Source organism: Oryzias latipes, chromosome 15 (genome assembly GCF_002234675.1).
Source record: "Oryzias latipes chromosome 15, ASM223467v1".
NCBI classification, from domain to species: domain Eukaryota; kingdom Metazoa; phylum Chordata; class Actinopteri; order Beloniformes; family Adrianichthyidae; genus Oryzias; species Oryzias latipes.
Genome location: NC_019873.2, coordinates 22,070,179 through 22,212,582, shown reverse-complemented (window position 1 = coordinate 22,212,582; position 142,404 = coordinate 22,070,179). Strand labels below are relative to the sequence as shown.

Here is a 142,404-nt window from a genome sequence, read left to right as displayed (position 1 = left end):
GAGACTTGAGTCTTTTATTCAGGAGACCTGAGTCGTGACCCACGAGACTTGAGTCTTTTATTCAGGAAACCTGAGTCTGTTATTCAGGAGACCTGAGTCTGTTATTAGGGAGACCTGGTTTGTGACTCACGAGACTTGAGTCTGTTATTCAGGAGACCTGAGTCTGTTATTAGGGAGACCTGAGTCGTGGCTCCCGAGACCCGAGTCGTGGCTCCCGAGACCCGAGTCGTGGCTCCCGAGACCCGAGTCATGACTCACGAGACTTGAGTCGTGATTCAGGAGACCAGAGTCGTGGCTCACGAGACCCGAATCGTGTGTCACGTTGCCTGTTTCCTCCCTATCGGTTCATTTCTTCTGGTCTTGCTGAGACACCAGTTTTAATCTGTTTTTTCTTTTTCTTCGATGTCCACTTAGGGGTAATAAAGAAAAAAACGTTGAGATGTTTTCATTATTTTACATGTTGGTTGCCTAGTAGAGTGCAGAGGTGACTGTAGAAAGTCTCTTTTGGGTACCTTTAGCCCCTATTGACTCAAATCTAAGTGGTTCATTTATGTATTGGGTTCATTATTTCTGCCTATGATCCACTGTGTATGTTTACTGAACACGTTCATTAAGCAGTATTTTGGCATAAATGGAACCCTATAAAAAATATGGAATCCATCCAGATCCTGAGTTTGAACCGGTTTGTTTTCCTTCAACTTTTGCCTGTGGACGGTGGGTGGGAGCTCCACCTGTCCCAGCCGCATCTGCAGCTTGATGAGGCCCCCACCCCCGCCACCGTCACACGTCTCCCTGGGAGCCGACCAAAGCGCACAGAAAGCCGCAGCTCCTTCACTGCAGGACTCAGGCGCGCATTGGAGGAATGTCTGGCGGTTCGTTTGGAGTTTTCTATGAGAAATTTACCGAACTTTTTTTGATCTGTTGGTGTCGATAACGGTGGTTTGAGAATGGCTCAGCAGCAGAGACTCGTTCAGCTCAGCGCTGCCTCGCTCGCCGTCGTCCTAGGACCGGACGAGGAGAGTTTACGCGCCGGCGGAGGGAGCGTAAACGCAAACAGCACGAGCGGTCAGGAGATCTTTGCGGACTTTAAGGCGCAAAACCTGCGCAGTTTCTGGAATAAGAGACTGGTTAAGGCTATAGCTGAAGTGTGCTTTCAGGGATGGATGGAAAACCTGGTGCTTTTTGTACAAGGGAACGCAAACAACCTGGAGGTGCTGCGGGAAGCGTGGATGCGCAGAGCTCTGAGATCCCCGAAGGGGTTCATCATCAAGGCTGTCGGTACGTGAACTCACCATGGAATCAATGTTGTTCTGGGGGGTGCCACTGTAGGGGGGGTGTCAATTTGACCATGAATAAACATCTTTCTAAAACAACTTTTGACACAAAAGGTTATAATCAAACAGTTCAGACAACTGCTGTTTTAGACCAGTTGTCCCTTCTTTTTTATGTTTATATTAGTGAAATGTTATTATATATGTGTGTGTGGTTTCTCGAACTAAAACGGAAAAATGATTTCAGAAGATTTTAGAAAACACAAAAACTCACATTTATGTTTTTACTTTGAAATTTCCATTTGGCTAAAGTGACCTTCATCACACCAAAATAATTTACAGGGTGGTGTCTTTTCTCATGTCATCGTGCTGGGAGAGGTTTCCTCTGTTTCAGGAGGTGCTTTCAATTGCAAGGCAACCCAGATTTCTGTTTCTTCAGTCTTTCTTTCACTGCAAAAAGTCCTAGAGGCGATAGAAGACATCTTGATCAGTGTCCTTTTGTTGTTTGCAAAACTGCTTGCAATTACTTGTAATTGATCCTTTTCCTTATACGTTTATCTTTATAGCAGCTTAAGCTGTGCAGAAACAAAGGAGCTGGAGCGGAAACCTTCCAGCAGACTCTTATGGGTGATCTCATGGGTTGTAAATGTCTGTCAGACCTCAGAGTTCAGGGGAAAATGACAATCATGTGTTTGGGGGTTTTGATTCTAATGACTTAATTTTTAGGCATTATACATTTTAATTCACATGTTTATAATTTTAGGTTGTAATTAAGTGTTTTGAAACTTTCTTACCCTTCCACCTTAAATATACTCTACTGGATGTCATTTCTGCGTCTGTCTGTCAATCTATCGGCCCTTCAGACAAGTGAATGGAGGACTGTGAATGAGAGACCACACAGAGGGTGACCCCGGGGGGGTGTGGAGGGAAAGGAGAGGCTGAAATGCCATCCTGCTGTGAAACACTCTGAGGCTGCTTGCACTCAGCGCACAAACAAACGGCAAATGGGCCAAAACATGGTGCTGATCTTGTTATTCTGAGCTATAAAAGGTGCAAACAAGCACTCATGAGCTCAGATTTGGATGCAATGTTTGGCATCGGGATCTCACACTCCGCCTGTTTGAGCTTCACACCAGGAACTTGTTGGCAAACACCTCTGTGTGCATACAAGTCACCCTCCAGTCCTCCTTAAAGACCCACTCTGATCATCTTTTGATCTATTTTGTAACTGCCGTTGCAGTTACATTCGGATATCTTGGGAAGCAGGAACCGTCTTTACGCGTGCTTCAGAAAAAGGGTCGTTGTTCTTCCTTTTCATGGCATTTATTTTCTTGAACTGTACAAATATAAAGTACAAACCACAAAAATACTCAAAAGCATGAATACTTCCTTACTGTAAAAATAACATGTTCTAAACACAGTTTAAGCTATGTTTAAGATTAATGTGCTGCCGTGCTTCCCAAGTTCAAATCCAAAAGCCAATGCCCATAAAAGACACGGCGGCTCCCAAAATGCACCTAACCAATAGGAAGCCGGAACAGCTGCATGGCCAAAGAATTACAGGCACATGCATGCATTAAATCTAATAGATAACCGAAATTCAGCCAAATGGCTCCAACATATTTTAAAAGTGTTCCTGTCAAGATTGTGTAGTTTTTAGCCTAAATCAAAAGTCTGTGTCGTTTGACAAAGCTTCTACAGAGTTAATTAGAAATTCACCTCTGAGTTGTGGGTGGGACCGTTGGTGCAAAGCAAGGCCACCTCATCTGTTTACACTCTCTTCCACTACCTTACAGCCCCTCACACCCCCAACCTGACATTAGCGGTGCAACAAAAATGGTGAGTGATAATGGAGATATCCAGCCGTACAGTTTTGAGCCAGATGCCAGCTCAGACGAGGAAAACAGAGACATGGCTCACCCAGATTATTTTCTACATCACAAACAAGCTCTTTTTCAAACAGCATTTTTTCGTCTACTGCTGATTCACAAGGAATTGCTTAAAGAAATACTTAGAAATTCAATTTTAATCTTAATTGTCTTAATAAATGTCATCCATCTTGAGAAAAATTCCTCAAGAACGTGTTAAAAACATCAAAAACAAATTTCACTGGAGTGAGTCTACTACTGCAATTTGTATGGAAATCAGAGCTGGCAGGCTGTCAGAGCCTAGTTTACAGCCTTCCTCGCTGAGGACCGGTCAGCGGTGAATCACTGAGCCGACCGCTGCCACCGCTCTGCAAGCAGAATTGATGTCCCCAGCTTTCATGGCCATTGAGGGCCCATAGATGTCAGACTGTGATTGATATCAGGCATGGGCCGAAAGCCTTGACATTGTCCTGGAATAAATATGTCATCCGGAAAACAGAAATGTTTGACGTATGGGCTGCGGTGAGTTTCAAACAGCAATGTTTCCTTTCCCAGGACAGAGCAAGGCTGCAATGTGTTAGTACTACAGCAAAGCGTGTTTTTGGAGGGAGTATGTAAGTAACTAATGCTGAAGTGAACTAAACCAGATGACAGCAATAGAAGGGAGACAGAGAAGTCATGACAAAGCCTTCAGACATGCAAACCAGCCTCTTAAATTTGAGGGAACTCCTGTCTGGATATCAGAGCTGAGTCTGCACAGCCACCTCCAATGGGAGCTTTGCAGGAAAGGAGGTGTGCAGGAGGGTGGATGGGGGAAGGGGTCTATGGGGAGGTAAACAGACATGGAGAGGAGTTCATATATACAGGCTTGCGTTGTGGGAGTGGGCCCCACTGGTACTAGGAGTGACCTCCGTGCTTCAAATCCTGTATGTCTGCAGGGTTTTTTTCTCATTATTCTCTGTTTACTTATCTCTCCAGCCAGCTTCAAAATCATGTCAGTAATGAGCAGCATGAGCAGAGTCAACATCCTTTTGAACTGACAGCTCTGATTGTACTGTGAGAAATCACTTTACAGTGACCCTGTGGCACAATATCAACCAACATGTGGCGACAACTAGAAGCACAAAAAAACAAAACAGAATTATGTGCCTTTTTCTCATTATGGAGGTCATATACAGTGTGAATAAAATTCAGCTTTAAATTGCATTTCTGAGTAATTCTTTATCCAAATCGTTGGTAGTCTGGAGCAGACGAAAAAAGTGCTGTTTAAAAAAGCTAGTAGGTGTGACATCCAAGCTACAATTGGCAGGCCACACGCTTCCTGCTGCGCTCCATTCTGATGCATCCACTTGCAGACAAATAGATCCGTGTACGTCTTTGTTTTCCTCATGCAAGCTGGTATCTGGCTGAGAACTCTATAGCTGGATAGCTCCAATACTGCTCACCATTTTTGTTGCACCGTTAATGTTAGCGTGGGGTTGTGGGGGACTGTTAGCTAGTGGGCGAGTGTAAACAGATGGCTGATGGGAAGTGAGAACAGGATTACTCCGCGCCAACAGTCCCGACCACAACTAAGAAGTGAATTTCTGATGAACTCCTGCCGCTTTGCAGAAACTATGTCCTCGATAAGATCACAGGTTTTTTGATTGTGGCTAAAATTGCCATAATCATAATTAAAAGACCACTGAGAACGCTTTTAAAATAGATAAAAAAACGATTAGTCTTTAATGAATAATAATTTTTAAAATTTCCAGTGATTAAAAGTAAATTATGTTGTTCAGCTAATTACACAAACTTTTCATCATTAATTTTCTTAACCGCTTTTCCCTTTCGGGGTCACGGGGCTGCCGGAGCCTATCCCAGCCACTTGTGGGCGAAGGCAGGGGACACCCTGGACAGGTTACCAGTCTGTCACAGGGTAGAATTTCCACAAACACACACCCATTCACTCTCACGCTCACACCTATGGACAATTTAGAGTTGCCAATTAACCTATGAAGCATGTTTTTGGACAGTGGGAGGAAGCTGGAGACCCTGGAGAGAACCAACGCATGCACAGGGAGAACATGCAAACTCAACACAGAAAGGTCCCCCGTTGATGTAGTTTTTCACGTCCCCCAGCTGGGACTTGAACTAGAGGCCTTCTTGCTGTGAGGCAAGAGCGCTAACCACTGCGCCACCGTGCAGCCCATTACACAAACTTTTTACAGCAAAAAGCCCCAAAACACCAAAAGAAAACTAAGAAAATGTGTTTTTTTTGCCATATAAGGGATTATTTTACTAGTCCTTCTCTGTGTCATGGAGAAAACAGTAGAAGTATAAGAAGCAGCACCCTTATTTAAACATTTCTATCTGGGTAAATGTACTAGACGATGTATGTACATACATTTGGTAAATATTGTTTCTGAATTACTGCATTAATCTAAATTTTAGATTTTTCTTAAATGTATACAATTTCTAAGTTTTGGCCAGATAAAGTCTTCCAAAAGTTTCAAGTAAAAGCCAGCCCTTGCCAGGTTTCGGTGCTTCGATCAGGTTTCCTGCTTAATCTCTCGTTTTAGATGTTGGCATGGCCAGCTGCGCCAGTGTCCAAAGGTCGACCCAGGGATTATTTATACCAGCTGGCCTTGAAGCGGTTGGTAATCCGTCAGGAAATCGCAGAGAGAAGTCTCTGCTTTCCTTCGTCCTACCAGTGTGGTGACGGGGTTTAGCATCATTTAGAACCACAGCAATTTGTTAAATTACATTAGTGCATCTGTGGTCTGCTATTCAACCATGAAAAGAGACTTTTCTTCTCCACTGTGGCCTATTCATATGTTCAGAACATTGAAAATCCTTTCAGGCAATAAGTTTTTCACTTTTAGGCAGTTTTCAACTTGAATGTTTTGGATTTAATTGGATTAAAACCATTGTAAGGATTGTTGCTTTTTCTTGGATTAATATTTTTTATGGATTCTTTTGCATTTTCATGCCTTCCCTCTTAAAATACTTGGGTTCTTTCTTCAACTCAAGTATTGGGTTATTCATGTTGGGATATGGGTTACGTTTTGGAGCAATACACATTTTTTGGGTTATAGAGGCCTAATTTTAACCCACTTTATGAGTTATTGTAACCCAGCAAAAAGTTAGTCCCTTTTTAACCTTGAAAGTGGGTTAAAAACAGCCCAGCTTTTTGAGCACACAAATGTATTCGAGTTTTATGCTGAAAACAGTGTTTTGCATGGATTAATGGCATAAAATCACTCACAAAGATTTTTGTCAATGACAGGAACAAAGTAGATTTTCTCAATCGTTGCGTCCTTTTGGTCCTAGTATCAATTCTGCCATACCCAGTTTGTTGGATTTTCATACAGTATGCTTTGCTCCTTTTTGAGTAACAGCTGAACTAAGCTGCAACCTCCTATGATCCTGAACCCAGTGATGCAAATAACGCCACACTGACATGTTTTCAAAGGTAACTTCTCACTGGAGAGCAGCTCAGGCTCTGCCTTTGCAACCAGATGCTTTAAAATGTGCCCCGGTCCTTCATTATTTAAAGCGTTGCTTTTGTCTTTGCTATTGAGAGGAGGTGATTCCATTAGGTGGAACATTCATGGATTGTTGGTCAGTTGGTGTAATGAGGTGTCCTGCATCCTCAGTATCTTCTAATCTGGTCTTCTGAATAAGGGCGTTTCACTGAGCCCTCTTACGTCCACCAATGTGCGTCTCCGTTTATGAGATTTCTGGGCACCAGAACTTTGCTTGGCTCTTTTCCTGAGCAGTATGTCTAATTTAACCCGCCGTGGCACAACCTAGTAGGGCATTCCTGAAACACTTCATTTTCCCTTTAGATCATTTCCTGATCTTGTAGCCTTGCTAGCCTCATTTATGCTCTTTTCACTTGAAAGTGTGGTTTTTTCACACAGGAGGTGTTGCCTTTCATTGTAAATGCCTCAAAGCTCCACTAATGGTCATAACTCCTCCAAATGTAATCTTATTAACCATGACACCCTCCAGCCAGGACTTACAAGCTTTAAAGGTTTCACCCCGTTCCAAGCAGCAGAGGTCAAAGGCTGCAGCCGTGTTGCTAACAAGCTGCCCTAAAGTCTTTCAGCTTTGGAGGATTTTTTTTTTTAGGAGGCAGACGGAGCAACAAGCATTCAAACAGGATCCAGGAGGTTTCACTGAACAGCAAAAACAGACCCCCTAAAGACACAAATCAAAAATTCTTAAAGTTTGAAAAATACTCCTTAAATAAGCAAAAAAATCTGCCAATGGGGTAAGAAAAATGGTTTTCCTATTTTAAGAAAAATAAACTGCTATCGTCATCAAGGCGTGTTTTCTTAAAATAAGACTTTTTTGACATTTAAAAACTTTAGTGATATGATTACATTCTTGCAAGACAGAAAATAAGACACTTTTTCTTAAGACAGCCCTTAGCAAAGAGTACTTAAGTGTACTATAAGTGTACTTAGCCTACACCAAAAGTGAGGCTGTATACATAAAGTTCACTTATAATATACTATCTAATCTGAAAATGATTCAGTTAGTATAATTCCTACACCTCAAGTACTTGATCCATAGCATCATTGCAATACTTGAACTTTTAATCAAGTATTCGTTATTAATAAAATAAACTTCACTACTTTTTGCATTCCATGTTTTTTTTGTTTGACTGGATGCTGCTGTAACTTACATTTATAACTCAGTTAAGTCGGTCAATGCAAAGATCCCAGCAACCTAGTTGGAATTTAACCCTTGTGCTATTCTATGACCCCACCCTTACATTGACATGTTCTCCCTACCATGACAAAGGTGGATAAAGGTGGAAAGATTTCATGTAATCCATGGACACCAGTGAAGATCACAAATCATTGAAGAAAAAAGGTTCAGCGCACTGTCTTGTGGGGTCTAGATGACCCAACTCACAATGTTAAAGTGCCTAGAATAGCACAAGGGTTAATGTTGCTGAAATATAATATTAATTACTTACCAGGCTGTAATACTATCAAGGTCAAAAGCAGTAAAGAAAACACTTCTTTAAAAATGTTTTTTTTTCAAAGTTAGTCATTTGATTCTGAATTGTTTTTAGAATATTTACACTTAAGTAAAATAATATAAGAAAATGAAAAGTTAAATCCCAATTAAAAGAATGAGTCAACTTATTAAACGTTTTCAAGAAAAAAAACAAGGAACGATAATCAATTATTGGATTAAAATAATGAAACAAAAACTATGATTATAGGTGGAAATGACACTTGACTTTGTGAAGGATCCAAAATGGCTGCTAAAACTGGCAGCAATGGTCAACAAGCATCACAATCTTAAGAAAACATTTAGGAAACAATGAAAGTCCTCAGCTTCAAAGATGATTTACCATGTGGCTGCAAAGCAATCATGTCAAATACATGAAACCAATGTAATAAAAGCTGAATATGACAGTGAAGAGCCAACAGGGAAGCTGAAGTTACTAGACTGCATATCAGACAGATGTCTGGCCACAGAAACACCTGTAAGTGATTGCAGTTGGCAGTTACACAAACCCCACATTCAACCAGAGCGCATGCAATAAGATCTCTCAACAGATACAATAAGAGAAAAGCACAGCTGGTCATTTGGGATTATGGTCTAAATTTAGCTTTAAAACTGTGTTTTTATTGGTAGAAATTCATGCATGCTAGATGTATTTTCCAAAATGTTCAATAATTTCTAAGTAGTCTTGTTTGAAATGATCAAAAATGTGGACTTTAACTTGTCGTATGTGACCTCAGGCTTGCAGCTCATCAGTTGTCCTTCCCTGTTGAGTAGGAGGCTCACCCCTAATGAGTTTCAGACCTATCAGTCACTGCTGAAACATTGGGCTCAGTCTTGCAATGGAAGTTAACCAGCGCCAAAAATAACAGCTGAGGACTTTCCTCTTAGTCCGACTTTCCAGCAGCAGCTTGGATTTTCTTTCCAACCCTTTTAGGTCCCACTGGGTTGACAAAAATGTTATTAAGCTTGTGTTATGATTACTGATAAATGAGGGATTTTCGAATCATTTCTTTGTTTGATTAACTTGTTCCTATATGACATTTTTGGCTATTTTAGTTTATTAATAATGCTTCCAGAAATCATGCAGAGCAACAGATGGGAGAGGCGTCATGGATCCTACAGCTGATAGTGGAGAGGAGCTCCTTGCTGGATTTTGGGATAATAAACACAGGAATCTGCCCCACCATGAGTCCAGTTAGGAGGAAATGGACCTCATCTGCATTTGCTGCCTGCTTGCTTGCTTCTGATTAATGAGCGCTGGAAACCCTGTTAGATTGCACGCATCTATGCTCTGGTGGACACACAGAAAAGGCCCGCAATGTTTCTGACCGCCACTTTGATTTAAAACTTTATTTCAAGTTAAAAAGATAGAACATGCACATGCAGAGTTTATGTCAAATATGATCCCTTTCAATCAATTAGTGAACTAGTACAATTAGCAGAAAAAAGAGCAACAGAATGCAGCTTTTTTTGTTTTACAAGATACTTGCTGAGATGCAACTTATTGCTTTTGTCCACAGTTGTACAAATCAGAGGTAAACAGGAAACATCATCTCCTGATGGTGATTCACAAAGGCTTCCTTTAGGAACAGGATTTGCCTGCCTTTTCTAGTGGGAAACCAAGAAAAACTGCATTTTCCCTTCAATAATATTTTTTTTAGCATTTAAGATCCAAATTATGTATATATTTTTATGATTGTTAGGTCACACTTATAATTCTGAACTGTTTTTTTTAATACAAAAAAATGTTTAAACTAAGCTGAAATGAACTTTGTCTGCTCATTTAAGCTTTTAGATTTGAATATTTTGCAGAAATTTGGTTTAAAACTTTTTCTTCAATCTCTTCGTGACGTCTTCGCTCCATGTTTATATGCAGTAAATTACGACTGTCGTCTGTAAACCGCACTGATAAGAAACAGAGTTAGCTTGAAAATCACCCACAATTAAATTCAGTAACATGGGAGAAGAGTCAAACAGAGATTTACAGAGACAACCCAGTACCTTGTCAGTATGGCAAAATACTCAGTGTTTTACTGTTTTCATAACACATCAAAAATCTAACATTTAAAAGACTCAATTTGGTGAAAATTCAGTTTTTTTCTGATTTGTGGCATTTTTCTAATAATAGACGATGTATATAAAAAATTTTACTCAAAGTTGTATTTCTGAGTATTTCTTCATTCAAATTGTTGTGAATCAGAAGCAGAAAAAAAGGCCATTTCAAGAAAATTGTAGTTGTGACTTAGGCACTACAATTGGCAGGCCACGAGATCCCTGCTCTGCTCCATTCTGATGCATCCACATTTGGATGCACTAAATCCATCTACGTCTTTGTTTTCCTCTTTCGAGCCTCAAAACTGTACGGCTGGATAGCTCCAATACTGCTTGCCATTTTTGTTGCACCGGTGATGTTAGTTTGGGGTTGTGATGGGCTGTAAGCTAGCGTGTAAAAAGATGGACTTTGGGAAGTCAGTGCAGGCATACTCTGTGCCAACAGTCTCGCCCACAACTCAAAGGTGAATTTCTAAAATGCCCAAATTGAATCTGACATCTTTTACAAATATTGTTTTGATTTTATTACTGTAGTTGCATCAGTTATATCAACACATCATCCTATTATGAACTTTGAGGTGTATAGAGCTTTAGAAATGTTATATTTGAGTGAGTGAGTATGATAAATAAGGCAATCTTACAATCCACGAATGAAAGACAGAGCACTAAATCCTCCAGCATAAATGTCTGGCTTTGAGCAAAAGGTTCTGTGACACAGAAGTGGCACCTGCTTACTCTGGAGTCGTGTTTATGTCTATAAAAGCAGAGGATAACCAGATATGGGGTGTGGTCCGTCAAATAAAAAGATGGGAAACTGCTGTGCTTTTAATGTGTCTCTTGGCTTCACTGTGTTGGCATCACATTACCAAAGTTTTTATCAGAATAAAAAATGATTAATTTTAGGTACTTTGTGGATTATGAGACAAAATGACATATTTGTTTACTTTAAAACAACCTCAGAGCTTTAAATGTAAAGTATTTTGAAGTCTTTAGTAAATAGCACAAAGTAGAAAACATTTACAGTTAAAAGTATGCTTTTTTCACACTAAACCCATTAATTTAAAATGTAACTAAAATGTACCTGACAACTCAATGAAAAAAAAATCCTCCAATTATCAGGTTAATTGTCACAGTTTACATTTTTTACAAAACTATTGCAACTGTGATATTAATGCACATTGCAAAGGTTTTCGTTCATTATATTGTGTTCTTGTGGTTTAGAAGACTTTTTTTTATTATAAAGGTTTCTATGGCGATGGGAGTCAACACAATCCTGAGCGGTTTTAGCTCATGAAAACTCTTTTGTCACAATACTTTGGCTTTTCATTCTGACCTTCTCTTGTTGACTTTTACACACCTCACTGAAAAGTTCCTAGACTGACGAAAGGTGCTTAAGACTAAAGTCACCTAAGAAAAGAAATTTAAAAATAGTCCAGATTGAACTATTTCCTTCTCCTCATTGCCTCAATTAATATTTAAGCAGTGGCACTCTGAGTCACTGAATGATCAACAAGACTGATTTAATATTTAACCAATGGCTTAGTTTTGGCTGAAATGTTGGTAGATTTGTAGGGAAACAATCAATGATCTGTCTTAATGTTTTACTGCTTACTGGTGAGTATTAAATGCATTCAAAGGAATAAATTTATTGTTTTCTTTGATCGTAATGTGGTTTTAAAAGGACTTGAAAGACAAAAAAACAGCAGTTCAGGTCTGCTTGTTGAAATATTTGTCTTCTTGCTGCTTTCTGAACGGTTCTTTTCACCCAGTTTATTAGGCTATTTAGGTGCAACGCCCACATCTGTGTGTTCTAGAGAAGTAAACTCGTAAAGCACACATACACAAAATAGGGAGGTAATGGGGGCTCGCCCTTCCAAAATACCTCCAGCGCTGGAGAAACGATTAACAAGGGATTGGGGTCATACATTGTATATAAATGTTTAATACTGGCTTATTGGAGGCTGGAACTTTTCATGTTCAACCTGCAGATGCACTGAAGCGTACCTTTGGCAAGGACTTACTCAGTGGAGTAGGGGGACTTTGCCATTGCTTGTGTGGAAAGGGATGAAGTTCTTATGGAGAAAAATCTAGAAAATAACAGAAAAGTAGGATAACTGGATCTGTGCTTTTTTGGATTTTAGAGAAATAAACAATTACAGACAAAATAAAATTTATGTTTGATTTTTGTCAGCTGTGGGACAGAGGTCAAAGAGCACAGTAAGGCTCCCCGGACCCCATACCCCCAGAGCACCCTGCTCAGGATACCACGGGGAACGCGGTCGAACGAAAATCCACAAAACACATATGGACTTGACAAGTGAACTCCCACAATCCCTCCAACACCCTAGATAGGGTGTAGAGCTGGTCCACTGTTTCACGACTAGGACAGAAACCGCACTGTTGTTCCTGAATCCGAGGTTCGACTATCAGACAGACTCTACTATCCAGTACCCTGGCATAGACTCTCCCAGCGAGGCTGAGGAGTGTAATTCCCCTGTAGTTGGAACACACCCTCCGGCCCCCTTCTTAAAGCGGGGAACCACCACCCCTGTCTGCCAGTCCAGTGGTACAGTTCCTGACTGCCACGCGATGCTGCAGAGACGTGTCAGCCAAGACACTCCCACAGCACCCAGAGACTTGAGGTACTAAGGGCGGACTTCATCCACTCCCGGGAGGAGGAGCGCGTTGACTACCACAGTGACTTCAGCTTGGATAATAGACAGCCTCACCCCAAAGTCCTCGTTCTCTGCTTCTTCAAAAGAAGGCGTGTCAGTGGGATTGAGGAGATCCTCGAAGTATTCCTTCCACCGCCCGACAATGTCCCCAGTCGAACTCAACAGCCCCCCACCTGCACTCAAAACGGTGCCTGTGGAGAACTGCTTTCCCCTCCTGAGGTGCTGGATGGTTTGCCAGATTTTCTTCAAGGCCAACCGACAGTCCTTCTCTATGGCCTCACCGAACACCTCCCAGGACCGAGTTTTTGCCTCCTTAACAGTCCGGGCCGCAGCTGGCTTAGACTGCCGATACCTGTCAGCTGCGTTTGGAGTCCCGCAAGCCAGCCAGGCCTGGTAGGACTCTTTCTTCAGCTTGATGGCATCCCTTACTTCTGGTGTCCACCACCAGGTTCGGGGGTTACCGCCGCGACAGGCACCAGAGACCTTGCGACCACAGCTCCGAGCAGCAGCAGAGACAATGGAAGAGGAAAACATGGTCCACTCGGACTCAATGTCCCCAAACTCCCTCGGTACCTGTTTGAAGTTCTCCCGGATGTGGAAGTCAAAGACTTCCCTAACGGAGGGCTCAGCCAGACTATACCAGCAGACCCTCACAGTACGTTTGGGTCTTCCAAGTCTTTCTGGCCTCATTCCCCACCAGCAAATCCAACTCACCACCAGGTAGTGATCGGTGGACAGCTCTGCGCCTCTCTTCCCCAGAGTGTCCAAGACACAGGGCTGAAAGTTGTCTGAAACAATTACAAAGTGCATAATTGACCTCCTGCCTAGGGTGTCCGGATGTGCTCGAACATGGTGTTCGTTATGGACAAACTATGACGAGCACAGAATTTCAATAACAAAACACCATTCGTGTTCAGATCAGGGGGGGCATTCCTACCAATCACGCCCCTCCAGGTGGCACTGTCATTGCCCACGTGGGCATTGAAGTCCCCCAGAAGGACAAGGGAGTCCTCCGTTGGAGCACTTTCGAGTACACTTTTGAGAGACACCAAGAAGGATTGGTACTCCAAACTGCTGTTCGGCCCGTAAGCCGAAACCACAGTTAGAGACCTGTCCCCCACCCGGAGGCGGAGGGACATGACCCTATCATCCACCGGGGTGAACTCCAACACTTGGCGGCTGAGCTGGGGGCTCCCGAGTAAGCCCACACCAGCCTGCCGCCTCTCACCTTGAGCAACTCCAGAGTGGTAGAGAGTCCAACCCCTCTCTAAGGACTGAGTTTCAGAGCCCAGGCTATGTGTGGAGGTGAGCCCGACTATATCTAGACGGTATCTCTCAACCTCTCGCACCAGCTAAGGCTCCTTCCCTCCCAGAGAGGTGACATTACATGTCCCAAAAGCCAAGTTCCATGACCAGGGTTTGGGCCGCCGAGGCACCCACCCTCGACTGCCACCCAAACCACATTGGACCGGCCCCTTTTGAGGTCTCCTTCGGGTGGTGGGCCCAAGGTAGAGTGGTCCCACATTGCTCCTTTGGGCTGTGCCCGACTGGGGTCCGTGGGAAGAGCCCCATTCACCAGGCGCAAGCCCTAACCCCGGCCTGGCTCCAGAGTGGGGCCCCGGTGATGCCAATCTGGGTGAAGTAATCGGGTCCTTGTTGTTTCCTTTCATCAGGGGGTTCTGAACCGCTCTTTGTCTGGTTCGTCACCCAGGATCTGTCTGCCATGGGAGACCCTACCAGGGACTTAAGCCCCAGACAGCTTAGCTCCTGGGATCACTCGAGCTCTCAAACTCCCCCACCACGTTCAGGTGGCGGTTCACGGGGGAGTGAAATAAACCTATTAAAGTCAATATTAGAAAATACAATTTGGACTGTAATAACCTTTTGGTGGAGCCATAGTGCTGACCTGTGATTCCCCTCGGAAATAGTTTTAGTGTCTGTGAGGCCACCTTCACCTGAATGTCCCTTTGTAAAATCCCTTTTCTCTTGACTTTGATATGTAAATCGCTCCTCTGCTGAGTGGTGTACATTTTTTATGCCTTTGTTACACCTTCCTGTTTTTGTAAAAACAGATGTGAACCTGTGAACAGCCAGAATGATGAAACAGGCCGCTTTTAACAATGAGGCAGCTGTTACTTAGCTGTAGAAAAGTGCACACTGACAAACTACATCCAACTGAACTGCCCCCTTAAAGGGGGAGCTTTGTACTGAGGCAATATCCAAACACATTTTTAGTTTGACAAGCCAATACTTTTTGTCTCATCGTTACGGCCATGTCAGACAACCACTAAGCACATTTTGCACATTTTCCATGTATGAAATTTGGGTCTTCCGCGATACATGTGTGATATGCGTAGGTCATAAGTGTTTCTTGCATTCGTCATTTGTCGATGTGCATAGATGTCCCTCGACGGTTTAGGCAGACGGGTCTTCATGCGGAATCTGTTTTAAGTTGTTCAAAAATGTTTGATCTCAGTTTTTGTAAGGGTTAATGACCAACAAAGTCTGCATTATCAGAAATTAATCCACTCCGTGGAAGCGTGTTACCGTGAACTGCGTAAATTTCACAAGAATGGCCTTTGCACACTTCAAAGGCCATTCGCCCGCTTATACCATAGTCACAAAAGAAATAAATATTCAAGTCCTGTTTTTTTGTTTTTTTTTCACAAAAAGTAGACTATTTGTTATGTGGTGCGGCACGCTGTCACGGTAATGTGACCGATTTTGTCACGGTAATGTGACAACTTGCCCCTTAGCTGGCGTGGACCTCGAGTGCAGCGGCAAAGGAAAGCGATATATATGCTGATCGTACGGTGTCACGATGATGATGAAGCTAAAGTTTGTTTTAAAGAAGCCAGCGCAGGGATATAGAACATTTATGCTATGTGACTGGAACTACTTTTTTAGGCGTGCGGTTATCACTGTGCGTTACCCCTTTTTAACACACACCCAGCAGCCAATCAGAATCGAGAATTCACCCGGACTATGGTATAAGCCTATTTTACGTAGTTTATGCACAATTATGTAACTATTATGCAATTGTGCATGATTTTTGTGAGATGCCTACTCATATTTGTGACTTTCCACGACCTGCCACATATGACTAACAGACTTTTTAGGCATGTGATGCATAACTTTAGTATTGTGTAAATGATGCACACATGTAATGTTAAAATTACATAATTGACGCACAAATTACCAATGAACTGCACATAAACAGTGCAATAATCCCACTTTTATGTGTTCTTTGCATGGTTTATTCATACTTATTCTTGATACATCTGTAAAAATTTCACGTAAACTTTTCTCACTTTTACCACGTATATTCACGTATGACCAATTTCAACCGTGCAATGTGCGCAAAATGGATGTCGTGGCTGTGTGACATCACCTTTACATATAGGCCACCTTTTAGTGTTAAAAACACTAAAAACATGATTTTCATTGGAGTGTGTATTTAACAGAAATCCAGTTGTATTTCCTGGCAGAACAAATTAAAAACTGTTTTTTTCTTATTTTCTCTTGTGAAAGTGGCCATGGCTGTAAAATAGATTACTTCATGCTTGCTTTGCTTGTTAGTAAAATGTCAAGTAATGTATATGATGAATGTATATGAGCAGCCAAATGGCTGCACTGTGAAGTGATATGCACATGGTGGTTTCTTTGTGTCTGAACTGCAATCACATTAATTATTCTACATAGCACAACATGTGGAGCTGGAGTTTTCAAAAAAATTCTATCTACTTTTAAGGTTGAAATTTGCCAAAAATAAAAGGTCATGTGCCAATAAAAGGAACTCAAAAAACTAAATTGTAGGAACTTTTTTGCCTCTGAAAAATGATTTAGACATACTTAAACATGTGCATTATTGCAGCATCTGGAGGTTCTACATAGTGTGGAGTGTTTTCTTTCCAGGGGACTGAGAGTAATGCAATCACATTGGAAATGGGTCTCATGCAGCTCTGAGGCCACAGCCATGCCAAGACATGTGGCATTGATCAGTGTCTGCAGCCAAAAAGATCTCAGTGGGAATAAAGGAGAGAAGGTCTCTGTCAATCATCTCTGCAATGTGAACTGCCAACTTCAGGTATATTTCAATGAATCCCCGAAGCAGCAGTTTGTGCTTGTATGGAGAGTTAACGACCTGTGAAGAAATCTGGGTTTTATTCCGTCTATGAGGTCCACAGGGTGGGCTTTGTGACAGCTTTTTATTGATGTGTCGGAGTCGCAGTTTTAAACATGCATCATATTGTGCTGAAAGAGTTGTTTCTTGATCCCATAGGATATTTATGCTAGTTACTGCTGTGAGTGTAACACTCAGAAAAAAGGCACATTTGAAGTTTTAATTCTAGATTAATATATGGCAATTTTGATATGTTTAGAGATTTTTTCTACATTAGAAAAGCAACAAAATGTAAAAAAAATATGTATGGGTTTTAACATATCCATTGTGTCTTTTCAATGTAAAATTTGATCAGAATAAGTAGACTTTTTGAAGAAAGCCCTCATAAAAAGGTAATGCTGTTCCAAAATGTTTTGATCTAAAATCCCCAAAATTCAAATATACAGTAGATTTTATTGATAGAAAAGCTTGAAAGTAAGGAAAAAAGACTTAATGACAACATAATAAACTATATTAAGTTTACAATAAAAAATGCTTTTATATTAATAATTAAGGCATGTATATACTGTTTGTAGAAAAAAATAGAAAAGATGTTACAAATAATAGATAAAATCAACATTTTTTTCTTGCTAATTCTTTACAGAAAGTGTTCAAAAAACGTTCCTACTATCCGGTATGTATTTTACATGAAATGTATTGTACTTGCGTGCACACCTTTGAAGCTTAACATTAAGTTTTGTGGTTGTGGGCAAATTTTGCTGCATTAGGAACAACTCATACAACAGTTTTCATAAACTGAACAGCTAACCCTTCAATGCTGTCCTGTTTTCTGTCGAGCCGCTGTTTGCTTGATCGTGGCACAGGACATCGTTGCCATGACACCCACCTGGGTATTCATGCTGCAGATGACAAAGGGTGTAATGTTGCTGTCCGAGTCTTACATTTCAGAAACACTGAGGCCTTTTCTCTTTAGAGAGTAACAGTTACGCCTGCTAACTTTAGACTGGATAAACACTGAGCCTCTGTCCCTCCACCCTCACACACCAGCTTTTTCCCACAAACATACACATTCAGGTGTTTGTTGTGATTTTTCTGCTTTAGCCTGTGTTTGGCAGCGCTGCAAAAGGGTACCAAGCTTCTAACACAATAATAAAAACATTCAAATTTTATATGCATGAAATAGCTAAATGTTTATTAGGTAAAATTGTGCATTGTTGTTTTTCCTGTCAGTCATACATTTCCACATGAAAGATTAACCACACATCCTTGCTGGAAGTTATAAACAACACAAATTTTGGTCAGCAGCTGTAATTTATTTAGTAATTTTTTTATTCCTGCAAGCAAAGGTTGAAAAAAATCCCTACCTGAGCTGCAATTGAAGCTCTTAAAATGTGTTTTTGCTATTAAAGTTTCTCAATTTGAACGTTCTATTTATCCATTTATTATATCCGTTATTATTATACCATTTCTAAATAATTATTTGTCAATTAAGTGTATTTTGGTGGATTAAAAAACTTCTGCAGTGTTTGTTTTGTCGTATTTTGGGGGATGTTTTAAAAAGCTCAAAAAATGTAGTGAATAATTTCAAAAAATTTTCAAATTTTTGCCCTGACATTTTATTCTAAAGACCTTAAATATTCTTAAGAAAATCAACTTAAAAGGGGCCACAAAAGTGCAAATTTGTTATAAATATCAAATTTTCACACACTTTTGTTTAAAAAGGTGTCATAATTATTTGTCAACTGATTAGGTTCCTTAGATAAATGTAGTCACTTGTAGAAAAATAAGCCACACTTTTGTTTAAAAGTAAAGCTGCTTGTCTAACAAAATGTTTGAAATCCAGATGGAATTTTTCAAACTCTCGCTGGTACCTGTCAGTATGTGTGTACAGTGTGGTAAGTCACACTTACCTTAGCTCACATTTGATTAGTTGGATATTTTGCCTGCCATGCACACAAGTGGCTCAAGTGGGAGGGTTAAAAATGTTTAGCTTACGTCAAGTGTGAGTCCAGAAATGTTTGTGTTGGGTGTTTTGAGGGGGGATCCCTCACAGTCGCAGGCAGGCCCCAGGCTCCGATCATTTTTGATCTATTGGAAAAGCCCTCCCAGGGATCTTTTAATTATATTTTTTAGGCAAAATTTTTTTTAAAAACTGTTCATTTTCTAGGACAGAGTTTTTTGCAGAGCTGTAGTAATTAACCAGAAATTCCCCTCAGAGATGTGTGTGGGACTGTTGGTGTGTAGTAAACCTGCCCCTTGTTTCCCATATCCCTTTTTTTACACCCTCTCCCGCTAGCTTACAGCCTCTCACACCCCCAACCTAACATCACCGGTGCAACAAAAATATTAGAGCAATCCAGCAAAACGGTTTTCAGCCAGATTCCAGCTTGGATGATGAAAACAAAGACATGCATGGATCTTTTTGTCTGCAAGGGGAGGCATCCGAATGAAGCTTGTGGCCCGCCGACTATGTCACTACTACAGGCTTTTTCCAACAGCATTTTTTTTTGTCTGCTCATAATTCACAATATTTTGAATAAAGGAATCCTCAGAAATGAAATTTCGCCCTTCATTTCTTCCTATATGTCCTCCATCATTAGAAAAATGCTACAAGAACGTGTTAAAAACACAAAAAACACAAGTGAACCATTAACTTTTACAGAAAATATGTTGGAAATAAAAAATAACAGATCCTTGATTAAAGTTTGGTAATTAATCACACTGAAGTTTTTTCTTTATTTGTGTGGCAAAATCCCCTCTAAGTCTACAGTTTTTTATTAACATGTTTGCTTAGTAACTAAAGAGCGCTTTCCAGGCCTGTGAGTAAGGTTGTGAGTGTGCCCCTGCATCTGCTGTTCACTGGAGGAGTGTCTGTGCTGCTTAATCATTCATCAACTACTTAGATTAGTTTGTTTGGGTGTCTTTTAATATTACTACTGTTGTGTGTGTGCAATCTGCTTGAAGTGGATCTAGGTTCAAAAAAACAGATGTTACTTTTGGAATTTAGCAGCAATAACACAATAACTTTTCAGAAAAAGACTGCATGGGCTGAGCCAACATTTGTTTCCCTTTTATATTATCACTCGGAGGGTTTGTAACACATTCCCACACAGACAAAACCCACATTGTTTTTTGAATTCCAACCCCATCAAAGCCCAGTCTGACTCCAGTCATCACTAATTCCAAGCTAAGCACAAGCATTTGGACTATAATGAATGCCTTGAAGTAACCACACAAAGGTTTACGGCTCTAAAAAAACATTTACATTTGTTATATAGTGATTAAACGCATTCTTGTGGTTTGGCCGAATTTGAGCTCAATATCCCAGCAGGACACAAGGGTTTCAAATCTCTGCTTTGCTGATGTGAACCGGAGTCTTTGGCCATATTTGTTGGTGATTTCACTTATTTTCTGTAGACACAAATAAAGGTCAATTGTTGCAGTTTAACTGTCTGTACCTCTTTAAAAAAGGCACAAAAAAGGGACACCTTTCCAGTGATGCCACCATTCTGTCTGTCAATCTCAAAATTGATAATTTGAAAAATGATTTTTACAAAACAGTCAAAATGAACTCACTTTTGGTGTCTTCTTATTATCAAGCTATTCTTTACAAAGCATTTTCTAAAAGCAGCTTAACCACTCACTATCCCAGGGCCTTTAAAAAAAACTTTTTATAGCATTTTTACTACTTTACAATTTGTTGTAATCTTTAAACATGTTTTAGTACAACCCCAGCTTCCTTTTTTTTACAGAAAGTTTTCATTTTTCACAATAATTCTACAATAATTCCACAACCGTCCAAAAAACTCAATTGTGAGTTGTAAATGTTAAGATCACACAAATTGACATTAAACAGATTTTATGTTTTCTAACAAAGGTAGAGAAACAATAAAAAGGAATATTTCTAAAACATAGTAAAGACAAAGTTAAACTGAAAAAACAAAACAAAAACAAAAAAACAAGCAAAACTCCACTTAACTTTATATAACATTTTAAGGATTTGTTCCAAGGGAATCACAATTATTTGTCATAACTCCTATTATGTTCTTTTGAAACAAATAATTTTTAAGCTACAACCTTTTTTATAAACCTCACATTATTTTATGAATGAAAACAAAACGAATGTGTCACTCCTCTATCAATAAACAGCCTATGATATTCAGAGACTACAGTGGGTTAAGGCGCCTTTTTCAATTGAAATGTAAAGGCATGTATAGTTGCTTTTAAAGGTGATTTGATTGCAAAGCCTGGGTCTTTGAACTCTGCGTCATTTGTAAGTGATGTGTAGGGTCCTATGATGTGAGGAGCAGGATACCTGATCCGCATAACATGCAGAGCTGTGGTCGATGATGGACTGATGGAATTCTGTGGTCTGATCTTGGACTGCTGATTTTTCAAAAGCACACAGGCATACCTCATGTATTTGATATATGCAGACCTTCAAAGTCTAGATTTAGGAGGTGACGAGGACTGGAATGCCCACTTTTGTATTTGGAGTTATCTTTAAAATATCTTCAATGAATTATCTCCCTCATCCAGGACTCACCTGCTGCTATGTGTGTTACAGGTGACCTGTCGCCAGTGCAGATGTCCCCCGTTCCTCAGTCCCAGTTCATTCCTTTGGCCGAGGTTTTATGCTCGGTCATATCCGACATGAACACCGCCCAAATCACCGTCAGCCAGGAGGCGCTTGTGAACCACATGAGCAAAGTCCATCCAGGTAACGCCTACTGTCTTACATCAACATGCTTTTTATTAAAACAAGTTCATTCAGTGGTGTGAGGAAGTTTTTGCCCCTTTTCAAGATTTCTTATGTTTTCCATGTTTTCAACACTCAAATGTTTCCTATCATCAAACACGTTTAAATATGAGTCAAAGACAACACAAGTAACAATAAAATGCAATTTTCAAATGATTTTTTTTTTCAGAAAAGAAATTTAACCTTCATTTCCCTGTGTAAAAATGAATTGCCCCCTAAACCTAATATTTAGTTGGGCCACTTTGGGCCACTTTGACTAGGCCACTCCAAAGTCTTTTTTTTTTCTTCAGCAATTCCAAGGTGGATTTGCTGGTATGTTTTGGGTCATTGTCTTGCTGCACAGCCCAAGTTGGTTTCAGGCAGAGGCCGCACATTATCCTTAAGGATGTTTTGGTAGACGGCTGACTTCATGGTTCCATTTATCAAAGCAATTCTTCTAGGCCCTAAAGCAGAAAAAAAGTCCCAGACCATCACACTACCACCTCCATATTTTACTGTTGGTATGATGTTGTTTTCCTGAAATTCAGTGTCACTTTTACACTAGATGTAATGGGATACAGATATTCCAAAAAGTTCAACTTTTGTCTTATCAGACCACAGAAAACGATTTCAAAAGTCTTGGGCATAATCATCATGTCTTTTGGCAAAATGGAGACAAGCCTTATTGTTCTTTATGCTCAGCAGTGGTTTTCATCTTGGAATTCTTGGAATTCTACCGTGCAGGTCAGGGACAATCAGTTTTTCACACAGGACAATAAAGATTTTATTTTTTTCTCCCTTTATAATAAGAAATTTCATTTGAAAACTGCATTTTATTGTTACTTGTGTTGTCAGTGACTCATATTTAAATGTGTTTGATGATAGGAAACATATAAGTGTGGAAAACATAAAAAAAATAAGAAATCTTAAAGTGGGGCCAAAACGTCCTCACACCACTGTATGTTAGGGACAGCTTGTAACCTAAAACATAAAAGCTAAATCAGTAAAACCATACTTGTAAATTAAAGGTGCAGCTTTAAAGGTGGTTTTGTATTTATGTATTGTTCTTTTAAACCACTTTTTGTTCTATTTATTTGTTGGTATTGTCTGCCCACTTTAATAAGAACTGTCTTAAATTTCACTAAATGACAAAAAATGTATTTTCTATTCTATTATGTTCTATTCTCAAAAAGCAGTTTTTTTGGTCTTAATTCTGCAAAACTTAAAAAACCCAATTTAATGTTTAAGAGTGTTCATTCTTATAAACTGTGCACATTTTGATGCAATGAATGTTTTTTTAAGTTTTCAGGTTAAAGTCAAAAACCCAATTTAGTTAAACAGCTCATTCAAGTTTTTATATGCTGTTATTGATATTTTTAGATCTTATCACCAGTATGTTAATCATCTGTAATAAATCTCAGTTTCACTGAAAAATGTTGGTGATGTCGCATGGAAAATGAGATATTTGAAAAATAGTAAAAATATGTTTCATTTCTTACTCCAGTATGTAAAATATAAAATATTTTATGAATGACAAGCAAAAAAATAGTCAGTTTAAATTTGTTTAGACCAAATTGAAAGGCTTGTCTTAAGACTTTATTCTCATTCAAGAGAATTTGTGTATTATTTTAAAGTTGTTCCTAACACTACAGTGTTTGTGTGCCCCAGGAATAACCATCCCTACCCAGGACATCCTCTACAACGCACTCGGCACTCTGATCAAGGAGCGTAAGATTTACCACACTGGCGAGGGCTACTTCATCGTAACACCTCAGACTTATTTCATCACCAACAACATGACCAGAGAGAAAAACTGGTGGACTTCTTCTTCGACAGATGATCCGTCACCGCCCATCACTTACCTTCTAAGCAATGAGATATGTGTTGATGGCTCTCAAACGCTCCCTGTGGCCCATTGCAAGTCCTGCAGCTGCTTCAGCCCTCCCCAGACTTCCTCCAACACTGCAGCCTCAGCCGAACCAGCAGCTGTCCCTGACCAGCACTCCGTCTCTGTGTCCGTAAGCGAGTGCACCGGAAAAGGCTTGAAGTGGCCCCGATCTTCAGATCACAAACCTACTGTGCAGCATCAGTCCACCTCCACAGTGGCAGACTGTCAGGGGAGTGAAATCAGCAAAACGACTGTCACCACGAACGCAAGCGGTCGAAAAGAAAAAGACAAACCCGGGAGAAAGTTTGGTCTCAGTTTGTTCAGGAGGAATGGAAGCAAAAAGGAGAAGCCAAAGAAGGAGTATGCCTCTTTTTCTGGCCAGTTTCCTCCTGAGGAGTGGCCAGTACGAGACGAAGACGACTTAAATAATTTACCACGAGACCTTGAACATGCTATAATCAAACGGATCAACCCAGAGTTGACTGTGGATAACTTGACACGCCACACAGTTCTGATGAAGAAGTTAGAAGAGAGAAGAAAAGAAGGGATGGATAGGCTGATGGATAAGTGTCTAGAGAAAGATGATAAGGGAGTTGACAAGGGGATGTCGACCGACTTACTAACCAAACATAGACCGTATCACTCTTCTAAAGTAGGAGGCGGTAAAAGATCTTCTCAGAGGGCCTCTCGCAACAAGAGGAGAACTCACTCATCCAGAGAGAAACAGAAGGAAAGAGAGAAGGAAAGAGTGAAGCATAAGGCTCCTGAAGGTGTGGACAGCTATCCAAGGGGGGAAGATTTGACTCCAACCCGGCTCCAAGAGGAAATCCCAGTCGATGTACCCGATCAGGTGGAAGAGTGTGGAACTGCAGAGAGAAAATCTCTTTATAAGAAGCGCATTGATAACCCTTTCCAGACCCATCCAGTCAAAGACAATGAGGATATAATCCCCACCCCCAGAGAGCTCAGAAGGCAGGAGGTGAAAGACGGCAAGAGTTCGGGGCTAGGAAGGAAACAACGATCAAGTCATCGCTCTAAGTCTTGGGACCCGCACAGAGCCAAAGTGATGCTCGCAGATGGAGAAAGCAGGGGGAAGCTCCCTTTGTCTGAAGCGAGGTTTAAGTCTCCCTACCAGAAGGACTTAAGTGCTGATCATCTGCTCCAAACAGACCGGAATCTGAACAGTGAACTGCCCTTGGACTACGGCTCAGCCTACCCACAGAGCAGCACGCTCCAGATGGAGGAGAAGGTCCGACATCAGAGTGAAGGCAGCAAGGAAATCTGTGAGAGAGACGGACAGAGTGAAAACTTACAAGATGCACCACACCACACCCAGACCAGAGAGGATGGGTATATGAATACGGTTCCTCTTAAACACCCTTTTGGGCCCATCACAACCCACTCATTTAACCACAGCCTTACGAGGGGTAAGCCATCTTTGCAGCGGAAACATTCCCTGAGGCTTTACAACCAACAAAAAGATGAAGTTCAAAGGTCGGATGAGCTTTCTCCATCACTTCCTGACCAACAGGAGATGAGATTACTGAATGGAAGAGAGCAGAGGACCCTAGGGGAGGGGGAGCAGCTGCGACGGACACCTGACAGCACTCATCTAATGACGGACACTCTGGAATTTACAGAGGATGACCACAGACTGTATCAGAGAGCCGATGAGGCAGAAGATGATGACACTTGCAGTTCTTTGTGTCTGAATGTGGATGACATTTATACTGCCAATGTGCATCAAGGTGGTGCAAAGAACTATCCAGAAAATGAGGGGGTTTACCACAGACAGGAAGTAAAGATGCAGCTGCAAGGACCTCACAGTCACTATTTTAAAGCCAGCTTTCAACAACCTGCTGGAGCTTCCACAGAAGATGCAGTAGATAGCACATCCAAGGATAAAACTCCACCAGCAGCCCAGACGGGAACTTCTTTCAACCCCACCAGGACCAGTTGGAGACGGCATCAACAGAGGGCTAGATCCCAAGAAACACAAAGTCACTACAGTCCCACAAGAGGAGCAATCAACCTGGGAGAAAAACAGCATGACATAAATCTGGAAATGGACTGCTCAGAAGCATGTGAAGTATCAGACAGCAGCATCTTCGACTACTGCCAGGCTAGTGAAATAGAGTCAGACTCCGAGACGGTCCGGAAATCAGCTGACGAGAGTGAGGTTAAGTCGGCTCACTGGGCTGCTGGTGTGGAGGAAGTGCAGACACGGCCTTTTGAGGAGAAGAGCGTTTCCCAGAGCCGCAGAGCTGTCCCGAGCATGCTCAGTGCTGCCAGCAGGCCGGATGTTGGCGAGATGGTGGAGAACCACAGCATCACTGGAGACAGTGGGATAGATTCCCCTCGGTGAGTGCCTCTAACAAAATATTGCATGTCATCTGAATAAAAAGTCTTTAAAATGAGGCACATCCTCACACATGGGAGGGAAAAAAAACGGTGCCGACGTTCCTTAACCTTGGGTCCACATGCCTGTGGTTGGCTCATTCCCAAAATAATTTTTTCCCCTTGTAAAGTATATTGCAATAAGCTGAACAAACACCTTGTGGCCAATTATGGCATCAAATGTTTGGACAGAAGGGACTCATTTCTGATAATTACACAGAATTGCTCTGCAGCACTTAAGCACTCATTTTAAAATTAAATAGGAGGAAAAGAGGTATTTTCTGACACTGAACTCCCTGTGCAAACGGTAATTCAATAAAGTGGATGAACATGTCAAGCTTTTAAACACGTATGTTTTTTTTGTCTACGGCAGGAATAGACTCACTTTGGTCTCCCGAAACGCCGCCATTTTTGAAGGTCTAAAGAAAAGAGGCTTCCTGCAAAACTTGGAGAAACTGCACTCAAAGAGCAGCACCATCCGACCTCAGAGCTCCCTGCTCCAGCTAACACCTGTTATGAACGTATAGCAGACAAGAGTTCTGCTACTTTTGAAAAAGCCTAAGTTTGTGTGAGAATCTAACTTTGGCGGATCCCAAATGCAGGAGGGTTTGCAATATCACACCCGTATCAAAGTTGTGAACTTGTGAAAATGTAAATAAGAAATTCATGTAACTTTTATTATATTCTTTTCTCAACTGTTTATCAATACTATGTCCAAGCATTTTCGTTTTTCTGATTTATCTTGCTCTATTAATAAATTTACATATATACATAAAATGGTTCAAATGGTCATGAAATACTTACCCCAAATCTTTTGAATATTATTATTTTGGTTCAAAGAACTGTTACTTTTTTCTAACTACATGAACCAGCAGTTAGTGCTGGACATCAAATCGGTATAAGACTGATATTCAAAGTATCCCTCGTGCTATCTTAGATGACCCCACCCTTACATTGTCATGTTCTCCCTACCATGACAAAGGTGGATAAAGGTGGAGAGATTTCATGTAATCTATGGGCACCAGTGAACATCACAAATCATTGAAGAAAAAAGGTTCAGAGCACTGTCTAGTGGGTCTAGATGACCCAACTCCCAACGTTAAAGTGCCTACGATAGCACAAGGGTCACACGTAACCTTATCCAATGTAACCCTTGTGCTATCATAGGCACTTTACCATTGGAGGTTGGGTCTCCTAGACCCACTAGACAGTGCTCTGAACCTTTTTTCTTCATTGATTTGTGATCATCACTGGTGTCCATGGATTACTGTACATGAAATCTTTCCACCTTTATCATGGTAGGAATAACATGTCAAAGTAAGGGTGGGGTCATCTAAGATAGCACAAGGGATAACTAAACCAGAATAACTATGACTTTAATCAGCTCTCTATCCAAGAAGACTGTTTCTATTCAAACAAGTCACATCTAGTAAAACTGCAGGTTGTTTCGGAATTTTATATAAACTTACAACAGAACATCGAATATATATATATATATTTTACCTCAACTCCAGTTTAATTTAAAGATCTGTAATGTAGGAAGGAATGTAGGAATTGCTTTTATCTACAAATCTCTCACACAAGCTATGGCTGAATAACTATGATAGGGTGACACTTTGTGGACAAACCTTGGTGGTGCAGCCATGAGAGCAACAGCAGTTCTTTTCAGGACTCCATTGACTCAACAACCAGACAGTCAACAACCTTTATTTATCCATAAATGTGCCACTCAGATAGGGAAGAGGTGTTACAGGATTCGCCCTTAAGAGGACTCTAAATGGATCGTTTACATTTTTCTCTGTGAGGCCATAAACAAAAATGAAGGGACAAAAATAAGAGACAATTTGGTTGTAACATTGTAAACACATAACATACATTAAATCAAAAAAAAAAAGGTTAGCTGTGACATCAAATAAAAATGCAGGGTAAGTATGAAGAACTAAAGACTTTTGACAACCTTAAGTTTTTTTTCTCAAATAACAGCTTGGCATACATTTCTACACAGCATGCAATAAGGCACCTAACTAACACAAGGAAGAAACCTATGCTACAGTTTGAAGAACTGTAATCCAAAATTTAAAAAAAAAGGGAAAAATATTGCTCACCAAAGTGTTCACTCATTTCAAACTGCCTCTCTTTTTCATTCCCTTTCATAGAACCCAAACCATGTCTAAAAAAATACATCAGTTTGTAAAAGATATTTTACACGAACAGTAAATCGATCGCAATCCACTGGACTTCATAAAATTCTTGTAAAATGAGATTCTCATGTCTTTCAGTATACACAACCTTTTCAGATCAAATTGTAGTATTTTGAGGAGCAACAATAGTTACCTAGTCTATACACAAGTCATTTGTCTCCAAAGCAATATAGTATTATATAGCTGGTCATGTACATTCAGAACTTGTGTGCTGTTGAAAAAGCACATGGTAAATAACTGGGACACGGGGCGTGATACAATATGCTACCCAAAGGGCTTTTATTTTCTACAATGCATTTTTATCATGATTAAATTGCATGTAATAACAGACTCAGGATGTCAGTCAGTATTGCTCTGTACAGTCTATGCCGCAGTGCTAAACCATCATAGACATACAAAACAAAAAAAAAAAAAAAATAAAACAATTTCATAAATATACAAGACGGCTCTGAATCTGCTGGAGCCCAGTGTGCATGGGAACACCCACATCTTCATCACTTAAAAGAAAATAAAAAGGGAGCAAGTGGATCATACTATCAAAACTGTCATTTTTTTTCCAGAACAGCACACTAGTCACCTATACAGAAATATAAAAGAAAAATCAGTGGATTATTTACACTGGATTCTTTTCATATTTGCTTCATCCGAGTTATGTAGGTATAAGAAAGATATAGAAGCAAGATTTTTTCCCCCCGCTCGTTTATATAGCTTTGACTAAAATTGTAGATGAACTGCTAATGTGCCCCCAAACCAAACATCTATCAAAAGCCCAGGAAGGAAAGCACTGACCATCCCCCATAAAAACAACCTTTTCACATAGATCATATTTTTTTCGATCAGGATGTCTTGGAGGAATGGAAGCATTCTCGTTCAAGAACAGATTCCTTCACAATCTAGCATCGTGTTCTGGGCGCAAAGCCCCGCCGGGGTCCAGTTCCATGTCCGTTACACAAAACCACTTCCTATTTTAAAGTTTGTCCAGATGCTCCACTAAACCATCACACACCGATACAGACCTCTCTGTTGTGTATCGTGTCTGTAAAGTGGGACACCATTAAAAAAAAAAATTCATAGGACAGAAACGAGGGGGTTTGGGAATGTGGGCGCTTTAATATGGGACCACTCGTGACAAGGCTCAATGGTTTACATGGATTCTGTGATGTCTGGAGAGGGATGATGAATGGTTAAAGCCTTTTCCACACTGTGAGCACCTGTATCTCTTTTCACTGGTCGGGGTGTGCTGCTTGGAGAAGGCATTGTTGGGGAATGCCTTTCCTGTGTGGATGGTGACGTACTGCGGCGACTGAGGCTGAGGCGTTTGTGGCTGCTGCTCCTGCTGTTGCTGCTGCTTGTTTTCCAAGTGGACTCTCTGGTGCCTTGCAAGAGAGGAGGAGTGGGTGAATGTTTTACCACAATGCCCACAGGTGTAGCTCTTGCCCTCAGAGTGGACTCTTTGGTGGCGAGACAGAGAGGATGAATGATTGAAGCCCTTGGCACAGAAATGACACATGTAGGGTTTTTCTCCCTCCTGGAGCACCCTCTGTTTTGGGGGTGTGGCATAGGACATGGGTTTCCCAGGCAGAGGCGGGGAAAAGACAGGATTCTGCAGGTGAGTTTTGTGATGGCGAGACAAAGACGAGGAGTGGTTGAAGCCCTTGTTACAATGCCTGCAGGTGTAGGGCTTCCCTCCAGCGTGGACCTGCTGGTGCTTTTTTAGGTGGCGTTTGCGGACAAAGCTCTTCCTGCACATGTTGCACTTGTACGGCTTCTCTCCCGAGTGGACCCTCTGGTGCTCTCGAAGAGTGGCGGCGGCCGCAAAGCATTTTCCACACTGTGCGCAGCGGTGGGGTTTGTCTCCAAGAACGACCGCGGCGTGGGTTTTCTGGTGCTGCTTTAGGTTGGAAGTTGTTGCGAAGCCCTTGCCACACTGGCCGCAAGTATATGGCTTCTCACGAGCGTGGACCTCTTGGTGCTTTTTCAGATGTCTTCTACGAACGAAGCTTTTTCTGCACTGAGTGCATTTGTACGGCTTGTCCTCAGAATGCATCTTCATGTGTTCTCTCAGTGTGATTGCTGCTGCAAAGCTCTTGCCACACTCTGAGCATCTGTGGGGCTTGTCTGTCAAATGAATCATTTGATGTGATTTGAGGCTGAAGGCATCTATGACATCTTTGCCCATGATCTCAACTCCGGGAGGAACGTACGGCATTTCTTTCATATGGATTTTCATGTGTTGCTTGAGGCTGGCTTCAACGGCAAAGCTCTCACCGCAGTGCACGCAGATGTACGGGTTGAGATCTTTGTGGATCTCAAAGTGTTGGTGAAGATCCGCTATGCTACCGAAAATCTCCCCGCACTCATTGCACTGCAGCCCGTGGGCCTCGTGTATGATCACACCATTCTCGGACTCCACTGTCAGCTCCCCGCCGTGGTCGGATTCCACTTTAACCATGTGCTCACTGTCTGTCTTAAGCAGAACCTCTCCCAACAGAGTCTCCGTCCCTGTGGTCTTGATTTCAGCTGCTGTGAAGCAGTGCATATCAGCAGGTTCCACCTTAATGTAATCATGATCCGACTCAGCAACAATGGCCTCCACACAAGTTACAGCACCAAGCTCTGTCCCCAACCCTTGAATCTTTAGGTCACCTCCATGGATCTCCAGCTCCAGGCCACGCTTTTCCTCTGTCATGATCTCCGTTTCCGCTCCATAGTGAAGGTCGACATGACTGTGGGCTATGACACACTCCGACCCAAGCGTGTCAAGGCCAGGCGTGTCACATTCAGTCTCTGACTCGGCCATGAGAACACACTCCAGCCCGGCGACCTCCGTTTTTATGCCGGATGAGGACTAAATTAAGAAACTGGGGTATATGGATGTGGATTTAGCAGCCTTGACACAGAATATCCTGTGACAAAATACACCTGTAAAAGAGGGCCAAATAGAAAAAACATTTATTAAACAACATTTTACAATTGTATCGTAAAAATGTAGTAGTTTACCAAACATAAATACGGTACAATAAATACTATTTGTACGCTATATTGTTCCAGGGTTTCTTAAGTTTTCAAACTAATATTTGAATAAAATATACATTAAACGTATAAATAAAAATAAATTATTATCGATACAAATACCAGAGAAATTGTTCAGACAAAAAACTTAAATCAAAGTCTGACAAAAATATATAAATATATTTATTGTTAACAAAAATGATAACATGTGCAAACGGGTTAATTAGCAGGCTAGGATATAATTTGTTAGCTACATTAGCATACAAGACAAGCTTCAAATCCGAAGCTAATTCAGCTGATAAAAAATATTGTGTATTGATTCTTAAATTAGGCGTTTCTTCTAAACAGAAACAAGGGATACCCTGTCTGGATAGCTAATCTCCATCATACCAAAAGCAGTTCGGCTAAAACGGGGATTAAATGTTTAATTGCATGTAAACGTTATCAAGATAGTTTGTTATTAAACATTCACCAAGTGGTTGCTAGCCTTCCAAAAAAGCTACAAATAGCCTTTATAGCCGCTAGTTAGCTGGCTATGGTCGAAGGGCGATTGGTTAACCAAAAAACAAGTATTGTTAGCTGCTAATGATCGTGATATAGCCAGCTAACTAGCTTCACTGAAAACCGATAAAGCAACACATCCATTTAGATCTATAATGGCAGCAAAGTACTTACATCAAATCGGAAAATCTGTCTTAAGGAGTTTCGTGTTACTTAAGCCAACAAGAGACGCGGAAATACAGTGCGAGTGTTAACAGGCCATCTTGTTGTGCCCCACCAGCAATTTGAGGCGCTAGCCAACATCGCACCGCCTAAGATGGCTGCCTTTGGCTAACGACAGTTTTGTTAGCTTCCGCCATTCGCGACATACTGCAACAAAACGACCTCGGATTAAATCGATTTAGATATTAAGGAAATGTAGTTTTCTTTTGTATATATAAAAATAACTCATGCCTGACTATAGCATATTACAACGTGTAACAGTCTCTACAGAGTTGAACTGAAAACATTAGCAGGCCAGGAGTTTATTCCAAGAAGATACTAGCTAGCTGAAACAAAGATGGCTAACCATCCAAGATCGTCCATGTTCCTAAAAAACCCAGGAAAGACACCCCTCTTAGTCTTACTTACACTAAAACCACAGACGACACGTTGCGAGGTAAACTATTATCCTTAAAGTGTCGAAGTAAGGATACGATCGGGAAAAAAAGAAAACAATGTGCACGAAAGAGCTAGGAGCGCACGAGCTCCCACCCTCCTTCGCTGCAGCGGTTTAAACGGCAAACACGACGCCAATGGCGGCCTTGCCAATATTAGCAGCTACCGAAGTGCAACCGCATTAGCGCCATGGCTGCATAGCCACGATGTCAAGCTAACGATCCAGCTAATCCAGCATGCTAGTAAAGCTAAAGTATCCATACTAGCCTGGTTTATTATGCAGATTTCAAGAGACTGGAGCGGAAGCTTGCTTAACCGCCCATCCAGCCATGTTAAATGTCCACGCTGAGGTTAAAACTATACGTTAACGCGAAAAAAGAAATGCTGTCCAAGAGACAGACTGGGTCAACCTATAGACACTACTATTTTACAATTTAAACCACAACTGTGCATCTAGATCGTTTTTTAAACGGTACTGCATCTAATGCGGGTCAAGGCCCCTATTTTTCCCCATCCCAAAGTTATAAACTGCAAGAAAATAATAATCCACCAGCCATAGCACAAATAAAGCGGAAGCCTTGGTTGATTTTTTTTTTTAGAAAAAATACGTTCACTAGAACCGAACTGGACTATGTATATTAGACCGACTCACCGAGTAAGTTCTACAGAAATCATAAAATAATCAGCGAGATTAAAAAACAAAAATCCCAGTTAAGGACTTATGATGTATCAAACAGTCACCCACCTCTCCTATCGATTACTCTTAGGATGCAGTAGAAGATAATAGAAAAGAGTTAAGTTTCAAACTCTTGGTTGAGTATGGCTTTTCTGCAAGCTGTAGTGAGCCTCGTCACACTGCTGTGCGTGTCTTCCCTTCCTTTCTCGGCCTGTGTGTATAGCTGGCGCCACAGCTCATCTGGCGCCAACGTTGGACCACCGACGCACTTTAGCGAAAGCAACCATTGTCATTTCAGTGAAGTCGAAAACGATGGTCTCCCCCTACAGGCTTGGAGGTGTACTGCAGGATGAAACAGTGAAAATTAAAAGATAAAATATAACAGTAAAACAAAATAATTACAAAATTAGCAATGCAAGGCTTCGGCCCCTACCTTTCAAGGTTTTCAGATGGAATTTATCCGAAATAACCTTTATTTAATCAAACTATTAAGAGTTAACTCAAGAGTCACACACAAACATATATATATATATATATATATATATATATATATATATATATATATATATATATATATATATATATATATATATATATATATATATATATATATATATATATATATATATATATATATATATATATATATATATATATATACATACATACACACACACACACACACACACACACACACACACACACACTAAGTTAATTTAGTACTAAATTAACTTTGGGAGGAAGCTGAAAAGGTGAAATGTCCAGATAAAACCCACACAAGCAAGCGGATTGTGGGGCTGTTTTCTCAATGCTGTCACTTGTAAACATTTTTTGGGGCAAAATACAAAGTTAAATAAAAACATGTTTTAAGTATTTTCACTATTTACAACTAATCGTCTAAGAAATATTTAGAATTTTGTTATTTTCAGTTAAGTTCAAATTTTTGGGCTTTTCTGTTGTTTTCTTTTTGCTCCATTCCCACTTCATTAGGCACCAACTGGTAAAACCGGTTTCATCATGGGAGTGAACCACATAGCAAACATTCTCATAGACATCTTACCAGTCAACCAGTTTCACTGAAGCTGGAAGGTTTGTTTTTTGGTTGCCCATATTGCCTGTTTTTTATTTTTTCATCTTCAATTGCTCCGTTCAAACTTTGGCTAATTTTACATTTTTAGTTTGATTTTCTGGACCACAATTTTTATCGTCTGTCAAGATAATGTCCAACAGCAGCGGTCTGGATTTAGACAGGTACAGCAATTTGGATAAATCTCGTCGGTCGGCCAGTCGAGAGCAGATCAGACCCAGGGCTAAACATGGAGAAGTTCTGTGCGATTTCTGTACGTCGAGGAAGCAGAAGGCTGAGAAGTCCTGCTTGGTGTGCCTGGCATCCTATTGTGAGACTCACCTTCAGTCCCACTACGACTACCCAACTCTGATGAAACACAAATTGGTCAAAGCGACCGGTCAGATGAGGGAAAAGATCTGTGCTCAGCACGACAAGCTTCTAGAAGCTTTTTGTCGTACCGATCAGACCTCAGTCTGTGTTCTGTGCATGATGGATGAGCACAAACACCACGACATTGTACCGGCTGGAACTGAGAGGACTGAGAAACAAGTAAGTAGTGCACAGTCACAGAGTGTTACAAATATGCACTAATTATGACAGATTGTATGTGTACTGTGTAGAAACAACTGGGTCCCACACTGCACAAATCCCAACAAAGGATTGATCAAAGAATTAAGAAGTGGCAGGATTTGAGACAGGCTGTTGAATCAGTAAAAGTAAGTTCAAATCTGTTTCTCCTAAGTCCATTTCAAGCAGTTTCAAACTAAAACCTTTCTTTTCTATCAGCACTCTGCTCAAACAGTCATGGAGGAGAATGAGCGGATCTTCTCTGAGCTTCTGCTTTCCATAGAGAGGAAGTACAATGAAGTGAAGGAGATGATCCGAACTCACGAGAGGACCACCGTGACCAAGGGTGAGTTGCTGCTCGACCGCTTGGAAGAGGAGATCACTCTGCTGAGGAAAAGACACACTGATCTGGAGAAGCTCTCACGCACCGACGATCACATACACTTTCTGCAGGTCTGGCCGATGTGTTTTAGTAACCCCAAATAACACCAGTCAAGTTAAAGGTCAGAGGACACCTGCTGACAGTGCTTCATTCATCACATCTTTCTTTTTTAAAATCAGAGCTGGCAATCTTTGGCTGGGCCCTCTGGGTATGAAGATCTGAACAAAATCAAGGTTGCGCCCCATTATTCTTTTGAGGCTTCCAAGAGAGCTGTTGCTGCACTGAGAGTCCAAACAGAAGAGGTCATAAAAACCGAAATGTTTAAAATCTCTGAAGCAGGTTGGTCTATTTGTCCTTATTTTCTGCTACTACAGAGGTAGAATGAAGACGTTTTTTACTCACCATGCTATTTTCTTTCAGTGAAAGAAGTGCACATCACACAGGAAGATGAGATTTATGCTAGGAAAGATTCATATCTGAGTAAAGAACCAAGAATTGGAGAAGAACCAAAGACAAGAGAGGACTTTTTAAAATGTGAGTTATCGAATACATTTCAATATGAAAAGTGGATGTGAACACATGCGCATATAACCCTAAACATTCATATTTAGTAAATTGCCATCTTGGCTTCTGAGGATGGGGACGTTTCTTTAATAAAGTGACTGAAACCTAAAGGTGTTCAGCTTGCTGAACAGGTTTGACGACCTGCCACAAAGCATATTTTCTTTTAAGTATCAGTTGGACAAACATAGGCACTTCCAGTCGACCTCACCCACCTGTCAAATATTGGAACTTATTCTACACTTACATAAAACGATTGCACATTTCTCATGTTTTGTTTAACAAAAAAAAAAGGAATAAAAATGAAGCCAAATAAAAATAAGTATTTGAAATTGTTCTGGCATGATTAGACTCCCGCCAGTTGACTTTGGATGTCAACACGGTTCACCCCAGTCTTCACCTGTCTGAGGGAAACCAAAGAGCTACGATGAAAAGTGAACCAAAGAACTACCCTGACCATCCAGATAGATTTGACCACTGGCAGCAGGTGAGAATCAATCTGTCGTGATACAGAAACTGATAAAATAATGTTAAACAATTGCTGTACTTTTACAGATACATATATTTTTGTCTTTCCTTTCTTTTTACTACTAACTTGTTCTTCACTGGGATGTTTTACCTTGAAAAAAACCTGTCTTAAATGTAGCCTATAGTGATGGTTTGGTGCTAACATTCCAAAAATGATTCAAGTTTCTGGAGGTGCATCGTCATCTGAACAGGCGTGTTTTTCCATGTTCCCACTCAGGTCTTGTGCAGGGAGAGTGTGAGTGGGACTCGCTGTTACTGGGAGGTGGATTGGAGTGGAACAGAGATCGACATAGCCATAACCTACAGGGGAATCCGCCGCAAAGGACAAGGCAACGAGTGCAGCGTGGGCTGGAACGACAAGTCCTGGAGTTTGTATTGCGCTGACAAATTTTCCTTTGTGCACAACAATAAGAGCCAAGACATTCCAGCCCAACTGACTTCCCGAATCGGTGTCTATGTGGATCATGCAAAGGGAACATTGGCATTTTATGACATCAGTGGTGGCTTTCGCCTTCTGCATAAAATCCACACAACATTCACAGAGCCAGTCTACCCTGCTTTCAGTGTGTGGGGCTTTGGAAGCACCATACGGTTGTAACAAAGGGCATCAGACAATATGTTTTTTTCCTGAAACTTCAAACATTGACATGTCATGTCATTAATGAATTTACAATTTAGATTGAAATGTTTCTATTTTTGAATTGTTTAATTTATAATTTGTATGGGATTAGGAGGGTGGTGGGAAAATAAAACAAATTCAGATAATTTTTACAGTTTTCTAAAGTGATTTCAAAATAAAAGCTTGCCGTGTTTTTGTAATTGATACGTTAAAAAAAAACTGTTTTGAGAGCAGACTTCGCGTTCCTCTTTACTTATGTCCCACCTGGAGTTGCAGCCGAGAAAAGAAAGTGGTTTGTTCAAACATTCATTCATTTGCACTTGTTACTTTACATTTAAAGTATATTTAATTAAAAAAAAGCCTTTTTTTCTTTTGGGCAAAGAGGAATGAGTGCTGAGAATCCAGAGAAAAGTTTATTGAAGCAAAGACAGACAGAACTTCAAGCTACAGAAACCCAGATGGAAAAGTCTGGGAACAAGGGGGTAAAGTAAATGTGAAGGACGCTCGGAATTCAGATTGGTTTTGACTGATGGACTGACATGTTCTGGCTGGTATAACTGGTCTTGAATACTGGCAAGTTGATGGTTTTTTTTTCTGATTTAAACAAGTTAAAATGAATAAATGTTGAACACTGTTGCACCTTGTCAAATACAAATAATAATAAAAATAAATTCCTGTCGGAACATTGGTGGAGTAGTGTGGCATTGCAATCTTCTTATTTGCCTTTCTGCTGCTCTCTTATTTTCTGAGTTTTTTTACTCTGTTACATTTGCATTTGGAATCAGCCATTGAAAGACAGTAAATGTAAAAGTAAGTGATGTGATTGACCTGATTGGACTGGACTGATGGCAAATTTCAACAGACCTGATTGAAACATAACAGTTTTAGGTTAGATCCCTTTTTAAAAAATGTGTTTTAAATTAAAATTAAAAAATCTGTTTAAATAAATGTGAAGATAGGAATTTAAAAAGAATCGTTAATCTCACATAAATCTTGTAAATATCTAAAAAAAAAAAAGGGCACAATCATCATACAAAGAAATAATCAATACAAATGATGTAATTAGGCTCTACCTCATGTCTTGAAGTTGAATCATGTCGTTAGTCCGATGAAACCTCTTGGATGAGTGATGAAATGTTTGTAAAGAAAGAAATTTATTCTAGATGCCATGATTAAACTTCAAGACAGCGTCACCTGGATTAGCGAGAACCTTCATGGACATGCTCTACCCTAATAAATGTTATGGTAGTCTTATGGTAGTCGTAGTATTTTGGAGTCAGACATTTACAGGCAAATGGAGAAGTGTACAAAACTTGGAGTTTCTTTGTCTTTATTCACTCATGTTAAGAACAAATGTGGACAAATGCACATTTATTCAGACAGTGGTGCCTTCTGGGAAATTTTCCTGGAGGGACTTGATGCATCCCGTGATGACCTTTATGGTACCAGTAAATGATTCTTTTCATGCTAACTAAGGCCAATAACAGGTTTTGTTAAACCTTATATACAACAAATTTGTCTGAAAGCCCCCCAAAATGTAAGATTTTTACACAAGAAAATGTTTTAAATGTTTTTCCAACACACTTTAAATGAGATTGAACTGTTTGAACACTTTATACAACGAAAACGAATTGAAAATGAGTTACCAATCAAATTATAAAAATAAGCTATGAATCAGCGTATTAAATCCTAAAGTATGTTTGATTTAAAATAAACATTCCTAAATTAAAAGTTAAACATGTATTTTTGCAAAAATATCCACCAAATTCTCAAATTTATATTTCTATAATTCGCTTTTAATACTTAACCTAACACAATTGTTGATTTAAGCAATAGAAAGGCCATAAGAAAATGAGAGTCAAACACACGAGGTAATAATTAAAGTCTGTATAATTTTTATTTAACATTACTCATTAAAAGTTAAGAGTGGAGACTCATACTGGTGACACTGTCGAGCTAATCCACCAGGAGGCAGTAAAAAGTCCTTTTTCTATTTTCTCTCATAGAAAAAAGTTCTACAAACTTTTAGACCCAAAATTCCAGACAGTGTAACTCAAATTTTCTAATTTTGTTTGTTTCTGAAACTTCTTATAATGCCTGAAGCTCTAACTTCCGTTTAAGATAAAATCATCATACGGTTAAAAGTAAAACGATATGTTTAACTCTTGTTCTTTTTTTTGGTGAACTATGACTTTAATGCGCAACATGGGTCAAAAGTGATCTGGCTACGTTTTTATCTCTGATATCTTTGCAATAAATTAATATTATCATTCAGCAGTCTAGGTATTCCTCAATTAACTTGTTTTAGACCATCACACATTTTTATCTTATTTTTTCATTTCTTACTTTTTGAATAAAAACTGTTTTTGCATCACTACCCCTCTGATGCGCAACATGGGTACAAAATGACCCGCATTCATTTTCTATGTTTTTTCTCAAATGGATCAGTATTTACGCAACATAACTTTGAAATAAATTACATTTAATCATTTATTACCCCATATATGTTTAAAATATATTGCTTTTTGTGCCTCTTGAGCACCATGCTTGATAACAAAGCAGTGGATGACAATAGTCAGAAGAAGAAACCACAAGGGATCCAGTACTATAACAAATCAAAATGATGCGTGGACACAATGGATCAAATGGTTAGAAACTATTCATGCCAGTGGAGAACACAGAGGGGGCCCATGGTTCTCTGGTACAACATGATGGATGTTGCCACCCTCTATTCCTTCACTGCACAACACCCTGGCTTGTGGGTGGTGTGAGCAATGCATGGCAGCTTTTTATCAAGGAGCTGGGCAAAAAGCATGTCATGCCACATATGAAGAGGCGCATTGAGGGTACACCCCAACTCCAAAAAGATGTTTGGGCGGCAGTGGCTCAGGTGGTTGAGCAAGGCGGCCAATGATTGGAGGATTGGCGGTTAAGTTCCCGCTCCCCCCCAGTAAACTGTCGTTGTGTCCTTGGGCAAGACACTTGACCCTCCCTGCCTCCAGTGAATGTGCATGAATGTCCCGGTGATGGTCAGTGGGACCGTAGACGCCAACTGGCAGCCACGCCTCTGTCAGTCTGCCCTAGGGCATCTGTGGCTCCAACAACAGTAGATTACCGTCACCATGTATGAATGAAGAGTGAATCAATAATTGACACACTGTAAGAACTTTGAGCATCTGGAAAAGTGCAGATAAATAAATCCGATACATTATTATTATTGATATTCAAACAATGGGAAGATGAGGGTTTAAAAAAACAAACAGAGCCACCATCCAGCCTGAAGAGAGCATCAAACAGGAGGGCCAAAGGAAGAGGAGGAGGTGTGCGATCTGCCAAGTTTCTAAAGACAGAAAAGTCAAAAGCTGGTGTTCTCACTGCACCAGACCTGTGTGCAGAGCACAGATATCACATTGTAAGTTGTGAGGCATGTAAAAATGAAGGTTGCAATTTGGGTAAACAGATGCGCCACACAAGTTTAAAGTTGTTAAAATACTGATACAGTTCAGATTGTTTAGATTAGATTAGATTAGATTAGATTAGATTTATTAATCCCACGAATGGGAAATTTCCTTGTCACAGTAGCATGGAGTTTGGCACAAGTATGTACCGACAATAATGATGAGTTAAAATCAAATACACAATTTGAAAGAATTGACATGTTATGTTATCAGAGGGATGTGTTACAAAATGAAAATGCTATTATTATGGTATTAAGTATTTGATTAAAATCACACTTGAATGACTGGGTCGTTTTTGATCCGTGTATGTAAATTTGTAGTAAAAACAATTCTTATCCATAAGGTATGAAAGGAAAAATGAAAATATTAATCTGGGTTAATGAAAAACAAGATATGTGAAAAATACTTGGAATATTTATCAGTAAAAATATATATTTTAAAAGATACAACAAAATGAAAACTCAGCCATCATAAACCTACATAGAAAATGAATGCGGGTCATTTTAGACCCATGTTGCGCATTAGAGGGGGTGTGGATGTGTTGCTCATCAAAGATAAATAACCGGCTAGACTTATGGACATGGCCCGCCCCCTCGTGCGTAACCGCACGTGGGAGGAGTGAACAGCTGGATCCACTGAAGTGTCTCGTGGCAGCTGGGAGACTGAACACGAGCTTCAAACGGACGCTTTACGGGACGCCGGCTGCAGCACCGGGTAGGAAGGAAAACTTAAAAAGTTTCAGAAATACTGATGAAGTTTTTCATTTAAACCGCTGAGAGCACGTTTGGAATCGTTGACGTTGTCCCTACGTACTTTGTTAGCAAAGTATTGTTCTTTGTTTTCAGGCAAAAAAAAGTACCTTTGACTTCAAAGCAGTTGGTTGGGTCATTGTTTTCTTTTCATATTGCCATGACTTTAATTTATCCAACTAAGTTCAATATCTTTTAAATAAGTAATAAAATAAATTTTAGGAGCAGTTTTACAGCAAAAACATGGATATTTAAATGTTTTCTCGACAATTTGTGATGTAATAAGTTACTCAGTTACATTTGGTAACTTGTAATTTCTTTGGTTTTTGCATACTCATGTTTAAATAAATAGCTGTAAAAGTGTTACTATTTCCAAAAAGGATTTATTTGATTTTGCACTTTAATTTAGATTGTTTTTTGCTTTTCTGGTTTTTTGTTTGAGGGGATTTGGACTGAACCATCATTTGTGACATCAAATTATAACTATAACAATTAACCATTAATAGTTTTATTATTATTGTTTTAGTTGAGTCTTTGATTGAATTTATGGTTTATTTCTGTCAGTTATGAATCAATTCTTTATGAAAATAAAATAAATGTAAAAAGGTTTTCAGTTAAAAATGAAACATGTTTCCAACATTTTAGTAAAAATGTTTTTCAAGTAATGAGTTTGATGGCATCTTTTTCCTCCTAGTTGTGTAAAATGTCTACATGATACTTTTACTTGAGTACATCGTTTGGCTGCTGTGCAGAATACTGCATAGGTTCATTAGGATAGCGCTTCTGATGAGATCACAGATCTTGATTTAACACTTCCTTTTGATTCTTTCAGCATAAAGGACACTTTTGTCCTGCCACTGTTCCAACAGCCATTCTCTATCTTCAGGGAAATGATTCTGTCACCAGCAAATAAATGTTATTAATACTTGAGTGGATTTCGTCTGGCTGGCTAAAGAGGAAAAAGAGGAAAAGACAGTTAAAGGTGCTGGAAGATGTCTCTGTGGATGATCCTGCCTGTCAGCCTCCCGGTTCTGAGCATCACTGGGATATGGGTGGTGTAAGTATTATAATTCCACTTGCACCGAAAGGTAAAAAGAGCATAAATTGATCTCTAATCTTCGCATGATCACTGATCCTAGATAAATCTAGAGTTTTGTTGTTGGCCAAGCCTAAAAAGACCGATTCAGTATATTTTTGCCAGGCTTTTAAAAGCATTAAAAGGGATATTTTTCATACAAAGACATTCCCAAAATAGGATTAGATTTTTGCTGACAGTTCTTTTCTGTGGTCGCACTCCAAGTAGGAAGTTCACCCCCCCCCCCCCCCCAGTAAAACAAAAACAGATTGCTTAATCCTGAGTTTGTAATTGTTAAGATGTGTTGCTTCATTGATGAGTTTTGAAATATGAAGCCGTCTAATCCAGAACCAGAGCTGACACTTTGCGTGGCTTTTTGTTTTTGAAGGTGTGCAAGTTTGTCCATCTCAGAAGTAAGAGGCAGAAGTATGCATAGTGAAGAAACCCAAAGTAGAAAATAACGTTCTTTCTAGGTTTGTGCAATAGTTTATTGATTTGAACTGGTGTGAAACAAGGGAGTACTACTGTATTTAAAAACCTATCAAAAAGGCGGTAGGCTTTTTTTTTTTCCAGCTTTGTGGAATGTTGATGGATGCTAAGTTATTACGTAACTCCTCCTTTCAGCATTTGAGGTAACTTCTACAAAGGGGTAATGGAGAATTTGGGTGGATTTTTACTCAGCATCTGGTTGCCACGCTCAGGTATGGAAGTTTTTCCCAAACGGGGATTTTTGTGCTGATTACGTGTGCTGACCTTTCATCAGTTATGTTTAAACCTTTAACATTTTTAGCGATTCCCTCATCCTGTAGGAACTTCTAAACTCTTGTAGCACCGTGTATTTTACTTTTAGCAGAAAAACGATGAATTTAATTGTGATTCTGCAACCAGAAGAAGCAGTTTTGTCAACATAAAATCGTCCGAGCATTCATCACACCCTTTCCTGTAGTTGTTTTTGCACAGTTTGGGGATTTTATGGTCTCTGTTTAAAGAAAAAATTACACCTTTTTCTTGTTTGGTATGCATTTATAGCATGCAGCTGCTGCAGAGCTTTGATAAAGGCTCTTTTATATAAACAAACCCGTTATTAGCTACCTAAATGCACAAAATGAGAGCTACAGTTAGGCTATTTTAGTTTTGGATGTTGACCAAAAGCACAACAGTTTAGTAAGTTTAGCTGGCTTTAGCCCCTTTTCTGTATTTTCAGTGTAATAATGTTAAGTACTTGCTTTTTTGTGACTGTATAGTTTTCTTTACTTCATGACAATGGCTCAGAGGTTTACTCTGACAGTCTTCTACCTGACAGACACATTTCTCCAGTAAATTTACTGACTGGATTATGTAAGAGCGATGCCCCAAGTAGCTCACGGGGATTCACAGAAAAGCAGCTGAACAAGTGCAGACAGTCCAGGAAGGGAGTGTCAACACATACCGGTACATAAACAGGAGGAAAAATCTTGGATTACATTTCATTGTAACTGATTTTAATGAGATTTTATGAATATTAAATCGGGTATGTTTGCATTATGTGGCTTGTCTATAAATGCAGAAGGCCAGTAAAAATTGGAGTCTAAATTTGCAAGTTACTGCAGGAAATGACACCAGAGTGCCTCTCTGTGCAACAGCAAACACATTTTTCTGTGTTTTGAATTGAAATTGCCCACATGAAAAAAATCCTCATGGATTTAAGGAAGCTCAGTTGGAAGCGTGGATTTATGATTTACTATGATCGTCATTTTTCCAGGATTGGTTAGTGAGAAGGATGCCATCCACCACGAAAACATTTCAAATTGGTGCTTAACCTCACACTGAACTAAGTCTGGTTCACAAATTAGGACAAATGGTCGCTTCAGATCCTCCTCCCAGCTTCTGCTCACAGTTTGAAGAATTGTGCAGATCTGACATTTGTGTTTCCTTCCATAGTTTTATTTATGTTGAGATGTTTAATCTAGAAATAATACTAAAAGGATTTAAAAAAAGTGTTTGTTGTAGTTTGGTGGATCTAAACACTTCTTCAATTTCCAATTAGTGGTGTTTTATTGTATTCTTAATACTGTGTAGTCCAACTTCCGTATGCAAACCTCTTCCAATATATGTAGTCAACGCATATTTCATGGTGTTCTGTGGACAGAACTGACACAGTTAAGTACAAGATGCTGCTCTTGGAGAAATAAACCTCATTAAGTTTCATATCACTTTAAGCTTTTGTACTTTCGGACATTGAACTTTCAGTAAAAGAGCTGGATCAATGACCTCACAAAACAAACATTGTGATAGATTTCTGGTGCTAGTCAAGCCAGTTTAGGGTGACCGAGTCTCATCTAATGTCATTTTGACCCCAAAATCCTTTGCTGACAGTTGAGAAATCCAGGAAACAAGAAAAAAGTAAGGTCACCTGGTCCCAAACTATGATGTTAACTGGATTTACATGCTTTAGGGATGGTTATGAAATTACATTTAGCAGAGGATCAAAATATAAAATACTAACCCAAATTACATCGACCTTAACGTAAATTTTGATTTTTTTTAAATTTCCTAGCAGATTACCAAAAGCTTACATATTTCCTGTTCAGGCTGTACTCCCCCAGTCTTGTTATGTCTCTACTCTTCCCGGATCCATCTGTTTTGTTATTTTGTGTTGTTTTTTGTGACAAATTCAAGGTAACTGCAAAAAAACAAGATTATGGACTTTTATGGTCATGAGAGTAGGAGAAAGGACGGCCTCAGTATCCAGAGACCTTAATAAAATGTATGTGATTTGTTTTTTAAATACATATGTTATATGGGAATCAAGGTGGGCAAACACAATTTAAGTAAAATTATACATCCAACAACTATTAAAGTGTGAAAGACTTTTTTCAAAGCAGCAGGTGTTTTGTTTTTACTTTTAAAAATGCCATGATGTGGTAATAAAACAAAAAAATCTATTGCCTTTTGTTGAAATACTATTATTTTGCTTCTTTTTCCAGGTATGCAATGGCCCTGTACAACCAGCATGTCTGCCCTGTGGATAACTGGTAAGTTGTTTTTTTCAGTAAAGTTCAGCCCTTGAAAGTTTTCTGTTTGCTTCACATTTATGACCCTGCACAATAAATCGCAAATCTATCATTATCGCGATAAAGTCATATCGAAAAAGTCAGTAAAAATTGTGATAAATGGTCATCATAACTGTGCTAAAACAATCTTATGGCAGCTTGAAGTATTTAATGAATCAAATGATTCCCTTTGTGCATTTGACCAATTGGATGGACTCCTTTATATCATTGACCAATCAGATGGAGCCCTTTTATGTTAAATGTTCGCCTCCTATGTAGACGAGGGTCATTTGAGGTGTAATTTAAGGTATGTTGACTCTTATTTAAATTAAACTGTTGCAGTGAAATGAAAAGGATGTTTTTGATTGTTTTGCTATTTGTTCATGTATCGCAAGTTATATCGCCATCGCAATATTGATCGCTAATATCGTAAATCGCAAGTTTTCCTCATATTGTGCAGCCCTAACACACACTTATTTTTTAAACAAGATCAGTGGAATTAGACAAAGTTTCAAAGAAATTGAATTGTTTTGTGTTTGTTTAGAAAACAAAAAGTGAATAGATTCACTAAAATTATTATCTGTTCCTACATTTTCTTATTTTCTAATTTGGAGAAAAGATGGCGTTACTTAGAAATAATACTTATTCTCAAGATTATAAACTTATTTTGTAAATGTTTAAACTCCACACCCAAAAAGTAAATCGGAATGTTGAGTAAAATATTCACTTAGTGTGACTTTATTTGGTCACAGATGTTGACCAGTTATCTCTTGATGTATTTTTAAAGCGTTCCCACTTAATTTAGACTTTGACATTTCAATCAATCAAAAATCCTGTGTAGTTTTCCAGGACATAGTTTCTGTAGAGCAGCATTATAAATTTGCGGTACTGTTGGTGCAGAGTAACCCCACCCCCTTCCCATCATCCATAAGACATACATGGATTTATTTGTGTGCAAGTGGATGCATCAGAATGGAGCTTTTGGTTTCCCACAGTGACCTCTACATCACGGCTACATGCTTTTTCTAATTGCATTTTTTCATCTGCTCCTGCTTCACAATGATTTAATACAACGAAATACTCATAAATGCCGTTTATATCATAATTTTCTCTTATGTCCTCCATCATAAGAAAAATGCCACAAAAACACTTAAGAGCAAAATTTTCATGGGATCGGGTCTTCAAAAAAGAAGTCATTTTTGCTTTTGCACGAGCACCTGTGTAAACTTTGTTTGTTCTGTCCTTGTTGCTGCAGGTTGTACAACCAGTCATGTGAAGAGAAGCTGTATTTGCAGAGTGGGCCCTCCTTTTGCTGCACACTAGACAATATACCTCTCATCAGGTAAGTGGGATTTCTACACAGAACAAGCACAGCCCCCCCCCCCCCCCCCCCCCCCCCCCATAATTAAAAACAGGAACAGCGTTCCATTGTTTCGTCTTACACTGTTGATAAAAAGTGAGTTAGCATGAAAAATGGTCCCCCTGTGTGTGCGTGCGTTCTGAAAATAACTTGTGGTTAAAATATCCTGTCTGCCCCTGTGTCAATTCAGAGACAACACTTAAGCATGTAAACACACAGAGAGGCGTCTGTTTACCTTTACCGGGAGTTTAAGACAGTTCGGCTCCTTTGTTTGACCTCCAGAGATTCCAACTTTAAAATAAATTCAGAGCCAACGGAAACAGTGATTTACCTATAAGAGGAAAAAAATCTCCACATCAGAGCAGTGAATGTACATCTTTAACCATGAAAAGTGTAGGTGACTGCAGTCTGCTGGAAAGGCGTACACTCTGCAGAAGGAACAGGAATTTGGGCGCAGGCAGCAAGTGCGGACTGTCTCCTGGCTTCCTATCCGACAGACATTTCCCATTCCTAGAGGGGAGGCAGTATACAATAGGTGAAAAGTCAAAGACTTGGAAACTCATCGTGAAAGACGCATGCTGGTTTTGTTTGCCGCATTGTGCTTTGGATGATGCCCAGCTTTCCCTGATGCATTATGTATTATTTCTTCCAGTAAATGTGGGACCTTTCCCCCCGAGAGCTGCTTCTTCAGCCTTATCTGCAGCATGGGCTCCTTCATGGGTATGGATACAAACAAAACACACATCGCTTCAGAGGACAACACAGACAGACATCCGCTAACTCTGATAAAAATGGTGTTTTGGGTTTTTTTTAACATGCTCTTGTGGCATTTTTCTGATGATGGAGGACATATATTATGAAAGTCAGGCTAAAATTTGCATTTCTGAGTATTTCTATATTCAAATTGTGAACCAGGATCAGATGAAAAAGGACCGTTTGAAAAACCTTGTAGTTGTCAAAAAGAAGCCACAATCATCAGGCCACAAGCTCCCTGCTCTGCTCCATTCTGATAAATCCACATGTAGACGACTAGATCCATGACCGCCTCATCCAAGCTGGCATTTGGCTCAAAACCATACAACTTCCAATAGTGTTTGCCATTTTTGTTGCACTGCTAGTGTTCGTTTGTGGGTTTAAGGGGCTGTAAGCTAGCGGGAGAGAGAGTAATCTGATAACTCAGAGTCAGATTTCGAATGAACTACTGCCACTCTGCAGAAACTATGTTCTAGAAAAAGATAGTTTTATTTTTTTGGCAAAAAATGGCATAACCATGATTAAAAATATCTCAAAAGATGATTGCTGTGGGTCTTTAAAACAAAAAACCCTTAAAGTTGATTTTTTTAAAGAGTTATGCCATGCTATGCCGACACATTGACCAGGAATTTGTTGAAACCTTTAAGGTGACTTATTTTAAGCGTAGGAGGTCACAGAGAAACTTTACTTTGAGCCTAGTTATAAGGAAAAGTGGAAAATGTTGCAGCCCACATCTGCAGTGAGTGTGTGTTTTAGTAGGCACAGGGAAAAAAAGCACGTGTGTTTTTGCCCAACATTGGTGGTTTGGACTTCCAAGATGGAGTTAATGTTTCCCAGCTGTGGTTAAGACTCCTCTGTATTTTGTGTGTATACTGTAGCAGCAAAGAGCCTTCCTCCCTCTTTTTTTTTTAACCCTTTTTGTCCCCGTGCCTCTGGCAATTTTTTGTTTAACTAACTCTAAACTACTGACAGCTGTTTTTTCCTGTGTCGGTGGTTATGTTGTTTTACTGTGTGGAAAATTAGGAAAGCGTGTGTGTGTCTCTTGTGTTTTCCATGCAAGACTTAATGATATTGTGAGAATGTGAGAATGATAATGACTCCTGCATCCTAGTGTGAAGTCTACTCAGGCGGCAGCAGGCGGCCCGTGTCCAGTTCAGTGAGGCCATTATGAGCCCCATGTACATTTTGTTTTCATCCTTGCAGGAGGCAGCGGTCTTTGCTGCTCGGTCACTTGCTTGAGGTTCACATATATGATTCTTCATTTGTCATTTGAAGGAAGTGGAAGGAAGTTTAGATCAAACAATACAAAATGCATTTTGCAACTACCGGTACATCGAAGTTGCTTTGCATTAGTTTTTAGTCAAACTGCACCACCGCTGTTCGAGTTATCTTGATTGCATAACTGTGACCTCCATCTTTTAAGTCTGAACATAAAGCCACGTTAAAGCTGGCTTTTGATCAAATCTTGATGTTTCCACAAAAGTAAGTTAAGTTGGTGTGGTATGTAGCTCTACATCAGGCTATTTATTGTAAGTAATCTGTGCTTAGCTTTCTAGCCTATTGATTCACATCTTTCCTAAAAACTGTGCCAGCGACTGTTAGCTCAAGGCAGCAATCACAAGGACTTAGTGAACCGTGTATTGCCTCACAATTATTCCTCTCCATTTCATTCCAGCTCCCACCTTTCCGCTCATGTCCTACACCCAGGGTTTTAAAGAACTACTCCAATGAAAATTGTGCTTTGGGTGTTTTTAACATGTTCTTTTCTAATAAAGGAGGACATATGAAAAGAAAATTAAGATTAAAACTATCTTTCTGGGTATATATATTTTTAAAATTCAAATCGTTGTGAATCATGAGCAGATGAAAAAAATACAGCTGGAAAAAGCCTATAGCAGTGACATCGTCAGACCACAAGCTCCTTGCTCCACTCCATTCTGATGCATCCATTTGCAGTCAAATAGACCCATGCGTGTCTTTTTTTCGTCGTCTGAGCTGGAACCTGACTCAGAACTGTACAGCTGGATAGCTCTAATATTGCTCGCCATTTTTGTTGCACCACTAATGTTAGTTTGGGGTTGTAAGGGGCTGTAAGCCAGCAGGAGAGAGTGCAAACAAAGGGATGATGGGAAATGAGGGCAGGCTCACTCTACGCCAACAGTCCCGTCAATGTCTGTGAACTCCTGCCGCACATATGTTTTTTTTTTTTTTGACTAAAAAAGTCGTAATAAAAATTATAAGACCACTGGGACCACTTTGAAAATAGCTCTAAAATGATTAGAGTGGGACTTTAAAGCCAGTGCATTCTCTGACTGTGTTCCTCCCGTGGGAGGAAATCAAACAGTGTTAGATTTGAAACGTATCCCCTTGTAGGGACGTTGGGCTTTAGTTTGGAGGTGCGCTGTGGCCCGTTTGACTTTTGTTGCACGCATTACATTCTGTCCATGTTGTTGCAACAAAACTTTATGCGTCAGTGTTTACAGCGCTGCACTTCCTGCCCTGGAGTTCCCGAGTCAGAACAAGGAGACCCAGGCTGTGTAAAGGAACAGAGGTTAGAGGTCGAAGCATGCCGTGTTCATGCAAAATTATTTCTATTGTCAAAGTGTCAGGAAGCAACATTATTCTGGCTTTTTTACAAGCTAAGTGGAGGTCAGCTAGGCTGCTCAGTTATCAGCTTTGTGTTGAAGGAACTCATAATTTCAGAAATATTGTTCCTTTGCTTTGTAGATTAAAAAGAAAGGCCTGTACGATTTTATCACAATCATCTTTGAGGTAGGAGATTACATTGTAATTTGTCAGGGTGAAAAGGGATTCCTGGTAAAGTAAGAACTTTTGCCTGCCGGCTGCAGTGATGCCGACCTGCAGTATGTCATTGAATAAGTTACAGTTCACTCTTCTGCCTCCTCTGTGATACAGCATGTTCTCATTTTCAAAGGAGCGGAACAGAACAGTGAAGGGATTGTTGCTGAGTTCTGATGTTTGCTTTTCCATGATTGGAGCTGCAGTTCCAAAACTCCTCCAAGAGAGTCCTTCAAAAGTTTCTTTCAGGAAAGAAAAATATACTATTTAAGCCATTGCATAATTATTATATAACCTTTTTACTTTAAGCTGTGTAGAAGCAGACCTGGTCCCAACATGAAGTGTGACAGAGCATGACCGCCTGCAGCTGGAAATACTCATCAAAATGAACGAAAGAATTGTCTGAACTTTTGAAATACAGGCTCCTGCTGTCAAACACAAGATTCATTACATAGATTAACAGTGTGTTACAAATCTTAGCTAAAGTAAGCTAACTTTTTGACAGTTCTGTGACTTTTCAGTTGTTTCCATTGATCGGGTGTTGCTATCAGACTTCTGCAAGTCGACTAACTCAGCTTGATGTGGAGTTCTGTGAATACAAAACCATCATAGAGTAAATAATCAATATGTGTCATTGATGGTGTAGTTTGAAGTCAGACAAGCTATAAACGTATTGACTGTGACTGTTTTTCTGCTGTCTAAGCAGAGAAGATAACAGAGTTGATGTTAAAGCTTCTAAGGTTCTGACACTGAGCAGATTTAGGTCAAGACATGAGGGGCTCTTTTGCCTTCCAATTCTCCCCTTTTTTTTTACTAATTTGTGTCCCGCTTTCTTTCCCCAGTCAGCTTCCATCAAGCCCCAGTTGTGATTGTCTAACAAAGACAGACCAAGCGGGGGCCAGCCCTTTAGTGCTCCAACAAAAGATGCAGTCAGAGCCTATTAGCACATCTGCTGTCTTCTGTCTCATGTACTGTACTGTCTTCCCCTTTACTCTTTAATTCTGCCGCGCACATATGGACTGAGCCTCAGTTTGGGCCACTTTCCCACTGATTTTTTCCCCCCTCTATCTCTACTTGTGGGGCAAATTTTTCGACTTACTTTAGTTCTCAATGCAGCTTCCAAGAAGTTCATGTTTCTCGGAAAACGGCAATGTTTGTTTAAACTGAAACCACCCACTTGATCCAGTTCTCTTCTAAAAATCATCAAAACTATAGTTTGTTCCTTTTCTCCTTTCTTTCTTCTTCAAATGCTGCAGTTCATTTAACAGGGCAATAACCGGACTCACTTTCATCTCTTTTTCCCGCCGCAGTTATGGTGATTGTGCTGCTCCGCTATGCCCAAGTCATTGAGAAGCACCAGAACTGTGTCCTCAATATGGCAAGTCTTTCCACGGGCTGGATCTGTGCGGCTGGACTCATCATGGTTGGAAACTTCCAGGTAGGAAACAAAATGATGACAAACACAAAAAAAAAAAAATATACATAGATATATATCTATTTGAAGAAAGTTTGTCACATCTTATTAAGTCAGATTTTTTTAATGTTTTGATCACTTTAAACAACCAATAGTGTTCATTTAAAAAACTTTTGAATGTATTTTATTTTGAAAAAAAAATCATTTTTGTTGTTTTAGTCACACTTATGTATGCATTACATACAATCCTAACTTAGCTAATGGAGTCAATAAAATACCAATATTCCTTTTTGTCCTTCAACTTTGAAAAAAATCTTAGTTTGCCAACCGGAACAAGGAACCAATGAGATGGGGAGAAATGAGTCAAGTGACCCCAAAAAATAATGTTTCAATTTTTAGTGGAAACATTTTTGTTCTAAAAGGAAACATGCCTGGAAAAAATATTCAAGTGTTCTGAATCTGTTTATGGTCAATTTTGGTAGAAGCTCAGAGCTCCTAAAATTGGCCAAAATCACACGTAGAATTTAAATTATGAGCCTATTTCTATATTTTATTTCTTGCCAGGTAAGCGATAAGAGAGGTTGTGCTGTTCTATTGAGACATAAGGGATCTAAAAATATTTTAGGGTAACCCAACAACAACGACAAAGACGTTCCATCTTCTAAACATAGGATAGATGGAGCAAAGAGGTTTTCTCTGCCTTCTTGTTAATGCAGAGCTGGGAGGAATTTTACAGTGAGAGCCAGGGGAAAGTGAATCATCAAGTCTGACCATGCATGGACTGAGTCTGGGCAGAGAGGGTGTGTGTTACAGAGGCCCCACATAGAACCAATCAGAAGCTTAATGCCAGACCCTCATTCCCAGGCTGCTTTCTACAGTCAGAGATGCACCGGGGGAATACAAGTATCAGTGGAATTGAATGGGAATACACTGCTTTGAAGATGTGTGTACTCTAGCTTAGGCAAACGGCCAAGTCTTTGAAACAAAAACTGACAACTAAAACCTTAACCCAGCAGTTTTAAGGCAGTGAAAAGGTCTCAAAGTCTCGATAAATTATAACTTGCTGAGGAGAGTCAGAAACAGCTTAATTTCTTACTGGTGTTACATAAGGTTTTGGCAGAACATCAGTGTCAGGGCCACCAGGGTTTTCCTGTCAGAAGGAAACACGTTGATAGACAATAAAAAAGCACTTTTCTACCCCACAGAAGCCCATGCTGCTGGCTCAAATGACCAAATACATTGTCATTTATGAAGGTCAGAACAGAGTACTTCAGAATTTCATCTCCTTTAGTTCTGCTTGCACAATGTGCAATCAATCGCTTGGGTTTGTTCCCTCATGACTATGCTTACATACAATCGTTACTAAACACTTTTTATGCTTAAACACTGCAATATGCAAAAATATGAAGAACGTTTTCAAGGCGAAACACAGCTGATTGTTACTAAATGGTGTAATAAAGCCTGAGCTTGCTTTGAACACCTTCATTATACATTTGTAGAGACTCACTGCTGGTCAGTGTCAGCCCGCAGAAAGCTGTTTATCAAGCTGATCTTGTTTGGTCATCAAGTCCTGTCTTACACACTGACGAAGGCTGGACAGGATCATGTCTGGGAGCTTTAACACTCAGCAGAGCTAAAGGGTTCCTCATAAAACAAAATGTTGTATACATTCTGCAATGTTTAGATTAAACGCTTACAGAGGGGAAAAACATATTAGCCAGTCCCTGATTCTGCGGGTGAGAAGTTTGTAACGTTCATCATAAATATACTTCTATCATGAGAGACAGAATGTACAAAAAGAACTTTTTTTAATGTGCAAAAAATACATATTTAGGTCTTAAAGTAAGCAAACATTCTGTCCCCAGACCTGCTACTTCTTCAGTAAGAAGCTATTTTATCCCCTACTTGTTACTTTTATTAACGGTAATGAAGAAGTGGCTTCCTAAAAACCTGGTAAAGATTTCCAGGAAACCTTTGACCTCTGCCATTTTTGACCAGGGACCCATTACAACGTGTTGAGGTGAACTTTTGATATCGACCAAATACTTATTTTTGACAAATATGTGTTCTTAAAAATCTTTATTTACAGTCTGTCTCACACTACCAACGATGAACAATATAAATCTGTTAAAGTGGGACAACTTCCAGAGTCCATGACAGAAAAATAATGTTTGTCCCTCTGCGAGTTGTTTAGAAAAACGTTGTTTGTCATTTCTATGTAAATGTTTCTTCAAAGTGAGGCCCTTTCTCATCGTCATTGACGTCAGCATTATTTTACCATTTGTGCTCTGACTAGATCAGTCACCACATTTTCTACCAGTTCCTTGTTGGTGTCACTTCTCCTTGCGCAAACTGGTAAAACATTTGACAGAACTCAGAAAAAAACAAAAAAAAAAATTAAGTCTATCCATCTGATACAGTTATTTTCCTTAAGCAAAGTATTCTGCTTTGTTTTGCAACTGTAATTTTAAAGACATTTTGCAGCCCATTATGTTTATTACATGTACTTGATGAAAATCCTTATTCAAAAACCAAATCGTATTAGATAAATACGATTAAGAAGATGTTTTTAGTGCTTAAAGTGTCTTTAATGTAGATCTATGGAGAACTCTTTCTATCCTGCTGCATATCTGGGATTTGCCCACCGCACAAGAATGTTCAGTATGTACTAGTGGGGATTAAAAGCCAAACTTCTTAACTTCTCTGCAATCACTCTAATGGTCCCAGACAAATATGGTATGCTGAGCAAAGACTTAACAAACATCCTTTAAAAGTTAGGCACTAACTGGGTGGTAGTTCTTGTTTTTTTTTAATCTGACTAAATTATTTGGTTCTCAGTTGTTCCATCATTTAATCTCATATTAGATCAGACCACATATGTGTGTAAATGTGGAGCCTCCAGGAGGAGTCGTGGTCACATGCTGCAAAGAAGCTCTTTTGTGTTTTGTTCTTTGTCGCTCTGCCTTTCCAACAAAGTATTAACCCAAAGCTGACTAACCCGACTCGTTATTCCTAACAGTTGAGTTCCTCCTTACCCATGATGATACAGCCTCTCAACTCTGTCACCCGGCAGGTGGATAATGCCAAAGTTCTCCACTATGTCGGAGCGGGCATCGCCTTTCCCACCAGCATGCTGTTTGTGAGCCTGCAGTCGGCGCTGACGTACAGACTGGCCAAAACACAGGGAGAGTACTACATGGCCCACCTCCGACTCTTCATGACCTTTTTGGCCTTCATAGCTTTGGTGCTGAGTATCCTTTCAGAGAAATGTAATATTTAGAAATAAGGTTTTCTTTAGCTGGATAAAAAGGGGAGTAAATGAGAGAACATACGCTGCATTACCAAAAGTATTCACTCACCTGCCTTCACTCACTTATGAATGGAAGTGCCATCCCATACCTAACCCCTAGAGCAGGGTTCACCAACCTTTTTGAGACCGAGGGCTATTTCATGGGCACCAAGTTGTATGAAGGGCGCCACTAAAAACCTCCTAGCCCCCCCCCAAAAAAAAAAACAAAAAAAAAAACAACACAATTTGAGGACTTCCTTTTGTGCCCTATTTTTATTTGCTCATTTTACACACAAAAACATGCATGAATTTTCTAGACTCGTATTACAGGGGGGGGTCAAACTCAGTTGCAGAGGGAGCCTAAATTCAAAACAGACTTTAGGTTGCAGCCGAACAAGATAAATATTTATTGAACACACTAAAGCTAAACTTTTAAACCTTTGTAACTTTAACTTAATTTTAACTTTTTAAACATAAATGTAAATAAAAACAGACAGGAATATTAATCCTCACATTAATGGATTACTCAACCACCTCAACCTATTCTCAAAATCTTTACATTACATGAATCATAAGAATGTCCAGAAATTGTGTAATTTATTTGATCTATTTAAACTTTTGTAATAGACCCTTACTTTTAGTGATTATTTTTTAAGTTATATTTGTTTACATATTTGGGTTTTCTTTGTCTACCTTTATCTCAGAATTGATATTGTTGTCATTGACAGACATGCCGTGGTTGTTTGTTGAATATTTGCTTCAATAAAAAAAAAAAAAAAAGATTTTTTTTGGGTGCATTCCCTGCGGGCGCCACAAGGGGTGCTCGAGGGCGCACTGGCGCCCGCGGGCACAGGGTTGGTGACCCCTGCCCTAGAGTATGATGTCAGTCCACCTTTTGGAGCGATTACAGCTTCAACTCTTCTGGGAAGGCTGTCCACAAGGTTGAAGAGTGCGTTCATAGGAACTCTTCCAAAAATTTGGATGAGTGAGTGAATATCTTTGGTAATAAAGTGTAGTTTTAACTGACTTTAAAGATACAAACTGTCATTATTTCTTATTGGATTCTAAGAATAAAGACAAAAATTGGTAATCTTACCCCAAGGGAATCCATGGTGACATCAGTGTACAGTGTTCTATCGTTTATCGCCGGAGATACGTTCCATAAATGACCTGCGATTTGTGAAATCCACCCAGTGGGATCACAGACGTTTTAAGGCTGTAAAACTCTTCACTACACACTTTGTACACTTTTCTCAGACAGACATGAACATTCCCAAACTTTTCTCTCATTTCAACTATCAAAGTTGAAATCTCCATAGAAAAATAAGTCCAGTGTTATAAAGTTGCGATGAAAACATCTATGAAACAGCAAGACCACAAAAGCTGAATTCCAATATAGCGAAGGAACACTTTAACAGAAAAATATCTACATTTTTGGTCTGTGGTATTTTCTACATCATTTTATTTTGAAGGGAAAATGGAAAAGGGACGACCTTCCTTGACCGCATTCTCAGGTGGTGTGTTCTTCTGTCAGGAGAGCTTCGTCCTGCAGCACGCCTCTGCCATCTTCGAGTGGGTGTTCTGTGTTATCACCATGCTGTTTTACGGGACGTTTGCCTTTGAGTTTGCCAGCATGTCTGAGGATGCCATGATGGTGCTAGCCAGGGGAGGCTCCCTGGGATCTGCTGTTAGGGAACACAAGATGGACTCACTGGGAGTTTTAGGAGGACCTGCCTCACATCCACACCCAACGGAGAACCTGACCATGCTGTAGCCACACAGCACCCGCAGACGCCGCCCGCTCACTTCGTTTGTTACTACTTACAAGAGCCGGCTGAGCTGCATGGTTGTAGTTATTCATTTCTGTTCATCGGGAAGTCTGGAAACAAAAGCAAGCCAGTCCAGCAGGTGGGTCTATGCTGTACTCACATCAGGATTTAAGCCTAAAAAAAATGAACTTTGCATTTTTGCACATTGCGCATTTGTGACACCAAATTATTCAACTCAATCCTGTCAAACACCAGCAGAGGATGAAGGGTCAATAAGATGGAAAAAGGACAAACTGTTTGTAGCCACAATGTTTCCACTGAAGAGATGAGGCTGCTGGACAGCCCAGAGGTCAGACGCTCTGTTGAGAAAGAAAGGCAGGGATGTTGTAGGCAAACTTTCAAACAAAAAAATGAAAAGATTTGATCTATTTTGCTGACGGAAGAGAGTCATCATCATCATCATCATTTTTGCTCAGTTAAGCTGTATTTGTAAAAACTGTTCTGAGTGTTGGAGCTCTAGTTTATGCATTATTCTATGAGTCGCCTTCAAGCCAAAGATAAAAGGATGGCAAAGCTAAAGTCCCTGAATATGTTTTTGGAAATTAGTCATAATGTGCCTTAATGATGTTCAGTTAGATGGGTTACACCTTCTAAAAAAGTGTCCAATTTTTTTGTATTTTGTGTTGTATTTTTTTCAAAGTGCATCCAGACTCAGCAGCCAAACTGGTGCCTTTATATGCTGAAATATTTCAAATACGTCTTTTTGTGTGTGAGGAGCACTGCCGTTAACCTTCAAATATTGGATTTGACTTCCCGTTTGAAGAATGATAGCAAAAAGGAGTGACCAGAGGCCAAATACATTCTGGCTAATTCATGCCAGACGTCTGAGTTTATTGAGTTTAGTGATAAGACGTTGCACGTGTTGCACAGGTCTCCATGAAGAAGCTGCGCATCTCATTATTTCCCATCAAACAGGAAGTGAATGTGAATTTTTTAAAGGCAATTTTTGAAAGTTTCCGTTACCGGAGTAGGATTTTTCCCCCCACAAATCTGGCTGGTATAGCAGTATGTTCTTGGGTAACATTTACATGTGGTGAAGAAAAAGCAATAAACCTTTTTGTTGTAACTTCTGATGATTATAGATGTATGTGCAAGAAGAGTTTACCACTGGTTGCTGTAAGCTGGAGATCTCTGCAAGTTATTGTAAACAATTTGTGCCTTATTAAAACTCTAATTCTAATTCTAAATAACTAAATTTCTTGCATTTTGGCCACCAAAATTGAGCACACTATACGTTAGGCTAGAAAATTCCCGACAGCTACCAAATCTGTCGCAGAAGCTCCACTGTGTATACAGTTATGCATGTGGCTTTTTTCTCAGGCGCATGCTTTCAACAAAAACAAGAGTTTTTTGGAAAGAACTGAAAGGCAGAAACAAGTGCACTGGTCGCCTGCTGCCCTCTAGTGGTCAAATAGAATATTACACAACAAACAAAGGTGACTGCAGCTCAGGTCACAGGTGGGGTTAAGAATTACAAATGCTTTTGTTTGCAGTCATATATAAGAATCATTATATATGTTTATAGTTTATATCGCCACCTTCACAATCTCTACATATTTTAAATATCAAGCCAAACAATGGTGCTGTCGCTGCTGTTTTATTTGGATTTTAATATGGCAAAAGTTACTTTTTTTTTGTTTTCTGGCTTTTTTGCTTGACAGAAGTTACTTTCAAGCTATTCACATTCTGCGTGTTTTTCTTTTTATACAAATATTGGTTTTAAGGTAGTGCCTCCACTTTCTGTCTTTAATTTAATGTTTGATCTTTGCACTCAGGAAAGTGTTCTAAAACCAGCTTGTACTTTGTGGTCCACATCAGAGGGAAATGTGTCTGTAAATGCCATCTGCTGTGTTCATTGAAACAACTCATGTTGAACTGTTTTTTTCTGTTGCATCATAGGTGTTACCCATGATTCTTTTTGTCACCTGAACCCTATAAAAACCAAAACAAACTGAAACCTTGTGGTTTTAAAGCAACAGTATGCCGCTCATACAAATGTGGTTGAACATCGGTCAGCAAATCTTGAACACGGACAAACTAACCTGCACGTGGAGGTCTTGCGAAATAACAAATTGGTAGCCCATTTGTAAATCAATAAGTGTCCCTGTGCCTTAAATATTCTAAAATAGCCAAAGAGGAAAATGTTTTGAATTCTATTTTGTTGTAAAGTCACATTTATATACTGTTCAATAAAAGATTTTGGAAAATATTTAATGTTATTTTATTATTTATTATTTAAACCATTGATACTCACCTTCATTAAATGCTGTAAGCAAATTCCTAAATGCTGAAAAAAAAGCAATTCCAAGCAGGCTTTTGAATATTGAATAAATAATTAAAAAGTGTCATTGATCAAATTCAATAGAATTTACTCCATAGATTATAAATGATTGTATTTTTTTTAATTTTTTGTGTCACAAATTTCCTAAGCTTAACAGGTTGTTTCAACCATAAATATTGATATTTTTTTAAATAAAAAACAAGAAGATAGCTTGAAAAAAGAACAAAATGTTAATCATGTTTTAGACACAAATTGAAATATTGGTCTAGAAAAATTTTTAAAAAGTGAAAACCAACACAAGATGATAAACTGACAGTTTTCTTAGCAATGAAGTTGATCCAAAGGGTCACACGCTGGGTTGTGTTTTTAATTGTTTAATTATTTACATGCTTCGGTTTCTTCTGCGACAAGTTTGGCAAAAACTGCTAACAATTACAAAAGCACTTAATGGCAGAGAAGAAAGCAGCTGTTTGTGTTAAAACGTCATCAGTCCTTATGGAAACGTCAAGAGAATGAAATCGTTTTTAATTACAGACAAATCAAAACTGAAAATGACGTTTTCTTAATGACGCTTAAGAAAAACCCTGATGAGGTGAACAACCAGACGACATCTGTTTTGGAATATAACAAATATTAGTAATAAATGAGACACAGATCAGACTAAAAACATGAATACTGAATGCTTTACCTTCACTGAAGTGAAGCAAAATTGACATTTAAGAAGTTTTCTGAATGTGATTTATGTTTTGCTCCAAATGCATTAAAAAACTCAAATTATCCACCGACGGAGATCTGCATAAATAAACGTTTAACCTCAGTTTAAGGCCAAAAGACCTCTTTGGAGATGTATGTTCACAGATTGCATGGAGGTTAGTGTAGCGAGAAATGCGTGCAGAGAAGTTTGAACATTAGATGATAAAAATGAAATAAATGCAGTTCTATTTTACATGTTTACATGTGGCTGATTGTTACTTTTTACAGCAAAGAAAACCTGTAATGTTGACTGTTAATGGAAGAGCTACTTTACAACATCCAGTCCCACCAAGACTCGTTTTCTTTTGCGCCAAAAAGATTTACTTGTCTTTTATTTCCATACATTTGGATAGCAGCTTCTCGCTTGTCACATAAAGCCTTTCTAATGAAATCCTTACTTTTGTTAACTAGCACCTTTAAAAATAAAGTGTTAAACATGTTCTTATGTGTTTGACCCATTTTTACTACTTGGATTTAATATTCGTTGGCCCTAAAAAATATGTGATTTTCCCAAAATTTAAAAACTAATAACAATGCGTTTGGCTTTAAAAAAAAAAGTGAAATATATCCGTAAGGTCTCCCTGAGGAATCTCCTGTTGCATTTTCGGTACCTACAACCACTCTGTGTTTTTGTTCTTTTCTACTTGTTAAATTGGTTGATAAGCAATAAGTTATGACCAGCAAAGAGGAGGACTTGGTGGGTGGATTCATTTATGCAGGTGAAGGGCTCAGAACACGAGCTTTTTAGGCACCTCCCAAGAAAACTCTGACCGTCCAAAGTGGCCATAAGCGGCCGTCTGCTGGTAGATCGGCCTCTTCAGCTGCAGATCCCTGCAGAAAAAGAAAAAAAAACAAATGAAGAAAATTAGGAACAATCTGGAAGTAAATGACTGTCCTGTTGATAAAATTACATTTCGGAAATTAGAAATTGAAATTTCAGAATTTATAAACAGAAAACTAAAGAATCCTTTTTATTCTAAACGAAGTAAAGACTTGGAAAAGCTACAGACAGCTCTGTTTGATGCCACCATGTGATAAAATCCAGAAACGGCAGGACACGGACAGCTCAAACATTGTTAAATCTGCAGTTTATGGCTTTTCTAGTTAACCAGTTTTATTTGTAAATGATCATATTTGTCCAGAACAACTAAAACAAGTAGTCTAAATTAAGCTCAGTCATATAAAAAAGAAGTTGTCAGTTATCTAATGTAACACTTGGAAAGCCAAAAAGAACAAAACTCCAATATTTAAACTTTTATGTCCTCTTGTCCTGATTATATTTGAATAAATATGTATATGTAGAAAATGTGCGTAAAGAAAACAGAACAAGGGAAAAAAGTTGGACAACAAATTGAAGAAAAAAAACGCCATTGACCTGACAATGACTCCTGGTCGTAGATCAAAGTTCTTGTTGACAATCTTAAGCAGTTCGGACTCTGTTTTCTTGGAAGATCCATATGTGAACAAGGAAATGGACAGAGGCTGAGCCACTCCAATAGCATAAGACACCTATAGAATGTGGAAACACATACAGACATTTAGCATCACTTCCACTTTCTGCTTGTCTGAGTGGATTATTGCACACATGTATGAAGCTCACCTGGACCAGAACTCTTCTGCACAGTTTGGCTTTGACCAGAGACTTGGCCACCCAGCGAGCAGCGTACGCTGCAGACCGGTCCACCTTCGAGAAGTCTTTACCAGAGAAAGCTCCTCCACCATGAGCGCCCCAGCCTCCGTATGTGTCCACGATGATCTTCCTGCCCGTTACACCAGCGTCACCCTAATGCCCACGAGAGGAGGTGGTTATTTCTTTTTTAAACACTATTTTAGCAAGTTAAGATTAAGGTTATGGGAGATATGAACCTGGGGACCTCCGATGACAAACCGACCGCTTGGCTGGAGGTGGCAGATGGTTTTGTCATCCAGGTATTTTGCAGGAACCACAGCTTTGATCACCTGACAGACACAAGAAGAATAGAATCATTAGAATCAGAAGGGTGGGAACATTTACTTTCTAATACGCAAATCATTGCAAAGTGGCACCTTTTCTTTCAGGGCTTTCTGCTGTTCCTCCAGGGTGACCCCGTCATCGTGCTGCACGGAGATCACAATCGTGTGAACTCTCTTAGGAATCACAGCTCCATCCTTCTGCTCATAATGTACCGTCACCTAAAGTACAAAAACAGAATAAGGTCTATCGATCCTCAAAGTAAGACTGGGAGGATTTTTTAAAATCAATTCTCAATAGAATCAGTGCTTGTAGTGACATTTTATGAAAGTTGTAAAATTAGAAATAAAAAATCATTTGCATTTTGTCACTGGTTTGTGTAAAAAAAGACAACATATTGTAAAATAGAGTGAAGCATCTTTTAGGGAACGGATTTTTGAAAGAAACATTTGAAGCGCTCTTGCTAAATACAGAATTAAACAATGCAGATTTTTTACAAGCAGAAACAAACCTCAAATAGAAAGTCCAGCATTGATAAATTAAATGATTAACATTAAACAGGCTATACAAGGACATTTTGTGGGTTTTTGTTTAAAAGTTGGACGTTTCAGCTGACTGCCTTTGAAACGTCAAACAGCTTTGTTTTCACTGCTTATTCACTGTTTATATGTGTTTCTGTGAGAGGTCTGCATCACCTGTGTTTTAGAGTCAGGGCGGAGCCAGGGCACCGTGCCATTGCGCCTCAGCTCAGCCATCTTTGCGTTAAGCTTGTGAGCTAAGACGATGGTCAGGGGCATGCACTCCTCTGTTTCATCTGTGGCATAGCCAAACATCAGACCCTGAAGAAAAAGGAACAATGCAACGCTTCTTTAAACAACAAAAGGAAGTGCAGCTTTTGTTAAAAATATTATTTATAGGTTAAAACATGTATCTGTGTTTAACATTAATAGAAAAAACTAGTAGATTCAATTATTTTTGCTACTAAACACATTTAGACAAATAGCTTTATCTTCCTGCAACAGACTAGCAAGTTGTTCAGGGTGTACCTTGTCTTCGCCCAACAGTAGGTGGGATAGGCTCCAGCAACCCCAAGACCCGAAAAAGGATTAAGCAGGTTTGATTGATGGATTTTTATTTATAAAATAAATAAATAAAAAGTAAAAATATAAATATATGTAAACAACCACTATCAAATATGACAACGTTTATGTTGTTAAAAGCAGTTTTGAATCTGTAGGCTTTTGAGTCTCTTTCTACCTATTGGTTTACAGTATCATATAAAATGATCTGTGTTGTAAAAAAAATCCAACCTATTCCTGTCAGGTAGGAAAAAAGTTTCAATTTGTCTCCAGAACATTTTGTTCTTTTACCAGGCAAAGCAAAGAATTCCCACCTGATCTCCTGCTCCAATGTCCTCCTCTTGTCTGTCAACATGGACACCCTGAGCAATGTCCGGACTCTGCTGCTCCAGAGCCACCAGCACGTTGCATGTCTTGTAGTCAAATCCTGGAGGGAAGACAGCAAAAGTCAGAGTTGAGGACACAAAACACAACTGCGTCTGCTTCTGCTTCACATTCCGCCCACCTTTATCAGAGTTGTCATATCCGATGTGTTTGATGGTGTCCCTCACAACCTTCTGATAGTCCACGTTGGCCCGGGATGTGATCTCACCGCAGAGCAACACCATGCCAGTCTTACACACAGTCTCTGTACAACAGAAACGTGCTGTCGTCAGCAAAAAGCTCACACGACCAAATCGAGCCTCATATTAAAGAGTTTCTCTCACCGCAGGCCACTTTGGCATCGGGGTCCTGCTTTAGGTGTGCATCCAGGACTGCATCACTGATCTGGTCGCAAATCTTATCTGAGGAGGAGAAATCACACAACAGAACCGGCTTGATTCTAACAGTGTTTGCAGACTTCTTAGCCAGTTTGAAAGTCAATGATTCTGATTTTACCATCAATAAATGGCAGCCTGCTTGTTTGTACATGTTATTTTCAGGAGTTTTGTGCTTTCTGATTGCAACAGCAGCAGCAGCAGCAGTACAATGCCACTCAGGCCACCCCATTCATTGGTCTTTGTCCTCACACTGAAGCAACCCGACTGACAGGTTACATCAGAAACAACCTGAACATTGAACATCTGGCTCAGCAGAAGAGCAAGACGTAGATATTTTTAAAGCAGTTTTTTTTTTCATTTGCTCAAACAGACTTTGGCTTCTTGCCTGCAGGAAAACGGTCAGAGTTGGTGGGAACAGGCCAGACCTCGAGGTGTGTTATCGTACCCAAGGGTTTTAGCTTCCACCAAGGTCAGCTAACGTGCCAAGTTTCAGCTATAGACCAATGATGAGTCAATTAATGTAATCGATTAATGTAGTGCAGGGCTGTGGAACTGCTTTACGAAGAACGACTGATAATCGATTCTGCACGGGAGACTTCACAAGATTACATATTTGTAAAAGGATTACAACACATTGACAGGGTGCAACAAGGTGCATCTGGATGCAGCAGAGTAAAGGACAGAGTACACTTTTATCATTGGGTTATAAGTTAAACAAGCTTTCCTGTACATGGCGCATACATGTCACTCTGTCTTTTCATTGTGCAACTTTTGCACAAACTTTCACAGAGAGCTAATATGTTTGACTATAAATATACTGGTCATTTAAAAAGTTTCGATATGCTGCTATCTTCACTTTTCGTGCGTGGACAGGTGTTTGCACTGGATTCTTACCTGGGTGTCCCTCTCCTACGGACTCTGAGGTGAACATGAAGGAGTTGTCATCCAGTATATCTGTCATTTTTTCAGCTGTTGCTTTGTTTTATGACTCCGCTTGCGAGCAGTCCAGAGAGACCTCCTGCTGTCTTTGTATTCCTGATCCTCCTGAGGGAATGAAGAAGACGACGCTGACAGGTGTGCAGCTGCGATATACGTCTGTCACAAAACTCCACGTCTGCATCCACATGGCTCAATTTATATGGAGAGAGGGGGACACGCACGCACACATGCACAGACTCACACACACACTCAAGTTTAACTGTGGGACAGTCCATTTTAGAGGGGAGTGAATCGTGAGTGGGCGTTTCAGCTCATGGAAACAGCTTGTTAACCCCTTGTGTGCTGCATGATTTATGAGATGTCACCTGATTTGCCGGCTTTGCTTTAAGGAAGGAGCTCCTCTGGTGTGAAAGCAGGAATGTTTTGATTACGGGGCATCCCTCCCCTCTCATCAAAGCGGTCGGTGGGACGGTGCTTGGCGTTGACGGTCGTGGCAGCCTCAGAGAGAAAAAGTTGTTGTTGAGATGATGTCATCTTTTCTGATCACGTCACATGAGAGAGATTTGTTTGTGTTGTGGTGAAAGAAGACATAATTTGAGAGAAACTGAAACAAAAATTGACAAATTAAAAAAAAAAACAGCATTGCAATAATGAACAGTGAGTTTTTTCATTGGTTTTAGGGCTAAAGAGTTCACAACAAAGCAAAACTAAGCAGATTTCTGTAGCAGACTTAATGTACAACCTTATGAAAGTTTAAATAATTATACAAAAGGAAACTACAACAGAGCATTTAACATTCAAATGCCTATTATTGTTAGTTTGAGATTTGATTATCATTTTTCTAAGCTCATGCACAACTTTTATATTTGTCCGATCCCATATATTTCAATACATTTAGTACTACTGAGTGACCAGGTGGAAAAAAGCAATATAATATTTACAATGGGAAATAGAAGGTACAAACTTTACAATATTTTGTCAAAAAACAAAAAATAAAAAACAAGAAAACCCATAAAAGAGATAGAAATGCATAGAATATGTACTTCAGAAAAGATGTATGTAGTTTAAGTTAGTTGTTCTCACTAAGTGCTGGTAATTCAATTTGAAGCAGCCAGTCACCTCTTGTCAAAACGCTGTTTTCCATCCAAGTCCCAGCCTCAGGCTCTTCAGGTTCAACTGCAGAATATATCTGGCCATTTCCTGCGAGAAGATCAAATAACAAAGATGCGTTTCGCCGATATTTCCTGGCCTTTCAGGTACTCCACGCTCAGCATCTTTACAGAGCAAGCACGGAGCCCGATCCTTACGTCAATGTAAGGATCGGGTCATCTGGACCCCTTAGGATAGCACAAGGGTTAAAATAAAACCCTACAAAAGTACTATTTGTGAGAGGAGACAAAACCCTTGAGTAGCTCTCCATGGTGAATAAAATAAAGCTTTTTAGTGACTCCTTTATAACACATAGAAATTACATTATAATAAGATACTGGAGCAAAATAACCGTCAGAGTTGGTAGTGTTAGTGTTTGTAAACTACAGCAGGTTTTGTTGCAACTTTGATAGATTTTTTTCAGAAAAGCAGTGTAGTTGAAAAGAATTCTGTAAAACTATAAAAAGCTGTACATGCAATAGAATTTAATTTAAAAAACGTATTAACTAATACATTAAACTAATTTTCAGATGAATATGAATTGTTTTACAGTAACTTCAAATAATATGGAGCAAAAAAAAAAGGTAAAGAAAATCATCTGACTCATTGGAGTAAGAAGAAGCAAGAACAGTCACTTAAATGGTCTGATGCCACTTAACTTAATTCCTCTTTTATAATTGCACATTAAAATAACACCACACGTAATTTTAAAAATGATCAAAAACACACATCTTTCAATCTTTCTAACTGATTTTGTCACTTCTCCAGGTGTATTGACAAACAAGGAAAAGCAAAGTAGCGCACAGGAAGAAAGAGGTCAGAGTTCCCGTGCTGTTTGATGTCACAAACTGAACTTGAAAAAACTAGAGAAGGCATGAAATTCCTGCCCGATCCCAAAAAAAGCAGCGCGGTCGACCTTTGGATGGTGCACCTCTGTTTTGACCAAACGAACCTGTCAGAGCTGAAAACAGACCAACACTCCCTAAAACACACACAGAGACTGATCTTTTTTCAATTCCGAAGAATTGAAAAAACGATTTTACTTTAAGAGTATTGTCTGGTTACCTGTGAGATAACTTTAATAAAGGTTATGACAAAATTGATGCAAAAGTGCATGAAAATAGTGGATATATGTCATCTTCTTTAGAAAAAAAAAAGAACAGAATTAATCAGTTAATTTTTAAAATGCAACTGTAGAGATTTTAAATATGTGTATTTTTCTCAAAAGTTATTAATATAAATTGATGTATTAATAAGACTTGTGCACATTTTGCCACTTTATTTGTGCTTTAACACAATAAACCACCAACAATCTACCAATAATAACTCAAACGGGTTTTATTTACTGGTGCTTTTGTGTAGAAATTGTGTGAAAGAAACTGGTTTTAGCCCAAAAGTATTTATTCTAAAAGTAAAACATTTTGTAGTTTCACATTCAACTTTTAAGGAGCCATGTTAACATCATTTCATGAATAACAACTACTGAGTGTAATGACATAGCCTGAAACATAGATAAGATAAGTCAAAGAATGTAAAAACAACAACAAATTCCACTTGCAGTAAAAATGTCATAAAATGTTTTGGATCTCATCTCGTCCATCAGCTTTTATTGTGAAAGTCTGATAAACACTAAACATACAGCTTACATGCTTAGAGGCCTTTTGAGGCCTTTTCTCCATGTTTGTAATTTCTCTAAAGAAGTTAAATCATGCGTGTGGGATTCTCATAAGTCCTATGACATCCTGTACATGGTGTACGCTGCCTTTCACCCAGTGACGGCTGGGATGTGCCCTCAGCCGACCCACGTGACCCTAAAAGAGATGAAGCATTTGCAGGAAGTTACTCCTTGTTTCTGACTTTGACAGCTCAATGAGACGCCTCTGATTAAGAAGAAAAAAAAATCAAGGCTCAATTGTCAAATTGAAAAAGAAAAAATAAATTTTAAGACTAAACAATTAAAAGGTGCCACATTAGAGTCAGCTAGACTCAAACTTGACAGAACAGGCATAGATAAAGGCAGCCTCTCCGCCTCAGGGGCTGTTAACACCTGTTTGTCTTTCCTCGGGTTCAAGGACACGTAGTTTTCATCCGCTGCTCGTTTCTCCATGTTGTGGCCCCAACTGGCCTCCAACCAGTTTCATCTGGAGCGAGAAGTTGAGTGTTACGAAGCATGAAGTTTTATTGTAGGCTTCAAAGAGCTGCTCTGTGTATACAGCTACTTATATAAGAAGCTACTTGTCAATAAACAGGAGATAAACAAGCTTACTACAGGGCTATCAATATCTTCTCTTATCAGCCTTCCTTTGCATTTTCAACGACTTTTATAGCTTTGCTTGGTTTCGCATTGAATTCAAGTTGAATGCAAAATAAGGAACAAACTTAAATGAAAGATCAAATAATAGAACTTTTTTTTTGTTAATGTGTCAGAAAACTCATTACTATCATACTTTATTTACCTTCCTTCATAACTTTGCTCTCTGACAGGCTTCACTTACGCAATAACAACACAACATGTTGGCCAATGACTGCGAGGAGGAACTCTCCAAAGGAGGTGGGGAGCAAACGGTCAGCTGTGATTGGCTGTCAGTCCTACACAATCCTTACTATAACAGTATTTGCCAAACAGAAAGCTGCTGCAGGACAACCGAATGGGATCACATGCCTCGTTTTTCTCCAACGAAACCCACCAATCCTTCAATTTAAGTTCCATACTGGAACATCAGTAACAGCCTTATCAGAGAGCATCTGGGCGAGGAAACAGAAAGTGAGTCAGCACATCAGTCAGGAAGAGTGCCGCAGAAGAGTATTATTGCGTCACTTCCACATCTCTAAACCCATAATACTGTTTTGTGAGATGCTTACATTCCCGTTATCCCCTTCTATGGATAAATGTCTTCACAGACGAGTTATTGCAAAACACATAAAAGCAAAACACGCCATTAACTGCACTCCAATATTACCTATTAACACACACCTCAGACACTTTGACCCCCTTGTACTGTTTATATCAATGATACAGCTTATCTTGTTTCCCAGTGGCTGTAAAAATGGTCATAAATAGCTTGGTTTTCTGGCAAACCATACAGACTAAAAAGAAAAATTAAAATACAGAAATGGAATAAATATGGTGTTCTGTGAAATAATACTGACTTGCTGCTCCAGTAACGCCCTGCAGGGGTCATTCTTGCCATGAAGTTTACTTTTACCATGCAGTGCAACATTTTTATCCTTTATATTTATTTTAAGCTTGAGTTGAATTATTCTTTTAGATTACATGAGACTGCATTGTTAAAATAACTTCTTGAACCTTATGGAGGTTGAGTTATTCCTGAAGTGTAAAGCTGAAGGACCAGGGAGAGATGATTTATCTACATAAATGTTTCAAGCAAAATGAGGCAGTGTTGCACATGGTTATAGTTGTCCTGGTGTGAGGGTAGTTTTTCTGGTTGCAGAGAAATATGGACCAACTTATATTTTATGTTGAGAACTAAAAACGGAAAAAGCTTTTTGTCAATACACTAGACCAATTTGTATTAGTTGGATGGCAAAATATATGTTTAAAAAAATGTAATGATACAAAGAATTTTAGACTAGGAGACTAAAAGTTAGACCAAGGTGATGAAAAAGAGTAAACTGTAAAACAAATTATTTTGATTTTGTGAGTTCTTAGGCTAGTTCCTCTGCAGAAATGTCTACTATTTAGCTTCAGTAAAGGTTTTTTTTTTAATTCTTTAACCTATAAAAGACACAAGATGCACAAAATGAATCATCAAGGTGATTCCTAATTCTGTTTATAAATCCTTAAAACTCTGTCATAAAGACAGGAAGTGTAGCAGGACATAACGGACAGAATCAAAGTCGGGTGTTTAGTTACTAGACTGTTAGTCTTCATAAGACAACTTGTTGAATTTAAATTTTTCCCGGAAGGTTTCTACCGAAACAATATGAATAAAGTGCATGTAACGGAAAAAAAAAACAAAAACCCTAGGCAGTACTCAGAACTTACGACGGAGTATTAGGGCCACCAAAAAAAAAAAAAATTAGAGCCACCAAAAAAAAAAAAAGTAAAATTACGAGATTTTATCTAGTAAATTTAGGAGATAAAAACTCGTAAATTTAGGAGATAAAAACTCGTAAATTTAGGAGAAAAAAACTCGTAATTTTAGGAGATTACAGTGGAAGTTAGCATGCAGAGCAGCAGGTGAACGCCGTGCAGCCGCAGAGAAGACCGACTAAACTTTGTTGAACAGGTGAGCTGAATGTTTATTGATAACGTTCCAAATGTCTGGAAGCTCATTTGTTTGATTTACGATTCATTAAAGTTCTATTTATTGATGGTTGGTTTGCAGGATCTCTGCAGCCCGATGAAGCCGTCGTCGGTGTCCCTGCAGCTGTTTGCTTGAATCCTTTCTTCCTCCACCAAAGACAAGACTCTACGTCTGTGTGACGCTTCCGTCACACAAAAGGAGGAGCACTTTTTTGGCATTTTCAACGTTCCAAAGCTAATATAAAACACTATTTTCATTCCTCTTTATTGTTTTATGCTGAAACGGGACATTTCATCTGCAGAAGGGGGCGTTTGTAACACTGTTTACTTCCGCATTGGTGTTGGGATGACAGGTTCATGACGTAATGAGACAAATGAACTTCAGAAAATGTGAATGAAAATGAGAATAAAGGCTGCAGCGATTGTCTACACCCAAACGCGTCTCTGAGCTCCTTATTTTACATATTAAACTCCGCTTTACTGACACTGAACCCCGGAAAGACGGCTACATTGACAATAATCTGATTTTGAGTCGCCAAAAGGTTCAGAATCTCTTTGTTTTAAACCTATAATAATCCGGAAATGAAGCTTCACAAAAGGCTCCACATACTTCATCTTCAAGCTAGGTTCCGAAAAACGGACAACTTCGGTGTTTTTTCCTTAATCTACGACTTTTTTCTCGTAAATTTATGAGATTTTAAGTCGTAAATTTATGAGATAAAAAGTCGTAAATTTACGAGTTTTTATCTCCTAAATTTACGAGATAAAATCTCGTAATTTTACTTTTTTTTTTTTTTTGGTGGCTCTAATTTTTTTTTTTGGTGGCCCTAATACTCCGTCGTAAGAACTAAATGTGTTTTTGTCTAAACTTTATTTTTAAAAAGTGTTGATTATAAAGAATTCAGCACATAAGACAAGTTAACTTGCCAAAAATATCAACAGCACTTGCAATTTCATAAGATGTATTGTTGAATCGTAAAAGTGCTGCTGTTCCAACAGCTGGTATGCAAAAACAGGGGTACCCTCACAATGACAGTCAGAAAACATTGCTGATTATGCCAAAAACGTAGAAAAAAAACGTGAGATAAAAAAGGGCTCAACTCTCCATTACCTGTGAGAAAAAAATAAGTGAATGCTTCATTGGTGCAATTACAAAACAGTGCTGGGATTGTCACTTAAGGAAAGTAAGTAGTTACTCGCTACGCTTAATCGTTATAAAAAGTAACAGAGTTAGTAACCGAATTACTCTACGGTAAAAGCTTTGAGTAACCAGCAAACAAACAATTTGCATAACTGTAATAAATAAATAAAGTTTCTCTTTGCCAAAATTTTACTTTCTTATCAGGTTTTATTATTTATTATTTTTTTTATTATTTATTAGTCATTAAAATGAGTATAATGTATATATTTATATATCTGCAATATTTTCTAAATATTTTGTTAAAAACATTAAATAACTAACTTTAACTCTCTCCAAATTTAAAAGCAGCGTTAGCTCCGATTGGCTACCACGAAACATGACGCTGCTCTTAGCCAATCACAATCGCCAATCTCAATGTTGACACGCCCACTTTTTTTCCTTCTGACTGAAAGACAGACATCGCCAGCGGGTGGTGCTTTTGGTTTATAGATGAATTCAAAGTGACGGACCTGGTTTTACATTCAGATAATGATAAAACCGCAGTAAAAAACAAAAATAGGAAGAATTTAAATTACTCCGTTGTTGAAAAAAACAGGTGTTATTACATTGTTACGAACACGATAATGGTCTATTTATTACCTTAAAAAAATCTTGGCATCCGTTTATTCCAATAAGCAGCGACTTTTTCTTTTTATTGAGTTATGATCTGAACCTACTATGCATTATGTTTTTCCAGTATAAAAATTAAAACATTCTGTCAAATTTTTATTTTTTACATAACAAACAAAAAACGTAAATAAAAAAAACAAGCAGAAAAAATACACGTAACAAAATTAAATTTGAAAAACTGGAACCTTCCAGTTCTAAGGACTTGTTTTAAAAGCATGAAACAGACTTTAAATAAAAAAGGTGAAATATTTTTTAGCATATTCACCACAGGCAAAAAGTAATCTTGTGTCTGTTAACATGTAACACTTTTAAAATATAACACAATGCCAATATTTTGTCTTTTTGTTTGTTTTTAACCAATAAATAATTTTTGTGTGCTTACAGTTTTCCATCGAGTCTCGTCTATCTTGCTCGATTACTTTTCCTGCGTTGCAAATGGATTAGTACGCATGCGCTGAAATCGCTTTCGCTACACCTGAGGGATTACAAAATTATTCTGGTAAGTCTTTTCTCCAAGAAATAAAAATGCGTAACATTTTGACAACCGTTATATCTTTTCAAATAAGTACGTCAATTTAGGTGAAAGCTCTGTCATCCACGCGCGCGAGACCAATGGGTTGAATTTGTTGCTATGCTAATAAATCGTCCCTCGTCACTTCGGGTGTCAAATTTCTGAAACTTTGTTCTACTGGACCAAATTAAATGACGAATGACAAGATCTTTGCAGGTTTCTGTCAAAAATGATTTGACGCTATACACGTTTTTATAGAATGAGTTATTCCTTAGTTACACAAAATATATCAAGGTCAGTGTTCTAGTTTTGCGTATATGAAAAGCATAACTGCATTTATGAAATATACAATAAACAAGAAAAAAACATTAGACATTTAAAAAACTTGCAGTGCTGATTTTTTCATGTTGTCTTACACAATATTACTGATACTGCCAGTGTTCACTGCAGTTTTCTTTGAATCAAAAACATGTTTATTTTTCAAAATTTCACCTACATTTTATCCGGATGGTTAAATAAGAGTAGGAAGTCCAGAAAAAGAAAGATCATTCATGAAAAACGTCCTTCTATGTTCCCAAAAATCCTATCCAGTAATTAAATCATTAAAAGGCTCCTTTCTACGTTCAGATCATCTGTTAGATTTGTTTTATTTAGGTAATAAATCTGCAAAACAGTTTAAATGAAAGGACTGAATAAAACTTACTGGTAAAATGTTTTAAATTGACCCTCGTTATGATTTTAAATACTTGATTACTAATAAAAGCTTATAGGGTAAAAGTGACACTATAAGCACTTTTACTGTGGTTTCACATCTTAAGTCTGTTTTTGTAGACTGTTTGCTCCTCCTCTGGGTTTTTTCTCTCTCCTTTTTTTTCTTGACTTCTGAGGCAAAGACGTCTCAAAAGCATTTGGGTGGTTTGAGCCGCAGGAGCTCAAGCACAGGAGAGACTAGGTTTATGATTTGCCTCCCATCTAAGATAAGTGAGTATGCGGCGTTTCTGATCTGTTTTGATGGAGAGGACAGATTATCCTTCTTTTTGAAGTGAATTTCTGCCCCGTTTGTATGCATGCTTGTGTTTTAGTGTTAATGCATACTGTGTGTGCAATCTGTCATGCATCAGAGAGCACAAAAAGTGAAGTTTTCAGATGCATCTGCTTTTTATTGATTTATTTTTGCATTTAGGAGTTGGACCTTTTCTCTGCAGTGGAAAGTGTGGGAAATAAATATCTGTTGTAACTGTTAATACCACCTATCCAACTGGTTTAACAGAAGCAGGTTGAATAATCCTTTTTTTTGGGTGTTGAGGTGAACGTTGTTGCTTTGATACCGTAGTTGAGGGTTCCGCTTGTTGTGTTTGTGTCTTCCAGTGAAATCTTGAGGGTTTGTGTAGTGACTCAGACTTTTACTGACGCTCAACATGCAAGCTGTGCACAGATGTTCGGCTACTTTGAGGTGGAGAATGCCCCTGCGCCGTGCGGCGCTGCCTCTGGGGAGCCCCACTGTAAGCAGCCCTCCACCCAGACCCCACCTTCAAGCCCAGACGGCTCTCTTTCACCAAAGTGAAGCCAAAACAGGCCCCGATCCGAACAAGATCCCTCCAGGCAAGATCATGCTCCACAGATAGATGTTTTCTTTGTGTCACAGCAGCTCAGACTGAAGCGTCTCTTTAGTTTTTCTCGAGTGATCCCAAAGTTATTGTAATACCAGAAGAAGTGCATGAAACATAACTTATGCTTTGCTAAATATTTCAAAGAAATCTTGTAATTTATTGGCAAACTTTTGAGGCAAAAAGCACGTTGTTGTGTCGCAAAATAAAAAAAACGTCCTGCCTGTAAAGTCAAATGAGCTGCAACACCTTTAAAATAATTCTCTATCTTTATGTTTTTTCCTAAATACTCAAAGGGTTTCCGTCTATTAAAATCAAGTTTGTATCAGTTTAACTATAAAAAGTCTAGTATTAATGCAATTTAATACATTTCTATCTCAAGATGTGGCCAAAATTCTCTGACGTTGGTGTTTTAGTTTCATATTTTATCATCAAACCAACGTGTGTCCGTTGATCCGCACCACCTTCTGGACCTTTGAAGAGTGCATGCTGGGTCTTGTAGATATCCCTGCCTTAAAGGGATTTAACTTGTACTGATAACATCTTTTACTTGTGTTCTTTTTCACCCTTTTTGCTATTTAAAAACAAGTTGTTAAAAATTCCGTACAAATTGATCAATGTATAGCTCAAAAGCTGCTTTGGCTTTCCCCATGTGAAACAGCTACCTAAAAGCTAGAGGGGAAATCTTTTATTCCATTTGTAGCTTTTCTGTAATGATGTGTTTTGTCCTCACTTTTTGGATAAATAAGATTTTCTTTTAGAATACGGTAAAATTCTCTTTGAAATTTCCCATTCTTGTATTTTATTAAAACTTCAGATATGTATTCATCCCTACATTTATTTTGAATTTACATTCTTTTTTTGACAGTTTTCTTCATCATCTTTTTTACACATTTTAGTGTTTTTTCCCCCCATTTTTGGGATTTATTTGCATAATGCAGCTTGCATTATGAGCTTTGTCATATCCACCAAACCGGCAATCGTGTCTTAAAGCTCTTTCCATTCTTAGTTATACTTTTTTTGTTGCACGCTGAGAGTTCTTTGTTTTGCTTCATGAGCTGATGGGTCTGAGTTTCTATGACCGTGTTCTGACTTTGTTCCTGCAACAATGGAAGCATGGCGGTGTCTCCTTTCTGCCTCCTCTTCACGTCGTCTTTGGAGGTCTTTCTTTTGGAGGCGATCAGTTCTTCTCCTGCTAGTATTGTTCAAAAGCCAAAGTTCTGAATCCTTTCAACCTCCTCCTGTAGATGGATGTTCTTCTGCATGAGCGATTTGACTGTAAACCTTAAGTTCATCTGATGACTCCTCAGGATCTTCAGTGTTTTAGGTCCTGTGTCTTGAAATAGTTGCATGTGTCTGGTTTCTGCTGATCTTTATTCTGATGCTCCTCAGAGAGGATTTTTTTTGGAGTCGTTTGCTGACAAATTGGAAGTTTTTTCTTAATTCCTTGGATTTTAGTCAGAGATTTTCTTGTTTTTATGAGTCCAGCTCAGTGGTAGGATGTTGCATTTGGCTGGTCTGAACCTGTAATTCGGTTTTCAGGTAGATCTTGTTTCCAGGAGCTCCAAAACCGCTGTGGAGGAACATTTGAATGAGTGATTTTCAATTGAAGTTCTGAAAGGAAAATAATCCTAAAATGTTTTCGGGTAGTGAAGTTGTTTTGAGTAAAGGCTTCAGGTAGAAACTGTTCTGTGTTTTTTTTTTGCTCAGTTGGGGAGGTACAGTACAGCTCTGGGAAGACGGTGTAGTCTTGAGTGCAGATCCAGCTGACGGGCGTCAGAGACTTCCGACAGACGCAGCACTGCAGGGCGTTTGTGGTGTGAGCCTGAACATTTCCCCAGAAAACCAAGAAACAGCCTGCAGCAGAACTGACTACTCATGAAACCGAACACATGGTTTTCACATTGCAATAGTGCATATATTTAAAGCAACTATTGGAAGGTATGAATGACTAAAAATATACACATGCAGTCGTCTAAGGACAACCAGGAAACTATCAAAACCAAACTGTGCACTGACAAATGCTTAAACATGTAGATATCAAATATCGTTATTTAAGATCTATTGTAAGTGAAGGGAAGGCATGTTTACTATGTTGTTCTACTAAACAGTTGCTGAAGATATGACAAAAACAAATTTCCACACTAATTTTCCGTGTGGAAACGACCACACGAGTGCGCCTGATGCTTTGAGCATGGTCACCTTTCGGCACGACCCTTCCAGAGTCGCCACAGCGAATCAGCTTTTACCAATTCATACAGGTGGTTTAGTAACGCTTTTTTTTTTTAACGGCAGATGCCCTTCCCGACACAGCCCTGTATTTTATTCGGACTGGGGACAGGCACGGGGACCTAGACTTGGGCCCCCTTGTGGCCCGTGAGAAACGAAGCCTGGTTTCTCCTGAGGCAAGCCCACACGCAGCCAACTGAGCCATCCAACCCCCTGAAGCTCTGAGCACCTGTGCCAGATGCACGTATGAAAACTCACGTCCCAAACAGAAAGTAGCCGCTGGCTCCAAGAAACCAAAATTCCATAGACTTCTAAAGAAAAATAAACTGCTATAACTCATTCATTATATGTCAGAATAACCTTTCTTGCTCTGCTACCTGTTTTTGACACGTTCTTGCTAATCCTCCTTTTTTTTCCTTAATTGCAAGTTATTCAAGTCATAACCTGACCAATCAGATGCCTCAGTAGAAGTATATGGTGCCTGGCCTGCTGGCCCCACATGTGCAACGTTTGCCAGATTTAATAGCCTGCTTTTGAGCGGTAGGGGGTGGACTTCCAACAAGCTCACTCCTGATTGGGGAGAGTGGTTGGCATAGAAACGATGACTCAAATTGACTCTGAACAATCACTGCTCACTGACGATGTCTGGCTCCAACATCGTGGCGTTGTATGGTGAAAAAAATGGCGACTGAACTGACTTCATTTCGTTGGAGCCAGAAGTATTTTCTACGGGTGTCGTCACACTCACTCGGTCCAGTTCTCTTATACAGTCAATGATCTGTTTCAAAGGCAAACCTTTGTTAGTCGATTCAATTACATTCATAACCCAATAAAAACAACTTACTTGATTGTTACATTTCAACAAGAAAAGGCTATAAAATAGATTTAGGAAAAATTTGAGTAATTTTAGTTTAAATGTGGATTTACAGACTATAAATACAAATGTAACCTGAGTGCAAAATAAAATTTAAACTTACATTTGTCAAAAAGAAAAAAAACAACTAAAATATAAAAATTTGTTCTGTTTCGTCTTTTGAAAAATAGTAAAGGAGCTTTGAAAAACAACATATTGGTAAGAAAATATCTACCTAAAAAAAAATAGCAGCAATAGTAATTGGTTTATTCTTATCGTTGAACAGTGTTACACTGAGCAGTTCAATGTTTCCATTTATCCTTACACTATATTCAACATCTGTATATACATAAATGTATGTATGCTTACTAACTGACATAAAAGTCATTTTCATCCTCAAAATAATTAATAAGTTCATAATAAAAAGTTTTAAAATGTATCCCATTTATTTCTAAATGTGTTGACAGCCTGATAGTAAATACTGTAACAAAAAATCTGTATTTCAAACAAAGGAAAAGTTCTTTTCACTTCTTGCCGTTAGCAGGATCCGTGCTGCGCGTGTCTTGACGTCTTTTGCCTGGTGCTGCAGTGTCGTCGCTGGTGTCCGGGTTGGAGGGCGATCTCTCTGCAATGGGGATGTGGTCTCTGGGGCTGGGGGCTGTGGGAGCTGCCCTGGCTGGAATCTTCTTGGCCAACACAGATCTTTGTCTTCCTAAAGCTGCTAATGCCTCCCTGGAGTTTCTTGAAGAGGCTGACCTGCGATGCACCCTCGACCGTGAGTGGCACGCCACAATCCACCACCCAAACTAAGGGGGCATGCTGCTAGAAGCTGCTTTTTTTACTGGATAAATGTTTTATGCGACCATAAAAGTTTGTATTTTCTCCTTTAGATATGCAAAGATTAGAATAATAATTATTAAATAACTGTGCTTGTCTACAGACACCAAGGTCATCAAAGCAAAGAGGCTGTGGGATAAGAATGGAGCTGTGGTCATGGCTGTACGGCGACCTGGATGATTTTTGTGCAGAGAGGTGTCGTGATTTTTGTATTTTAATCCTTACCTTCAAGCATCCGAGTCAAATTGGGCCTGACAGTTCAGTTTTTGTGCTGCAGGAGGCCTCTGAGCTCTCCTCTCTGAAGCCCCAGCTGGAAGAGCTCGGGGTCCCTCTGGTCGCTGTGGTGAAGGAGAACCTCGGCTCAGAGATCCAGGACTTCCGACCGCACTTCGCTGGGGACATCTACATAGATGAAGAGGTTGGCTGCCAATTATTTTATATACATAGTAGGCAAAATACACGCAACATTTATTGTCAGCCTGTTCAATACGCAAAAGATGACGCTAAATTACGATAAAAGATCACTGTAAATGTTTACACACGTGCTAAAATAATCTCATGACAGCTTGAAGTATTGAACAAATTAAAAAGAGCATGTTATGAATTTGACCAATCTATGGACTCTTCACGTCAAATGGAGTCTATTTGATGTTAGGTGTCTGTCTCCTGTGTAAGCGAGGGTAATTTGTAGTTTATGTTGACTTTTATTTAAAACAAAAAATGGAAATGATTTCTTCATGTATCGCATGTAACATCATCATCGCACTAATATCAAACATAGCAAGCTTTCCTCATATCGTGCAGAAAAAAAATCATTTTTCAACTGTTTTATTTGATATGTTTTGACTTTAAATACAATTATACATCAACAATCTGAAAGTAAAGCAACTTTTTTCTTGTTTTTAATGCTCGTCCATGTACTTGCCTGTTCGTGTTTTGGCAGAAACGCTTCTACGGTCCGCTGCAGAGGAGGATGGGAGGTCTCGGATTCATTAGAATTGGAGTGTGGCAGAATTTCATCAGGGCGTGGAAATCTGGTTATCAGGGAAACATGAACGGAGAGGGCTTCATCCTCGGAGGCGTGTATGTCATCGGAGCAGGAGAGCAGGTATTTGATCAAACACACAGATATTGATCGACTGCTAATAAAAGCCCTGCTGCATTCAACAACATGTTTGTTTTTTTTGGCAGGGAATCATCCTGGAGCACCGTGAAAAGCAGTTTGGAGATAAAGTGGACACAGCAGATGTTCTGAAGGCTATACAGAAAATTGTCCCAGCAAAATAAGTTTTGTGAGCAATAGAGAAACACTGAAATAGTTTGAAAGATTATTCAGAATTCTTTTTTGTTGGCATGCTTAGCTTTTTATAAACAAATGTCTAATGTCACATTTAATCAGCTAAATGTCTTGTTGTTGCGTTTAAAATCTGGGGTATAAACCGCAGGATGGCGTTACACGTCCCTGAAAAAAGCTAGATATGATTTGGGGCATTAAGGGGTTTAAATGCAGCATTTTCAATCAGGTATGGTAGTCCTAACGCTAATTGAAATGTCATGTTCAAAAACGATTTACTTGAAAAAAGGACTTATTCTGATTGTTTGTTAGTGACAGTTTTTGGCAGGTTGCAAATGCTTCATTTGCTTTGCAGGCAGCTGAATCACCTCAGGGGTGAGAGGCAGAAGTGTGTGAACTGTGTGTGTGATAATGACAACCTGACTCTAAACTCCGTTTTGAGAGGAGCTGGTTCGATGCCGAACACACGCACAGGTTTCAGCTTCCGTCCTCACCATGAGAAGAGTTTGTGTTGCTTGCAGGAAAATGCAGTTTCTTATAAGTTGATTTGTTTGTGTTAGAAACGGATCTAATACCTCATTTATATTTCAATTGCTCATAAATAAAGATCACTATATCTGTTAACTTGTGTTCATGTCTTCACCAATAGAAAATCCATGGTAGCAAAAGTGAAAGTTTAAATAAAAAAAAAACATTTTTGATATATTGTAAAAGCGGTCCTTTAATTGTGATTGTCGTTTTTAGCCAAAATCCAAAAACCTGTGTTGTTTTCTTGGACAAAGTTTCTGTAGAATGGCAGTAATTAATAAGAAAGCGAGGAAAAATATGAACGAAGAAAAGTTTTTAAGAGACGAATGTACCGGTAATCTTTTATTATACTGCATTTTCTTGTCTGCTCCTGATTCACAATTTAAATAAAGAAATACTTAGAGATGCAGTTTAAATCTTAATTTTCTTATGTTTTCTGTCATCAGAAAATTCCCCAAACATGAAAAAAACACCATTTTCACCAGAGTCTGTCTTTAACAGGTTAATCAAATAGAAAAATCCAAAGTTAACTGAGATTAAACAATGATAAAATACAGTTTTTGAGGACAAATATTTTTTTCAGCAAGATTTAAATGGGAGGTCTTCAAAAAAAAGAAGCTTCTGAAGTTTAAATTCACTCATTTATGATTCAAATAGCTTCTTTTGTAGAAGATTTAGGTACTAAACAACTTTGATATTTCTTTTTAACAAGACAATGAAACTTTAACAATATTATGAAACTTAAGTTACAGTATTTTTTAATGTCATAATGGAAAGGACTTTTCAGTCTAAATAATGAGACCTACCAAAGGAAAGCTTACTTTAGTGTGTTATACACGTATATACTTTTTTGTCTTATTTTATTCAAACCACATTAACACACTTAACCACAGAAGTTTTGGAATTGTCTGTCCAAGACACCTTTGGACTTCACACGTTTTATTCTGTTGCTCTGATTAAAATACATTTTACATCAAGAAAACATCTTTTCAAACCCATACAAAACAAGGAAAACATTGTGCACCAATACTGACAATATGTGAGTTTTTACAAACACAAAAGAAACCAAACATTCATGGAGTGTTGCAGGAAGGTTGTGTGTCATACCTTTGCTATTGTGCGACTTGAATCCTTCTGAATTTTGTGGAACTAAATGCGGTACAGGTTCACCTTTTCCTTCAACTTGATTGACTCACGTGGAATTTTTGGCTGGATCTGTGGCTGTGATGTGCTATGGTTTACAGTACAGACATAAGCTGAGATTAAGTCTACAAAAACACGATTGCCTGCTGCATTAAATCTTTAGTTTGTTCAATAATTTAAAACAAAAACAGCGTCAAAGGAAGAAGCAATAACAATGCTGAAAAAAAGGTTTCTTGGTAAGACAAAAATAAAATAAAACATTTCTATACCACAAAAATATTTGTGCAGCAGTGCAACTCTGAGCACAGTTCATTCAACTTTATAGTGACGATCTAATTCAATGCAAACAAACCCTGACAACTTGTACGGCAGCAAAACAAGGGCTACTAAAAAAAATCTAATAAAAGGTTCATTGTCTGGGTCAAACTGGAGTCTGTTATTAGCTAGGATAGGCTCCAGCAACCCCCATGATCCCTAAAGGGATTCAGCGGGTTTGGAAAATGAATGGATGGAAAACCACTATCGCCCACCACAATGCTGCAGTCAGTCTTACTTTGAAGCAGAACAAAATTCCAAAGATGCCTGAGAAAAGAACCTAGTTTGACTAAATGTGCCACCAATGAGAGACGGCTATTATGACATTGTGTACATTGTTATTAGAAAATAGTAGTTTGGTAATGATCTTTACAAGACATTTACCAATATTATTGCAATTTATTGGTAACAAAAACCTTGAATCACACCACTAAATCCAAACACAGCCATGTATCTGGCAGGAATTTTGCATAAATACCCTTTAAAAAAAACTATGCAGCACTTCAAAGTCTTGACCATAACTCTGCTAAATAAGTTAAATGTCTTACAGTGGGACAATCACCTGTACAGTCCATAGAGTATTTCATTTTAAAAACACCAAAATTGCCCTGCACAAACGCTAATAGTTGTTGCCAATTTGTTGCTTACAAGAACAGAGACACTCTTTTCAAATCAGGGAGCACTAGAGCATAAAGCCCACTTCTTTATGTGCAGCAATCCGATCCTGTAACACCAGCAGCTCGCAGAGTTTTCCCACATATATGTATACACACACAAGCGTCAAATATACTGCATTTATAAATATCTCCAAGACAAACAAAGTCACATGTTCATAAATAGGATAAATGCATCTATTTCTCCATCAGCAACTTCAAATTCTCCTGGACAGAAACGCGTTCTGCAAACTTCAGAAAACCCTGTGGCCAAACTAAAACTGACCACTTCAACACATAAAGACACAGTTTTAATCCAATTGAACAATCATTTAGGTACTTTGATACTGTCAGATTACTTATGCAATTTGGTAAAAACTGTATTCATAATTCCTGCACAAGCTTACATCCAGCTAATAAAAACATCTTTGTTTTAAAAGCAGCAATACATTCTTCCCTGCAGGTTAGAACAGCAAATGTTGTCACTAAAAGTCTAGAAACAGGTGACCTTTGTCCATGTATATTCACAAAATAACATTTTCTAAATGATGTTGGTTTTAACATGCACCTCGTTGCCGTGTATTAGGAATGTCAGAGGGGCGTAAGAACACTTAAAGGAGAGCAAGAATGAGAAGCTGCACTGATGGACAAGAGGCAAAGCACAAAACTCAGGCAAATAATCATGGGTGGATGAAGGTATGAGGGTTCCTCTACATCCTGTGTATACATCAATTGTGTCATTTAATCACTTCCTAGCACCTCTAAGTTGATTTTATTCCAAACTGTGGTTGTCTAAAAACTTGTGCCATTCAAAAAAGAAGTGTATTCTTACACAACACTGACTCGCATGGTCAGAAAAAAAGGTTATTTTAAAAAGCATGTGCTGATCTGCATGTTTTTAGTCTGTGGCAGAGTGAACAATATTATGAAAAAGTGTTTTTAACAAGGGAATTTTAAAATTTATGAAGAGGTCACAGGTATGGGTATTTTTTCGAACATCAGTATTAGAGGTTTCTGTTCACTATCAAAGCTGATTTAAGGAAGAAAACCTCTACTGTGTACAATTTAATTACTGTTTGGAAAAGGAGGAGAATGAGTAGAAATAAAGCCGAAATAGATGTTGGAGGAGTTGAAAAAGTGCAGTGAAGGTTCTCCAAGAGCCTTCAAGTTTCTGCAACTATAGCTGCATGGCTTAATAAGGCCGACCTCAAAAAAAGAAACAGGAGGCAGAGTCGATCAGAACACAAGCATGTTCAAAGAAATGAAACGTCTGACCACCTTTAGAACACCTTTGCAATAGAACCCAGTGAAAAGAGCAAAATTCAAAACTGCATGGATGTTACTGTGGGATGCTTGATTTTTACTGTATATATATTTCATAAAATACCATTTATTTAAATGGCATAAAAATGACAAACTTCCAGTATCATTAAATGCAACTAAATGTATAGTTCTGATCTGTGGAAGACAAAAAAAAAATGTTTTTCTCACTTAAGGTCTGTAATCTTTTTTTTCTTCAAAACTACAGTTGAATTTTCTCATAAACATAAACCTTATTAAAAAAAAAAATCATTAAAATCTTTTGCTTTTATGATAAGAGGAAATTATCCCCATAGATACATATCATTTTATCCTCATTTTTGTGCTCATAAATGTGTCTAACGTGAGCGTTTGAATGGTTAGTGCTCCTCTGCCTTCCTCTACAGGCCCTTGTTGAAGTAGACAGTCGTGGTTTGAGGACTCGTCTGTCGTATCTGTTCCTGCAGATCTGCCTCCAGCCCGCTCACGCTCATGGAGCTTCAAAGAGACGGTGGAACGTTACTCAGAGGCTGACAAGAACAAACAAACCTGTAAGTGAGGAGGAATGTGGAGCTGGTACCTCTTTTGAGGAAACAGGGCGCAGCAAAGCGGAGTTGCAAACACCAGGCTGGAAATAGGAGCACAGGAAGAAATGTTAAGACATTCCTTTCCTTTATATTACATAAAAACGCTTGTTGGAGATAAGAAAGAACTTCACGTACCACAAACCGACGAGGCCCACCTGGACAGGAGCGTTTAGAATCGGAAATCGCTGAAAAGGAGACAAATCAGAGCAAAAGGTCTGAGAGGTCTTCTGTTAGTGTCATCCACACTTAGATGAAAACAAGTCTAACACATCGATGATGAAGAAACGACTTAACTAAAAGCAAGAACAAGTCAGTTCTGAGGCAAGAAGAACATTCACACATCTGCAGAGAGTTTACCTTCAGAAAGGCTCTTTTCTCCAGGGCATTCATGATAACAGGTGGGATGGCTGAAAACAAAAAAAGTACAAAAAGTTATGGAGGAACTTCTGCTTTATGGCCAACCAAGTGTGACAAAAGGGAAATTTAAACCTTAAAAGGGAGAATTTAAAGTTCATGTTACCACAACAACCTTCTCCATTCACCCAGTGAATGGTTAACAGTTGGATGAAAACACATCTCGTTTCAAAGCAACAGTTTTCATTTGTCCACAAAATTCAAACAAGTTTGTTATTTTTCCCTGAAAGACGCCTGTGGTAGAACAGTTTTCTGCTTTTATTCTGATATGATCCATTCTAACAACTTATGTGGAGCATGCACCTTCCTAAACCCTCCTGTTACGTTTGCTTGATATAGAGTGATAACGTGTTTATAAATCTTTTTCTTTATTAATTACTGACATAAATTGTTGATACGCATATAAGGATCAGCGTTAATGATGATCTTTCTTGGTTGGTGCAGGCTTGGAAGCCGTTACCATGACAACATGTCACATCAAATAGTCCGCCTCTTGTGAAAAACAATTTAAAAATAGCAAGATTAAAGTACTAATAACTGGTTTCATATTTATTTCTTAAGAAACATGTCCCAAACCTCAAAGGCTGACATTACCCATAGCGGGGACTGCCATGCCGATCCTCGACACCACCACCTGCGCGATGGCTTGTTTGGCAGCATTGGCAGACTCCCCTAACCTGTTGCCATTTTCATCCATCACAGGGATCCCGTACTTTAACTCCCTGATCAGAAAGAAGAAAAATAGAATCATCTACCAAATCTACTGCTTCTGCCAAAACAAGACAGCTTTCAGTGACTCATGTACAACCTTACCTCTGTCTCATGAAGGGAATATTGATGCAGTTTGCAGCAGCAACAGCGGCAAAAGGGACAAACCTACTAACAATTGGAGGTAGGCGCTGCAACAAAGAATCACAGGCATTGATGTTACATCTCAATTATGTTCTTCATTTAGTGAATACGATATATTACCTTGGCCAGAGACTTCAGTCCCAGGGCGGTGACTACAGCTCCAGAAGTAGCACTGACATAGGCTGCCCCCAGTTGACTATGAGCAAACACAAAAAGCAGATTTTTCACACTTCTAAACCATTTATTTATTTTATTCTTTGTAACAGAAATCTTAATATGACAGCTCAAGATGAAGCCACAAATACAAATGTTGAAATAAAATTAAGTTCCAACAAGGCTAAAGGTTCAAGGAAACGTGCAAAAAATTGATAATGTCACAGATTTAATCCTCCCCATTTTCACAAAATTTAGCCTGCTGAACTATGCATTTTAGCTCAACATCAGATAGGATGTGGTTGTCGGCACGAGGTCACAGCGCCACGCAGCTGAACGTGCTTATCAGTGTAAACACAATAGCACAGGGAGGGAGAGCACAGAATCTCCTACAGCCTCCTTCCTAACACCACTTTGGAGGGAAAGGAGGAACAAGCAAGAGTCACGAGAAAGGAGAAGTCCTCCTACTTCAGCGTCAAGGGGGCATCTCCACTGCGGTTGGTGTAATTAACAACAGCATTAAAGGACTGGTTAACCCACTGCCAGAAAACAACCGCTGGAGTCGTCCTGCAAAGAAAAAAGGGGACAAAGTGTTGGAAAAGTTGTGTTTTTGTACTAATTAGTAACACTACTAACAGTCAAATATAAAATAAAAGTTAAATTTAAAAGTATAAGTCATGTTTGAGTCATACACTTAGGAAATTTATATCTATTCTTAAAATTTTCAATCATAAATATAACCTAATATAGGTTATCTTTCAAAATCAGGAGTTTAGCACATTTTAAGTTAGTCAGCAGCTGACAAGTGTTTTCGTATTTAGTTTCTTTGTTCTGTTTTTGCTGAACATACAGAAGAAAAGCTGGGCTGTTGCGCAAAACTTTATCCCTTGTGCTATCTTAGATGACCCCACCCTTACATTGACGTGTTCTCCCTACCATGACAAAGGTGGATAAAGGTGGAAAGATTTCATGTCATCCATGGACACCAGTGAAGATCACAAATCATTGAAGAAAAAAGGTTCAGCGCACTGTCTAGTGGGTCTAGATGACCCAACTCCCAACATTAAAATGCCTAGGATAGCACAAGGGTTACGCACAACTTCACAGCAAAATTGTAATAGAATTGATAAAACTTTGACTTTGTAATATCTGTTAAATTTTACATATTTACAGGAATGGTACTGAATACGTTTGCATGTAAAGTGTGAATGGAAAAATGAACTTTTAGCTCCCTAAAGTGCTCATTTGAAAAAAAGAATGAAGCAGGCAGAGATTAACAAGCACAAATCCTAAACAATGAAAATAAAAAATGTGAATAAGTTATGTAAAAACCTTATCATCCAATATATTATTATGTTGGGTAATAAATGAAAATGCTACCCTTTTTTGTTTTTAATCAATCTACTGTACCTATAAAATGTTAATGTGCTGGGAGTTCTCAGTATTCAGCAGTAATGGTGATATTTTTTTAAGAGGATTTCCACAGTGTAGGGATTAAATATTCTATTTTTATGCACTGGATCCCTAAAAATAAATCTAATGCCCTGTCTGTTTTTATAATTCTAAATAAAATCTAGTATTTCAAAAACTCCTGTACCTGTAGAAGGTAAGCATGCAGCCTGTGATGGTCATGTTCATTGGCACCTGAGCAGACATGCGGCCAATCACAAACATCTTCTCTCCAGTGTCTGGATGAAAGGCAGAGTCATAAACATATTTGGCTCTCCAGAGCTCATCCTCTGTCAAGCCAGGCTTCACAACACCAGCTCTAAAAAAAGAATTAAAAAAAAGAAATTTTGGTCAACAAATGATGAAGTATATGCATAAACCACCATTGCACTAATTTGAGTAGTGAAATGATGTCAGGGAATTAAAGCTTTTCAGTGCAAATTATACAAATGAAGGCATTTCGACTCCAGAAGTACACATTTTCTTTTCATCCGAGACATCTTATCAAAGCATTTCTTTTCTTCAGAGCCACTAAACTATTACAGTTCATCTAAAAGATGTTTTGCTGCTCATTTGAGTCTCATTTTTAGTTCTAACAGCTGGTTGGGAAGCTCAGCTTCCTCTTTGGGAGCTGGGAAGTCAGCACATTAAAAAGCTCCACTTCCTTTTCAGCAGTACTTGGAACTCAAGAAGCTGCTCAGAAGAGCAATGAAACGTCTTCTAAAAGAACCTTCACAATCCAAACTCTCTGAAGAACTCTCTAAAGAATCCTTGTTTCTAACACGATCAGCTTCAAATTCACCATCACCTGACCTCACCTGTAGTTCTCTACGATCACTCGAGCCTCTTCCAGAGTTTCAGAGGACAGCAGAACATTTCTGGGGTCGGTGACCATGAAGAAGTGCTGGGCACGCCCCATGAATGTGCCTTGGTCCCATCTTGGTTCCTTGATGTTTATGTTGAGGGACAAATCTGAAGACATTCTGGCCTTTTCTGATGATAGCAAATATTTAAACTACAAATTAGAGGAAAGAGAAAGAAGAATTTATGTTAAAAAAAAAGTAGTATAAATAAAACATTCCTTTCATGGCAGCATAATGTTAGATTAAAAAAAGGTTCAATATTATGAGATCTTCTGTGCTCTGTGTAAGGTTTATAAAGGCTAATTATGAAAAAATAAAGAACTGAAAGGAACTGAAAAACTGAAAGTTCCTCAAGGTTACCTGAGCTAAAGGGGTTTGGACCCCTCACCCATCATCAAACACCATAATCTAATCGAATCAAACTCCCCCCTCCATTGACGCATACACCCCATGACCACACACACAGAATACTGGCATGACAACATGACTATAACTATTTAAAAAAATAATAATAAAAAATATTTGGCTGACATGTGGTTATGTTAACCACAAGCTGAATAAAGCTGCTTGATTCCTACAGAATCAGTTGCTACTTATGTTAAAAAAAAAAAACATTCTGTGATGCCCGTTTATCTATTTTTTTGCTTTTTATTGCAGATACCAGGTTGTGGTTTTCATCAGTTATGGCTGTGATTTCAAGAGGAAGGAAATCATTGTGAGCTGTAATGGAAGTCAGCTGACACCATAAAAAAAATGCCTCACCATCAAACTACAATCATTTTTTTAATTTATTTTAAAGCATTGAAATGGCATCGTATTTAAAGATTTAAAACAATTTTAGAGTTAGTTAAAAAACTTTTTTTTTTTGCATTTTTGCTTGAAATTACATCCAAATAAAGTTGTCCTATTTAAACATTCAATTATTTGCTAAAAACTGGGTAAAAGGTTATTTAAATAAAATGAAGAATACTTTTTTAATCTATTTGGAGAATGTCCATTTCTGAAAGAAATGAGAAAAATGACTAGTAAATAATGGCAATGTCAGCAAAATATTTAATAGAAGATTATGCTATACAAAGCTAACAAGATACTCAATCTTAAGTTTTACAATTATGTGTGGCATTGATGCTTAATGCTGTAACTTGGGAGCTGTCTGTCACATAGGTGATTCAGCTATAAATAGGGTTTAGTGAGTAGCCACATTCTGATATACTACTATATTTCAGAATATAAGAAGGCCTCTATGAGAACAGGAGAAATGTCTTTTATTATCAAAGATAAACTAAGTCCAATCGACTACTTATTAGCTTCTACTTCAATGGAATCTACCTGGATGAGCGAGAATCTATGCAGAGAGGAGCATTCCTTCTGTATGAGTGCCATTGAATGCCAAATCTATGAATCCATACTATGACCTGCTTTGGTAAACATCTGCTGTCAGGCACATTGTGCTTAAAAAAACAAACAAACAAAAAAAAAATCTACTCAAACACCTGATTTAACTCATCCTCGAGCTTTGTATAGACTTTACAATTAATGACAGGCATTGAAGTCAGATGTGTTTATGCAGAGTAAAATGGATTCATGCAGAACATGATGAAAACATTATTGACAAATCATGCTTTCGCTTTCGTCCTCTCTCTTAATCATGGCCCCGGTTCAGAAGAAAAAAAAACACAAAATAAAACCGGAGTGCTATTATTCCTGCTTTAGTTCTTGTACACAAAGTCATGATCAGCTACGTACATTCAAGGACAATCAATGGAAGGGGATCAAAGAGGTTTATCCAAAAATATGTCTGTTCCGCAACGCGTTCAAAGACAACCAAGGCATAAACTAACAAGGGCCCACAGAAATGAATTCAGATTTCCAAAGAAACTCGAAGACAGATGGTGTTGGATCTTTATCATCACGACATGCTGCTAGATCCCCTACGATGTAGCATTCAAGCTAGCAACAAAGCACCAACGGAACACTCGTGCTGGAGAAAACAGAAAGCATTAAAAAAAACTAACAAATAATGAGGTATATGCAGAATCAAAAATGTGAATAAACAAATTATACCAGAGTTGGTCGAAACAAATACGGGCATAAACGGGTTCAGCTAGTGACTCTCTCTGTGTGCATGCTAAAATATTCTAACGTTTGACAGCGCTGGAAACAAATATCCAAATGGAACACGCGGAGAATTGTCCGGGTTGTTTTTAAAAAGGCAGTTCACGAGAATAAGAATGTTAGCAAAACATTTACTTACTGTAATTTCTTCGTTTTTTGAAAATGTATGACCTCTCAATATCACAGCACAGCCAGTTGAATTCGCGATGCTTTCAGGGTAACAAACAAATCGTTCAACTACATTTCTTCAGAGAGAGATGAGAACATGATATAAAACACATCTATTTGGAGTTTGGAGAATTTTGTCTAATTATTAAATTAACTTTATACTTTCAAAAGTTATTAATTCCCATGCAGTAGATTTACAAGGCTTTTCGTGATTTAAAATGTAGTCAGAAGCACGGCGGTTAGATTAGATAGTAAAAAAACAAAGCTATATCGGCGCACTTGAAAGCAGCATGCATGGTCACAAGTTAGGGGCGGGGTTTATGTCGTAGCATTTGAAATGCTAGAAATCCCTGGGCGTCAACGAAACACCGCTCGTGATTGGCTAAAACAGAAAAGACTTGAGTTTTATCATATTTTCCGTGTTCCACAAAACGCAAACGACAACCCAACCCAAAAGACTATTTACAAATATTCCGAATAATTTACTATCTACAATAATAGAAAACCTTTCTCTAAATATAGCCATTTTAAAATGTGTGCAAAAGTTGAAAGAAGTTCTGAGGTTTAGAACACACAATTCAAAAGAGGGCGCTCGCGCTCTAGTTTTCTCTCTAAAACATCCTTTACAAAAGATCAGTTTTATTATGGATTAAATTACAATAAAGCAGAGGAACATATACGTCAATTTAAATGCTTTTTTGTGTAAAACACAGAGATGTAGATGTAAAATACAAATCTAATCTAATAAAAACACCAAACATAAAGTTAAGGTGGAGCAGACATATGCAAAAACGTCATAATGCAAGATCCTAAAATCATCAGTGCGCAGCTGCAGAAGCTTACGCAAGGAGCTTATACCTGTTAAGATAATAATGGTCACCTGGGCCATAAATGAGCTGGCGCTAAAACCTTGAAGGCGGTCATAGATGCTTTAGTAGCAGTGAGTGCATGTCTGCGCTCTTCACCGACCAACAGGTAGGAGGACTGCCATTCTTGATTTGGGACTAAAACGTTTCACTTCAACAGCATATCGAGTGATAACTTCACAACATAGATAAAGTTTTTGGTTAGTTATTTGTGGGAAGTTTGTTTTTAATCGGGTGTTATTCCTGTTAACATGTGTGGTCGGTCGCTGTCCATGGTTCTGAAAAATAGAACTTGCTAGTTCCCAAAGTTGTCAAAGGAAGGATTATGTACTTTTTTGCACGTTTAATGCTAAATTGTAGTATAGGCAATTGGGCAATCTAATTTAAAAAAAGGATGATCTCATATTTAAAAGCTCCATTACTCATTACCGCATTTTCTTTTTACAGCGATATCCTTTTACGTTAACATGAGCCAGGATCATCACACACCACTGACTTTTATGCAGACACATGCAGCCTAGGATGAAGCACAGCCAAACAAAGGGTTTTAAAACAGACATTGGAGCCTGGATACTGTGTGGTCACAGCACAATACTAAATGCCATCTTTTAAAATGAGATTTGGTCAAACATCTGCAATGCTTTAACTATTTTTTTAAAAATAACTTTTGTGTTGGTTATCTCTAATACTCCAATTGTTTGCATCTTCCCATGTGGAGCAGCAGTATTTTATGATATTGGACCAGCAGGTGCATTTACAAGTCAAATTCCAAGTTTCTTGGATATCCAACTGCCTGGATGAGTGAAGAAAGGGTTTCCAAACACATACCATGGATACCTCATTTAATCCTCATGCCTGGAAGGAGTTGACAAATGGAGGGGGGCACCCCCATTTAAAAAATGGAGGACAGAATGGGGGCTCCCACAGCACAATGCGCTACATGGTGAAGAAACAGAATCGCCGCACACGCAGATCATCTTCACCTATGGGGCGGGTCATCCTCATCAATGCCCCTGCAGATGGTAAGTTTTGAATATTAGAGTAACTTATGTGTGAGTCAGAACAAAAAAACACACTTTAGTGAAAATGATTTGTTATATGATCAGTTTGGATAATTTGTGTAACATAGGCATTATGTCGTGTTTCCAACTCATTAGAGCGTAATTTCTGTTGCTATTAGGAAAAATGGCTGATAATAATGTTTTAAGGTAGCAGGGTTTTTAATGTTTAACTAAATTTACAGAATTCTGCCCTGTGTTTACCCTTTCTACAGCAAATTTTGATGTATTTCAAACAATGAGCTGAGATCATGGTAAACCACTAAACAAAAACAATGTCAGCTTCCTGACTGAGATATGTTTAACACTCAATAATGATGACATTGAAGTAGTAGATTAGATTAATTAATAATTTTCAGCAACGCAAAGTTTTCTTTAGACACCCGTTCTCTTGACCTTTTGAGACTCTGAGTTCCTCTTTTGATGGACATTCATTCATGTGGCCTTATAATTTTCAAGGTCAAACTGTCAAACCACAGCAGATCAGCTTATCTTTTCAAATATCTTTTCAAACTCCATCAGGTTGTGTAGTGCATAAGTTTGTGTGATTGCAGGAGGAGACGACAGTGAAGACATTCACACTGTTACCGTAGACAAGAGCCCAGATGGGCGACTGGGTTTCAGTGTCCGAGGTGGTTCTGAACACGGCCTGGGCATATTTGTGAGCAAAGTGGATGATGACAGTTCTGCAGGTACAGATTTAGAGTATGTCCTGCATGTTTTTGCTTTTGTTGGTTTCAGTCTGATGCTTGTTCTCATCTATCATGTCTGGGTCGTCTTGTGATTGCAGCTCAGGCTGGACTGACTGTTGGCGATAAGCTTGTGGAGGTGAATGGGGTCAGCCTAGAGAGCATCACCATGAGCAGCGCTGTGAAGGTCCTGACAGGCAATAACAGGCTGAGGATGGTGTTGAGACGCGTGGGTAAGATCCCCGGCATCCGCTACTCCAAGGAGAAGACCACATGGTGAGACCAGTTAGCTTCATAGTTCCTGAAAATACGTAAAAATCCAGAAAAATGATCAGTTAAAATGTTTGTCCTCACTTTAATTAAACTTAGATGAAATATTACCACTTTGTTCCTTTTTCTTAATGTAAAATATACTTGAAATAAAAGCTGAAAATCATGGGTGGCTCATGTTTTGTGAAGCTCATGACTTACCTGAAGCTCAGTCGTTATCTTTTGGGATGTGCTGGTATCATTGGTTTCATGTGGCCACAGTGGATAGATTACTGCTCTCAGCATTATAGTTATTTGATAAGGTGATTGAGATGTTTTGCTTGTAAGATGTGTCATGTCTGCACGTTCAGCCTGTCTAAGTTGTGTGAAGATTGGTTTGTACATTTGAGCAGGGTAGACCTGATTCATCGGCGTATGGTGGTTGAGGAGGGTAGTGGTGCTCCATCTGAGGCCAGCTCCGACTGCGCTCTTCGCAGGATTGTACACCTCTTCACCACATCAGACGACTACTGTCTGGGATTCAACATCAGAGGTGGCAAAGAGTTTGGCCTGGGAATCTATGTTTCCAAGTAGGAACACAAAATTGAGAACTGCAGCATGTTTTTTTTATAGAAAAAAATGATTCAACTTGAACTAATTTAGTTTAACAAAACCTCTCAATGGAAAATATAAAATCTTTTACAGGTATAAAAAGTGTCTATTTCTATGAATCGTAGAAAGAAAAATAAAATTGTGTCAGTGTGGCTACATTTCTAGTGATGTACCATATTTGTTCAAAGCTGTTTGTGTTCAACAAATCTGTGTCTCCCACCTTTCTTTGTGTCTGTTTCTGTTCCTCAGGCTGGACCCAGGAGGTCTCGCAGAGCAGCACGGCATCAAAATGGGCGATCAAATCCTTGCAGCCAATGGGGTGAGCTTCGATGACATCACCCACAGCAATGCAGTGGAGGTCCTGAAGAGCCACACTCATGTCATGTTGACCATCAGGGTGAGGAAAAGTCCAGTGATCACAGCTGATGCCAAATTTACAGATACAGAACTTATGCACCAATAAGTGGGTCAAATATCTGTGACGATGTTGGTCAACTCTGAATTTATGCTCACTTTCTTTTAGCTTATGCTTTCCGTTCTGCAAACTGAAATTTTCTAGGTAAATCAACATCAGTGGATTCTAGATTCTCTTAAAGTCCCACTCTGATTATCTTTTGATCTATTGCAAGAGGGTTTCCAGTGGTCTTGCAATTATGATTAGGTTTTTAGCCAGAGTAAAAAAACTTGTAATTTTCAAGGACATAATTTTTTTTGCAGGGCTCCAGGAGTTTATTAGAAATTACCTTCTGAGTTGTGAGCGGGACTGTTGGTATGGCGTAAGCCTGTTGCCAATTCCCATCATCCATCTGTATACTCACTCTACCACTAGCTTACAGCTCCTTACACCTCCAAAATAACATTAGCAATTAAAAAAAAAATGGCGAGCAATATTGAAGCTATCCTGCCGTACAGTTTTGAGCCAGATTCCAGCTAAGATGAGGAAAACAAAGACAAAACAAGAAGAGGGAAGTATAGGGTAAAGTTTTTCTCAAGTTTAATTAAATTTAAGTTGCAGTCGATGGTTAAACACCACCTATCTTGACAAGTCCTCCCTTCACAACACAAAGCCCTCAAATTCTTTGTGTGCCACTCTACACCACTTAACTTGTGCCATTTCATAAGAGTCATGTGAATGTGAACTGACAGACTGCTTGTGTGTTGAGCGGTGTGCATGAGCATGCATAAGTGGGCTTCTTAGCTCATTTTACTCCTCTGATCTCAGGTTCCTCGTGTGAAAAACATCCAGGGACGGCGTTCATTATTTAAAGGCAGCATGAGATCAGGTTATAATCAAGCTGAAAGCCTAATTTTGGAGCTTTCTTCTGTCCCTTATTAGACCTGTGTTTGGATCAGAGACTCACAATACAAACAGAGGATTAACCGTAGTCATTAAATGACCTCACACTTGGATAGTTTAAAGTCTTAAATTGGGATAGAGCCTCAGTATTCAACCTTCAGCTGTGCATGAATGAAATGATGGATTGATATGCTTAGGTTAGAGATTAAATGGCATTTACATTTGTTTCATGGAATTTTAACAACCCAGTAAAGTAGTTGTCAGTAAAATATTCTATACAATATACAGTATATGAACTAAATCATAAAATATATATTTTAGCCATGTTTACTTCCAATCTTATACGTTTAAAAGACATGTTAACTTAAATCAAACGTTTAAGATCTGTTCAAGTTTGTTTTTTAAAAAGTATCAGCTAGAGCGACACCTGCAGGCTTGAGTCTGACATTTTTTTAAAACAATTTTTAGGTTTTGAATTCTTCAAACAACTAATTATAGCAGAATATTATTGTAAATTTCACATGCTATGACTTTTCCTCATTAGTGTTGGGAAAAATGTGCTGGTGATCTTATCATAATGATAAAGTTTGTTATTTTTGTAATTAAAAATGTATATGTTTTTATGTTAGCCACATAAAGGTACATGCAAAAATAACTTTTATTTGTTTTTTGAAAAATCCACAGGAAGTTGGGAGATACCCCGCATACAAGGAGATGGTGGCTGAGTATGGCTGGCTCGACAAATGTACGTTTACCATCTGAAATTAAAAAAATATATTCAAGTATCATTTTAATGTATATGATTTACAAAGTTAATATAATCAAGGTCCAAATTCTGTTTTAGGTCTATACAAAATTCTTCAGTTAATGGACGCAGGAGTTAAATGTTTTTTTTTTTTCCTGACCTGTACGCCATTAAAACTACAGACCAAGAGACCGAAGGAGAACAGGAAGTTGGAGTTGTCCTTAACATTTAATTTAGTTTTAATATGCCTCTCCCCCTTTGTATGATCTGTGTTATATCTTTTATTATTATTTTAATGCTTTGTAATGTATGTAGCCTTTTTTTAATCAATAGGTATTTTAAATTATTTTAATCACTCAACTATGAAAACCGTTAGGACACGTTTCTTACACTGCATTGTTTTGTAGTTATTCGGCGGCTTGCAGTCAGTGCAGTACAAAATTTCCAGCTGTGTTTGCTTAGGTTGGCGCCTTGCTCCCGCCCCTTTCTCCTGATAGTTTTGTGATGATTGACAGGTGATGATGGAGCAAAAACATACGTCACACACCAGGTGATCTGTGCAGCGTTGCGTCCTCCTGGGTGATCTCAAACACGCTTATTGTGCATCTTGGTTGCACTTATTTGGTGTTGCCAAAATGAATTTCCATCCGTTTGAGTCTTTCTTTGATCTCAGGTATCGGTATCGATTGTTCTGATCTCCAGTGAACAGCGCCCGTTCATTTACGAACCACAGTTTGAATTCAGTATGAAAATATAGGAGTGGCTGACCGGCTGCTCTACAATAACTTGTGACCAGGGTTTCAATGCGCAAAAAGTCATAAGAAAGAAAATCCCAAAATGGTTTCTGAATTTTTTTTCTCCTTTACTGATTTATGGTTTAAAGAGTAAACTTTAAAAAAAAAACATTCAACGCAGACTCAAAATTGGGAGCACATACTCTCTTCTCATCCTTAAACACCTTTACAGTCCAGGTTTACTGACAATCATCATTAAGCCACACTGAGGGTCTCAGCTGTTAGGGAGGAAGTGCTGCCAAGTGTCCAGCAGTAAGAAGTAGACAAGAGAAGCCGTGTTCAGAAGAACCCATTGATAGAGGTTACAGAACTGTGTCAATAATGATGTTTAAATTAGAAAACAGCAGATATAGAAGACTAAATAAACAGAAATGTAATACTGATTTATTTACTTATTGATTTTTTTCATTTGGGTATTTTATTATCTTTGAGAGTTTTATAAGTACATGTTGTACAGAAAACAGTTAATAATAGAGTATAGTTAATAGTTTAGTATATGTTCCATACCAAATTATTGGCTCGCAGACACTCACACGTTGCGTGTGTGTGCGTTGAAGTTGCGGCCTTGCCTCAGCTAGACCCCGTCTTCAGTGGCCCCCAGGTAAATTGAGTTTGAGACCCCTGGTTTAGAGGCAGGTGTGTTTGAGCAGGATAGGAGAGATAGCATGGAGGACAGTGTGAACTGAGGGTCAGGGTTAACCAAAACTGTTATAGAACATTATGAAAGGTTCATTATTAGGTTTTAGATCTTCAAAACCAAATCTTAAATTGACTTTAATCACAGACATTCTGGACTGTCTTCCACAGTAGCCAACGATGGCCATCCACCATCCTCACACGGTTCAGATTCCAACTCCTCTGTGTCTTCACTGTCATCCAGCACCCCTCTCAGCTCCCTCAGTGGTCTCTCCCAGGTTCTTTTTCCTCCAATCTTTCACAATGAGATGGTAGATGTCGCCATCTCCACAGAAGACCGCACCCAGTGTCCAAGCAGCTCTGAGCAAACAACTGACACGGCCATACAGACTGACCTCCAAGTTCCAAACTCCCTGGACCCCCCGTCTCCAAACAAATCCTTCTCTGACAGGCCTGGCACTGCAGACACCAGTCGAACTGTGGGTGAAACACTGCTGCTAAAGGACACTGTCATACGGGGGAAAGGGGAGGGGCCAATGGAAGTGGGAGGAGCCAGGGAAGGAGGACGACACAGGGGGAGGTCATTGTCCACTGGGGACCGGGAGGATGAGAAACGCTCACCAAAGACAGAGGCACTGATGGCCCTGAGCAAACCACGAAAGCCAATCAGACGTTCCCAGAGCCACATCATGTTGTCAGGTGAGGACGTGCAAGAAAGCATAGAGGGAAATGGACCATCTATGTCTTAAAAATACCTAAAACGCAATTTATATTGCATTTGATGTATTTTTCTTCTTTAACATTCATAATCTTAACCTTTTTTGCCAAACTGTTTTACTGGTAACACTTTGGAAAATCACAACAAATCCACATTTTCTGGTTTCTTCCAGTGTTATTCAAATATTTAACTGGAAATCACCTTCTCTGAATGAAAACAACATTTTCAGAGCATCTTAGACCACTATGTTTAACCAGATCAGGCCCACAGTTTTAATGGTGTCGGATGTCTATGGCTCAGAAAACTAAAATTAATCACTTGAGCTTATCAAGTGAAGTATTTTCAAGTAAAAGGGGCTTTTTAATGTAAAAACTCACATTTCATTTGCCTGATTTAAGTTTCAGACAGAAAAGGCCTAGAAACACATTGCTGATGCGAAGTTATATTAATCATCTTTTTTGATTCACTTGTTGTAGCTCTGAGAAATGAATAACAACCATGTGTAAAAATATTCAGCCAAGTATTTGCACAGCCAGTTGATTCATTTGTATTTCACTTCCAATTTATCTAGGATTTGTGGTGTGCCTGCGGCCAAGCTAAAAGCTGATTGGATGTTTGTTGTTTATGCAGGGGCACTTTACCCTACTGCTCCTCATAAACGTTGGTGTGTTTGAGTCAGTGTAGCTGCAATTTATCAACACGACCCTGTTAATCTTCAGAGGCAGATTTACAGCATTAAACAAAGCAGATGGCTGGAAAAGACATGCACAGTCTGTGCTCATAACGAAAGTGTGTATCAACTGATGCTGGACGGATAAAGTTAATCAACATGCAAAGATGTGGTGCTGTAAACAGCCGTTTTTCTAAAAGTAAATTACGGTTGACACATCTGTTTAAGTTTTTTATGCTTCCATAGAACATTTTAACATATTTTGATAAAAATTAATCTGGAAGGACTACAAACTATATGTATGCGTGTTTTGTCTCTATTAATGGACCTTTTTAGAGGACAGAAATAATAAGAAAAAGAAGCAACAGAAGGAAAAGGTGCCATCAGAGGGTAAGACCAAGCTGCAACGCTCCAAAACCTTCGTAAACCTGCTGTTCAAGAAAGACCCCAAAGAGAAGAAATCGCAGAATCAGCATACTGGTAAAGGTGGGATGCTGTCAAGATCTTTGTTTTCCTTTTTCTACATATACATACAAAAAGGGTTTGTTAGTCTCCGATTCATCAAGATGTCTCACTACAGTTGGTAAATCAATAACATTCAGGTCAAATCTTTACCTAAATTCATTATATTTAACCAAAAAAATGCATCACATTTTCCTGGCAGAGTAACTTGATTTTGCGCAGTCAAGTTTTATTCTTTGCCTCCACCAAACAAGGATAAATACTTACGTTTTGCTGTAATACTAATTTCTAGATAAAGAGCGAAGTCGTCCATTCCAGCTCTTCACCTCCCCGAGAGAATCACGTGCCGGCAGCCCACTGCTTCGGCCTGAGACCGTGCAGCACGTGGAGGACATGGCCAAGAAACTGCTCAGCCCAGATGAGGTAGCAGCTGTGATGAGACATTGTCAGCGTGTAAGTTATTCTTTAAAAAACGACAATCTGACACTCTGCTTCTGAGGAACTTTACATGACCTCTAGCCTCAACTTTTCTGTCGCTGAGGGTTCGTGTTTTAGATTTTTCTGTTAGCTGCTCTGCCAAAACACAGATTATTATGTAGTATTAGGATCAAATGTCAGCCACAAACATTATGTTTCTTGACCCACCCATTGCTGTTCCTACTTTACCTGCGTGAAAAACTGCTTTGCTTCATACTGTAGAATATTTTGTTCTCGAAGCACAAATTTTAGTTTTCTAACAATAAACACAGTAGAGTGTAAAGGCAGACAAATTATCTAATAATACATTGATTCAGTCTTTCTTTATGTCTTCATAAAAACTAAGCAAGTTTATTTTCCAGTTTTTGTCTGACAATGTGATTGAGGATTTGGTGCGTCCCCTTCTGGCAATTTTGGACAGACCAGAGAAGCTGCTGCTTCTCAGAGAAATAAGGTGAGGCATAGATTTTTTTTAAAAACTTTAAAAAACTTGATCAATTTAAGATTATTGTGATTTCATTTTCCACAGAATGCTGATCCCAACAACTGAGCTGTGCCATTTTGACAACGTGGTGATGCCTTTTGAACTAGAGGCATATGAAATCCTCAAGAATCGCTCTAGTAAGTAGAAGAATAACCTTTGTGAATGTTATGTAAAAATTTTTCAATCTAGAGTTTTATTTCTAAAAATATTAAATTAAAACGATGGAAATCTGGCGAATTTTTTTGGTTTCAGTGCGTTCTCCAGCTCTGCGCTCTCCTCACAGGGGAACTCCTCGACGACACCTCATCACACCTGTTCCAGGTATTTAGGTTCTAGTCCTTTCTGCTCAGTCCTCTCTGTTTTGTTGATTTCTTTTATCACTTTGTGTCTTAGAGAAAAGCAGAATTGTGTTCATTTTTGTCATATCAAATACAGTATGACAATGTAACGACTGTTTTCTGATTCCTGATCTTTAATTGCACAGAAAAACCTAATGCAGTTCTGTTTTTCTGATAAAAACAGTAAAATTAGGAAAATGTACTTTTTCTGTCATTGCTTGTCTAGTTTCAAAATATTGCCAAGAACAAAGAAAATAGGATGTATTGCAACTAAGTTTTGTTTTGTTTTTTTAAACATTTTTAGTGTAACCTAATTTTCTTGATGCTTAATTAACTGCACGTATTGTTTTTCCAGTTTGTCTGTTTTCAGTGGAGCATTTGACAGCCTCATTGAAAGTCTGCCCCCTATTGGTCAATGGCACACATGCAAAAAAGAGAAAAAACGAAATTTTTCTAACTGATGCAAACTAATGTTTTAATAAAAGCAGCATGCTCTAGATTGAAACATGTTATGAACATTCTCTTAGTATGACTACAAATTTGGGGACACTGCTTTTTTTGTCTATGCAGACAACAGAGGTGGGTTTCAACTTCATCCGGTCCAAAACAGCCCTCAGGAGCGTCTGCTAATAGAGGAGTTTGACAGACTTCGTCTGGCCAGTCAACAGTCAGGCCACCTGCCGCCGTCCCGTGCCTTCACCCCACTGTTAGACGTACCTGTGGACAGCTTTGCATCCAACATTTCACGCTCCCGTTCCCCCTCACCCAGTCACAGCTTCCTCCTTCCCGAATCACCATTCAGCACCCAACACGGGCGCCACCATCTGCCCTCTCCAAACAGAGGGGAGACTGGGGCGCAAAGGTACGATGCCGTCTCCCAGCTGCCTGCATCTGACCGAGAAGATACTGCTCTTGAGCGGGGAAGGTCACCTGTGAGGAACGGCCGTGGAAGAGCGAGGAGAGAGGAGAGTCCTGACAGCATAGATGTCAGGCGAAGCAGACAGGTGGGATACACTGAAGTAAGTGTGCGGGTCCCATCACAGCACAGAGAGAGAACCCTTCTGGCTGACGTATTTGACCCCCAAAGACAGAAGAGCCTCAGCAGGGGCACATGGAGTGCACAGGAGATGAATGGCCATTTTGACAATGGTCACACAGTCAAAACAAAACAAGCTCTGCCAGTGGAGGACTATGAAATCACAACTGTCACCATCTCAAAGGCCAAGCCATCACTGGGTAAAAACATTCATTTTACATTCTTAGATCACCTTTGTTTTTTGTCTACTGTATATGCTTTAATTTAGAGCTTTCACCAGCAGGGGTCAGAGCGTGACAGCAGAACTAGTACTCAAAAACGTCTCAACTTTTTAAGTCAACTACGAAAAAGGAGTGAGGAAACGATCAAATAAGGACTAAGATTATTTTTGAAACTGTTAAAAAGCAATGTAAATGTTAAAGTAAATACTAGTTAATTTGTTTGGTACAATGAGTCAATTCATTGCTTCACTTCTCTTTTTCAGGGATTAGCATATCTGGAGGGATCGAATCAAAGATTCAGCCGATGATTAAAATTGAGAAGATATTCCCAGGAGGAGCTGCATCTACCAATGAGGCTCTGAAAGTGAGAACCCACTTACTTCCTTATTTAAAAAAATCCTCTACAAGCACAGAAAAAGAACATTGTTTCAGCGTAAAGTTAAATAAAAGTTAACCAAACAGCTCTTCTGGAGAAACGAAAGATGCCCTTCTCGGTTGTTGTAAACTCTTTGTCTTCTGTAAGAGTTGTAACTTTATGTGACAGAGAAGGGGACGAGAGGATGAACACAGGGCCATCTCAGGTAACGCAGCAGCTCCATTATTAATCAGGAACACGAGTGGTGTCTGCTAATGCACTAGTAATATACAGTGTAATGGCTGTGCAGATGCTTGACTGTCATTGATGAGCTTGACGTGGTTCTTTTAAACAGGAATCTATAGGCAGAGTCAGAAGTTCTGCATGGTCACAAAATGTTGGGATGAATATGTGTCTGTGGACTCAGAACACTAACCTCAGTGTGTATGTTAGTGGGTCAGCGTGATGTTGTCCATCTTACAAAATCAGCACTCTTGCAAATACTTTAAGCACCAAGCACATGAGTCAGATGTCCTAAGAAAATTAATTAGTATACGCTTCATTTTGAGGAATTTGTGTGAAGCGCCTCAGTTTACCTTCTAGGTTCATTGAGTGGTCACTGCTCCCCTTTTTAGTCATCCTTTAGACCAGGGGTGTCAAACTCCAGGCCTCGAGGAAGAAGAAGGAAGAAATCCTGCCTTATCTGCTGCTTATGTAGCCAATAAGGAGCAGGCTGTTTGGAAAACCTGGTGGACACTGACCCCAAAGGCCTAGATTCTGATATCCATGCTGTAGACAAACTTACATGTGACAACCCAGCATGTAGTCCAGTCCAAACCAGCACTTTGGAACAGAGCAATGGTTTCTCTGTGGAAACATGGAGCTCTGTGGATTTGTATGTTCTCTGCACCAAAAAATTTTATTGAATTAAAACTTTAAAAAAAATCCTAGCTAAAATTAAGGTAGTTATGAGGTGAGGTTGCTATTTCATCTTAAAAAGAATAGAATTTGCGAGTGTGTGCACTGCAAAAAACTAAGCCCCCTAAAAAAAGTGAAAAAACTCTTAAGATTAAAAAAACATTCTTTAAATAAGCAAAAAATCCACTAAAGGGGTAAGAAATTTGCTCCTACCAAGAATTCTTATTTTAAGAAAAAAATTCTAGTGACTAAGACATTTTTTTCTTAAACTAAGGTTATTTTGCTGTTAAAAAACTTTTTGCAGTGTGTACCAATCATTTCCGATAAATTAGTTTTCACAAGAATAAAGGCACTCACTTCCTCCCCTCTGTTGATACATTGAGCTCAAGTTTTTGGTATATTCTTCACAGTTAACCCGGCTGATGACCCGACAGAATTAATTCAGGAAAATGTCTGCTTTGTTTGTTAACTTGATATAGCTGAAAAACAAAGTTCTTCTAGAATTACTGAAAAGCAAAAGGATTTGGAGAAGTCCTTTTTTGTTTTGTTTATTGGATATAAGAATAACTATGGTCTTTGTATGTTGTTGCACCTCAGTGAGTCTGAGCTCATGAGGCAGGTGCATCCTCACCAAAGGCTGATGACCTCAAAGGAAGTTCCTCAATTCAGGGCTCCAGAGATTTGCCCGTCTCTGCTGCATCCTGCAGGAAACGGGAACTACATGAGCATGCATATGCGTGTCTTTGTCTTTGGTGGTGTTTTTTGATGAAGGAAAAACTTTACGTGTGCACTGGTGACAGACCTTCGAATGTAGTGATAATATCTAGTAATGAAAGACGAGCTTCTTTCCACTCCTGTATGAATCAGGTTTCCACTGAGGGACCGAGTCACGGCAGATTTACACAAACTGTCAAGATTATTTCAAATAAGCAAAATAGCAAAGTAGTTTTCTGTGTTTTTATTTTTTAAAGATTTCTAATTGAATCACTTTTGCATTTACAGGCAGGTGACGAGTTGTTGTCTGTGGATGGCAAGAGTCTACAAGGAGTCACTCATCTCCACGCTGTGGATTTAATTCGTCGTGCATTCAGTAACAAGGCCAAAGATCCAATGGTTTTTGTGGTCAAAGTCCCTCAGATTACTAACCAGACCCCCCCAGTACATCTGCTGAAAGACAAATAACAAAATCATCAGCTTTTTAACGACTAACCGAGACATTTTGGAAACATTACAAAGATAAAGAATGATTTTAAATCACTTTTGCAAGAGCAAGATTTAAATGAAGCTGAAAAGTTGCATCCTATACATGATATGATGCTCAGTGTTATGGGAGACATTTTAGGAGCTGTCAATGCAGGAAGAACACTTGATGCATTTTCTAAAGAGTGTTGCAAGATAAGATTTTGATAAAGTGAAAGTGTGCCATGGTCCAACACATGAGAGCTGTGCTGTGACCTCTGAGCTCTGTTTGACAGTGGAGCCACTTCTCAGCCCAACAGCCCTGCAGAACTGCCAGAAGATTACCCCATCCTGTTAAATGAGATTATTTTTTGGATGATTCATACACAGATTAAGCCCCTGTATTATGTCAAAAATGGATAGTCAGGTTTTAGAGGATGTCTGAAGGGATTATTACAAATTGCTGCTCAGTATTTTTGTGTTGCATTTGTTCTGGCAGAAGTACTTGGGCTCTGAAACACCGCCACTTTAAAAGCTTAATTACACCAGGCTGTGGGCTGAGATTATGCAGACATGTGGAGGAGTTGGAAAAACATGTCAGTGAGAAATGCAGGACACAAAGACCCATGCCAGAGTTTAGATCTGCGTCAGCTAGAGTGGATAAGGGCAGGAGAATGAGTCTATAGTGCCTTACTTCTGTGGAAGAACAAAGTGTTAACCATAAAGTTCCTGTAGAGTTTTCAAACTGCCACATCCTGGTAAAGTTACTTTAAGGTACCTTAAAGGTTTGAAACCATCTAGAATTTTCTATAATTTTTACACGAATGTATTCTAGATCAACTTTATCTTATAAAAGCAAAAAAAAAAAAAGTTTAAAATGAAACAAACATTTATTTATTGCTAGACACAAGATTCTTTTAATTGAATTCTAAATATTACCTCTGTATTTCCTAAGCTATAATAAAAAATATCTGTTTGTTTTTCAACATGAGCATTTTCAGCATTCATGCGATGGACTTTTCCATTTCATTTTGATGCTTTGAAATGGTCCCAAAACATGATACCACCACCACCAGCATATTGATTTATTTGTTCTCCATATTGTGTTCCTTACATTTATTTGCACGTATATCAGTTAGAAGATGGCACAATACAGCCTTTTTGAGATTACTGGATTTGAATGATGAGCAGTATTGTTGAGAGCTATTATTAGCCAACATGACAGAGGCCTGTCCTATACTAAAACCTAAAGGCCATGTCACACAGCCACTACTTACATTTTGCACATATTGCACATATGAATAAATATAATATATACGTGAAAAAAGTGAGAAAAATTATGGTCTTTACATATAATTTTCACAGATGTATCACAAATGAAACAATTGAAAACCACGGAAGAAGTATGAATGAACCGCACAAAGAACACATAAATCAACGTAAAAGCCAAATCTGTGTGCAAAAATGTGTGTGTGTGCGATATGTTCGCCGTAGACGTGGAACGGTCGTGGAAAGCCACAAATTTGTATGTGCATTTCGCAAAAATCAAGCAGAAATTGCACGAGATTTACGTATAAATTGGGTTCATACTACATAAAATACCCATAACCTAATAATAATTCTCAACAGACCAAAAATTTAAACAGCTAAATTCAATCAAATTCACATATAAACCCATTGGCTGAAACCCTTTAGCAATCTGCGCGCGGCGATGAATGACAAACGCAATTACGTATATCACGCATGTATCACAAAATAATGAAAGAATGAAATGGCTGTGTGACACAGCCTTTAGAGCAGGGGTTTCCAATTTCAGGCCTCGAGGGTGGGTGTCCTATATGTTTTCCAACCAGCCTGCCATTGAAGGTCCTTATTGGCTATACACACCTGATAAGGGCATATAAAGCAGGAATTCTGTAAAACCAGCAGGAGGCCGGCCCTTGAGACCTGGATTTGGACACCCCTGTCTTGGAGGGTCCCTTCTTAAACAGATCACTGTTTAGGTTAATTTCTGGCATCTTTATGGTTAACCGTTTCTGAGAATGTTTATTATTTCCTCAGTGTTAGCATTGTAAGACCTCTGAATTTCCATAGACAATTCTAGATCGGGCAAATATTTTGTCTGCATGCTCAACAGAAAAGGGTTTCAGTTGGCATTGGTCATAATTGATACAAAATGTCTTTATATTGGATGCTTTTCCTGAACTAATAAACACCAAATACGGCATCTTTGTATGATTTGTTTTGTATTTACCGATTTGTTATATACTTTTAACATTGAAGTAAAAATCTGATTTTTTCAATTCTAGAAATAAAAAAAATTAAAAAACACAGATTTGACATGCTCTTGTGCACATTACATGTCATATATTTCTATTTCATAGCTAATTTGTAGCCAATTCAAAGGCATAAACCTCGTGCTTCACATGCAAACAATCACAAACAGTGATTTTCAGGTGAAAACTTACTTTTAATTAAAAACATTTATACAAGAAATGTACACATAAAAATATACATGATTATTAATTATTGAAACAGATGTAATTAAAATACATAAAAAAGAACAGAACCAAAGGATGTAAAATGCCACAAGAAAACAAAACGTGTTACGTTGCTTTGGTCTAGTCACAGTGGCTATGTTGGAAATAGATGTTTTGTGTAAATAAAAGACAAAGTCTGTCAGCTATACTGTGCTGTTTTACATATTTACACAGAAACCCCTTTAGGAAACTAAACATGAACCCAGACATGAGGAAGAGTGGATAACTGAGTTTATTTAGCGACACCTGTAGTCGATGCTAACCAGCATCTTTGGTAATAACAGTCTAGGTCTGGTTAAAGTGAGGGTGGTTAGACAAACTAAACATTCTGCTGTTTGATGTCATATGGAGTTCGGGGTTTTAAATCTCAACTATAGGTCACCACAGCGAATGTGGTCTTGTCATGCAACCTCAAGTAGTTTTGGTATCTTGTTAGTGGATTTCCAGGATTTTCTTGCATTGGGTCCCATACAATCTCTAACCTTACAAATGGCACATCATGCTATTTTAGATGAAATATGTGAGAAAAAGCGACCATTATAATGTGTAATTTCTATGATGAAAAAGAACTGATAATCAAATGAAAGACCAATCAAAATATGGAGATAACCTCCCCAAAAACTTTGTGAAACCCAAAGGTTCACGCCAAAATTCACTAGCTGTTTTAACACAGTTTGCTCTTGCATCTTTATTCAGTCGACACCACCATTTGTAATTGATTGATCAAATGACCTATAGGGTGGGATATACATGAACTCACAGTTACATCAGTACTACAACAAAATATCCTCAGATAATATTTATAAAAAAATATACAACATTTCCTCTATTACATAGATTTCCATTAAATTTTTCTTCAATATATGCTCTTTGCATAATAAAAGTTCTCAGCAGCCCTCTTCTACAATACTCAGTGTTAAACACAACCCTGCGTTTACTGTGAGGTAAAGACTCACTGCAGCCCACATCTTCCAAAAGCTTTTCATCAGTTTTAGAAGCCGACCTATTCTGCAAACTTTCAGCCTTCCTGAGAGAGCTTCAGGTTTCTCACACAAACACATGCAGACATGCCAGTCTAATTACCTGTATAGCAGTCAGTGAAGCATAGAATGTAGCCTTGCAAGGACTAGGAAGACATTTTAAATTGTTTTTGGCTTTAGGTTGCAAGCCTGGCATGGCAATTACACAAAAAGACAACGCAGAGTGGACGAGGCAACTCTGAAAAGCATGCCTTAAAAATCGCTGTGGTGTCATAACCAGATGGCAAGTATGAATATGATTTTGGAAAAATAGTAATGTTTTTGTTGTTTTAGAAAGAAGCAAAACAAAGACCAAAAAAAAGGAATCAGCAACATCCTGGTGTTATCTGCACAAGAGCTCACCACATAGTCTGAACAAGCAGTCAAACTGATTAATTACCGCAATCTACATGGTGTGAAAAACTCAAATGGTGTGTGTTTCCTATGTGTGTTTACTTTCTGTGTCAATGCGGTTCAAGAAATGTCAGAATAGAATGTCCTCGTTTATATCAAAATATAACTCAAAATATCAATCTTGAATGTCTAAATTTGCTCCAAAAATGTTATTGAGAACCAAACAAACGAGGCCAGACATGTTTGTGCAAATAAATGCCCTATTTTCTCCTGTTGGCCAGTTTTTCTTTGTTTTTTTCAACCAATTATGCCCAAGAATTGGGACAAAACGCTCATTTTTTTAATATACATTTTTTTAAGAATTTGCATTTAAATCCCTCTAAACAAACAAATAATAAATATATATATTTTACTGCTTGTAGAATAAGAAACCTATGCTAACAATCCTTAATGAAGGTAGAAGAGAAGCAGTTATCTATTTGGATACCTTAACTTGATTGCTATAATGATGCGTGATTGCACGCATGATGGTGGTCAGTTGTTTTATGTTAAATAAAACCAAGAGGCTTGGAGATGCACACTGACCAGATTGTTCCGTATAAAGAATACATATACGTAGGTTCCTATCCGGTTTCATACCCTGATTTGGAGAAAAACGAACAACCTTTAATTTGCTTTTGCATCCACATCATCTTGTGCTGGCTTTTTAGTAGTAAAAAACATATTTAAAGTGACACCTTTTAAGATTTCATTGGAATACATCAGTTAGCAGGAAGAAAAGAATGCACCTTTGGGAAAGGTCCCTTTTGACAGTGATAGTGGTGACAAGCTCACTCTCGTCTACCAGGTGGAGCTAGTTAGTGCAGATTTAGCTTTGAGATCGATGCTTGGTGTTCCGAGGCTCATGTGAGCTGGGCTTCCGTGTTTCTGTGCCCAAGTATTGGTGAAGTGTGTTTTTGTGTCTGTGTGTGTTCAGATTTCTGTGGCAGTGATTTCTTCAAAGTGGATGTCGTTGCTGCCACTGTGGACCTCATAGTCCTCCACGTCCCTGTTCTCTAGCTCCAGACTCAGCTCTCTCATGACTCGCTCCAGATCGCGGTTCCGACGGTACATGTGGATGTAGTTCTGCTGCAGCTGCTTTTGGTAGCGGATAACCTGGTTTGTTAAAAAAAAAAATAAATAAAAACCTCTAACAATTAAGGATCATTGTGAGATTTAAAGGTGTCCTTTAATTGTGTGGCACCTTACCTTTTCCTTCTCTTCATGCCACACCCTCCTCTCCTCTTCAAACCGTGACAGCTGCTCCTCGCCAGCTCTTCTCTCATACATGAGCTCAGCTTTCAGTCTGTCCACCTTAAAAAATGGTTTTAGAAATGGTTTACAACAAATGTTCTCAGGCAGCTGTCTTAAAATGTACAAATATGCAACTAAATGCTTGTTAATACAATTTCCAAACTGTTATTTACTTAGATGAATGAAAAATGACTCAAGCCACTTAGTATTCATTTTTTTTAGTGAAATTCTCTAAGAGATCTTTGTTAAGTTTAGTTATACGCAGTTAAAAAATACTATTATGTACAATTCTTCACAGTTTCTACTAATATACTACCAAAGAAACTCCAGCAAAGGTACAAAGGATGCAAAAGGTGCATACTTGCACACATTTAATGCAAAAAGTCCATATTCAAAGTGTGAGAAAGGAGCTTACATACTTATTTTGCCCTCTCAAAGTAATTTATCTTTTAACAAACTGATTCAAAATGTTACATTTTAACACACTGTATTTTTGTCTAAATCTTTATCTAATTGTTAAATGTCTTTGTCAAAGGCAGTTGTCACTCAATAGAACATTTACTTTAGCAGTAAATGATGTCTAATTTTGTTACAGGAAGTAGTTAAAGAGCGTGTACCTGCTGTCTGAGTCCCAGCACAATCTCTGCGTTCTGTCTCTGTGCCTTTGCTTCATCGCTCTCTCCGCTCCAGACAAGATGAGAGTCTTCTCCATCCCGATACATGGAGGGACTGGGACCCCCCCTTCCCAACACACCTCTACCTTGTAGCGAATGGCTCATACAGTGAGCCTTCATGTTTCCAGGTAGATAAGGTCCACAGTGATTGGATAGGCCTTCCCGAAGCCGGGTTGACTCCTCCTCCAAACTTCTCACTTTCTCCCGGAGCAGCTCGGCTTCACTCTTCCGCCTCTGGAGTTCGTTCTCGCACACTTCCAGCTCAAGCGATCTCGTCCGGAGGGCGGTCTGGGCCTCTTGGCTTCGAGCCTGGCTGGCTTGCAGCTCAGAGCGAGCCTCCCTCAGTTGGGCCTTCAGGACTACGATGTCTCCAGCTTTCTGGCTGAGCTCAGACTGGATCTCCTTCAGCTGCTGCTTGAGGAGGGAGATTTCACCAGACTTCTGACAAACCTGATATGAGGAAAAATAAATCCATGAGAGTCCCTCGAAGTACATATTTATTTTAATTTTTGTTCATTTAAGATACTATGTGTCATCTTTCAGACTAGTTTTCTTCAAATAATAGTGAATCTATTCAGTCTCTGACACAAACCCACCTCCCACTTGGTCTCCTCCAAGCGTGGCCCCAGCTGCGTCTGCTCCCTCTGAATCGTAGCACACCTCTTCTCCAGTGTCTCTCTGTCCTGAAGCAGAGAGGAGAAGTCCTCCTGCAACTTCTTTTTCTCTTGCTGTAGTTGAAATACCTGATGATGCACCAAATAAAGATATTCAATCCAACACAGACTTTTGTTTTTATACATTTTTTCCCACTTTGAGTTCAGATAAACGTTTCCACAGAAGTCCCACCTGTAACTGCAGCACCTGCTGCGATCTCTGCGCCTTTTGGGAGGTCTGCTTCATCTTAGCAGCACAGGTTTGTCTCAGCTCTTCCAGCTCTCTTTCACATCGACGCTGCTTCTCCTCGTACACCTAACATAGCAAAAACGATGAGAGAATGGCACAACATCACAACAAGGCGATTGTTTAGAAAGATCTGTCTCACCTGGCAGATGGCCGCTTCATTCTCATCCAGGTTTTCGCGAAGCTGCTGGAGCTCCAGGTCTCGTTCCCTTAGCTTGTCTTCCAGCTCCCTCACCACTACTTCATATCCCTCTGCAGAGGGGGTTGAGTGGCCACAAGACCCGCTGTCGAACAAAGGCTGCCCGCGTCCGCTCAACGACCCCGAGCCAGTGCTTTTACTGGATGAGGAGCGTCCACTATCTGAGTTATTATGACCATGGCTCCCACTCCCAACTGAAGTGTTGCGACCCAAGCAAGGCACAGGCTCCGCCTGACCCCCTGAGCCGGACCCTGAATTGGAGCCTTCGCTGGGAGCCAAACTGCAGCCTGTGCTGCTGTGAGTGGGGAGGCTGGAGAGGGAGTTCCTCCCTGAATCGGACATGGAGCAGGACTGGCTGCTGCGAGCGTTGCGGCCTCCAGTGAAGGAATTGTGCTTGCCTTCAGAGCTGGCACTGCAGCCACCGCTGTTTCCACTTGTGCTGTTGGCACCGTTGGATCCGGCGAGGGGCAGCAGGAGGTTGATGCTGGCCTGACTCTCGGACAGATTGCTGCCCCCTGCCCGAAGGGTCAAGTACTGCACTGAGTGACGGTTCTTGGGAACGACAGGCTTGAACGCCGTCGGGCGGATCAGCACTTTCTCCATATTCTGAAACATTAAAAAAAAAATTGACTAATTCTCCTCATTACTCATCCTTTTCAAAATAAAACAGAAAAGAAATGTGAACTACACACTGACAGCTAATGCATAAGCTTCAGCAAGTTTGATTCGTTGACTTAATAATTATGAATGTTTTTAATGGTAAACTAAACATGAGGAATATAGGAAAAATTTGGTTATCTGGGATAGAAACAAAAACTGAAAAAGAACAGAAGGTGCTACAAAGACAGGGAGGATAAAAGCAACTTTATTCTGTGAGCATTTTCTCAATGATCTCTCTCCAACCTTATTAAATGCGCCACTGAATGTTAGTGAGCCCTGGCACTGATCACAATGCATTTGCAAGGGCAAGTGACAGTCAAACGATCCAACCAGGTCTGTCGGGCTACGTAGTTGAAGCTAGCTCCCAGATCAATAGAAATAAACAGCCAATTAAACAGCTCTGATTTTCTGCTGAGAGGAAAGTTCATGCAGGCAACAGAGATAGTTACATCTGCCTAACAAATGAGTGTAAAGTCTCTGTCTTTTTTTTAATCAAGACTTGAAAAAAACCTAATGAGAATATTGAATGTTCCACCACGTGATCTCCAGCTGTAATTGAAGACCAAAAGTGTTCTATAAATAGCACAGAGGTCGCAGACAACACAGTCAAGCTTAAAAAGCCAGCAGGTATTTAGTGTCAGCTGACAGTCTCTAAAACATTTCCAGTAAGGTAGTGTATCTACTTTCTAGTCCATATTTTCGCTTCAAACACATGTCACAAAGAAGACTTTGATGCGATCTAAAACATGATAATTCCCTGGAAAGAGTTCTGCTGACTTAAAAACACTTCAAACGCAACAAGCTTGTCTCCAAATGTCTGAGAGAATTGATCAGCGAACCTTCAGAGGACAATGATGGGGTTAAAAAAGGCTTTCTAGCAGACAACAATATAGAGAGTTTTCTAAAAGGTTAGGATTTTCAAACTGCTGATTATGCAGAAAACCCTCACTTTATGACTGCCATTCCATCCTGAATTCTAAAAAAAAAAAGAAAATTTTTAAACCAATTTGATAACAATAATTAAAAGAAAAATATCAACAAAGACCCCTTTTGAAAAACTACGCTTTTCAACAAAAAAAAGAAAAGGTTGAAAAGATTATATAAAAGGAGAATTCTCGATACAAATGTCTGTATGAGCATTTTTAAATTCAATTAAGTCTTTACAAGTTTAAGTAATACCAATAATATTTTTTAAAACAAACAGCAACCTTTGTCGATTAAAAGCAGGACTTTTAAAGATCCACTCAAAAATTTTGTTTTTTGGGTGTTTTTAACTTTTAACTTGTTCTTAACTCTAAATTTAAAGCTTGCAGGTGTAACATAGAAGTTACCACGGAAAGCCACAAGCTCCCTGCTCTGCTCCGTTTCAGACGAATAAATTCATGTACATCTTTGATTTCCTTGTCCGAGCTGGCATCTGGCTCTGCAGCTCTGCAGCTGGATAGCTCCAATACTGCTTGACATTTTTGTTGCATTGCAAATGTTATGTTGGGGTGGGGAGCTATAAACTTGCAGGAGAGCATGTAAAAAAGGGATGATGGAAAGTCACGGCAAGCTTACTCCACGCCAACGTTTCCACCAATAACAAAATTCTAATGAACTCCTGCCGCTTTGCAGAAACTATGTCCAGGAAAACTACAGGTTTTTGGGGGGTTTTTGCGTATAAAAGGTATAATCATAAAGAAAAGACCACTGGGAATGCTTTTAAAATAGATCAAAAGATAATCAGAGTGGGAATTTGAGAAAGTAAAATAATTCACAACAAGCTATTATTCTGACTCAAAAATTGAAGCTAAAATTATTGGTGCTTGCAGTTAAAGAAATTCAATATTACTCAAAAATAGGACCAAGTATTTTAGTCTAATTTGTTCATTTCTTTTCTAATGTTGAATCGAAATACAGTTTAATAACACATGTTTTTAACATTCTGCATTTACCTTCTCCAATTGTCCAGACACCGGGACGAGTTTAGGAGGAGGTCCACTAATGTTCCCGTTCAAAGTCCTGTTGTCCTTTTGGTCCTCGAGGTCACTGCAGGGGCTTGTAGTTCTGAGCATCAAGTTGTCATTCCAGTCTTCAACCACAACTTTGTCGCTTACATATCCAAAATTCCCATTAGAGGCTCCGCTTGTTGCTCCAGTGACCGCTCCACCGGCGCTGGCAGTGTTTCCAGGCCGGGGCTGCTTCTTGGTGGGCAATGGTGGAGGCAGAACCTGAGCTTGAGGCTGCGTTTGGTTGCTGACGACCAGCAGTTGTTCAAGAGAGCTCCCACTGCGAAGGGTTTTATCCTGAATCCTGAAACAGTTGGTAGCCGGAGTGGAGCGCCGCGGTTTGATATTGAATTCGCTGGCGGCTCTACAGTGCCTCTCCTGGTACGTGCGGCCCGATATGAGGGAACTGACGGAGCCCATGGTTGGTTCAGAACTGCACGACCCACAGGGGCCGGAGCAGGGACTGGAAGGGGAGTGGGGTGACAACGGTCGGCACTGCTGGATGTCAACACCTGGATTGGGATGGTCGCTCACAGGTAGGGCCTGAACCAGAGCCATGGCAACCTGGCCGTTTCAGATACACCCCACACTGAGAAGAGAGGAAACACACAGACATAAGAACTATGGCTATCTCACATGGAAATTAAAATAAACAGTTTATCTTGAGACAGTGTTCATCCATCCGTCTTCAGAACCTGCTGAATCCCTTTCAAGGTCACAGGGTTGCTGGAGACATCCCAGCTACTGTTGGGCAAAGGCACAGCACACCCAGAAGAGGTAACCAGTCTGATGCAGGGCCACACCCACACTCATATGCACACCCAAGGGCAATTTAGACACACTAAGCTAATTGGGACAGAGTCTCTAATTAGCCTTTGGACAAAGTCCCAATTAGCTTAGTGTCTCTAAAACTTCTTAATCGAAAAGGAATTAGATGCTTGACCCACAAATCAAATCAAACTTTATTTATATAGCACTTTTCCTATAAAAACATAACACAAAGTGCTTTACATTAAGACAAAACAAAACAAAATAATATAAAAACCAGCACAAAAGATAAAACAGAACCCCTTCCCCAGACCTACACACTTCCCCCCACCCCTTTTCTACCTCCAACCCCCTAACTGATGGAGATAGACAATGGGAAATAGGCTGAGCACGAAAACAAAATGTTGGTTGTTGGAATTGCTAATATTTGGGACCTCCCTCTCTGTGAATAGCTGCATAGCCAGCCAAATGCAGCATCACAGGTGGGGACCAGCCTCACCACAGCAAGGCGGCGATGCAGGTCCCTGTCTAGAGCTGCGGCGACTGAACAGCAGCCGAGCCAGAGGGAGAGGACCCAACTGAGGAAGCACCGGAAATCAAAACTAAAATGAAAATGAGAATTAAAAAGTCAACATACTATTAAAAGTAATAAACAAATAAACAATAAAACATTGAAATAAGGAATATCAAAATAAATTATTAATAATGTAGTGAAAATTCTTAAAACAAGATAAATAAATAAATAAATAAATAAATAAATAAATAAATAAATAAATAAATAAATAAATAAATTTGTTTTTTGGAACCCAGCGAGTTGGGCATTACAATAATCAATTTTACTGATGATGAAGGCATACATAATTAAAATTTCAGTTGCTTCCTGGCTGAGCTGCAGAAAATTATTTGCCATCCATGCTTTCACATCTAAAGTAGTTAAAAAGTGCTTTTATTGGTCTTGTGTCATCAGGAGACATAGCTATGAAAGCTGACCTTGTGGCTTCTGATGACATTCCTCAGTGCAAGCATGTCAATGTTAAGGTCCACGATTTATTGCGATGACCTTAGAGAAGTGTATGTCCATGCTTACCACAACGTTTTTTTCCATGAGATAAAATTTACAAGGTTTACAAGGATCCGGTGATCAACAGTATCAAAAGCTGCACTTAGATCTAGTAGGACTAATACTGAGATCTGATCTGAATCCAAGGCACACCTGATATCATTAACGAGGTTAATGAGGTTTTAACAAGGCCGTCTCTACTGTGGTTCATTCTAAAACCAAACTGGTTTATCTCAAAGATTTTGTTTTGTAAGAGAAACTCACTCAGCTGAATAAATACAAGTTTTTCTAAAACCTTGCTTAAAAATGGCAAGCTGTACACAGGTCTTCAGTTACTAAAAACCATAGGATCTAAATTAGTTTTCTTTAGTAAAGGTTTTATACCCAGCAGGATAAATACCCATGTGTAGAACAGCAGGATAAATACCCATGTGTAGAGAGCAGTTGATAATAGTTTATTCTGTTGTGTTTGTTCTTTATGTTGTAGCTGTGCGCTCCTCAGCCCAAGACAAATTTCTCTCACAGGACAATAAAGTTTTTATTGATTGATTTAAAATGTCACTCTCAAAAGATCTGTAAAACAATTTAAAAAGTGATGTGGGGATGGGACAGGTCGTTGGATTAACTTGGGAGAAAACTTAACCCAGTGTTAAAGCTTCAACCAGGTCAAAACTGTCCAGTGCTTCCTCAGGTAAGATCAAGCCATCATTTCCAATAAAAAGGCTTTTCTGTTCATTTATGATGTTAGATCGAACAGAATCATTCTTGCCCCTGAAATAACAACAGAAAATAAAACCACATAAGCATATTTTGAAGAAAACATGATCTGGTAGATTTTTAATGAGCGTTTTGTGATGTACTGAATTTAAAAGTTCATTATTTCAATCTCTACAGCCAATTTAAGTGTATCTAAACCTGAAAAAGGGAGAAAAAAGACAAAAATACTAAGATCGTAGAAACTGTTACATATTTGGACAAATATTTTTCCTCTCACTGAGATACTACCTATATTTTATGCAGAAACATCATTTAACAGTCTTAGCTTGGGACTAATCTCAGAGTGTAATCCTTTTTAAAACATTTAGATAAATTAAGTAAAATAATTTCCAATTTTTTTGAACATTTTCAATATTTTATTAATAGGAAAATAAAGTGAGTGAGTACCTAACACAATTATAACATATTTACTAATAGTTTGGGAAATACTAGGGCTAAAATTACTGCAAGAAGTTGTTAAACTACATTAAACTTCAGTATTTTAACCCAAGTAGGGATATTCAAATGCTTAAATAAATGTCTTGTCTTGTCTTTATTTTTAAAACCTAAAAACGCTTACCGGTAATTGTCGTGCAAATGAAAACAATTCTTTCAACAATCCCAGCAGCAACAGTGATTACAGGACAGCTGCTACTTGCACACATCATTAGCTACAGTAACAGAAACAGCTGTTTTCTAACAACTTCGAATATGTTGTAGTCTTTATCCCTTATGAGCCATTTATAATTATCAAGGTCTTTAATTAGCAGAAGGAGGGAAAAGAAGAGGAAGTAAACGCTAAGAGCACCACACACACGGGGAGAGGAACACACGTCAGCATCTGCAGCGACTCAAACTGCGAGCTGTCAACTGTGCTTTACTTCTGATCTTCTTTGAAATTCACCTCACTGCTTCACACCCATCAAAAGTCTTTGATGAAACCCACAATAGCCTGACTGGGTGCTATTTTTAGTAGAGGAAACATTAACAGATACTATTAAAGTAAAAAAAAAAGTGTCAGACTAAGCCATGTATGTGCAGATAGTTTTGCCAGTGTTTGTTGCCATGGGAGACAAAGAGGATAGATAAACTCATCCTGTAGGGTTCAATTGAAGCCTGTCTGGATGGGTAGAATAATCCTTTTGGTGCCGTGGCTGCAAGGAGTCTGCCAGGTCTATCACACTCACACAAACTAAGGATTTTTTCATGAAACATTACTGTGGTCTTTTAAAATAGGGACATTTTGTCATTCCCACTGGGATTTAAAGTCCGGTCATCTTTTGATCTATTGTAAAAGCATTCCCAGTTGTCTTTTTATTATAATTATGCTTTTTTTTAAACCAAAATAAAATAAACCTATGTCGTTTTCTTGGAATTGTTTCTTCAGAGAGCCAGTTCATTAGAAATTCACCTCTGAGTTGTGGGCGGGGCTGTCTGCACCCAGTATATGCATTTACACGCATTAGAGCCATATACGTCCATTCACTAATATGAACCCAACAATTTTTATTTCATAAAATATCAGGGAAAAAAATTTGTGTTTCGGAAAATTTGATTTTGTTTTCTCAAGTGTTCACGATGTTAAAGAAACTTTCAATGCAGTTGTCAATTCACAATTATCCCTATTTATATAAAGTCCAAGCAGAGGAATAACAAAGGACTGCAATAATAAAGAGAGAAAAAGTGGTGTGAAAATCACTCCAGGTTGCACAAAAAAAGGAAAAACCAATAAAACTATTATTTAAAGAATGCAAACCATTTCAAATCCTTAGAAAAAAGAAATCTTTCAAGTTCCATTTTTTTCCTATTTCTTTTTATAAACAAAGGGATTCACATAATTGCAGTTTGGAGAAGTAGGAATTTCAAGGTTGTGACTCAAAAGGCTTTTGAGAGCTGCATTTTTCAGTGAGGAGGAGGAGCAGCACTACAATCTTAGTTTTAGAAATGATCTTTAGCGCAAACCAAACCTATTGTATGGAAGGTAAAAAATATGCAAAAAATATGATAACCCCTACGTCTTACAGTAGTCCTGTTCTATTAATTTGTAGAAAAAATCTGGTTTATTCTTTGTTTAAAATCTATCAGTAGGACCTAATCACCATCAGTTCACTGCATAAGAACTAAAAATGTCTAAAAATAGGGAGTGAACAGGAGTTTCAGGGAGAAGATAGACTGTGAGTGCACATGAGTCAAGGAAAACAAGATATGTGTGGTATGTGATTGCTTCTCATGCCAATAGAGTCAGGCCTCTCAAACTCCCTTTACCTTATAAGAGGCCACCTCTTCCTCCTCCCCCTCCTCCTCCTCCTCAACCAAGGTCCTGACAAGGACCTCTCAGGCAGGGATAATAGAATTAACAACACTCTGTGACTATAAAAAATGACCCCCCCCCCCCTTCCAAAGCAGTTACCCTGTGACCCCTGATGAGTTTTAGGGAGCTGGTTTGATTCTTCACCCCCACCCCTGTGACCTCTTGGAGTGGCATTTTGTTACGGCTGCTCTGGCAACAAATCTCCAAAGCTAATTTTCTCTCTCAGATGTTGCTGACTGCTTGTTTCGCTCCAGTTATTGGAGGCCTTGAAGCTTCCCACACCACCCCATCACACACATATTCGTCTCCTAAAAGAAACTGAGACAGGCAGAGATCAAAAATAGTTGTTAAATATAGAAAACATCTCTAGTGTTTCAAATCATGATAAAAGTCTTTCATGAGGCAATTCTCTCAGCCAGACATCCAATTTTTCTTTCAAAAATAAATTCCAGCAGTGTTGCAGGTAATCTCTGCACCAGATCATTTTTCACTTCACCTTTCCTCTCCAACGCTGCTAAATGATGATAGCTCAAGACTGAATGTTAGTTCCCCCTACACTTGCCAACAACTGTACCGATGAGAGTTGAAGGTGAGATTTCAGACGAAAGAAGTTCTCAAGCAGCTCTTCAACATTATCCAGAGGACGGTTCTGTGATGACTAAATAATCCTGTTATGATAAGTCGAATGATAATACCAGGAAAGGAAGCCTGTTAGCGGCTACTTTAACCAGCAGAATGTATCCTGCAATCACAACCTCTAAGCTGTTCCAGAGAGTGCCGGGCTCAGGGGTTAGAAAAGCAAGAATTTGGGAGCAGAAAAAAGAAAGGATTTAAGCGGTGAGGGCACAAAGCAGGCAAAGTGGCGGTGGTGTGTGTGTGTGAGAGGGGGGGGGGGGGGGGGGGTGGACTGAAGAGGTTTAGGGAATTTTCCAATATCAGGTACTGGTCCGAGAAAAAGAGGCTCCACAGAGGCTTGAGTACTGTGCACACTTGGAATCAATAATCCAGTTTGAGGAGTTTTAGACAGAAGTCTGGGAATGCAAGGATCTAGCAAAGAAAAAAAATTATTTAATAGAAAATCGAGACTTTCTTCCAGTTTTCCCAGTCTCTCAAGTCTTGTGAAAGTACAACTGAAAGCAGATTTTAAACAAAATGATGGGCAGTGTTTTATCTGACAATGAACAATAAATGCATTAATTTCAAAATCATTCAGAAAAACTCATGTTTTGCCCAGAAAAATGTCACGAAAAAACTTAATGTTTTTAAAACAATTGAATGTGCAAGAAGTGCACTTTTCTGTTTTATCTTATAAAAACACATAAATAAAAAAGTTGAAAAAGAGTCTAGCAATTGAGATACAACTGAGATACAATTATGTGGATGAAACATTACAGAATTGGTGACAGGTGAGTTTGTTCAGTTTAAAAAGTTCACAAACAGAAATAGTGCCTCATCTATGTCAGTGTCTTCCAAATCTGGTCTTCAAGTACACCAGTCCTGCATGTTTTACATTATTTCCCCTAACACACCAAATTGAGCTTGTCAGCTCAAAAGCGACCTGATAATGGGTCACATTTGTCTGAATCGGGTGTAAAATGGATGTTGCTCCAGACCATTCTACTCCAACCTTTCAAAGGACACAAGCATTTTCTTAAAAATGTCTCATTACAAATTAAGGCTTTTGTGTCAACATTGTCTTTGAGATCTCAAATAATTGTTTATATTTAGTCAGCCAACTCCCATTCACTATTCCTAAACTGCAGAACATTTTTTTTTTTCTATTTGAAGAGGACTTAGGGTAACATTTTGTGTCCTAGTAAATAAGAATTACTAAAAGGGACTCATGTTTTGAGCCAGATACCAGCTTGGACTAGGAATTTGCAGACGCACACGGATCTATTCGTCTCCAAGTGGATGCATCAGAATGGCGTGGAGCAGGGAGCTAGTAGCTTTTACATCACGACTACAAACTTTTTCAAATGCCATTTTTTTCTGCTCCTAATGATTTGCAGCGTTTTGAATAAAGAAATACTCAGAAATGAAATTTTAACCTTAATTTTCTTTATATATGTCCTCCATTATCGAAATAAAAAAGCAGCAAGAAAATGATAAAACACCAAAACACAATTTTCTTTGGAGTGGGTCTTTAAACACTATACAAATTGTGAGCAGTCTTTTCCTTTAGAGCAGTATAAAGGTTTCAAAGAGTTAAAACAAAGTGTTCAGAACTATTGAAATGGTTAATGCAGGCAACTTTTTTTCCATGACAGATCTACCTCCTTCACTATGCTCATTCATTTTTCCTGTTCCTACTTATTTTCAGCCACATCCTTCCCTCCTCTCTTCCTGTGCTGGAATATCACTTCCATCTCTCTTATCTAGATTCTTTTAATGCATCTCTCTACTCATCTTACTGGCTACACGTTGCCTCTTTTAACCCAAAACCAAAATGTGACTTATCAGATGATGGTGTGAAGATTGCCAACACATGTGGCAAGAATAACAATCGTCAAATCAGACTTTTCGGCTAGAGTTATGCCTCAATGGGTGGCTGCATCACAAACTCAGTAGTCAAACAGTGCTTTCCATGACAAAGTGAGATCCTGAAATGGTGTGATGTGAAGCTGAGCGCTTGCTCTACAGAAACAGCACTTTGGTAAACAGAGCCTGGGTGGCCTTGATAAATAAGGGACCAGTGATCTCAGCAGATGGAGGCGAGAGATGGAATTAAAGAGAAAACCAACATGCAAAAGGGAGTCATAATAATCCTTGAAAGCTGCTAACAAGAGAATCCACAAGTACAGGCAAAGCCATGACGTACTGACATAAGTCCACACCTAATCCACCCCAACATTTGTCACTCAATGAAAAAAAACTACGATAAAACTTCAAACAGTTGGGATTTTAATGGAGTCGTCCAACCTCAGAGTAAAAGGAGGAAGGCCTTTTAATGTTTTGCCAAATTGCCTAAGGTCATATTATGCCTCAATTCCAGCACAATGAATGTCTACTTAAGTAGATGCTTCTTGTCACCTTCCCCCATTTGGCTTCGTATGGGAGTGTTTTTAACCCGCTGCATCCATACCAAATCTCTTCCAGCTCAAGCTAGATAAGGAATATGCTCTTTAACACTGCTAAGATTGTAAATTTGAAACTTTTTGCACATACAGTCTGCTGCATACATCCACATTTGTTCTGGGCTTTTTTTCTGTTGAAACAAATAAGATCTTATAAAAGTGAGTCAGGAAATTGGCAACAGGTCCTCCTCCTTCAGACCCCCCCCCCCCCCCCCCTTCTCCTCTTCTTTTATAACAGACTTGTTACCGTAGCAAACTTTAGCCGCTCTCTGTGTTTGGAAGAGTTGCCATGGCAGCGGAGGCCCACATTTTTCAGGCTCAGGGTGAAATGAGATAGCAAGACAGGAAGAATGAGTGGAGGAAGGAAGGGAAAGAGTAAGTGAATAGGTGAATGAGGGAGTGTGTTTTTGTGCGAGTCCAAAATCCGACAGAAGACAGGTCGGCCTTTTCTCAAAGCATCTGGCCTTAATTCAAAGGTTAGAGTCTAAGACTGCAGGCTGGAGACTGCCACAAATGCACACACGAGGGCACAGAAAGTCCCACACTTCCTGTGAGGGTTGAACCTAATGAAAAACTACCAGTAATACTTAAAAAATAACATTAAAATGCCAGTCCAAAGTTGTTGCAGTTTTATATTTATAATTTTTATACCAATATTTTGCTCGGTTTGCGTAAAAAAAATTATAAATCAAAGGAAGATAAAGGAGCTGCTTCACATTTTTTCCCCAAAGGTTTACGGTTTTTCAACTTTTAAAAAAACATCACATTAAAAAAAATACCTTTCATCAAAAGTCATAAGACACAACAGAATAAAAACAACAAAAGGCGAACAGAAAAAGGAAGGAAATGCTGTAGCTAAAATTTTAGGGAGACATTGAAAGATAAGACAGTGTAAAAAGTTTTAAGTGAAAACCATAAAAGCCATAAAATACTTAAAAGCCAATTACTCAAGTAAGTAAGTAGAATGAATAATTTATTAAAAAGCTAAGTTAGAATGCATCTTCAATTTGGATTTAAATATCTCCACCCCTCCACGCAACAGTCTCACTTACAACTCGGAGGCAAATTTCTAATGAAGTCCTGCCGCTGTGCAGAAACTTTGTTCCCTAGAAAACATTACAAGTTTTTTGACTTGGTCTAAAAATGGCACAACCATAATTAAAAACCGATGGGAACACTTTGAGATTTAAAAGATGATTAGAGTGGGGCAATCTACAGTTTAATAGTTTTTCTTTGTTGTTACCAATCAACTGTTCTTTTAAAAAAAAAAATCTTTTTTCATTTTTTGCATGTAAACATGACATAAAGGACTAATTTACTATAGCCTAAGTGATGTTTAATACATTTTTTAAACATTTACTGGAAAGATTCCTAGTGTTGTTTTCAAAAGGGACAATATAGAGGTTTTTTAGTGACTATAAAAGCTGGAACCTCTTTTTATGAAAATATCCATTTTTAGCTTTTGCATTGTGATGTTTTAAATCATAGTCATATTGGCAGGTTTAAAAAACTACATTAATGTAACTCCACATCAACACTTAATGACAACTTCATTCAGACCTCTCTAGATTATTTCAACAATCTATATTTTTAGAAAGAGAATAAAAAAAAGACAATCGTAGACTTTAAAAGGTGTCACAATCAGCTGCTAGTGGGAAAAAATAAGGTTACAGCTTTGAGAAAAAGTGGATTTTGGTTGACATTCCTTTCCTTCTTCAAATACTGGATTTTCCAGGATTTTTTCCAGCCAGTGAAATTTATCCAGCATTGGTCAGCGGTCAAACCCACAGACACTGGAAATATAGAGAGCTCTGGGTGCAGGGATGGAGGTAATAATTTGGGCAGCAGACGACCATTTGTCAGCATAATTTGAATTTAATGAAGCTTTCTGCATCTTTACCATTGAGTTTTAGCTGGACCACCTCCAGAACAGCCACGAAGGCAGCTCTGACCTCTCATTGTACCAGCTAGAGAGAAAAAGGAAAGTTTTCCCTCGTAAACCATCCATGGCACCTCACCCTTCCCCCTGAAGCAGCTTACAAAGTGGAAAGCCATTGTTTCAGTTTAGCACAAGACAGTGCAAAACTGAAAAGGACCACACTTTGACTGACAATATGACCTTTACATGAGGCAGGATAAAGGAGAGTCCTTTCTTGCATCCTTCAGTGAGGGAAAGTGGGACATCGTTGATGGCAAAGCTCTTTCAGAACATTTAGCGAAAGTTGTCACAGGTTTTGTTGTCAAATTACGGATCACAGCTAAAGTAGGGCGCAACACAAACTGTGCAATCCACACATGGATTGCACGCACACACACTCACTCATGGAGCACTTTAAAACACAGGCAGGCAAATGAGTTGCACAGCAGCTGTTACATAAGCAGCAACGCTTCGGTGTAACTATGCCAGCCTCCATGTATAATTCACATCCACTCTTTTCAGAAATATCTGACATGGCAAAGAGGCACATGTGCAGATGTTTTCAAACATTCCATCTTTGCTGAGAATGATGGAAAGGGAGACAGACTGGCAATAAGAATACTTATTCAGGAAGCTAAAGAGAAGCCAGGTCCTCCCCTCTTGCCGTCTCTCCATCCTTTTGTGATGCTGCTTCATGTCCCTAGAGCTCCTCCATGCTCAGTATCAAACTCTGACACTCCGCCTGGTTTCTGGAAATTATTTTGTGAATGCTTTTAAATCACTTTGAAATATTTTATGTTGGGATGCTCTTATTTTGACTTCACTCAGAATCATCACTGTACCACAGGGACACTGCGCTCCACTTTTTGTCCTACAGCAGTACAGGAAAACATAATTTTCTCCACAGCAGGGGGCCTGAAGCTGCAAGAGTAAAAACAAATTGGATGTATTAATAATTATCAAAATTATTCGCTATACTTCAAATACATAACCGGTTTATCTTTCGGCAGGCTTAAAGAATTAATATTATCCACACACTTGCGTCTAAATCCTCCCCTCTTCGCTGTCGCTATCGTGCAACACAGATTGGATTTTGCAGCCGATCATTTAGGAGTGAAACCTTGTTCTGTCGCTTTCTTTTTAATCTATCAACTTTGCATATGCCAGTTGTGCAGCACAGGGTGTTAATCTTTAGATTGGTTTGAAAATAAGTCAAAAATAAATCTGGCATCTGAAATAGAAACAACTTTAAAGACCCACTGCAAAGAAAATTATGTTTTTAACATGTTTTTTGTGGCATTTTCTCATAACTGAGGACACATGAAGAAATGTAAGCTTTCCGAGTAAGTACTTCTATGCTTTCCTTGTCTGAGCTGGCATCTGGCTCAAACCTGTACATCTGGATAGCTCAGTTTTTTTTGGCAATTTTGTTGTAATGTTGTAATTTTTGTTGTAATGTTAGGTTGTGGTTGTCAGGGACTGTAAGCTAGCAAGAGTCCAGTTCACAACCTTAGAGGTGAGTTTCTAATGAACTTCCGCCGATCTGCAGAAACTCATTTTTAGAAAACAGTAAAGGTTTTTGGATTTTGGCTAAAAACAGCACAATCCTAATTACAAGACCACTGGGAATGCTTTTACAATAGATCGAAAGATGATCTGAGTGGGACTTGAATGCTGTTGCAATCAGAGGAAGAAGAACAAAAGCAAAGACATGACACTTTAAGACTATTTTATTTAATACTGTGCAAACTCATGCACCGTCCACACACTGAAAAAGCATGACCCAACACGCCTGGAAAGAGTTGTAACCTGCAACGTGTGACACGCATTTAGCTCATTTATTTTGCTAAGTGCAGATGAGGTAACCCGTCTTCTACTTTTGTACTCTCACTCCCCTTCAGCTCCTTAACTCAAGCTAATTCTCGCAAAAACATTGGAGCTTTTATAGAGCAATCCTCTGATGGGCTGTGTTGGGTAATTATAGTCCTGGATCACTGCAATAAAACACGTAAATCACTGCAAAGGTGCAACAAAAGAACTAAGTAAATGGACAAGAGATGTTTATAGACATATCTGCTGACACACCACTGTCAAGATAAAAGAAACCCGATGAGGAGCTGCAATAGGAGGTCTCAATTACATGAAGTCCTGTCATTAAAGGAAATACATTGTGTTTTTTATTTAAAGAAAAAGTAGTTTCCTCTTAAATCCACTGGGTTGAAGGATGGCTTGCATTGGTCAAACTTTTGAAAAGAACCCCGCTAAAGGAGGATATTTGTGACTTGTGCTTTCTTATCTTTGGAGCATGTTGAGACAGACCCTCTCCCTCCCCACCTCCCTCTGCTCCAGGCCAACTGTCCAAAGGCTGGAACAGCTTTCTGGAGGCTAAGATTTCAGATCGATGCTCCTAACAGACCATAAAAAGTAAATGAGCTGGGATCAGGGTTTTAAAAACAGACAACACTATAAAAGTCATTAAACCACCATTACAAATCTATGCTAAACTGTGCACGTTTAATCACATGTCTAACTGGTGCCAATCAGGTGATTCATAGACAATTGTTGGAGGTTTGGTGCATTTCTCAAATTCTCTGAAAATTCTGGATTAACATCTCACTGGAGTCATTTCCAGTCCAAGCTGCATGGACGCGTCAACGCGCCTGTCAACCAAATTGCTTCTTTCCGTTACACATTCCATTAATACAATTTCCACAACGGATACCACCATTAAAAATGGTTTCACACAGACTCAGAAGCACAAAGTTATTCCTTCACCAAAGTCCCCATTCACTCAGAAAACAACTGAAGGAGAACAGCAGTTTGGAGAATTGAAGACACATGCAACAATACGCACCCTGGTTAGAGCCCTGCATTGCTGTATCCACTTCTCTTTGTCTCTTGGGAAAAAGAATTTGGAAAAAAAATATCCCTACAAATCTCAACTGAGATTTTTCTCCTCTGTGTCTCCCGTTTGTCTGTCTACCTCTTCACAACCACATTCCAGTTTCCTGCTGTTGCCTCTTTACCGCTCCAGGACTTCATATCCTGGAACAAGGACTTTCAAATGGAAGCTCCCCCCTTTATTCTTCTGTCCTGCCCTCTCCTTGTCCTCTCCTTTCACTTTACTCAACTGTTCCTCTTCTCAGCTTTCCTTCCCTGCTGTCTGCCTTAGCACCGCCTCCCCCTCCTCGTCCACATCTCCCACTTTTTGTCTGCCAGCCCCTCTGCCTCTAGTTAGCCTCTTTTAACGCACACCCATGCTACTCTCCTCCCCAGTCTCTTTTTAGCCTGAAATTTATCCACCCCTTTCTGCACATTCCCTGCATAAACACGATCCTGCGTCAAATTTAACAGTTTGAGAAACATGTTATACGTTCCAACCGTTAAGAGTGCCCGGGCATCAGGGGGAGCACCGTACTCCCCCTGCTCGGTTTTCCGTCTCTGCCCTTTGGCACAGGAACATGCAGCTGTGTGGTTATCAAACCACATTGACTAGATCAAGAGCTGCAGCCTCTGTATAAGCAGCAAAGGGGGGGGGGGGGGGGGGGGGGGGGTTGGTCAATTAATTCAGATGGGGTGAATTACATAACATGTTTCTGCACATCTTCTGCTGAGGCACAGTTGTGGGGCTCTACATGAAAGTGAGTGCAGGTTTCCTCAAATCACACGACCCAGGAACTTGTTTTACTTTTAACTGATAATAAGTGAAGAAGCTGATAATATAATATCAGATTATTTCTGTTGCTCACAAGAATCTGTTTGTCTGTTGGGAAGGATTTTTTTTTCCATTTCTAACCTCTATAAAATCACAAAAATCCTTTTAATTAATGCATAAAAAGCATGAGAAAAAAACAGCAGCATTTTTGTTAAATAAGTACAATTTGTGACATGAAGACACTATTTTCCCATAAATGGCAAATTGTCTAAAGTGACACTTTCAACCGCATGATTTCACATCTGTGCCATTTTGACATTTGTAAAACCAGTATTCAGTGCAACCCCATTTAAAAACTAGCATGTTAAAGTCCCATTCTGATCATTTTTTGATCTATTATAAAAGAACCTCTGAGTTGTGGGCGGGACCGTTGACGTGGAGTAAGCCTACCTTCAACCATTCCTTTTTTACACTCTCTCCTGCTAGCTAACAGCCCCTCACAACCCTAAATTAATTAGCAGTGCAATAAAAACGACGAGTAATATTGGAGCAGTCCAGCTGCACAGTTATAAGCCAGATGCCAGCTCGGACGAGGAAATCGAAGACATACACACATCTTTTTGTGTCCAAGTAGATGTCGAAATGGAGCAGAGCAGGGAGCTCGTGGCCCACCGACTGTAGTTTGTACTGAACAAATATAAGATTTTTCAAACAGCATTTTTTTGTCTGCTCCCGATTCACAACAATTTGAATCAAGAAATATTCAGAAATATTGTTTTAATCATAATTTTCTTTATATGTCATTCATCATGTAAAAAAATGTCACAAGAACATGTTAAAAAACACAAAATATCATTGGAGTGGGTCTTTAACAGCTACAAACACACATTTTGTGTCCTTAACCCTCCCTGTGTACCTTTGTTTTTGTGTCAAAGACATTACTGTTCCTTTATGAGCCAACCAGTCTTGGTTTGCTATTATGTGCTACCATGGAAAATCAGTAGGAGGAGTGAATAATGTGTGTTTTTATGTGGGGGTGTGTAGGTGTTTGTGCATATCTGTGTACTTTTTGTTTCCTGGAACAACTTTGTAACTCGCTCTGAGTCCCTCAGTGAGAGAAAAAAAACAGAGCCAACTTCTGCACTCTGACTGGGCACTCTACTGCCATTAACATGGTCCACCTCTTCAATCTGAAAATACCACATTGGAAAGCTTTTGTTTGGAGTTTAGATGTGTGTGCGACACTGAGTGTGGGAGCGGGCATGTGTGAGTCAGCAAAAGCCTTCTATCAGCTTCCTAACTGGTAATAATAACCTACAGTTTAAAGAGAGTGCATCAGCTAAGACGATCATGTAGAACCTACACAGGCCAGCACAAACCCAACAGATAAGGAAAGTATGGGGAAGTTAAACTATTACAATAACGGTCAAATGTTGATATTGCTTTTCACCAACAAAATTACTGAATTACTTTGTTTTTGGCTCAAGATGTCCTGGTGTCCTGGATCGATTTCACATCAGTAAATGGTATGGTTCAGAATAAACCAATATTGATATGAATCCAATCGTTAAAATGAAAATGTATGTTATTTTATGGCAACTTAAAGAGTCGAGGAAGACACCAAACATGATTGTCTAACAAACCCAGCTCTTTAGGGTCATATCTAAAACCGGGGGATGAAATTAGGAGTTCATGTCAGGAAACTTTGGCTCAAAAGACAAAAATGTTGGACATATAGGCATAGAAAAACACATTACTTGCTTTACATGGTGTTAGATGGCCTGCAGGAATCAAATGCCACATTGACTCCACTACAAACCTCAAATCATTTTTTATGTGCTTCTTTCTCTTCCTGTACCACAAATACAACCAGGTATCTGTCTGCACACAACCTTCTTTGTGAGAGTCTTAAAAGACCTTTAATTAAAATTAGTATGAGTGAATGTACAAAAGAAAATAAGCGTATGTTTAATCTGCATCAATACTCAACACTTTGCAGAAAAACAAAACCAAAAATAAAAAGATCTAAACAGAAGAGGAGGGTGAGAAACAGAAGAAATAATAGCAGCAGGAAGAATGGGAGGGGAGGGGGGTTGGAGTCAGCAAATATTGAAGGTCAGCATCATCAATGACTGCTCAATGGCTTTTATTTCTTTAGCAAGGTGATTCACCTCAGTGTGTCACCCAGCACGCTCCTCCTGGTGGTCCGGGGCAGACAGCCGAATGGCAGGGAGCTCTCATTCCAGGAGCTTCGCTGTCTTTAGGCTTGTTCCTCACACCTGACGGAAAACACAGAGCATTGTTGCTGAGAAACTTGGCCTCCAATACTTTTTATAATTATTTTGGAAATATTTGTAAGGTTCTAAAGGGAGAGTGAACAAACAGTGCATAGTTGTGAAAACTGATGGGTGAAAGATAAAATGAAAGACATCAGCACAGCTACATTCTTTCGATTTGATCACGAGGTTTAGATGGTATGTCAACACATCTACACAAAACCTTTTCAATTTTAAAAAATTTCTCTAGCTGAGACATGAAATATTTGCACATTTTCACAAGCAAAACTATTTTTGGGTTTAATTTCCCTAAATTGTAACTCGTCTCACTGCAGCTTTTATAATCTTCTGGTTTTCCTCATTTTAGCTTCCCCCTCTTTGACTTTTTTCCCTGGTTTTTTGGCCATCAGTGATATCAGCTTGTTACTGATAAATGATACAGTATTGATTTTGCCCCCCTCAGTTACTGTTGCAGGGGTCATTCGTGTCACATCAACCAAATGCCAGGTTGAGCAGCAGAGCTGCTTCCTTTAGGGACAGACAGATGCTGACTGGATCTCAGCTTTTTTCAAAGACTGCAAACAGACAATGACAGATTGAACACATAGTATGGGCAGAGTGTCAGAAATTTTAACTGTTGGCTAAAAACGGCTACTTATATTTCATCTGGGGGGAAAAATGGGGGGGGGGGGGGGACATTTTTTATTTTATTTTTATTTTTACTTCCTCAGAAATACTCAGAAAAGCTATTTTAAAGTTAATTTTCTTCATGTTCTCCATCATGGGAGAAATGCCACAAGAACATGTTAAAAACACCAAAAACAGGATTTTCACTGGAGTGAGACTTTAAGGGCAAAGACGTGACAAACAGAACTGGTGTAAAGTGATTTATGCAACACAAACCAGGTGCAAAGCACAGAAGCATACAAATACATCAAACCCAAACTATGACAGGTGCACAACACCTAAAACACTTTCTGCATCAAATGTATCTTATTCAACGTAAGAGAACCAAGGTCTACTCCAAAAGAAACAGTACAAACTGCTCAGTCCATCAAAAAAGAGCAATAAAGAACAACTCAAATGAAGTTTCTCGGTGGCACCCCATTTAGAAACGCTAATAACTTTAACATGCATGGTTTTGGACTGCAGGGGATGCCAGATTATGACAAAACAAAAACAAAAAACACATTTAGAAATTTTTAAACTGAATAAAAACAAACAACACTAAAAACTAAATTAAAATGTTCCCATTCGGGGTTACAGTGTTGCAGGAGAGAGCCGAGGACTGAAGGTGAAGGCTGGGGACACCCTGGATAGTCTGCCAGTCCAGAGGGTGAGTTACTATCACTGTAGAAGCAATAATCCACCTGCCTATCAGCAACATCTTGAATAAAATATTATAACATCTGGAGGTCAACTGGACCTGAGGCAAAGGTACGACAGATTAAAAACCACTCAGGATCCCGGTCTAGGATTTCTGCCATTAGTTGATTGTTTTAGACATGATGTGATGGCCACATGTTTCCTCCCCCCCCCCCCCCCCCCCCCCCCATCATCCCTACAAACACCATGAAGCAAAACATAAGTATATAAGAAGTGATGAGGCTTTAGAGGGGACAAAGACAGACTTCCCATTGGCACTCAAGGGGTTAAGCTGGGGGTAAAATCAGGGATGTAGCAGATATTTTACTGTCTAGAAGCAGATTTTGTTGTAATGCTAATGAATGCATAAACCTTAATAATGGAAGCAATATAGTGTCCCAAACGTCATTCCCAGATGATTTTAATTGCTAAAAAAAGGTGGTTTGCTTTAGTAGTTTTTTTTTCATCCAGTAAAGGTACTATATGTGCACATTACTATGATTTGACTGAGGCCAATCTTTACAATTCCAAAAAAAAACTTCTGATCTTTTTTTTCCCTGTAGCAAGGGACACATCCACACAAACCTCTGGTTCGTGGACCATGTCCGACCAGAAGATGAAATCTCCTTCTGCAGCATGAATATAAACTAATAGGTGCAGATTATATTGACATTGTAATCCACAACAGCATTGGTAGATGGATTTAACCATCAGCACATTTCTGAACTGCAGCACTGACCCCTGACCCTCGGATTGGGTTGCAGGGTCACACCCCCACGTGGTGCATCTACGGTAATGGGGAACTCTTGTGAGAACACAGAGCGCTAATCCAATTAGCAAAGAAAACTGAAGGTAAAAGTGGTAGAAGTTGTCAACCCAACATAGGAATGCCTGAGTCTGTGCCAGGGTTACTCTCATGAAGCAGAAGAACCAGCTGCGGAATATCACACATTTTAGACACATGAAAGACAGCCGTGTATATCTACACTCCACAAGTCAAATGTTATATTATTTTGTTGTTTTGTGTCTTGGTAATTTTTTTTGGGCCTACAGAAAAACTAATGATTGTTTGCAGAGAAGGCAGAAAGCTGCAAGACATTGTTTCATAACCACAGTTGTTCTTTTGATCTATTCACGTCTCAGCATTAATATTAATATGTAAATAATAGAAAATTCTTACCACAAATACAAAAAGAAGGTACAGAGTTTTCGTATAAAACTGTTTAATTTCCAACTTACGAAAACCCAATTTTTCTGTCTGTGATCGTATAACGGTGCTGGGTATTGCTCCAAAACTTTTGAAAGATGTTTAATTTAAAGTTTCTCAATTCAATGAAACAAATGTATTTGTCAAATTCTACATTCACTGCCACAGTTGTTTAGTTTTTACAAAATGCTTACATGTAACTTGTGATTAAAACCTTTTTTTAAACATTGTCCTTTTAATATAAAATGATAAAGAAATCCAAACATACATGTAGGATTGAGTAACTGAAGGCTGTAGATGAGTAAGGATTGTTTTTTTTTAATTAACCTGTCAGTACAAGAGTACACACTGATTATATTTACACAAGGAATTCAATGATCAGTTGCGAAAATAAATGCATTGCTCTTAATTCCTTAGTCTGACGCAAGTCTAATCACAATTTGATAAGCCAATTTCTATCTAAAGAGGTCATAAGATTTGTGCCACTGACCAATGTTGCTTTTGATTGTTAGATGTCTCAGCGTATTCCTTTAATGCTTGTAGGTTTTCATTTTTCCCCCCACATTTTTTGCACTAATCTCCTGATTTTCTAATAAAAGCCCCACTTCGATCATCTTTTGATTCATTTTCACAGCATTCCCAGTTATGACTATGTCCTTTTAGGCCAAAAAAAAAATCTGTCGTTTTCTGGGACATGGTTTCTGCACTTCCTGATCAAGATGTTCAGACAAAACACTTGGATGACTCTAGATCTAATTACGGTATTAAGAAGAAAAAAAAACATAACTCACTTTTACACACACATCTAAAAAGCAGACAACTCAAGTGCAGTTTTTATGCCAGAAAAGCATCAATAGGAATAACAGAACACTCCCCTTTCACTTTGCAGTTACGAAATTCAATGTCTATGCACCTAATTTCTGTTATTACCTGAACACTCACTGATGGTGCCCACAACTTCATCGCTGCTCCTGTCGTTACTTTCAAGAAAGTGGAAAGCTGCTTTGCTGCCATAATATGCCCTGTGTGATGCTTGGCCCACTTTCTGTCTCCTCTCATTGTGTAAGCACACATACATAAAACATGATTTGCTGCTTCAGTTTCTGACTTTTATTCAGGTGGGATTTGGTGGCAGACAACATCAGAGCCATGAAAGAGAAAGCAGAGCAGCAACCAAAAAAAACAACAAAAAAAAACGAGACTCTCCCTTTGATCCCAACAAGGAGAGAAAGAGTTGGCAACGTTACAGAGAACAAGGTTTAATCACTGACCTCTACACTTGCAGCTGAAGACCATGATTAATGAGGGACATTCATCTTATTGTTTCGGAGCAGGACATTGGGAACCATGTTTGTCTGTGTTGCTTTGATCGATGTAGCCGCAGTAAATTTTAACTTCAATCCTCTTAGGTTTTGCTCACATTTGATCAGAGAAGCCATGTCAAGCTCAAAGCAGATCCAGTTTGGACCACTAGAGGGCGGTCTGTAGGAATACAGCAGCTGCATCTGACACTGAAATGTGGCAACAAAACATTAAAAATAACTGGTTTAATGTATTTCTAAGGAAAAATTTGAAGATCTCGAAGAAAAGGTTTAACAAATAGAAATGTCATTTAAAAAATTTAGTTTTGGGTCATCATAAAATTAATCTTAAAATAGTTTGATAAAATTAAAGTAAATGCATCTGAGGAAATATCTATATAGATCTAACCTTGGATAGAAGCTGAAAAAAGGAAGACTGCAAATAACACAAAAGAAAAAACTAATTAGGCACTTTTGTTGTAGTGATTATACTCTTCTTATAGCTCCTTCACTTGATATGCAACTCAAAGACAACAACACATTTAAAAGAGTCCCCTTGGAATAATTCTGATCCAACTTGGGGGGGGGGGAAACAAAACCAAACAAAAGAATAAAAACCTAATGTTATTGTGCTACAAAAACATTCAGATGAAAATTGTGTTTTTGGTTTCTACCATGACGTTTTTTTCATGGTGGAAGACAGATATAAATATAAGTCAGCTTAAAATTTCATGTTTTAGTATTTCTTTAATCAAATTGTTGGAAATCAGGAGCAGACATGAAAATGCTATTTAGAGTCCCCCTATGACAATTTTTTAAAATAAAAATGTTCCCATTAGTGTTTTAATTATGATTATATTTAATTATGATTTAACCAAACCCCAAAACCTAAATGTCTTAAAAAGCTATACTTCATGTTTATCCAAAATCTACTCTGCGTGGGCGTGGCCAGTGGTGCTGAGCTGAGTAGCCCCGCCCTTGATCCACCCCTTTCTGTAAGCTGAGTCTTGCATGAGTGAGGAGCTTGACACAAAGGGGGGTGGAGGGAGGGGGGTACAAACGACACTGACTGTCAGTCTCGATTCTCAGAAGTTTCTCTTTAGCAATAGAGACACGGTGAAAAGTGACACATTTTTGGTTCCTAATCAATGTTTTTTTAGCAATGAAAAAACAAATCTGAGCATCAGACCCCGCTGTTTAATAAAATTACACATCTTCCACTTTCGGCTTCTCCCATCAGGGGTCGCCACAGCGAACAAGTCGCATGGTAAATTTGGCAATGTTTTACGCCGGATGCCCTTCCTGACGCAACCTTCTCAAACCGGGCTTGGAACCGGCAGAGGTAGAGAAGGGAACAGGGAGCAGCCTGGAGTTGAACCCTGGTTTCACGGATGGAAGGCGCCGCAAACCAGCACGAGCTAAACTGGCTCGTGCTGGTAATAAAAAAGATATTTGATAAGCCCATGAAAAATGCTTATAAATTTTGTGTATAAATGCGTATAAACCTAACTTATAAGTGTTTAGCAAGTTTCACATAGAAACAGCGCGTTGTGCAACAGCCTTTATAGTTTGAAAGAAGTTAAAGGTAGTTTGTCAAATAATGAATAATGTGAATAATCTTAATAATAATGAAGTAAGGGGAGAGTGTAGTCTCAAGTTGTCTTAAGGCTCCACAAAAATATATAACAAGCAAAAAAGAAACTAATCACTATTGTTGCAATCCAGGCTGTGGAGGATAGAGTAAAAGCCCTGTAAGAGATTATTAATATACAGTTTTCAACAAAAGGACAACAAAAAAGCAGGATAAAACGCAGAAAGACTACATGAAAGCTCCAGTAGATCCAGTTACTTAAAGAGCTCAGCAGCATCCATCATCTGGTTTTACTCAAAACTGTCTATAAACTTTTTTCTCTTAAAGTTGCTTTAGTAACCCTCCCTAGAACAAATTTGTCTTGTGCACAAAAGTCCCGCACAGTTTCAATTATTTATATTCATTCCCAAATTTTATTTTCCAGCAGGAATCAAAAAAGAAAAATTCCATTTACTCTTGGAGAAAGCTTTTTTTTAAAAACCATATTAGATTAAAGCTTTAAAATGTTTACTATCAGGGGAGTCCAAACAGTTTTAAAAAATGTTAGAGGGCACGTTTTTATAAATGTCATTTCGACAAACGAATATGTTTTATGTGTGTATATATATATATGTATATATATATATATATATATATATACACATATCAATAATATGCCTGCAATGTTCCACTAAGATGTCAAGTCATCTTCCTTGGTGGCCAGATTATGAGGGATGATATGAGATGAGGGGGCAGCAGACGATGTGGGTAAAGTCGATCCCTGAAAGCAATCTCCAGAGCAGCTGTAGCTCTGCCACAGCTGCACACAATCAGCCTCTAGTATGAAAGGCTTACCAGTGATGAGCTTGCATGTTCACTGACAGCTGTTGAGTAATGAGGGTCTTCTGTGGGGAAACGGTGAGACGTGGGCAGCAGTAGCAAAAGGTGAACACACAAAAGATAGAAAAAAAAAGGGCCGTGGGATAAAATAAATGTAAACAAGTAAAGACTTGCGAAATCTTTACATTTGTTTCAGGGCTCTAATCACAGCCCCAGCACAAAACAGATTTTTTTCTCTGAGCCTGTCTGGAGGGTGATCTCTTTTCATTCTCACGATCCTTTCTTTATCAAATTCTTCATTTTTTTTGGCTTTTTTTTTGCTTCTAATCTCCAACTGTTTCTGTGCAAGGATTCCCTTTGTCTTAGCTCAAAGCAGAGCTCAGTGGTGCCGCTGTGGCTCAGGCAGGCAGCAGCTCTGCAATAAACCTGCATAAATTTGTCAAAGACGCACTCAGCACAAATAAAACATGTGAGGGCAGCAGCTGCAAAGCTTCAGGTGACTAAAAGGTTCAATATTTTATACTTACTGCTAAACAAAAGTGCAACTTGAAGGGAGGCAATCACTAAAACAGCTGGAATCAAAGGATTTGGGTGATATGCAGAGGTAAATAAGTGAGTTTCTTTATGATTTTGCACATGTTTATGTCATGAACGTTTACCTTTTTTGGGTCCATAAAGGAGTCTTTATCTGCTCTAGGATAAGCCTGACAGCTTGGAGTGATCAACAAATCACTGAAACAAACAAGGGCCTTGGTTTTGCTGAGGTCATTTTAAGACTCGTGCACACACAAACAGCAGCTGTCCAGTCAAAAATAAAATAAAATATTTAGCTATCAACATTCTGTGCGCAAAAACTATGATAAAAAATAAATAGTCTGAATTTACCTTGCATGTATTTTTATGTTTTAACATAAAAATACAAACTGATAAGTTGGAAATGTTCTTGATTGGCCAAAACTGGTTTAAGAAATGTTCCAAATGTAATGAAAAGAAAGGCTTTCAAAGTACATTTTTGACTCTGAAATACTTCAAATGCATCACTTAAATCAAAATCAAATTAAATCAAACTTTATTTATAAAATAGCACTTCTCATGTATTTTGTGCAGCTCAAAGCGCTTTAACATTAAAAACAGAAAACACACAATATTACAATAAAAACCCAACCCACCCTTCACCCTTCCCACTCCCCTCCGTTAAAACATATGACCCATGGCCCCCACGTACAAAGAATAATGACTATGTAATTTTAAATAAATAAGCAAACAAACAAACAAGTATGGCTTGGCTCAGCTGTGAGGAAACGGGTATTTGGGAATCCTTTCATACCAGGAGCCAGCCCGGCCACGGGAGCATTGCCACAGCGCCCACCCAGACTGGGACAACACTGGGGTCCACTTCACAGCCGTGAAGCTGCAAAGTTAGACCCCAGCTGCCCCAGCAAGGGCAAGCACTGCAGCAACAACCGCTCACCAAGCTGGCAAGCCCTGGAGGAAAAGATCCCCACAAGAAACACTGGGGCTAAAATCAATAAAAAAAGAACAAAATGGTAAATATCACATATCATCATCAATATGTTATGCCAGGTCAAGTTTCAGTTTAAACTTATTTTTGTTATATACCCTTGTGGTTAAAGTGTCTGCCCTGTAACTGTTAGGTCGTGGGTTCAAACCCAGGCTGAGTCATACCAAAGAGTTTAAAAATGGAACCCAATGCCCCTTGCTTGACACTCAGCATTCAGGGGTTGGCTTGGGGGGGTTGAACCACCAAATGGTTCCCAAGCACACACCTAGGTGTGTGACAGATAGTGGGACTTTATCTTTAAACAAAGTGCAGGTTTGAAGTGCAATTATATATATAAATATAATTATATGTGCATTTTCCTGCAGAGGAAACATGAAAAGTATGATAGTGAGTCTTCACTAAGCCACGGGGAAATGCCTAAAGGTAGCCTGAGAGAAGTGAACAAGCCTGTCGACTAGACACACATGCACTCACCTGCACACGCACCTGTTCTCATGAGAGGACTGCACAGCGGAAAACTCACAGATGTGCAAATCAGCCCAGAGAATAAAAAGTGAACTTTAAGGACACAAGAGAGCTTGCTGCTAATTTATTCCAAAGGAGGAATAATTTATGTGATTCTGTGTATTAAAATGAACCTTGTGTTCTTTAAAAGTGAACTTTTTGCCCCAAAAGTTGTTAAAAGAAACCTAACTTTTTCATTTTTGTTCATCCATGACCTTTTTTTTCCCCCTCTCAATCTTCAAATCAGAGGTAACCATATTTTCTCCACAACCTGTCTTTACACCCTCAGGGTGTGCATGCGTGTGCGTGCATGTGTGTTTCTGTGTATAGAGATAACACAGACTGACATGAGAACTGACACGGATGCTGAGCTGTGCTTCACTGGGCCAAGCGGTCTAACCCAACAGCAGGGATAAACTATAAATAGTCTCTTACACCCCCCCCCCCACCACCACCACTCACCATCTCCCATTTTCCTCCTATTTTTCCCCCTTTTACTTTATGTGCACTTTACTGCAGCTGGGAATCTGCTTTTAGAGCATATTTGTTCAAATGTCTGATCTTTTTCTTATGTTTCATGGATATTTTCTGTGTTTCATTAATGGAGAAAAAAATAAAAACGAGTAAATAACAGAGCATTTATAACACCAAGATCATGTGTGCAGTTTGGGATTGGGGGGTAGTCAAGGGTTGCTAAAGACAGAGGTGGTGGTGGTGGTGGTGGTGGTGGGGGGGGGGGTTATTGAGTTATGCAAGTGAGGCTAATCCCCCTTCCATCCCTGCATGGTAAATGAGACAGAACGACACTGGCCTCATTTTATCTGTTTATCACTGCATCTGCCGCCACTACCCCTGCAAAACGCTCAGCCTCCACCTTAATCTGCGTTTGATCTTTCGCAGCAGCTACAGTCGTAACCTCTGCACACCAGTCCTTTCCTCGCACTGACGATGAGGGCAAGACTGAAACACAGCAGATGAGCCATTATGCAACTCTTGTTTTTCGCATGAAGGTGCTCCAGGTTATTCTGCTGACCTAGTTCTTCTATTTAGCAAACATCTGACTAAAAGGCTGACCAGAACACAAAGTTTGTAAAACAACAAATAAATAAAAAAACTAAAAAAAAAACTTAACTCCCTCATTTTGAGGTCTATTAGTTAGAACACCTGAGAAAAACTACCTTTTAAGAAAAAATGAAAAGTTAAGATGACCAGAGATAATCTTGTTCAGTGAATAAATCAACACTGTTGTGCTCCTCCACTTTTCTGCAACTCCGTACACAAATTTGCTGTACGTAAACCCTTGAAGAACACTCTTCTTTCTGTTAACTGTTGCAGGATGACTCCTTTTTAGAAATTACTGAAGAAATCGGACTCTATAAGAAAAGATGTCAACATTCAAACCTGCATTTTTGATACCCAGATTGTTGATTTTGGGGTTTCTGCAACAAAGCTAACTGAAAAAACTCCCATTAACATTATTGTTTCCGTTCACACATCTAATGTTCGCTAAAAATGACATTTATCAGTCCAAAGTGCATGTGTGAATGTTGGGAATGCCACTATTTCAAGACACAATTCTGATGTGTATCATCTAGTGTGACTAATTTTAGTGTGAAAATAAAGTTTAAATTCAATGTAGTCCATTATGGGCATAAAAGATTTTTTAGATGGCATCCTGGAATGCTCTCTTGAATAGGAAAAACTAAAACTAACTAAAGCACATGTGTCAAAGTCAAGGCCCGGGGGCCAAATGTGGCCCTCCATGTCTTTTTCTGTGGCCCGCGAGAGCCTACAAGCTTTTAATCTCTTAAAGTAAAAATAAAAATTGGTGTGTTTTTATTCATATCTAGGGGGAATATCGGATTGGGCAACTATACAGTAGGACTTAAACACTGTCCTTGTAACCTAACCTGACAGAATCAAATGTAAAAGGATTTATGCTAAAGTAACAAGCAAACATATGTTTTCCATGCAACTGGAATTGTCACTTCATAATAACTAAATAATGAGTTATTTAACATTAAGGAGTATTTATATTTATTTTTCATTACATTTAGTTACATGTATAAGTTATATCTGGCCCTTTGAGGACAGCCACTATGCTGATGTGGCCCTCTGTGAAAATGAGTTTGACACCCCTGAACTAAAGGATATCAATGATAGTGGATATCTCAAATCCAGAAAGTCTATTAAGTTTTAAACAGGGTCTCTTATAAGTGAGTAAAGTGATTCAGTTTCAAGTCACACCAGAGCATACAAGCATGCAGACACTTGCAATGCAAGGCAGGGCTGAATAGAATAAATTAAAAATGATTAATGCTCAGTAATGTTTTTTTAAACTTGCAAAACTTTTTTTTTCCAACCAGGAGGGGAGAAAGTTTGTTTTAAAAACATCTCTATCAACCACATCTGTGTGTGTCATAATACCACATAAAAAAGTGAATTTCCTCCAATAGAGAATTTGAAGGTCATGACAAATTTGCGTTTATTTCAACCCTATTGTGTCGTATGTGCTTGCTCTAACACTCTTGTATCTCGGAAACGTGACATTTCCTGTTTCACTCAGTGGAGCAGAAAGACTGGAGAATTCCAACTTCTCCACAGAAATTATGTTTGCTGTGCAAAAATAGCAAAAAGGTTAAAGATGAAAGGTTTTAGTTACTCATACAATGACTTAATTTTGAAAGTTCACTTAAAGTAACATGCCAGTAGCATTTATTCTGTTTTTAATTCACTTTAAACAGTGAATTCCACTGTATGACTAGGATTACTTTCAACAAGATAGGAGGTGTCATCATAAGTTGCATGGGTCATTCAACTGTCAACCTGATCCAGTAAAGGTTCAGAGGTTTATCAAAAACAGAAAACTGGTATCTCACATCCATCCTGACAGTGATCACTGCTGACAAAATCTGTGCAGAAGTAACAACAATGACTTTTACTCGGTTTTTGAAAAAGCACCTAAACTTGAATTTTCAAAATAAGGTACCTCCTACACCCAAACTGAGCCAAGTTAAACTTTAACCCACCTGTTGATTTTGCACGCCCTCTGATCTGCAGAGAAATGCTTTGCACACTAAAGTCTAAATCTCAAGTAAATATATATCAAAAGTATCTGTTCATCAATTTTTAAACCCGCCCACTCCAATGAAAATTGTGTTTTTGGCGTTTTAACCATGTTCTTGTGGCTGTTTTCTGATGATGGAGGACATATAGAAAGGATATTAAACTTAAAATTATGTTTCTGAGTATTTGTGCAAATTGTAAACCAGGAGCAAAAAAAATGTCATTTAAAAAAATTGTAATAATAATAACAGTTTGGATTTATCTGCACATTTCCAGATGCTCAAAGCGCTTTCAATGTGTCCTTTATTCATTTACTCCTCATTCATACTTGGTGATGGTACCTACTGATGTATCCACAGCTGCCCTGGGGCAGACTGACAGAGGCGTGGCTGCAACTACACGCCTAAGGTCCCTCTGACCATCACCGGGACATTCATATGCATATGAAGTTGTGACACAGAAGTTCCCTATTCAGCTCCATTCTGATGCATCCACTTGCAGACAAATGGATCCGTTAATGTCCGTTTTCCTTGTTTGGGCTGGCATCTGACACCTTTATGACTGGATGGCTCCAATATTGCTCGGTGCTTTTTGTTGCATCGTTAATTTTAGATAGGGTTTGTGGGGGACTGTAAGCTTGTGGGAGTGCGTGTACACAATTTCAAATTGCTAATCAAATTCTGGAAGCTTTGCAGAATCTATGTACTAGAAAACTACACAATATGCCGTTTTTGGCTAGAAAACGGCATATTCATAATTAAAAGAGCTTTGGGAATTCTGTGAAAATAGAGCAAAATACAATCCCTACATCGCTCACTCATTCACAGGAATGCTGGTGCCTATCCCAGCCTCTGTCGGGCGAAGGTGGTGAACACTCTGGATAGCTCAAAATTCCATTATAACTCGTTAGACACCAAAAAGTTCAGTTTGCTGATACTTTACAATAGAATCAACATGATATTGAAGAAGAATCCTACCTTCATCATCTGGGGATTTGAACCCTCCACCTTCCAACTGAGCGTATGAGCATAAGTCTTTTTAATGATGCATGTTGGAATGCATCATTAAAAGCTTGCATTGTGCAGAAGTGCATATCTGTGTGTTAAAATTCAATAAAACTCATTTCATAAAGAAATGAAATGATTCAAAAATTGAGCATATTTTGCAACATTAAAAGATATTTACTATAACGTCCGATAAGACTGACTATCAATCAAATGCTGTTAGTTTTATATTTAATAGCTGAAAGCAGAAGCCTGTGTGTCCTCTGAAGAACAAGTCTGACAGGCTTCATCTTTGCTGCAGACTGTATCGACATTTTATAAAAGTAAATAATCTCTTTCTGAATATTAAAGGTGGTGATTATTAATTTTTTTAAAAAGAGCTGGTCAGTGTGGTTGAATAAAATAGAGAAGCCCACCATCTGTTGGAAAGATGTTCCTGGCTTCAACACCCTTTAACCCCCCCTCCGTCCCTCCGGTTTTCCTGCTCAGACGGGACGCTCTACTAAACTTTGACCTACTTCTGTCTATTGGCAGTCTGTGCTTTCAGAAGGCCTAGAGGGAGGGGGTGTAATAGAACTTCACGCTTGTCCTGCCTGTTCATAATTATGCGAATATGAAAGGTTGATTTGGACAATACTTTCTTTGAATGTCAAAAAGCAGAGGCTAGCTTCAGCCGGAGTGTGTTTGAAAGAAATCTGGATTCTCCATACTGTGTGTGTTTAATATTTAGCTGGATCCCCTAACACTCATTCCTCGGGTTGAAGACGTGGTTATACTTTCCTGCTGTTCATTTGCAAGAGAAACTGTGTTTTTCTTCACCCACCACCCCTCTTTCCTCTGTCTCACCTCAAAGTAATCTCCTTTAGCAGATGAACAGAATCCCCCAGAACCAATTTCCATTGGAATAATTCAGAGCAGAATACTGACATAAAGGATTTTAGCTGGAACTAAACACCAGATACACACAGAAAAAGTTTACAATATCCCAAATGTTTCACAAGAAAGCAGATTCCAGGCTGGTTGATGGAGGATGAGGTTTGCCTAAGATGAGTGGTGGGAGTTAAGTTACCAAAATCTGGGACAGCATCCCAGATTTTCCCAGAAGAATTCTGAGAACCTAGAAGAATTCTGGGAACCTTAACATGTGTATGAGAAAGAGGACTGAAGTCATGGTTGATGAGGAGGAGACATCTGTCACCAATTATGAGGAAAGGATTGATCCTAGGATGATGCCAAACAGATACAGTTTTTCTTTTCTCATGGTAAATACTCCCAACGCCCACTTTTTTTTTCTTTCCCACTCAAGACCGCAGTTTAGCTGAGCTTTTGTCAGCAGACGCAGGACGGGGGTTGG

General features: G+C 39.0%; 9 protein-coding genes and 1 long non-coding RNA gene across 16 annotated transcripts; 5 read left to right on the top strand and 5 right to left on the bottom strand.

The window, feature by feature from the left end:
- Nucleotides 1-778: 778 nt before the first annotated feature.
- stox1 (storkhead box 1) lies at nt 779-26,803 on the top strand. 2 transcript variants are annotated; one of them, XM_020709580.1, is made up of 5 exons: nt 979-1,065; nt 1,158-1,278; nt 21,570-21,722; nt 23,409-25,989; nt 26,399-26,803. In XM_020709580.1, exons 2-5 carry the CDS (start codon nt 1,164-1,166, stop codon nt 26,550-26,552), a joined length of 3,003 nt encoding a protein of 1,000 aa, XP_020565239.1. In that variant the 5' UTR covers nt 979-1,065; nt 1,158-1,163; the 3' UTR covers nt 26,553-26,803. The 2 variants fall into 2 exon arrangements, with proteins under 2 accessions (XP_004077421.1, XP_020565239.1); XM_004077373.4 differs by having other exon boundaries at nt 779-1,278.
- A 913-nt stretch (nt 26,804-27,716) lies between these two features.
- On the bottom strand, nt 27,717-33,332 carry LOC101157880 (zinc finger protein 883). Of its 3 annotated transcripts, none has more exons than XM_004077372.4 (2): nt 33,142-33,332; nt 27,717-31,148 (listed from the first exon to the last, which is right to left on the bottom strand). In XM_004077372.4, exon 2 carries the CDS (start codon nt 31,024-31,026, stop codon nt 29,362-29,364), a length of 1,665 nt encoding a protein of 554 aa, XP_004077420.1. In that variant the 5' UTR covers nt 31,027-31,148; nt 33,142-33,332; the 3' UTR covers nt 27,717-29,361. The 3 variants fall into 3 exon arrangements, with proteins under 3 accessions (XP_004077420.1, XP_011482753.1, XP_011482754.1); XM_011484451.3 differs by lacking the exon at nt 33,142-33,332 and adding an exon at nt 32,370-32,800; XM_011484452.3 differs by lacking the exon at nt 33,142-33,332 and adding an exon at nt 31,914-32,342.
- Nucleotides 33,333-34,136: 804 nt separating this feature from the next.
- On the top strand, nt 34,137-37,486 carry LOC101160580 (tripartite motif-containing protein 16). The gene is made up of 7 exons (XM_004077132.4): nt 34,137-34,690; nt 34,762-34,857; nt 34,928-35,161; nt 35,270-35,429; nt 35,511-35,624; nt 36,002-36,138; nt 36,397-37,486. Exons 1-7 carry the CDS (start codon nt 34,292-34,294, stop codon nt 36,775-36,777), a joined length of 1,521 nt encoding a protein of 506 aa, XP_004077180.1. The 5' UTR covers nt 34,137-34,291; the 3' UTR covers nt 36,778-37,486.
- Nucleotides 37,487-40,864: 3,378 nt separating this feature from the next.
- Nucleotides 40,865-58,765, top strand: LOC101157638 (transmembrane protein 150A). The gene is made up of 8 exons (XM_004077371.3): nt 40,865-40,970; nt 41,838-42,062; nt 45,047-45,094; nt 46,368-46,454; nt 47,125-47,192; nt 51,335-51,462; nt 54,512-54,689; nt 56,242-58,765. The coding sequence occupies exons 2-8, from the start codon at nt 41,998-42,000 to the stop codon at nt 56,499-56,501; spliced, it is 834 nt and encodes a 277-aa protein (XP_004077419.1). The 5' UTR covers nt 40,865-40,970; nt 41,838-41,997; the 3' UTR covers nt 56,502-58,765.
- Nucleotides 58,766-59,195: 430 nt separating this feature from the next.
- LOC101160342 (S-adenosylmethionine synthase) lies at nt 59,196-64,512 on the bottom strand. The gene is made up of 10 exons (XM_004077131.3): nt 64,276-64,512; nt 63,328-63,405; nt 63,126-63,248; nt 62,935-63,047; nt 62,237-62,380; nt 61,637-61,762; nt 61,457-61,549; nt 61,191-61,373; nt 60,966-61,099; nt 59,196-60,421 (listed from the first exon to the last, which is right to left on the bottom strand). The coding sequence occupies exons 1-10, from the start codon at nt 64,340-64,342 to the stop codon at nt 60,319-60,321; spliced, it is 1,164 nt and encodes a 387-aa protein (XP_004077179.1). The 5' UTR covers nt 64,343-64,512; the 3' UTR covers nt 59,196-60,318.
- A 2,231-nt stretch (nt 64,513-66,743) lies between these two features.
- LOC110016531 lies at nt 66,744-72,024 on the bottom strand. Of its 2 annotated transcripts, none has more exons than XR_002291855.2 (3): nt 71,929-72,024; nt 67,517-67,610; nt 66,744-67,280 (listed from the first exon to the last, which is right to left on the bottom strand). It is a non-coding gene; the product is annotated as an uncharacterized LOC110016531 (long non-coding RNA). The 2 variants fall into 2 exon arrangements; XR_002291856.1 differs by lacking the exon at nt 71,929-72,024 and adding an exon at nt 67,926-68,226.
- Nucleotides 72,008-78,908, top strand: selu (selenoprotein U). The gene is given in 6 exon segments (NM_001193545.1): nt 72,008-72,045; nt 77,336-77,521; nt 77,687-77,778; nt 77,861-78,001; nt 78,527-78,691; nt 78,775-78,908. Coding segments are annotated over 5 exon segments (639 nt in total). The 5' UTR covers nt 72,008-72,045; nt 77,336-77,376; the 3' UTR covers nt 78,871-78,908.
- A 1,393-nt stretch (nt 78,909-80,301) lies between these two features.
- Nucleotides 80,302-89,511, bottom strand: LOC101157390 (sideroflexin-1). Of its 2 annotated transcripts, none has more exons than XM_011484450.3 (11): nt 89,388-89,511; nt 87,089-87,285; nt 86,419-86,589; nt 85,290-85,388; nt 84,789-84,864; nt 84,630-84,715; nt 84,411-84,538; nt 83,760-83,809; nt 83,538-83,587; nt 83,396-83,443; nt 80,302-83,313 (listed from the first exon to the last, which is right to left on the bottom strand). In XM_011484450.3, the coding sequence occupies exons 2-11, from the start codon at nt 87,250-87,252 to the stop codon at nt 83,217-83,219; spliced, it is 969 nt and encodes a 322-aa protein (XP_011482752.1). In that variant the 5' UTR covers nt 87,253-87,285; nt 89,388-89,511; the 3' UTR covers nt 80,302-83,216. The 2 variants fall into 2 exon arrangements, with proteins under 2 accessions (XP_011482752.1, XP_020565237.1); XM_020709578.2 differs by lacking the exon at nt 89,388-89,511 and adding an exon at nt 89,198-89,216.
- Nucleotides 89,512-89,887: 376 nt separating this feature from the next.
- On the top strand, nt 89,888-104,211 carry LOC101157152 (membrane-associated guanylate kinase, WW and PDZ domain-containing protein 3). 2 transcript variants are annotated; one of them, XM_011484449.2, is made up of 16 exons: nt 89,888-90,391; nt 90,730-91,304; nt 91,895-92,032; nt 92,131-92,305; nt 92,692-92,868; nt 93,140-93,287; nt 94,872-94,932; nt 96,534-97,061; nt 98,087-98,236; nt 98,505-98,665; nt 99,052-99,143; nt 99,219-99,310; nt 99,426-99,494; nt 100,082-100,747; nt 101,032-101,132; nt 103,044-104,211. In XM_011484449.2, exons 2-16 carry the CDS (start codon nt 91,112-91,114, stop codon nt 103,221-103,223), a joined length of 2,931 nt encoding a protein of 976 aa, XP_011482751.1. In that variant the 5' UTR covers nt 89,888-90,391; nt 90,730-91,111; the 3' UTR covers nt 103,224-104,211. The 2 variants fall into 2 exon arrangements, with proteins under 2 accessions (XP_011482751.1, XP_020565233.1); XM_020709574.1 differs by having other exon boundaries at nt 89,888-91,304.
- Nucleotides 104,212-105,674: 1,463 nt separating this feature from the next.
- On the bottom strand, nt 105,675-126,119 carry LOC101159847 (leucine zipper putative tumor suppressor 2 homolog). The gene is made up of 8 exons (XM_020709573.2): nt 125,595-126,119; nt 112,797-113,439; nt 110,143-110,805; nt 109,947-110,069; nt 109,697-109,843; nt 109,044-109,550; nt 108,382-108,486; nt 105,675-108,288 (listed from the first exon to the last, which is right to left on the bottom strand). Exons 2-8 carry the CDS (start codon nt 113,406-113,408, stop codon nt 108,106-108,108), a joined length of 2,340 nt encoding a protein of 779 aa, XP_020565232.1. The 5' UTR covers nt 113,409-113,439; nt 125,595-126,119; the 3' UTR covers nt 105,675-108,105.
- Nucleotides 126,120-142,404: the final 16,285 nt, after the last annotated feature.

Bases quoted from the DNA above. Each gene is read 5' to 3' on its own strand.
- stox1 (XM_004077373.4), top strand. From the start codon at position 948: ATGGCTCAGCAGCAGAGACTCGTTCAGCTCAGCGCTGCCTCGCTCGCC. The intron at 1,279-21,569 runs GTACGTGAACTC...TGTGTGTTACAG, and splicing joins GTTCATCATCAAGGCTGTCG to GTGACCTGTCGCCAGTGCAG. The intron at 25,990-26,398 runs GTGAGTGCCTCT...TGTCTACGGCAG, and splicing joins AGTGGGATAGATTCCCCTCG to GAATAGACTCACTTTGGTCT.
- LOC101157880 (XM_004077372.4), bottom strand. From the start codon at position 31,026: ATGGCCGAGTCAGAGACTGAATGTGACACGCCTGGCCTTGACACGCTT.
- LOC101160580 (XM_004077132.4), top strand. From the start codon at position 34,292: ATGTCCAACAGCAGCGGTCTGGATTTAGACAGGTACAGCAATTTGGAT. The intron at 34,858-34,927 runs GTAAGTTCAAAT...CTTTTCTATCAG, and splicing joins AGGCTGTTGAATCAGTAAAA to CACTCTGCTCAAACAGTCAT. The intron at 36,139-36,396 runs GTGAGAATCAAT...GTTCCCACTCAG, and splicing joins GATTTGACCACTGGCAGCAG to GTCTTGTGCAGGGAGAGTGT.
- LOC101157638 (XM_004077371.3), top strand. From the start codon at position 41,998: ATGTCTCTGTGGATGATCCTGCCTGTCAGCCTCCCGGTTCTGAGCATC. The intron at 42,063-45,046 runs GTAAGTATTATA...TTCTTTTTCCAG, and splicing joins ATCACTGGGATATGGGTGGT to GTATGCAATGGCCCTGTACA. The intron at 54,690-56,241 runs GTATCCTTTCAG...CCGCATTCTCAG, and splicing joins CTTCATAGCTTTGGTGCTGA to GTGGTGTGTTCTTCTGTCAG.
- LOC101160342 (XM_004077131.3), bottom strand. From the start codon at position 64,342: ATGACAGATATACTGGATGACAACTCCTTCATGTTCACCTCAGAGTCC. The intron at 63,249-63,327 runs GTGAGAGAAACT...TCTGTTGTACAG, and splicing joins CGATGCCAAAGTGGCCTGCG to AGACTGTGTGTAAGACTGGC. The intron at 61,763-62,236 runs GTGATGCAGACC...TTTGTACTTTAG, and splicing joins GCCCTGACTCTAAAACACAG to GTGACGGTACATTATGAGCA.
- LOC101157390 (XM_011484450.3), bottom strand. From the start codon at position 87,252: ATGTCTTCAGATTTGTCCCTCAACATAAACATCAAGGAACCAAGATGG. The intron at 84,865-85,289 runs GTAGGAGGACTT...GTTTGCTCATAG, and splicing joins GATGCCCCCTTGACGCTGAA to TCAACTGGGGGCAGCCTATG. The intron at 83,810-84,410 runs GTAATGTCAGCC...TTTTGTTTTCAG, and splicing joins CATGGCAGTCCCCGCTATGG to CCATCCCACCTGTTATCATG.
- LOC101157152 (XM_011484449.2), top strand. From the start codon at position 91,112: ATGGATACCTCATTTAATCCTCATGCCTGGAAGGAGTTGACAAATGGA. The intron at 92,033-92,130 runs GTACAGATTTAG...TTGTGATTGCAG, and splicing joins GGATGATGACAGTTCTGCAG to CTCAGGCTGGACTGACTGTT. The intron at 98,666-99,051 runs GTAAGTTATTCT...TTTATTTTCCAG, and splicing joins TGATGAGACATTGTCAGCGT to TTTTTGTCTGACAATGTGAT.
- LOC101159847 (XM_020709573.2), bottom strand. From the start codon at position 113,408: ATGGCTCTGGTTCAGGCCCTACCTGTGAGCGACCATCCCAATCCAGGT. The intron at 109,844-109,946 runs GTGGGACTTCTG...GTGCATCATCAG, and splicing joins AGCAGGTGCTGCAGTTACAG to GTATTTCAACTACAGCAAGA. The intron at 108,289-108,381 runs GTAAGGTGCCAC...TTAACAAACCAG, and splicing joins GGCATGAAGAGAAGGAAAAG to GTTATCCGCTACCAAAAGCA.